The sequence below is a fragment of the Cygnus olor genome, chromosome 24 (assembly GCF_009769625.2).
Source record: "Cygnus olor isolate bCygOlo1 chromosome 24, bCygOlo1.pri.v2, whole genome shotgun sequence".
Lineage (NCBI taxonomy): Eukaryota > Metazoa > Chordata > Aves > Anseriformes > Anatidae > Cygnus > Cygnus olor.
Window position 1 is genome coordinate 3,781,517 of NC_049192.1, and position 139,442 is coordinate 3,920,958.

A 139,442-nucleotide genomic window follows, 5' to 3' on the forward strand; every position below is an offset into this window, starting at 1 on the left:
CACCCAGATGATGGGGCTCCAGGTTCCCGTGCTGCCCCTAGGCTGCATGAGCGGGATGCTCACCTCCAAACTCAAGCTCAGGCACACCTCCTTGCCCTTTCCCAGCCCCAGACACCCACCTGGACCCGCTGCTGCGGGCGAGAGGTGCTGGAGAGAAGCGGCGCTGCTCAGCCGGTTGCTGCCACCAGCTGCCACATCCCCGTCCAGGGCCAGCTCCCAGGCTCTGTGCACAACTGTCCTGTCCCGTCCCCACAGCCACCATGCCCAGGGGAGGACTGAAACCAAGGGCAAAAGGCTGATTGCCCTCCCAGCCTGGCGCTACATCCATCGATATCCACGCCGTGCCTTAGCCGATCTTGAGAGATAAGTGAATCCCCCGCGCCGTCTGACAGGCGGGTAGACATTAATAATTATGTACTATTTAAGGCTGATTGAAAATGAAGAGGTGGAGGTGTTGGGACAGATGTGGCAGTGCCAGATGGATTGTGATTAGATTAGCACCGTTCCATTTGACGGGATCTGAACCATGCTTTAATCATTTATTGTGAAAGCTCAGCTCTGCGCCGGCACACGGGTGCGCGTCGCCCTCCCTGTTGCTCCGCTCTTGCGACATTTGTTAGTTTGGTTCACCCTGCCACGAGTTGTCTTTGCTTGAAACGTGTTGTGTTTACAGCTGGTGTTTCAAGCCCCGATCCCTCCCCTCTGCCTCTCATCTCCTTGTTTGTACAAAGCCTCCTGCAATTGCCGAGCTGAGCCTGTTAGTCACTGCCGTCGTATAAACAACGCAGGCGAGCAGTCATCTCCTCTGCCATGAGACGAGTCACGTAAGTGAGGAGTGGGACCCTGACCAAAGAAGGGCCCAGCAGGCAAAACTCCAGGAGCAGCATCTTCTCCTTCACCGCTGCCTCCATTCCCGGACAGATCCAGAGCTCTCCTCGACGGTGCTCAGCCTTCGGTGCGGATCCTGCAGCTCCGTAACCGGCCTTTTTGCACCAACCACATCAAAAAGTGCTTCTCCAGACCATGCATCAGGGCTGGCAGCTGTGTTACAGAGCAACGCGGCAGTCCGGGAGGAAAAGGAAAAAATAAAATAAAATGCCAGTATCCACTTGAGATCCCTGGAGCAATAAAGGGAGGCAGAACAGGATTACCTGGGTAACTGGAAACTAGCTCAAGACCCTCACTGGCAGTGTCATGCAATTTTAATTATCATAAGTGGTCTGGATCTCAATGGATGAAAAAACTTATTATTGTTATTATTCCCTTCAAACGTGATAGGTTTTAGTTAAACAGATATCCATATCTATTAATCATGCAACATTTAAGATGGAGCCAAAGTAATTAGCCAAGATTCAGACTGCAGGGATCACCTTAAAATAAAACATAATGCAGTTGCCTCCCTGTAGTCCTTATTCAGCCATTCGATTTTTCTTTTCCCTGAATGTTAGGTTTGGGGCATGTGGGGAGACAGGAACCTTTTGGATCCCAAAGTCCAGTTTCCCGACATCACAATGAGCTTTCCTGGGAGGCTGGATGCTGCTGCCGTGCCGACCCAAAGCTACGGAGATGCAGCGAGGTGGTTGCATCTCAGTGGCAGTGAAAGAGGGTTTTGCATCGATGTGACGTTTGTGAAGCACGTCCAGATGAAAGGCAGACTAACTGTAAGCTATTATTATACTGTCTAATATAGTTTAATATGTGTGCACTACTTTCTATAGAGTGCAATACAATCAAAACCACATTACTTCTCCATGTGGGTAGTTTTCCTGCGTTGACTTGTTTCCAAAACAGATGTGAATTCTTAGCGAGGTCTCCCGCCCCTCTCCTTAAAGAGGATAAAATGTCATCTTTGCTTATGCGTGCAAAACCAAAAGGCCCATAGGAACACAAAACTGCCATTTCCAAGTAGGTCAGGGGGTTGCGTGGCCCAGCGACCCACCCTGAACCCCAGCTGTTCCCACATGTTTCCAAAATGGGTACAAAGAGGTCTCATAATGAGTGAGAATGGGATAATTCATCTAGCTGATCGCCCTAACCTCAGCCCATCCGTGCTGGTGCATGCCCCAAGGCATACTTAGAGCTGTTATTATCTCTAATGCAATTTTAGAAGTTTGTTTTTTTCTTTTTTGGTAAAGCTTTCCTTCGTTTTTTAGACCTTTTCCTAGCCCTGGCCTCGAAACCCTGTGGCAATGAGTGCCACAGGTGACATGCTGCACATGCATGCTGTCCTTAGCACAAAATCTGTGCAGCTCTAGAAGCTGCAATGAAATAACTGGGATCCCCCTCAGCTCTGTCCCTGATTCCGCAGTATTTGGGGACCACCGTTCCGCCAGCCTTGCCATGAAACATTCAGGTTAGCCTAAAGAGGCTTCCCCCAAGGGTTTAGGGCTGATGTCCCGGTTTGTGCCCATCTCTCCTTATTCTGTGGTTCTCGCAGTGGCCCCGGATACCTGCGAACCATTCACAAAGCAACCCAAAGCCCCCTGCCATCAGGGTCTGTGCCAGCCCCCAGGGGTCTCCCGCTGGGCTCCTGCGCCTCTTTTTGGCTGTGCAAAAAAAGCAGTGCTGGAGCTGGGCAGCTGGGGGGGGCCAGCATTGCCCTGCTGTGGCTGAGCAGTGCCCTGGGACTGTGTGCAGACGTGGGGGGCACCCACCGGGGCAGCCCTCCTCAGACACCCAGCTGAGGTTCAGTGCGCACCAGCTACAGACGCCTCTGCTTCCTCGCAGCCTGCAAGGGGGTTTCCATTAGGAAATGCCGAGTTCCCGTCTAACGGACACTCCCTTCTCCCGGCCTGGGTTGATATATGAGAGGTGAGGGTTGGGCAGATCCTTGCGTAAGATCAGAGCATCCCCAGACCCGGCGCTCGGCAGCTGCTGCGAGTGAGGAGTCAGCGGCAGGGCAGGAGCGAGAAGACCTCGCACAGGGAGGAGCTGGGACAGCAGGAGGGGAAGATGCAGGCTGTCCGGGGCTCAGAGGGGACAAGGAGGGAGCCCGGCCCCACATCCACGTCCCCCCAGCCCCGGCTGCACCTTGCGGGGCTGTGCCTGCTCCCCCTGCTCCGGCCGCCGGCCCCGGCGCGCTCCCCGCCACACGCTGGCCACCAGCCCGGCCTGGCGGCTGCAGGCAATGGGTCTTGCCGCTTTTACTCCTGTTTACAGAAACGGGAATTTGCATGATGAAAATAACCTGGGACGGATTTTGATTTTACTGCCCTTGGCAGCGGGCTTGGAAAAAAACGGTGCATAGTCAATTACTGGAATTTTTAAACACAAATAATATTTTATGTGATCAGCAGGCTGGCTCGGGGCCTGGGCACCGCGCTCCAACGGCACTTATGAAAGGAACAAGCCATCAATTGTGCTGCCGCGCACAGGAGCCTGTGGGCAGGTGCAGCCTGTGTTGACCTTAGCGCACACAGCCCTCTCGGCTCGCTTAACCCGTGAAGTATGGGGCCGGAGATTTGCGAGGCTCAGACTTGGCTCTGGCTGCCGAGCTCTGGCTGGAAATTTCTTCCCTCCCTCCCTCCTTCTTTTTTTTTTTTTTTTTTTTTTTTCCTGCCAGAAACCCAGGGAAGCATCATCCCTCGGCAGACACGGAGAAGGGGGGTGATGCATGAGGCTGGGACACTCACTTCCAGAGCTGGAGGTGCAGAGCGAGGCACCGTCCTTCGCGCCTCGCCACGGCCACCCCCAAGAGCCGTGTCCAACCTGTCGGTGGCAGGGAAGGGGTTAACCGAAGCAGGGGCCCCATCTATTTCCCCCAAATCCCCACCATCCTGGCAGGCGCCCCAAACCAACAGCCCTGGGACCTCATTCCCAGAAACGCTCGAGCCGGGAAGGCGGGTTCCGGGAAGGACCTGCACGAGCCAGCGAGGCTGTAACGCGGGGCAGGAACCTCCCTGGCAGCCACAGACCCTCCCGGGACGTGTTACTGGGACCAAGGGAATTAGGGGAATTACACTCCCCTCGCTGTTAGGCAGCTGGGGCGAGCACAGGCGGCGAGGCGCTATCGGCGAGGCCGGGCGGTGTGTTTACCCACCGAGGTTCTTACGCAGCTTCCATCCCCGGCGAGAGAGATGACTTAGGAAGGCAGGACAATATTAATTAATTAATTTATCACAAATACTTTTTTTTTTTTTTTTTTTTTTTAAGCGCCGGGCAGTGAAAAGGCTTTAAATTTCCAGGCCTGCTGCCAGTTTCCTCCTTCTCTGCCGTGCTCGCTTTAAAAACCTCGCCCCACGGGTCCCCTTGGCAAACCCCTGCCTGCACGGTGCATTCGGCAGGGCCGCCTTCTGCAGCTCGGTGCTGGAAGTGCCCCGAAGGACCAGAGCCTGGCAGAAACCAGGGCTGCACTCGTAAGAGCTGCTGGCAGAGGCTGGAAGGTGCCATCCCTTGGCAAAGCGACCACTCCTGCTTTCAAACAGCTTCAGATAACAACCGCGATGATAATTGGCTGCCTGCTTTCTTCAGAAATAGGCTTTAAAAAAAATAAAAATAAAAAAATCACCGCTATTGTTGTTGTTCCAGGGCCAAGGGGAAGAAAAATTCCTTCCCTGTTTAAGGATCTTTAACACCTGGGTAGAGTTTCACTTCTCTCAGCTGCCTGCTTCAAGGCTTGATAGCTACTTCCTAATAACTCCGGGCTGGATCCAAAGCTCACTAAGTCAGCCGGATTCTTTCCATTCACCCAGCGCCGATCGGACCTTTCTTGGCCGATTTGAAACCATTTGACACCCTGAGTGTGTGCACACATGTAAGAGCGAGAGGCTGTTTTTTCGAGTGGCTTCTGGAATGGCTTTTTCATGTGCGCTTAGCTGGGGCACAACCTGCCTGCGGGAAGGCTCCCGGGGAGTTTCTGCCTCTCGGTAGCATTGTGCTGGGGGCTTCGTGCTCACCTCTCCCAGCCCAAGACACACACGAGACCTTAGTGCCTGGCACCTCTCCTTGCCTGCTCGTGGCTCCTGCCCGCCGCTCGCCCTCGGGGAGCCCCTGCCATCATCTGGCTGCGGGCTGCAGCAGGAGGAGGCTCCCTGGCACGCGGGGCAGGCTGTGCGACGCGCTCGTGGCCTCCGTCCAGGAGATTTCAGCTGTTTGCTCTCGGCCGGGGCAGGTGAAAGCTGCTGGGGTTGAGCAAGCAGCTCTGCAGGAAGCTGGGTGACGGAGCTGGACGCTCTCCTCTGAGTCAGGGCGGCCCCGCTGCCCTCCAGCCGGGCCCCAGGGACCGGGCAAGCCCTGCGCTCGCCGCGGCTTTCTCCTCCCCGTCTGCGCTGACCCCGTCCAAGTATTGCTGCTTGGATGGGATCTCTTGGCTCCAGCTATTGCAGAAGCAAGGGAAGTGTTGCAGGAAGAGTCATGCAAACCTCCTGGCCCAGCTGAAACTGCCTTCCCCTCTATCCCCGGCCCGAGTTGTTGTGCTGGGTTGCTACGAGCTGCTAAACAGATGCTGCGGTGCCCCCAGCGAGGGCTGCATCTCATTAGGGGAAGAAATGAACCCTTTCAACAGTGGTCACAATCTGTAAAGGCTTTGGGATCCGTCCAGACCTTGGCGGTGGTCACCAAGGGCTGACTCTACACCCATAAAAGAGGCTTTGGGTCCCAAACAGCCAACACAAGGCAGCCTTTGAGGGAGTACGGCAACATCTGAGCTGGCTGGGGAAAACATCTGGGAAGGAAGAGGCCTGAACAACAGGCCACAGACATGCCTTGCCCACCCCGCCAAGGCTCTTGGCAAAAGTGTGACCCCTGGAGCGGGCTTCTTCACTTCGCAGTGTCCACGGTGCTTGGACATGCCCACAGCACAACAGAGAGACCTCAATCCATGCATCGCCTGCTCCGTGCTTGGATAAAAGCACGTGCAGCCAGCCTGTGATCATTTCCGTGCATGGTACACCTGACGGGTATGCAAGGATTCGGGTCCAGCAGCATGAAACACGCATGGAGATCTGTCTCCTGCACCGTGTGTGCTTGGCACGAGCAAATCTGTCTGTGGCATGCACGGCGGGTCTGTCACAGCACTGCCTATGCCTGGATGGAGCATGATGGATGCTCAAATGCTGGCTGGCACCGGTGCCCTGCTGCCACTGGAGCCCTGCCGTGAGCAGGGAGAGAGCTGTGTCCCCCGTGCACAAGCGCGTGTGTGCGCCCGAGGGCTGCTCGTGCCCGCGCGTGCGTGTGTGCAGAGCGTGTGAGCCCCCATGTATAAACACGGCAGCAGGGAGAGTGCTTGCAGCCCCCAAACTTGGCGTTCCCGGCGCAGCGCAGTTGCAAGGTTAAGTAAATATCTGACTGCGAGCTGAGGAAATGAGTCAAAAAACATTGAGAAAGAAGAAACGCAGATCTCCGGAGAGACAAACTCCATGCACAGCCTGTCCTTATTGTGACTGCGTGTTCCCGGCCTCCCTTCTCCCCACCGAGCCTCCTTGACCTGGTTCTTTTCAAGCTGCCACCAACTCCCCACGCCGAGGGGGCAAGCAGAAGAGAAAAGAAAGCCCCAGCAGCTCCCTGCCCACCTCTGCGGCCGTCCCACCCTGCCTGCATCTCGCATCCTTCTGCAGCATCCTCGTGCCCGGGCTGCGCCTCGTCCCTGAATCACGCGAGCATCTGGAACGTGTTAGGGCACGAGGAGTTCCCTGTTTTACCTGGGGAAATCCCAGAGCTGGGAGGACGTGCCCAGGTGATGACAACCCCCTCGCACTCCCTGACAAGCGAATGGGAAGCTGGTGAGCGCTGTTTGAATGGCATCCAGGAAAGAGATGCGGCGTCTCGGAGACATCTAAAAAAAAAAAAAAAAAAGCTGAGAATAAAACAAAAACAGCAATCACGCCTGATGGGAGAGGAACTGGATTCTGGCCTCCCCTCTGCTTCTCCCCTCCTCCCCCCAGCCTTCTGGAGGACCGAGCTGAATGCAGCTGGCTTAGTTTGGCTAATTGGCTCTGTCAATCAAGTGTCAATCAGGTCAGCTCTCGCAGCCGCTCCCGCCCGGGTGAGAGAAGTGTTAAATCCACGGGGCTGCCAGCTGGGAAAGCAAAGGTGACCGGCAGCGTCTGATGTGGTTTGGGGGATGTTAAACCTCGGAGCTGGCAGGGGAGGTGTGCTGGACCTGGTGCCTGGCACCGCTTTGCTGTGCGAGCCTCGACGAGCTGGTGCCTCAGTTTCCCCACTCCTAAAGGGGCTGAGGATGACCACGGAGAGCTGCTGGCTGCAAAACCAAACCCAATGGGGCTGAAAAGCCCCAGATTTGTTCCACGCACGGTCCTGGAGGCACTGCCCCCTCCTCCGGCAATGCGTACTTAGATATTCGGTGCCAGAAAAGAAGGAAATTCCCTCTTTATCCTCTGGGAGGGCGAGTGAGGGGTTAATCACAGGGGTGGCTGGGGAGGAGAAGGGGAAGGTTGGCAGCGATCCCCCCTCTGTGTCACAGCACGGCAGCGGTTAAGCCGGAGGTGCCACCTGGGAAGCAGAGACAGGTCTGAAGATGCTTTGCCAGTTACTTCACTGTATAAACAGCTTTTCCTTCCTGTCCCACAACACTATCTCTCCGTGATACACTAATTACCCAAAGCGCAAACCAGACAAAAAAGAAAAGGAGAAAAAAAAAGAAAGAAAGGAAGAAACAACAGATTCTGGTGCTGGCTTTCCCTGCACGCTGAGAGATCTGGCAGCAGTGGAGGGAGGGGACAGATGCTGCTGCTCTGTTTGCCCGAAAAAAAAGGAGGAGAAGATTACACTTGGCTTTTGAGTTTGCTTATGGCGAGATCAAACCCGCCGCAAGCTCGTCTGGCTTTCAAGTGGCAAAAGCCTCGGGTTATGGACTGGGGGGACGCAGCCTGGCCGGGAGCACGTGCCAGGCGGGGACCTGCCTGGGCAAAGGTGGCACCCAAGGACCGGTGACACCAGCTGGGCACTGCTTTCTGCAGCTCTCCTCCCTCTTACAGGAAGGGAAACTGAGGCACGGGGCGATTCGGCACGCACCCCCCCCCGGGATATAGGGATATAGGGGTGGGTACGGGGGGACAGCAGTGGGAGAAAGATGGCTGGGGATTGATGTCTTGATGCAGGGAGCTAAGGGACGGGCTGGCATCTCCGTGAAGGGCAGCACAGTGGAAATGCCAGGTTTGCCAGCACTAGCCCAAAGCCACCCCCAGCTGGTGCCGGTACCTGCTTGGCCCACACACCAAACCCTTTTCCCCAGCTGTCGTCATTTCCAGATCCCAGCAAAACTCCGCTGCTTCACCCACAAGCTCCAGCCAAGCACACTCGGTGGCGAAGGAGTTAAAAGCTCTGGGCCGAGCAGTTTTCTAGCCCGTGGCTTCTTTCCCCCTCTCCCTCCCCGGTTTCAAAAAAAAAAAAAAAAAAAAAAAAAAACCAAACCAAAAACCACCACATTATCAAAAACCTGCCTGGAATCCTCTCAGCCAGTGACACAGAAAATTCACATTGCGGAGGCTGCCAGGGCGACAACAAATAGCAACAGTAAATACAGCTGCCTGGAGCTCCCGGCTGGTGCCCTGCCCGCAGGCTGGGGCTCAGGAAGGGCGTCACGCTTCGGCGCGACACGCTCGGCCTCCACATTTCCAGAGGACGCTCGGCTTTCTTGGTGCCTCTCCTCCGGTCTCCTCCGCTCGGTTACCCGTGGCCCCTGGACGTGTCCTCCGGAGAAGTCACGGAGCCAACACGACCAGTTCCCACCGAAGCACATCTCCCTCCTTCCCTCTTTTGCTCCTTTGCTTTCCATCTCTCCAAGAGCCTGCACATCACGCACCCCGTGCACAGAGCTGGGTCTCCACGGACCCCCTCGGCCTTGGTGAGGCTCTGGGCAGGACCCCAGGGACCAGGGAGGGATGTTCCTGCAGGGAAATCCCTGCCCTCACCCCCAGGAGCAGCTCGGCTACCCCGTTGCTCACCAGCTCAATGCTGCATCTCTACCCGCTCCCCCTGCGCCTTATTCCCATCTCCCCCTTCCTCCTTTTTCGCACGTTCCCCTTCTCCTTCCCCTCCAGCCATCACTCACACTTCACACATCTGCCACACTCACTTTAGCACCAGGTAACGAGGCCGTGTCTGGCCTAAAACCGGTAATGCTAAAGGATATATTTTTTTTTTCCAGCATCACTTTTTTTTCTGAGTTGCGGCGGGCTCCCGGCCCCGCTCCACATATCTGATGTTTATTTTAAGTCAGTTGCCGGGTGGAAGCTGTATCCCTGCAGTTCCTGTTCTTAATCTCTGCTTTTTTTCCCTCTTTTCTTTTCTTTCCTGCTGCTCCCCACCTCCTTGGAACAGCACCTGCAGCCCCGGACAGGAATACTGGGGAGATGGAGGGGCCCTTCCCGGAGCTGTCTTTACATCTCAGGCCTCCTCCAGGGCATTGAGTCTGTCTCCACTTAAAATCAGCACCACAAACCCCGCCACTAAGGTCAAAGCAGCGAGCACAGAGGCAGAATTAAAAGCCAATGATATAAAAGATGGGAAAGCTTCCTCTAGGCTTCGTGGGAGGGCACAGAGCAAGCCTGGACACCCACGCGACAACCTGCCTCCGCTGGGGGACTTGCAGCAAAGGGGAATCCAGCAGGGAGCTCCCCAAGTTCAGACATCCTAAAGAGAGAGGCTGGATGCTAGGAATTAAAGGAAGATCCAGGACAGCCCCTCTTGGTCACACCATCCCCACTGGGAGACCCCACAGCAGGAGGCAGAGGCTTGGTGGCACTGCCCGATGTCACCAGGGTCACAGCAGGTGCCTGGCATGGCAGGGACACGAGGGCCAGGCTCCTGCCTCCCACGTCGGGCTCTTGCCTGCCTCCCAGTGCCTGGCAGGGGGGGAAAAGAGAGGAAGATGGAGAGGATGCAGACACGGGGCCGCCTGAGGGGTTTGGGAGGTGAGATTTACGAGGCTGTGTCTTGGAGAAGCTTTCAGGAAGGGGGGAAAAAAAAAGAAAAGCCCTCCTTCAGGTGGCTGCAGATCTGTCTTGCTGGTGATAGCAGAGATCTTACCCTGCCAGTCTGCACAGAGGAGGGTCTCACCTCTCAGGGACATTGCGGGGACTTTGGGAAGGTGCCTTGTGCTGCTGCAGGTGGCTTGGTGCCACGTCCTGGGCACAGGCAAGGGGACATCCCTTGCTCGTGGGGAGATGCTCTCACAGGCACTGCTTTCCTGCCTGGGACCCCGTGTGTCCTGTTCCAAGGGTTCACAGGGCAGCAAGTCATCCCAAAAGCTCCAGACCAGGAGTAGAGGGTGCCCGCTGAAGGATAACAGGGGGATGAGGACAGGGCTGGGTGTCCCGGCCCCCTGCTCACTCCTGGCTAGGCGAGGGCTGAGCGCGGTGGAAGGAAGAAAGAGCAAAGCCAGGAAAACTCCTTCCCCATCATATTTACTGAACTGCTCTGAGTTATGACTGGAGGCCAAGATCTGGCTTCAGGCGATTGCCTAAATCATTTAGGAGCTGACAAGGTAGGGAGGGGGGAAAATGTTCTTGTAATTCTTCAGTCTGAGGTACATTAAGGAGCCATAAGCCATGTCGAGAGCTTGAATTACATTAGAGAGATTATCCTGTTACAGTTCATAATCCTGGATAATATACCATCCTGCAGCACACCTGCCAATGATAAATCTCGCCCCGTAATGGGGCAGCCGTGACCCTGGCGGTCCCGTAGCCCTCTTGGCATGGAGCGGTAGCACCATGCAGACAGATGGAGTCAGGAGGGAGAGCACGGAGGAATAACAGCCTGGCAGCGGTGTCTGCACCGAGGGAAATTCATGGCCAGGTGGCTCCACAAGGATCTCAGTGTGCTGGGACTCCCTGGGCTGTGGCAGGTCCTCGTCCTGTGGGCAGCACGGGCCTGGGATCTATGGGGAACGGACAGTGGGGCCACCAGGCTCCATAGGGACCCCACACGGCCCTATAAGTGTAGGGCTGAGGATGTGGCCCTGGCCAAAGCCCACAGGACGAGGAGGGGAGCCTGGCAGCCAGGTGGGCAGTGGCACCCTCAGCCCGGGCAGGACATCTCCCCCTGAAAGTGGGGATTTCTGGCACCCAGCATCACGTCTCTCAGTGGGAAATGGGGAGGGATGGGGCTGATCCACAAAGGGATGAGGGAGAAGATCAGGTGGAGCAAAGAGCCTGTCTGTTTAGAGCAGGGCACCAGAAGGAACAGAGCTGCCTTAGCCCCTCAGGGACAGTCGATCAGCTGGGGAGGGGATCTGCAGCCCAGAGACCTTTCCTCTCTCTCCTTGGCATAATCCTGCCTGTAACGTCTCACAAGAGGCCAGCAAGCCCCAGGTCTCCTGCCTCCTTAGCCCACCCGCTCAGCTTTTTGGTCTCAGCCACCTCCCAGCCTTGCTATCCTGCTCTGCCAACAACAGCCCCCCGGGCTATCAAGCCATTTTTCCCGATCTCCAGTCCTCCTCCAGCCCAAGCTACTTCTCTGCCCTATAGCCATAAATCCTGCTGTCCTCCTGGATGCTGAGCTGACCACGCAAACACAACCAGGCAGCTCCTGCCTCTGCCAGGCAGCATCTCCCTCCTGCAGCCTGCACACAGAATCACAGAATCGTCTAGGTTGGAAGAGACCTCCAAGATCATCTAGTCCAACCTCTGTCCTAACACTAACAAGACCTCCACTAAACCGTATCACTAAGGACTACACACCCTGCACTGCGAACTGCAGCTGCCCCATTTCAATCTCCCAGGGGAAGAAGCTCTGTCCCCGAGGCCAGTCTGGCTCCTGATTTTGCAGAGGGCTGCTCCTGTAAACTGCATCAATCCACTGGCTGCAGAAGGATGACACTAATTTACACTAACTCCCCAAAGGGAGGGAACGGGACCGTGTCCACCCGCTCCTGGATGTCTCCTCGTCTCCTCTTCCCTCCTGCCCCTCTCTCCAGGCCTTCTCCCCGTGCCCTTGATCTTTTCTTTAATAACCGTTCGCTTCCAGGCTGCTCCGCTCTGAGGCTCAGCAGCTCCCAGGAATTACTGCCTCCGCTCTGGCTGCCGGCCTCCGGCCACGGTAAATCCCCCCCGCCTTCCCTTCCCCAGCGCCCATCACCTGCACGGCCCCAGCTCGGGGTCTGCACAGTGTTCAGACAGAGCCCCTCTGTCCTGCGGGGATTTGCAATTTCCCCGATGGCCCTGGCGGATACTTGACAAGAAAACCTCTTCTCTCAGGCTTGTGTGTTTTGTTTAAGTGCTTTGAGATAAAGCCCTTTTATCACGTTAAGAGCTTGGTTGCCCTGGTTTCTTCCTCTGGCCTGAAGGCCATTCTTTTCCTCCCTCTTGTTTTTGACCTCAGGTTCAAGAGTGCTAGACCTCCCTGGTTTAGAGGAGACCTTGGCAGCCAGCGTGACAGCCAGTGTGGGAAAAGCCAGGGCAAGAGCTGGAGAGGGCTGCTGAAGGCCCAGCTCACCCAGGGAACAGCTCCCAAACCACGCAGGAGAGCAGGAAGGAAAGAAGTGTAAGAGGAGAGCAGACATGCACTCCTCCAAGCCTCTGCTGCTCGCTCTTCCTTTTACCTTTCCTTTTCTCTCAGCCACCTCCTTTTATTTACTCTTCCACCCTTTCCCACTCCTCCTCCCTGCTCCTTTCTCTGGCTGCGCCTCTCTCCTCCTTTTTCTCACCCATGTTTTGCTTTCCTTCCCTCCTTCTTTCTCTCTCTCCCTTCCCCTGCGGCTTGCCAACTGCCAGCAGATGACATCTCCTTTCATGTTTGGGGCTGAGCGGAGGCTCTGAATGTTCGTTTGATTCCGTTAAGATAATAGCTGGTTCACTGTCAGATGCAGACTGATCAGTTAAAACCTTAATCACTGCCTGTCTACTCACATGGCACTTATTTTTTAAGAGATTAATCCCCTAAGCACTGCACCAGCATACATTCAGGCTCAAAGAAAAGGGTGGGTTTTTATTATTATTTGATGCGTTTACTGTTTCTTTTTTGCCTCCACCTCCTTTTTTTTTTTTTTTTTTTTTTTTTTTTTTTTTTAAATGCATCCCCCTGCTTCTTAATCTGATGCACAGAAGACATCTGACCCCCAGCACTGGTCCCTTCATGCCAGGCATGCTCAGAGGCCAGGGGAGATGGAGACACTGCTGCTCCTGTCCTGGGCTCTGGGAGAGGCAGGAGCCTTGCAGGACAGCATGCTGGGCTCAAGACAGAGCCCAGCTGGGGACTCAGGACAGCCAGGCTCTGTCCCTATTTCCCCCATCACACATTTTCCCCCTACACCACCACTATTTCCTTTCCCTTCCCTATTAACTGCAGGAAACGGCGCTGGTAAAACACCCAGGCAGCAGCAGCGAGAGGCCTCGGCGAGCACATCGCAGCCGGCTGGGGAAGCTCGGTGTCCACCTCTGACCAGGATTTAGGCAAAGCTCCTCTAAAGCGCCTGGGCTTAGCGCCTGCCTGCAGTGAAGCCGTGCCTCCTGTGTGGCCGCAGCCCCGCCATGCCCAGCCCGCTGCTGGCACCGCAGAGCTCAACCGTGAAATGTTCAGGTAGCAGCAAGCTCAACCCTCCTCCTGAGCTAGCATTTTAATTAACGGAGAACACCAGCTTCCCCCTGCTTAGACTTTGCAGTAGGTGCAGAGGAAGAAACCGGACCGTGATACAGAGCCCGTCTCACCATTTGCTCCAGGGCAGCAGCGAAAAACTGCTTTTATGTGGTAATTTGCATTCACCGAGCTTCAAGTGTTTCACATCTTCACCTCCATCCTTAAAGGGAAATGGGCACTGAGAGCTCATTTGCCTCAAAATCACCCTGCAGGTGAGGGCAGAGCTGCTGGACCAGGCTTCCCAAAGCAGCTGCCCAAAGGGATGCTGCTCCTCTCCCCGTGAGAGGCAGCCTTGGAGCTGAGCCGGGCTGAGGAAGAGGATGGTCCCACCAGGCAGGGTCCTCCTCACTCCTCCTGGAACACTGGAGAAACACGGCGATATTTTCTGAGTGCTAAAGGCTTACAAAAACCTTCTTTACATTTGACTTGTGATGAAAGACAGAAGAGAATAACAGCCTGAAGCCCATGGTTTGCTTTAGCACTTATAGAGAAAGTTCAGGAAAAGCAAATCTTTTACTAACACCCAGGTAACGTTTTTCAGACGCCCATTCCCCACGATGGCGGTGAGAAATGACTGAGTTCTGCATCCATCGTGCCGCAGCCACCACGCTCCGGAGTGCCCGGCGTTGTGACCTGCCTCTCGCTGGAGGTCACGACTTTATTTGCATGATGTGCAGCACGAGGGGACGCGGCCGCCCGGCACACGCGAGGGGTCCCGGAGGTCAGTCCTCAGCCGAGAGGGTGCTGGTGGTCCCCGTGCCCCCGCCAACATGGCAAGAGTGGTATAGGGAGCTTCCTACGGACGGGCTCCTCTCCCTGGCACCCCAGGAGGAACCTCCAGCAAGGTCTGCAAAAGCTCCTTGAGGGACAAAGCAGCTTCTTAGCAGCTCCCTGTGAAATACAGCCGGGGTTTTGCAGCCTTGCCTTGGGGTCTGGCAGGGCGCTTGGTCCCCAGGGCTTCGTTTCCACGTCCTGCTGCTAAAACCACACCTGCAGTGCCATCAAAGCAGCGACGGCGGTGTCGCCAGCTCCTGGATGAAAGAGGTGGAGCTGCTGGCAGCAAAGGAGTGCTCAGGATTTGGTAAAATAAAGTTGGAATTATATGAGAAGAGGTTTTTTTGTCAGCTGCCTTTGGCATTTCCTATTTAAAATGAAAATGTAGTGAGAGAACAGGCTCTGAGTGTATTTTGGCAATTTTCGGTGAAATAAAACAAAACTGTCAGAAGGATCTGTATTTACACATGAAGGGAGAATTCACCTCCAGACCTTATTCTGCCTATTCCCCAAAGCATTCCTGAGGCCAGAGTGCAGTAGGGTTATAAAAAACAAAGTGAAAAAAGAGACAGATATAAATAAATTATATCCAGAATCATAGTGATAAAGTTTAAGAAAGCTTATAGGTGGATAAAGCAATCTCTAACTAATGGAGATCAGGACAAAACTCTCCCAAAGGACTGGTTATCCCATAAATTAATAGAGTCAGTAGTGTCACAGACCCGAGTCCCGGGGTCCCAAAGCATTGTGTAAGTGCCACAAGCAGCACCTGGGGCTGGCCGTGCTGCGATCACTTCGCCGACAGACAGAGCCCAGGCTGGCAGTGGCCATTCACGTGTTTCACAGCAATGCAAAAAAAAAAAAAAAGAAAAAAAAAAAAAAGGCCATAGTAGTAAATGAGTAACAACACATGAATCTTTTCGGGAGGAAAGGGTGTGAGCTCTAACTGAAGCCTGCCTCGACTTTGATCTTGTATGAATAGGCTAGACCTGGCAAGAAATTTCCTAGGATGCACACGAGCCTTCAGACATGCTAGGAGCAATCCCTGGTATTCTTACAGGCCAGAAAGAGTTGCTGCCTTCCCTGCCTGCACAGACATTAGCTGGAGTTCACAGCACATTTAAGTTCACACAGTGGCTTAACTACTTTTTGGGAAAGTAACTGCTAAGCAGAAAGGCAGGCTAAGCCACAGGTCCGGACCTTCAGGTGGGCATTAGGTGCACATAGGATGCTCCAGTGCAAGAAACTTTCGGATTTCAGTCTCTGGCTTTAGCACGGGCAAGCCCATGCAGTTGCATTGGTTTCTTCCTGACTTACAGCCCAAGAAAAGGTGGCAGGGCTATTCAGAGCACTCAGTTCTTAATGACATTTTAGCACATTATTTTGTTAATGAAATCCAGGTAGTTGCTTTAGCATAACAGCTACACCTCTGCTCAGAGATCTCTGCACTGTTAGACTAACACTGTTGCATAGCTACAGTCTACAGGGGTTCTTAATCTACCCTGTAAAGCAGCTTAAACTTCTTCCTCTCTTATCAAACTGCACTAGGATCCCTCTCTGCCTGACCCTAAAATACAAGGGCTGCACGCCACGTTCAGGATAACCACCCTCATACACTCGGAAAGATCTGCTTGCTAATACAGAGCCCACCAGGACCCTGCAGAGAGACACCTCATTAATAACAAAGAAAAAAAAAATCATATCCATCCAAACAAGCTCATTTCTAAACTTACCCGAACAAGAGAACTAACTGCCCCTGCCAAAAAGCTCCAAAAGCCCCAGCCCCTCACAGCTGGCCATCAGCAGGGCAAAACTCCATGCTTAGGAGGAGAAATGAAAACCCACAGCATCACCTGTGGCTGCATTTTTTTTTCCATTTTCAATGATTTTTTTTTTTACCTCTCGCCCTTTGTGCAAGCAGTGCTTTCCCCTCCATGCTCTCCAACGTGAACATTTGAAAAAAAAAAATCTTGTTAAACCTTTAAGATACCAAGGAAACAATTATCCAATTACTTTGTCGGTTATTTATTATTGTTGCTCAGGCTGCGCTCGTTGCTTCACAGCTAGAGTTGAGCTTTGCACCTAAGGTTGATATTAATAAATAATAGCCATGAATTAACAATACGCCTCTTGCCACCTTAATTATATCTGTGATCTCAGTCCCAGGGCTTTTACATGCCTCTGTGCTCACACCAGTGCCGGCCAGGGTTACCGGCGGAGGGGAAATTGCTGCACATGGAGCTTGTGGCCAAGCTTCCCGGGGATATTTAAATGCTTAACTCCCACTGAAACTGCAAATCGCTCTGAGGCTCCCAGCCTCAGAGACTTGCCCGAGCCTGCGGTGGATCCAGGAGTAGCACAGCGCTTCCCCCGGGTTCACACCCTAACTGCGAGATCCTCCCGTCGATATCGCAGGATCTCAGGACCGTTTAACAGCACTGACAAATAAACTGATGCCGAGAAGGAGCCATCTCCTTTTCTCAAAGGGGCACGGATGCAAAGAGACAGATGAGGTAACTCGGGGAAGATCGCATTAAGGTTTGCTGGAAGCTCAGAAAATCAAGCAGCCACCTCCTTGCCCCCATCGCCCTGCCCTGACCTCCGGGACTGTCTCTGCTCTCAGCAGATGAAGACAGGCAGGGTGGAACAGATTGACCAGCCCAGCTTCCTGGAGGTATTTCCCACCGATTGTCGCCGGGACATACAATGAAAAGTGATAAATATCCCGGTGGAAAATATACGGCACCTCATCTCCCAGTTGTGTCGCCGCGAAGAGCCGGGGATAAATTTTAAAAAGGCCTTTTCCCTCTTAGGGGATAAATCCTTCAGGACAAATCCTCTGGTGGGAAGCAGAGAAGAGCCAGAAAACCCCGTGACCCTGCCTGCAATCGTGGAGCCAACAAGTGGTCAAGCTGAGGTCAAGGGGCCAAAGCGGGGCCAAAAGGGATGCTTTCTGCCAGGCCCATCTGCTGGCAAACAGACAGCAATCACCCCAAAGGTGCAGCACGGATCAAGCTCCAGGACTCAAATGTTTCTTCCCCCAGACAGTAGCAATTATCATAATCAAGCAGTTGACTCCAATTACGCCTTCCTCTCATTACAGCCGAGGGGATGGACACAGCCACGGCAGCAAAGGGAAAGTTCGCAGCCGTGTCGCCTTTGCATATCTTAATCTAAAATGACAGGGTGTGACACGGGGGGCCGGTGACCCTGCCAGCCTTCAGCTGTTCGTGTGGCAACAATTTCCAGCACCAAATTACTCCCAGGCAGAGCTTGATTGGAGGTTCAAGGCAGCAGGAGAGAGAAGCCATTTAGGGGACTGAAACATTCTTCACAGCCCTATTTAAATACAATTTACATTCCAGGCTCCGCTGTTTGTGCATTGTTAATTGCATCTTGTACCTTAGTTTATTTTATAGTTGAAAGGTTTTTTTCTTTGCTGTTGTTTTTCAAAGGCATTCTTTCCTTCCTTATTTATTTTTTTCCTAAGGGGCTGTTGTTCTCAGAATATAGTTATATTTCCTGGAAGGGAAAATAGATTAGTAGATTTAAAGGCCAGAAGAGACAAACAGATCATCTAGATGACCTCCTGGAGAAGACAGGCCAGGACATTTTACTCTGTAATTCCTGTGTCTCGGTTTGTCCAGACATAACCCAATGCCCTGTGCTGGGTAAAATGCCCTTTCCAGAAAGGCAGCCTCGGTCCCAAACCCCTGAGGTTTTGGGGCGCCTCGCTGGCTCCCAGGGTGGCTGGTTCCAGCACTGGGAGAAGTCACAGGTGGGGACCCAAATAAATACCTTCTGCCCTGTAGGATAGCAGGGATGCTTGGATCCAGCCCATTTTCATGGTGTCATCTCACGGCTACAGCTGAAACCTGGTAGCTGTTGTGCTTGGAGCTTGAGAGAGGAAAGTGCTAAACTCAGGAGAGGTCACCAGCAAAACCCAACATGGCAGGCATTGTTTAACAAAGACATTGCCCCCAAAAGATGAGCACTTGGCCTGTGCCCAGGTTAGAGGCTTTCAACTTCCATCATTTTCACCTGAGTTTGTATCAGACTTAAGGTGACTTGGTCGCTCTTGGTCTTTGTTTCCCATCTGTAAGGACGCTGGTGCCTCGCTTTGCTCCAGCCCTCTCAGAAATTTACTGCCCTTTGTGCGCTGGGTCAGGCTAGGGAGCCAGCGGAGGATGAGATGCATTGATTACAGCTTGATAACTGGATAATGCATGGACCATTTTCATCACCTTTCCTCTCCACTGACCAAAGAGTTGTTGGTAGGAGACTGAACGTGGGAACAGACAATGATTTAGTTGATTTAGAGGGGAAAAAAAATGCAGAAGACAGAGTGGCTCTGGTTCGAGCGCCTTTTTTTCATTCAATTGAAATGGGGCATACAAACCAAAATAAAAGCATCCACCCAGATTTTTGCATTACTAAAACATGGTGCAGACATCAGATTTTTCCTGTCGCCCTAAAGCCTGTGGACACTGGCGATGAACTCCTTCTGGCTGGTGCCAAACAGCAGGCCAAACCCAGACAACACAGCTGACTTTCCTACTTACAATTCCATATTCTCGTACTGATTTTGCATTATTGCATGTGACCACACATTGTGGAGGCTAAGAGAGAAGCCTTGTTTTCTAGCATTACTTTAACACACACTGTGCCAGTTGCCTTGCACAAGGTTAATTTAATGACAGCGTGGACAGAAAATCCTACGCAGCTGAATTATAGGGGTGCAGAAGTTTAACTCTTCTCAGATGGACTGTACGGGCTGCCCAAAGGCTGACTTCTGACCTGGTGCAAATCTGAAGTAAAAAGTTTTCACCAGTCCCTTCTCATTTGCTTTGCAGAAAGGGTGGCTGCAGGAGTGGAAAACGGGTTTTGAATTTCCAAACTTGGGTGGAATTTCAAATCCCAGCTCTGGCTGTAAAAACAAGCCAAACAAAACACCTGTTGGGGGAGCACAGGGTTAAAACTTTGCAGACTTTTTCACTCATTTTTCCAGCTTGTTCTGCTATTGGGTTTGAAAAGCCGATGTCTTTTGTGAGGGTACTGGATTATTTGTGACTTTGAGCTTTCCACCAGGTTAAAGGCCAATTTGGATGCCCAGTAGCTGGAGCCAGGACCCATTTCTGGGTCTCGGGACTGTTTTCTTCAGTGAAGCCCTAGGAGCTTCGACTGAGTTGCACAAGCCTGAAAGCTAAGATCTATCATCCAGGTGACAGCCAGGAGAAAAGCGAAACCACCCAGTGAAACGTCCTGCCCCGTGGGGAAGGCACGATTCTGCCCGGAGTGGCACCGAGCAGCACTGTCAGTTCATAGCTTTTTTGGCATTCTTTTCTTTGAGCCCCATCTGCTGGAGTCCCGTGATTTCATGAGACATTTTATCGTTCATTCGGTTGTTCGCATTAAAAAAGAACATTTTTAGCCCTTGTGGCCAAGGACAGAAGCCATAAGACCAAAAAATAAATAAAAAAATAAAAAAGACTGAAAGGAAAATGTTTAAATCTGAAGAATTTCGGAACAGTCCCATGATCTCACAATTTCTGAATGCTCGTGGCTGGGAATATCTGGTGCTGCCACTGGTAAAAACAACCTCCTGGGCCTGGTTCTTCTTTCCACCAAGGTCCCATCACACCAGTCCGGCAGCACTGGAAGCTGGTGTGATATATAAAGAGGTGTCGGTGTAAATGACAACTAAGCCCACTTGACCCCAGCGAGCCTACTCCTAATTTACTCCAGCTCTGGGGAGGTCTGAGGCAGACACCAGCTCAGGAAAACTTGACGGAGAGACAGACAAATGTACACCGCAACCTGCTGCTGCTCCAGAGGCCTCCGAGCCAATTATTTGGGTGATCTCACTCCTCCCTTCCTTCTCCTTTCTCTCCCCCCTTTTCCATCACGTGCTCGCTTCCAGCAAGCACACGACCTTCTGCAACAAAAAGCAGTGCCGCGGAGGAATGTGGAGGGTTTGAAAGCCCCCCGAGAGCAGGTAGATCCATCTGAGCGAGAGTGCCTGCCTCCTCCGAGTCAGGAGGGGAAGGCGGGAGGAGATCGGTTTACATAAGTACTTTGCCATATGAAGAAATAATTTAGTAGTATTAATAGAGGTTAAAGTTTCCCAGGAATCCAAAACAGGCCCCGCAGACACAGGTGGGTTCTTTCACTCGCAGGGATGGGGAACGTAACCTGATTCCCTCCGGCCGAGGGGAGACGAAGGAGGGTGATGGGGACTGTGGGTCCTGCTGGTGCTGGGCTGCGGGGCAGGGGCTCTGCTGCGGGCTGCAGTAACCACACGAGCCCCGCCGTGCCTGGACAGGGCAGGATTGGCACAGGCATGGGTGCTGGGTGGTTGGGAAGCCGGAGCTGAGCTCCGGATCAAGCTTATGATGAGGAACGGGTTCGTGGGGACGATGCTGGCAACATGCACGCATGCAAGCGTGGCCCCTGCACGCTCCCCACGTGGCGCTGCAGGCACGTGCAAACAGGCACACACTGCAGCATGCACAAAACATGCTCAGCAAGGTGCCTGGAGCATGATGTGCAGCGCTGGAAACATCCACACGTGCAGGGTTTGGGTAGCACAGACCAACCTGGGATCACCTCCTGCCTCTGCAGGACCCCCCGGCTGATGCCCAGCCATGATGCACCCCTGGTACCTCCTGGAGAGCAGGACTTGATTGCCACGAAATGGATAAAATGGGATGGGATAAACGGATAAAATGACATTAGGCTCTTAGACAATGTTGCAGATTACACATTGCATCAAACACGGAGCTTTTTACAGCCCATGGAGCTTTAGGCCACCCCCAAAATAATAATCTCTCAAAGCCCTAGTGACTGCGGTGTTCTCATCCTGTAAAACACACGGGACCGAGCTCCAGCCCACCCCACGTGGGGCTGTGCTGCCTTGCACCAACTTGGGATTTGGCCCACGGCCTCCCGATCACAGACCTCAGCACACGTGGCTGCTGTTCTGCTCCGGAAGGGACTAACAAAGAAACAAGAATATTTGTTAATATATCTTTTTTCCACTGAAAAGCACTTAAACCTCCTAAGACACTTTTTCCAGACATCTAAATCTTTTAAAAATATTCTCTAGACTCCATAAAACTTATATTTTCCCCGGGTTCTCCCGTGAGTTATTAAAAACCTGAAGTCTCTACCTTAAGAGCTTAGAGTTTGGTCATGATCAGAAAACCAACTATGCAGAATGGCACCTTCTTGTGCATGCAGAGGCACAACCCACTGCCTTGGTGGGGAATAGCCGAATGTACTGCAGAACCAGCACAGTCAAAGGAGAACAGCCCAGACTACAAAGAGATGAGCGATTTTTTTGGGTATCTGGGCGAAGACAGATCGAGGGACGTGTGTTTGAGATGACAGAGGCTCGGCGCTCTCTGAAAACACAGGGTGCTTTGATGGATCCCTTGGATTGGCACCACAGTGTTTGTAGCTGTTGGAAAACAGAATCACATTCTCACTGTTTACTCTTTTCTCAACCACCACCTGAAAAAGTCAGAATTTTTAACGGCAACATCGTTGCTTTCTTCCAAAGAGGCCCTTAAAAAATCAGGGTTTTTTCAAGGAGCTCCCGAAGCTGCATCCAGCCACCCTTTTATCCGTGCCAGCCCAGCACGGAGCGCTGCTGGTAGCGGTACACCCGAAAGGCACCCGGCACGGGGGGGCTTTGGGGAGTCAGAGCAGGGTGTTTCTTTCCATAGCTGCTTTCCTAGACCAGATCCGTGCTCCAACGCTGCTGGAATCAAAGGGATCGTAATACCCTCCCTGGTTCACTTAAACATCAGTTTGTCTGGGGCGTGAACTCTGCCAACAGCAGCTCCTGCAAAGTGCTTAGCTCTTTTTTTCTCCCCCTTTCTTTCCTTTTTAAAAAAGCTTTCTCTTCTCCTCCCTGCTCTTACCTTGCTCCCTGTCTGCCTCCCCGTAGCCTCCCAGAAGCACTGGCGTGTTTTTAACCCAGGCATGAAACAATCCCGCAGCCGCAGATTGTGATGTTTCAGATAACATACGGAGAATGTAAATCCTGTCAGCAAGTGCAACAGCCATAAAAGGCTAAAATGGATTCCTGCGGATTAGAAATAAAACACAGAAAGGGCCCTGTTCTCTCACTTTCCTCATCTCACAACCTCCTCCGCCTCCCCTCGCCCTCCCTCTCCTCACTCCCCTTAAAAAATCGCCTGGAAATGCAAGGGGCGTTTTTTTTTTTTTTTTTTTTCATCAACTTAAAAGAAAAATAAAATACATTCCAGGAAAAGGACTGCTGCTAAGAAAACTAAAACCAGAAAATGCTTAAAGATGTTTTAATGACTTAAACACAGGGCCGGGATTGTGTCTAAAAGTTTCCACATTTAAAAAAAAAAAAAAAAAAAAAGGCAAATTCAATATTAAATGTCCCCCCTCCTCACTACCACTGCTGCTGTATTTCTTTCTCGAACCATCTGATTTAAGCAGCGTGTTATTAACACGGCCAGCGCGAACAGACACCGGCCCACGTTTAAGCAAAGTTTATGCTCCTGTTCCGAACTAAAAAGGCCCAACTGAAAACGCTCCTAAAATAATGAGGGCCGCGTGAGCGGGGGTCCTGGAGGCTGTTAACAAGCAGCTGACAAGCCCCTGCTCTCGGAATCAGACCCTCGTTTAGAGGGAGATCAGCCGAAATCTTCCTTCTAATTACTGAACAGGTCCGGCCGCCTCTCCAGCCCGAATGTGCTGGAGGAAAGAGCCTCCTCCAGCGAGGGGAGCGGGGTCAGTCCTCAGCCCCCCCCTGAAGCCAGCCCATGTAATTTGTCACGACCGGTCGCTTGTGTTGCGGAGGGGCCTGGCTGCCGACGGGGCACGAAGGGCTGAATCGACCCCTTTCACGGAGCAGACAGCGTGCTTCTTCGAGGTCACGGCAGGGCAGGGTGCTACGGCTGCCCACGGAGTGTTTGGGCCTTTGGAGCTGTTCAAAGGGAGATGTGGGGAAAGGCCCTGCCAAACTGCTGGGCAGGAGCAGGAGAGACAAAAAAACCTCCTGGTAGAGGCGGCAGCCCAGAAGTTAACACACGGACGGCTGTCTGCAACGCACAGCACTGGGAACATTGTGTTTAAGTGAGCAAAATGTTCTGGGCTGGATGCAAAACCCCAAGTGAGAGCTGCTGCTTTGAGGCAATGTAAAGGGTAGGTAAATAAACGGGGGCAGGCTGAGCTTTGCCTGCTGAATGCCACCCATCCTATCAGCAGGTACACTGATGCTCACGCATACACAGATACCCCCAAAAACCAGTCCCTGTCAATGGTGGGGTAAGAAATATTTCAGTATTGCAAAGAAAAAATTATTGCCTGGGTGGGAATGCTAGAAGGGACCCATGTCCTGCTCCCACCACATCCCACCTCTGCCCTCTCCCAGCGTCACTTTATCACTATCAACCTCCACCTGCAGGTGAAGCCAGAGCTGCCCAGAAGTGGCAGAGCTGAGGACAAATCCTGGAGGAGGGCTGGGACACGACGACCGTGGCTGGAGAACCGTCCAAAGCTGTGTGTGTCCCCCGGGTGGAGGGGAAAGCGACGGGACCAAGGGCGTTTCTTGTTGATCCTCGCAGCTCTCCAACCATTCCCACAGGCTCTGACCCTCTGTTTCCTTCCAGCGTAACACCGTCTACCTAAATCTTTTGGTGATAAACCAACGGACTGAAATGAAAAACCTGCCTGCCTGCAAGCGGGTACTGGGGTAGTTTCTGAGCAAGTTCATCTGATGGTGCCATGGAGCCTTTGATGGGGCCACACCGAGCTGAAAACCTGCCCGTCCTTCCCATGTGCAGCCCGGCCACCAAACCCACTGCAAGAGGAGCTGTCATGGAAAGCAAACAAAAAGGCTTTAGTTTCCTTTTCCTGATGTCAGACCTGATGGACCAAGGCTCTTCTCACAACTTTGAGAGGTGGAAAATCCTCTCCTGTGGGGACCCGCTGGGAAAATAAGCCTGGGTGGGACCAGGGGATCCACCAAAGCTCAGCTGGAAGCGACCCTCACTCCTCTTCCTCCTCTCCCTCCTCAGGAAGGACCTGCTGAGCCCGAACCAGTTCCGCAGCAGCCACTCCAACAACCTCTCTCCACCTTTACCCAAAAGCTCATTCCTCTTTTCAATTCAGCATTTTTTTTCTTTTTCTTTTTTTTTTTTTTATTGAGAACGTGCAAGCGTGTTTGAAACCCAGATTTCCATCCAAAAGAGTAGGAGGCCGAAGTCAGACTTCCCAGACCACAAAGACGCACAGCTCAATCTCTTTCCAGCCAGAGTTTCCATTGTATTCCTCCCAGATGAACTTTAAAAATATATGTGTGTGAATGTGTGTGAGTGCGCGTGCAAATGCATGTATTTTTTCTTCCTTTTTTTTTTTTTTTTAATGAATAGAAAAAAGGCGAGCAAGCAAGCGAGGCTTTTAGGAGGTTAATAAACCGACCTGTTGCCAAGTTGGATATGTGCATGGAAGGGGGGAGTTGAGGGTTCTAATCCCAGCTTTTGATAAATAGAAGACATTCTAGTCATAATAAAACGTGTTTTACACTTGAGGGGGGGAACAAGGGGGAGAAAAAAGGAAAGTTTTGGCCAGGCACTGCAAGCTCCTGAGCCCAAACAATGAGGTTAAGAAACATAACTGTAACGCATTAGTAAATTGACAATGAAATTGCAGTTACTTCACTGGCTCTTTATTAAATAAACACAGCCTGAAATGGACCTGTCTGCCCCGGAGGTATTTGTATAGGGTTCGTATTACTAACTCAACACTGCTGCTAACGCACTCTCAGGCACTGCACACCCTGGAGTGCAAACACATTCCAGAGCAGACCCTGCAAGGTGGGGCCGACCTTGCTTTTCCCCTTGTCACTTTTTCCCTTTCGTTTAGACCCAGGGTTTTATAGCCACTGGCTGCTACCATGACATTTTATCCCCAGTCGCAGCCCCTTTCAGGACCAATTGAGAGAACCACGTGCGTGAATACACGTGCTAAGAGCACGCTCGTGGGCTGGGGCTCTCCCACACCCTGTGCCCCCCTTCCTGCCCCACTCTCACCCCTGGGATATGGTCCTGCACCCCCAGGGCTCCTTCACACCCTTCCCGCAGCTCACGGCCACTGCTTGTCCCCAGCTCCCTCAGTTCTCCTGCTCCTGATTCCCAATCGGCCCTTCCCACCTATCCACAACCCCAGCAAAAAAATCACACACCCTGTGACAGCGTGCAGAGCTCAAAGCAAGTCAGTTACCCTTTACCATTTACCCCCAACCAGCAGCATCACCATGGCCCACTCAGGGGCTGTTCTCCCTCTCCGTTGTGGCACCAACACAACGGGCTTTCAGCATTTCTCCATTCCTGTCCTCACGTGCATCCATCTCATCCACCGTCCTGATGCCTGCCCCATGGCCTTACCTGCAGCCATGCAACATTAGGGTGCAAGCAGCTGCTGTAACCTACAGGACACTATTGCATTTGGAGAAGCAGCTGCAGTTCACAGGCGAAGCGGAAAGCCCTTTTACAAAGCCTTCACCACTGACAGACACGAGCCCAGCCAAATCCCAATCCCCCTCGCACTGGCAAACTCAGGTAATCCATCCCCGTGCGCAAGCACACGTCGGAGACAACGGGAACTTCTGCATGTTCAGCACCTTGCAGGGCCTTGAACAGCTGCCAATGTCCTCTGGAGATGCGCCAAACCAGTTCATGAGATGTGAATGATAGAGATTCTCAGCAGCCCATGGGGTCTGTAGCAGGCTGTGCTACTGTTGGCTTGTGTGGACACGACACGCTTCTCCCTTGTTCTGAGACGCACCTCCTGTGGAGTCGGGTTTTCTCAGCGAGGATTTCTGTTCCTGTCTGCAACTAAAGCAAAAGCTCTCTGCTCTTCTTTCATATGTGACCAGAACAAAAAGAGGCCTTGGGTTAAGCGTTTTCTTGCTCCCACTATCATCAAAGGCCTTAAGGGAAAAGATTAGACTCTCACAGAGGTAAAAATAGAGAGATAGGGCCTAACGAAGGATGCAGAACAGAGACTTTACCTGTCACTAATTCCATCCAACCAGTCTTCACCTAGACTTGAAATTTCCCCAGCCACTCAAGGCTTGCATTTGCAAACCTTCATGCAGAAGCAAAGTCTGATGTGATGAGAAAGTGCATCGAAACTCAACTTTTCTGGACTAATTATAAACACCTTCTGCACAAATCTGAGCCGTGGAATAAGAACAAGGCCAAGCAGCACATGCTGAGCTGGCCTGGATGTTCCTGCAGTGAGTACTGTCAAACAGAGACAAAGCAGGAAGCAGAGATGCAGCCACTGATGGGAATTTTAGTAATATGGAGGAGATGGACATTTTGGGGATATGTCATACTGGCACAGAAGACAGCAGATGAAAAGGCCACCGTAAAAGCATGGTATAGTAACAGGTGAGGTGGCTTTCCTAAATCTAAGTGCTAAAGACAAGGTAAGGAGGTTTTGCACTTACAGATGGGCATTGGGAACATTCGATAGTGACGATTTAAGCTCCTCCTCTTCTTCCCTTCCCCTCATGTGCCAAACTGCATTAAAATCCATCAGGACCAAGCTCACACTGAGTATTTTCTTAGTCATCCTGTTTTTCCATATGAGTAAATGGCGTTGCTGGCACATCCAGCCCTTGGAAGAGCTTACCAGGGCGGGGAGAGGCAGCGAATTCCCCAGTTGTTTGTGATCCCTGCAGCACGACTGGATGCCTCTCCCGCAGAGACAACGTCCCAGCTCCACCGGGGACTGCTCAGAGTGCGCGGGAGCGGAGGTGGAAATCCCTGGCCAGCGGCGTGCAGGAGGTCAGCCCAGCGCTCCGAGGGATTCCGTCTGGCCCTACAGCTGAATGTGAAATCACGGAGACGTCTCCTGCTTTGCCAAAAGCAGTTTTAATCTTGCAAGGGAGTGAAAGGGAGAGCTTTCCACTGAGTTCTTTCATTCATATGGACTAGTGGGTTTTTAGCCTTTTTTTTTTTTTTCCAACCTGTAGAAGCCTCCAAGTTTCCCTCTGGAAATCCCATCCTGAGATGGTTTTCTCTTTGAGTTACCTTTTGCAGACTCCTCGGGTGAAGGCCTCCAGGGGCAGGTTTGAAAAGCTCTGCAAATTTAAGTGTGGATGCAAATAGGAAGATGATGCCTTGCTCAGACATTTGGGCTGCATTTGATAGGATTCTCCTGGACCTGAGTCAGCCTGGGCTGTTGTTGGAGGGGAGTCTCTCAGGGAAGATGGCTCTGCCCTATGGTGCTATTTGTTTCCAGAGATACTATTGAAATAAAAATTAAGATAAAGCAGTGTTGTATGTATATCCAAAGACCGTCTAAAGCACACAAAGGGTCCTGAAAGATGCAGCCTCCTACTCCTGTTACCATAGGAATTACCAGAGTCAGGGCGCTGGGGCCAACAATCCCAGTATTTCTCTCCGAAGGGAGGGCATTTGGAGCAACTCTAGCAAGTGGCAGTGGCACAGCAGCATCAGGCTCAGCCTTCTCGTTAGGTTACCTTAACTAAAGCAACATCTGTCACTCGTGAGCCTCCAGAAAGACAGCCTGGGCCAACATTTCATCTTCTACATGCAGCAGCATGGAGCACCAGGTTTATTGTTCATTGCGCAGCTCGCAATGCAGGCAACATGCAGAGCAGATCCACAGGACACGGGGGCTCAGGACCTTTTTAAACGGGTTCCAACCTCTTCCTAGCTGGGAAAAGTGAAGAGCTCAGCTGTAAGAAACTTGTATCCTTTGTGGACTTACTCTTTTGTGGGTAGGTTACAAGGCAGAGAAATTGTAAGGCACATTTTGCAGTGAGTAATACTAGCCACTGCTTGGAGTTTCCCTCTTTCCCCATCCATCCAGGTGGTTTTACACGTCCTGTATTCCTCTCTGTGGTTTCTCCCTGCTTTCAGAAAGGCCCCACCTTCCCCTTACCCATTTTCTAGGCATTCACTTGACATCTGGTAGAGAGGGATATAAGCCATTCTGCAATGAAATCTTACCCTGCCTCTTTTTCCAGCCTGCCTGACACAGAACAAGTCAGCTGTGGGCCTCACCAACAATTTTAAACAAAAACCCACAATCCAGCAGGTCAGGCCATTTTAGCATATGTACCTTTTATTTGTAGCAGACTGTTAATAATTAAGTGATGCCTTTCATACAGACATTTACAATAATTTAACCTTGCCCTTGCTGTGTAATTTATTCTTTGCAGAAGCCAATAAAAATAAAGGCCCCATATTTCGTCTCTCTCTCTCATTCTCCGTACATATATATAAATATATATATATACACATATATCCAGAATAGTGTAATAGGTTTCACATATTGTTCCATAGGTATCATTAAGGTAACAGAGCCAAGTGTCTCAGTTCATATGACTCTCTTTATAGGTGCCTTATAATCCACATAAAATTGAGTTTATGTTTCCTTTCCATCCACTGATTCTAAAACAAGATGAGGAAGGGTTGTCTCTCTCTAGTTTTTCCTCCATAAGTCCGGTCCTCACTGCACCAAATTCAAAATTTGCCATCTGTGGCAAACACCTGCCTTTAAAGGACCCAACCAAACTGTAGATCATCTACAACCCTTCTGTTGTAGTGTCTTACCTCTGACCGTGGCAAGTCCTAAAGCCTCCAGGAGAAAGGTTTGAGTAATGCCCACAGAAGACAAGCAGCAAATCGCCTGCCTGGAGAGGAAAATCCTTCCTGAGTTTGTGAGTGAGTCATTACTCCTGTTTCCAAAGCCACAGAAGAGAGGACCCAGCAGGTAAGTGGAATAGGAGCACGGGAAGGGACCAAAACCAGAGATTTATTTCCTCTCCAAAAAAAAAGCGAGAAAAAAAGTGGAGGACAGGGAAGAAAAGGAGCCAAAGCTAGTACTATTGGCTTCACTTCCCCAGAAAGTCCTAAAGAGGCTACGCAGAGAAACAAAAGAAAAATATTTTCCCCTGAAGAAACATTAGCAAAAACACATTTATTAGAGCACAAAAAATTCCATAACACTTAAGAGACCTGATGCTCTGGAAAGCGCAGGGCTGACCGCTGGGTGAGAGCCAGCGAGGCTGCGGGGCCGCGGCCAGCACAGCCCTGCTGCTCCAGCGGGGAAGGCTGCAGAGCCTGGGCTGCCCAGCTGCCCATTCCCCCTAAAGCAGGGCAAGAAGCCCAGCCTGGACGATTTGAGCACCGTGGAAAGGGGCCCAGACCTCAGCCAGACTGCTCCTGTGCTCCCAGATAAGGGTCAGCTTTGCTGTCCTTTTCCTGAGGTCTAAGCTGCTCTCAAAAAGCTGCATTAGGTAGTCCATCTTCCTAAATGCAACTGTGACACACTTAACGAAGACATTCAGGCCGCAAAGGAGGAGCTGAGACACATTACAAGCCCCGTGGATCTCCTGCTCCATGTGGTCTAGAACCTATAGGTCCTACAGGAGACGTGCTTCCCCCGTGCTGCATACCCAGGGCGATGCTGCAGGAAAGTTTCCATTCAATCACAACCACAGCTTTTTTTTTCCAGCGTCCTTTAGAGCAGCAGCTCCGCAGGGACACAAGAGCACGTTCATATTGTTATTGTTGTTATTATTCACCAGCGTGGCAGGGGGAGAAAGGGGCAGGGACGACGCGGCTACTGGTCCCTGGTGCATGTTCTCCTCGCGGCGCGCGGCTGTTTGGTCCATATGAGGTGATGGAAAACTTTTCCCCAGCATCAGGTGTTGCTGCTGAGTGTGAGCTGCTCCAGTTACACTCTCGGCAAGTGTTATAAACACACAGGCACAATCTAAATATTTATGGCACATGAAATCTCCCGTCTGCTGTTCCTCAGCAGAAAGAGAAGAGAGGCGGGAGGGTGGGAGGGTGAATTAAGAGGTGATTATTGTGCAGGGCCTGTAAAATCAAAATATGGAATCAAGATGTATTCGGTCCCCAGGAACGGTCACCACGGTGAGGAGCCAGGTGCCAGCTCCCTGATGTTGATGTGAGAGGTTTGCACAGACCGGGGTCAGGCAGCCCGGTCCGTGGCTGGGGGGAAGCACTCAGCCTACACCGGTTGTAACGCCGCTGTTTTACACCAGATGGAAATATGGCCCTGGTTTCGTGGTCTCCCTTTTCCTCTCAGGCACCTCCTGAGAGACGGATTGCTTTAGCTCGTAAAACCTTTCTGGGGCTGTGAAGGAGGAGTAGAGCAGGCTGGGAAATGATTTCTCTGCCTTCAACAAAAATTGTGATAGAACTTTTGTTTTCTTATTCTATGCTCAAATCTCCAGGGGGTTTGTTAAATGCTTAAAAATAATAATAAAAAATAATAAAAAGACCCCCAGACAGGGCATGTTCAATGTGTTTCCGGAACAAATAGCCATTGATACAACCTGTAACGCACTGAGTACCTGAGGGTGATAGGACCATCTTGCCAGAAAGGAGAAGAGGAGACGCTTTAGGAGAAATGCTCCACTTAACGAAGTCTGGGAAGTTACTATCAACAGAAATCCTGTCTGCAATTGCCTCTGGTGATAGCAAATGACATTTCAGAGCAGCAGATATCACCACCATGGCAAGAATAAAGGATAAGAATAAAGGAGCACACGTAAAATTGGTTATCTGGGCATCCCACCAAAAATCTCTTCCAGGTCATCACAGAGACCTGATGAAGAGAACACGTCACAAATACATTTTCGGGACCATAACAAACTACAGTTCCCAAGGACGTGTCTGCCCACAGGTGAAGGACCTGGAGGGCAAGAGCATCATCCTCTCTGATAATGTAAATTCACCCAGGTACACTCACCCATGACTGGCTTGTGCACACAGCACCCGAGCTCTCAAGGTGCTGCCTAGACTCCTCGTTCAGATTTTGCTCAATTACTAGAAGAAAAAGACAATGCAGAGGGCATCTCCCTCACTGAGGAGTGCTTTTTCTTTACACCGGTGTTAAGACATCAACAGTGTCAGATACAGCATGGGAGGCTCTGACTAAAGGCTTGGGGATGTCCAGCTGGAAATAAAGCAAGACATTCCTCCATGCGCTTGAGCTGCCACTTGCTGTGTTCCAATAGACCCACCAATTTCTACCAGGAAGGGTGACACCACAAAGAGTAATAGTTTTCTAGCTTCTGATGACTTGGGTTTCTGGCTGCCAGAAATCTAGAGAGAACCAGCACATGGGAATCTGCATACTGCTCTGTTTTCAAGGGAGCGCATTCAGTTATGGTGGGGCCCCCAAAGTTATTTTTAGATCAGCACAAATAACTGAGCAGAAGGCTTTGACGTTTTTCCTGAACGAGTCCCAGGACCAAATTAAAAAATCAAGGCGTTTTCAGCTCTGAGCAGGAATTTATACAACCTTTCACCTTGATCTGTGCTGGCACTGGTGAGTCCTGAGCACAGGCTGGAGACAGCTATGGGAGGATCAGCAGGAAGAAATGCACAGGCTGCAGCTGAGATGAGCTGTACCAACTGGGACCTCATTTTTCCGTCCAAAATATGGGCTCTGCAAAGTTGCTGAGCAGCAACTCTTCACTTCAAGGAAGTCCTTCAGTGCCTCCTCACAGGGCTGACAGCTCGCTCCTGCCAAATTTGAGTAAACAAGCCAATTTCCACGTCCCCCGGAACTGCGAGCACGTCAATAATCACTCAGGAGAAAGCTGAAGTGGAGCCGGGCGCTCGTAGTAACAAAGCCAGGGCACGTTCTAGTTGGCACACCCCGATGGATGTTTACGCTCACACCCACGGAGGCGCCAACCCCAATCTCCTTCCATTGCAATGACAGGCCTGGCTTTGCAGGGCTTCCAAAGGCAGAGCACCTCCTGCCCTGCAGAGGAATTTTACTCCCAGGAGGCTGAGAACGTTTTCCATAGGAATCTTCCTTTGAGAAAAGCACTATTTTTTCACATTTCAAAAAGGCAGAGTGAGACATCATCTACTGCTTACGTTTCCACATCTCTGCCAAAAACTGAAACAAAGGTACTGACTGCAGTGGGATTCTCATGGAGTCACCTTTATTGTCAGTAAGACAATGGGTAGGTTTTGAGCAGAATTCCTCATATTATACATTTCCAGGCTTTCCCATAAGAGTGTCTCCTGTGGCTCTCTAGAATCAACTGGGGGAAACAAAGTGCTTTCCTCTAGAGATGGCTCAGCTGACTGCACAGCCAAAGGTAAAGCTACTGTGGACATTAAGAAGCCTCCATGCTACCCAGTGACTGAGCTCAGATCTCAAAAAAGCCAAAAATCTCCGGCTCAAACTAATAGACATATCTGCCAACAACTTCTTTTAATTTTTTGGAACTACTCTATAGATCATTTCATTGCCAAGAAAAAGAAGAGATATTTACGATGGTGACTGAAAAGCCTTGAAATTCCAAGTCAGATCCTCAGTGGTGTAAACTGGAGCTGCTCCAGTGAGTCCAGGGGACACTGCCAATTTACACAGGTTGAACTGGCTCTCTAGTGATACCTGCCTGGCTCTCCAGCTACCATGGACAATTAGAGATAGCTCATTGAGGTATTACATCAATACCTGCCTCTCTTTCCTCTTGACTCATCCCAGTGGAAAAAAAAAAATACAAGGACACAAATGCAAAAGTAGAAATCAGACATTTGCTCCCACCTTGAATTTAGAGATAATGTAAAGATGGGAACGGAAAGCTGGATAGACAGATGATGCCTGCTGATACAGCCTGAGGTAGTTTTCTTGACAGCACTGGGTCTGTCCTGTAAACCAAGGAAAAAAAAACAAAAAACATCTTTCGTTTGTAATAGGGTTGCAAGAATTAAAAACATGTAGGAAAGGGAGGTGTTTCAATACCAAAGCAACAGGAGCATGGGGGAGTTCTAGAGATATAGAAAACATGTGCTTAACATTCAGCAGGTGCTTAGGTTTATATAAAGTGCAGCTCAATGAATTTCCTTATTTTCCTGTCCTGGGGTTCCTCATGAACAAAGTCTCCCCAGATGGGTCTTATTCAGAATCGGGGCCTTATTTAACATCAGGGAGGTTCTTTTGATCTGTCAGTCTCCTGGTTTTCATTATGACTGAGACATCTTTTCTGGAAGGTTGAGGAAATGTGTATTAAATAATGGTCTTTATTCTTAGTTAGTTTCTGGAATAGAAAAAAAAAATATATAGTCAACAGAAAATACAGATGAATTATGACAGCCTGCAACCGAGGACCTTCCTGAAGGTATGCACCCAACAAATACCAGACACTATTGGCAAACACACATATGAATAACTACTCCTGGCAATAATCTCCATTGTCTTCAACCAGTCCCACTGGCAAAGTGACTCCCACGACTGAGAGCACTGCAGGACTGGGCCCTGTGTACTCCACATTTAAAAAAAATTGGAAATTTTAAAAAATTTAAACGCATCTGAACCCTTAAAAATGTAAACCAGTTGTAATCTCCTGGCATCCTGCGAGTTTAAGAGGAGTTTTGTCCACACAAGGAACGATCCCTTTGTTAGATCAGAACATGCTGAATTTAATCTCAGAATGATTTTTTATGGCCAAGACATAACCCACCCTTGAAAAGAAAGAGAGTTTATAATGGAAAGGCTGACACAATCTGAATTATAGAGCTATAAATGACAGCACTCTAATCATTTGATTAAAGTGACCAGTCACTTCTAACAAAGGGGTGCTTGATCCGAAGCTGTTGTAGCAGGTGGAAGGATCCTCCATTGTCATCAAAGGTCTTTGGATCAGGCCCAGCTTGTTCATGTATTTCACTGATTTTACATTCATTTCAATCCCTATTCAGCTAGATATTTAAACACGTGCTAAATATTTATTGTTTGTGCAACCTGGAACTAATCTCAGATTTCAAATTAGGCCTGAGTGTAAGTAACTACTTTGCCAACTGGTACTCAGATGGGCTGGTTTAAAGAGGCTCTTTCTTGAATTTGATACCATATTTTAGTAACCTTTTTGGTGTTACCCTGATTGCTTTAATGCAGTTGTCATCTTTTGTTAAAGCACATCCTGACAATGCAGTGCAGCGATTTTAACTGTGTGGATTTAAAAAAAAAAAAAAAAAAGAGAGAACAAAAACTCTGCAGTTATTTGGGGTTTCGTTTTCATTTTTTTTTCATGTTTAGGGAAGAAGAAAAGACACAAAAAAATAGAGAGAAAATTGAAGGTTGAAAATTATTGGGTTTCAGGAAAAAATATTTTTGGCAATGAAATCAGCAAAAGAAGTAGGGGTTTTGAGTACTGAAGCTCACCAACTAAGCCAGGGAATAAAACTGAACTGAGCTCTGAAACTTTACCTTCCTTTAATTATAGAGGTGACATTTCAGACATTTAGTCTGATTTTTTTTGCATCTGCATATTGAAAACACCCTTTTAAAAATACTTAAAAAAAAAAAGCTGCTACAGAACATTTATTTAGTGAAAAGTAAATCTTATAAAAATTCAATTGCAAAGTAGTTAAGGTATTTGAATTTTTTTTAAAGAAAAGAATCCCAAGAAAGAAAGTATTTGATGGCTAATAATCTCATTTCAATATAATAGGACCTTTCTTTTGCAAAGAGCAAGACAGGTTAAAAGATATAATTATGACTTTGCAAACTCTCCCAAGTGCTACGAGATCATCTGACAGTTCTGATCCCGGGCTCAGCTCTCAAAGGGGAAAAGTCTTTGTCTAGTTAGAGAGTTAAAGAGACAGGATCCCTATTCCACCCTCTGCCTACATTGCAATTTAACTGTCAAAAAAATCCAAGCCGCAAAATTGTCTTATTCCAACACAGCACAAGAAAAGAGAGAGAGGTTTGAAACTGACCTGTCAAAAGCACCCTGTTTAAAAATGTATAATATATTTTAAATATTTTTTTTTTTTCCGGAGGTACTTAAAGGTTAAAGATGTGCCAAAGAAGTAGGATGGATTTTTTTCCCCCTTCACTAAAGCTTTTTAAAACAATTAAAAAAAAAATTGTTTCAAAATTAGGGATCATCAGCGTAAAAAATCCCCTGAAGATCAAAAGGAACACATTAGAATCACATTAATTCTGATTAAAAAAAGAAAAAAAAAAGAGAGAATAAATCCTCTTTTTCAATGGAAAGAGAAACTTTGAGGACATTTAAACAGTGTTTTCATTGTCAGCATTTACAAGAAGGTGGAGCAGAGTGTCTGGGAGAGATGAGGACCAAGGCAAGCACTGAGCTACTCGGAAAGACACGGGCTGCTGCTGACAGACTGTCCTCGATATCCCCGGGCTCTTTAAAGCTTCGCTTTTTTTAAGGTTTCAAAATAGTGAAAGGAGGAGGGGAAAATATTTTTTCCCCAAGTAACCAAACAAAAGAAGCCATTTCTTAAGGGCAGTTTCCAAGGAGCCACAAACAAACAATTCCCAATCGTTTTTTTTTTTTTTTTTTATCCGAATATAGATGGCAAACAGGCAGCTGGACGTGACCAAAGGCTCCTGCGCCGTGCCACCCGTTCGGTGTCTGGCGGTGCCATGAGCACGTGGTGCTGCGCCCAGCCGGGCCCTATCAGTCCCACTGCAGCATTAGGCCCCTTGCTCAGCGCCACCATGGCAGGGGTGTTAACCACCTCAGGGGGTGTTAGCGAAGGCAGGGGGAGCTTTGGGGCTGCAGAAATGCCGGCCTGGGTCTGTAGGCCATTACCTGGGTCTGTAGGTGTGTGCGTTACCTGTTTCTCTCAGAGCGGGCAACACATTCCGCTAATCAGGGGCCGAATTTCCCTGTTATTCCTCCCACTGCAAGTCAGGAGCAAGCCCTTCGTTAACAAAGAGACAATTTCTAGGAGACAACAGCCTTCCCACCTTACAGAGGTTCACCCACCTCCATCGAGGTCCAGCAAACACTGCAGCAAACAGGAGCAACTGCGAGGGCTCCACAGCCAGCAGCCCCTTCGTAGCCTTCATTTGCTGCAGGGCCTTAGGCCGGCCTCCAAGGAGTCAGTCGGGTTTTCCTCCCTCCTAATCAGCAAATTGTAACCTGCTCCTTCCCATATGCGGCTTGAGTAATGGTCCTGCCGTATGTCTGGCAGGGGCACAGGCCAAGCTTTCACATACGTGATTGCATGCACCCGGCGGGAACAGAGAGCTGAGGGAAAGGCAGAGCCAGGGAAGAGATTTGTAGCTTTTGGACAAAGGGGCTGCAAAATAACATCCCTCCCTGTCCCTCTTTGGCATTTTAGACGTTCCCCACAAACAGATCTCTTCAAAATTGTCCTCTCTAGGATGCTTGGGTCCCAAACCCAACAAGAAAAAAACGGAAATTTGCTTTGGGATCTGCACCTGGTCCTTCTAACCCCAGGCTGACACAGAGGGGTAGCGACCTGTCTCGTCCTCAAGGTCACGAGCTGAAATCTTTCTAGGACTGAGATCCAAAGGGCACACATACCACCTACCTCAAGTAGCTCCCAGAGACGAACCCGCAGAAAGAGATGAGAATAGTCCAAAGTGTCCTGTAGTCCAATAGTCCCTGTAGGACTGGGCAGGACACAGAGCCTGGCCTTCTTGGAGACGTCAGCCTCCTGGTCCTGGGCTTAATTCCTCTCTCTGGAGGGGTGCAGCCCCCACATGAGTTGAACTCCAGGCTGGGAGACCAAGACGTGGCCTCTTCGGTGCCCCTCTGGAACTGGGTGGGAATTTCCCTTAGGGAGCATCCGTTTTTACTGGCCTTGGAGAGCAGCACTGGGCACCCAGGCTCCATTTACTGGGGTTTGGAGTATGGAAGGTGGGGGAGCCATAGGGAGCTCAGAGCCTGAGCTGCAGGGCTGTAATCCCTCCCCAAATTCTCTCTGTTAATCATCTTTTGAGATGCTCTTTTCTGATGGAAAAAATCAAACCCAGTATTTTCCTTTCAATTTCTGTTTGTTTACTGATAATTTTGGCATTTTCTACTCCTACGGAAATTGCAGCTCTCCAAACTGCTTCTGCGGTTGGTTACTTCTCTGGTCTGGATGTCCTCACTGCACTGCATGTCTCACACATACAGACCAGAAAACAGCAGAAATGCTATGAAAAATGTAGGGGAAGGTGCTTTATCCAAAACTTTGTGGTAGTGGAAGCCTGGCAGCTGAGTGTTGTTGCAAAAGGAGTGACAAAAGTATATCCAAACCACAAAATTAAATATACCTTGGAATTGTCGTTATCCTTGTTTTACAGATGATGGAGGAAACTGGGAACAAGCAGGTAAGTGACTGACCTGAGATCACTCTGGCAGCCAGAAGCAGAGATCACCTAAATCACAATACAAAGCCTTCCCTGCCAAGAAGCAGTGCTCACAGACAGACCTGCATCGCCTGCATGAGGGCTGTGCAGCTGGGCTGATGCCATAGACCTTAAAGTGCTTTGAAACATATTTATTTAGATTTATGCAAACACCAGGGCCATAGACTCCAAGCATCCTTGGCATACCCAATAAATACACCCTAAATGGTATCAGTACAATCCAAGATAACATGGGACCAGCGAGACAAGTGGCATAAAAATATCAGCCTATCCTCACTGCTCCCCCTGTCAAATTTTCTCCCTTTCCAGCCCTCTTCAACCTGTCATTTCCAGGTGGCTGGTGAAATAGATGAGGTTAACAACATCACTGAATATCACCATCAGACACAGGGAACTTTGGAACAGGGTAATGCAGCAGTTGTGTATCGGTGCTTATCCTCAATATTTTAATATATATAAAACTCTGGAAAATCATGGTGTGACCATTATTAAAAAATAATTTTTAAAAAAATGGGGTGGGGAACCTTGCTAAAGCATCTTTGCAAATTGATTTTAAGATTTACATACATCCTGCTGCAGTAGCCTGCATTAGAAAAATGTGTCAACGCAGTCCATTGTTTCCATAGGACCTGCAGGGTGACCAGGCTTTAAGTATTACTCACTGAAAATTAAAGCCAAACTGGACTCCTGCCTTAGGAAACTCGCCAGATTTCTGCTCTTAAAGGAATGATAAGCCTTTGGGATGCTGCTCTTCTGACTGTGCAAAATCAGGGTCAAGTCTGGGATACGAGCGCCTCATTAAATAGCTCCAGTGCTACCTCCCTCAAATCTGAAGGGAAGTCTTCCTCTAAGAGCAGGACCAGGAACCACCAGCAAGATGAAGGTGTGCTCCTGGCAGCCCAAATGGATTATTTGAAGAGAAAATGCTTTTTAGAAGGTGTTCCTTCCATGCTTGTTGCTCCTAAGAAAGCAAGCCTTCCCAATTCTTTCCATTAAGCTCTCTGGTCCAAAATTCTCGGACAGTTTGCCTCAATCACTCAAAGGATGGGATGATAACGGGGTGTCCCACCCACAAGCAGGATCTGGGTCTCCTTGTAAGTGCTGTATGCTGAAGCTGGCTTCCTCATGCCATTGGAAAGCTGCCATGATTCTGTCCACACACAAACCAAAATTCATCTGCTTTGCACATTTCCCCATTAACCCAACCTGCTCTCCCACTCATCTTTTCTCGTTTGTGATCAGCTTGAAAGATTTTGTGCTTTTTTTTTTTTTTTGTCAGGGACAGTCTAGTTGCTTGCTTATGACAGCACCCAGAGTGCTGCAGGTGCCCAAAGGGAATTCCTGCAGTGAAAATCACGGATGTTTTGTGGAGACACAGACAGTGGGGAGTGAGACAGTGCGAGTGGCACCTGGTGAGAAAACAGCAGAGAGTGGCAAGGAGCCACGGCACACACTGATTCGACATATGTTAAGTGTGTAGCAGGAGCAGCAACGTATGCACAAAAGAAAGGAGGAAGCCGGCAGGCATAACCTGATGAAATTACATAGGACCTGTACTTGGGTTTGCCATTTTCTCCTCACTTTCCTCCTTTCCTATTGTTGCAGAGGCCATCCCTTCCTGACCACTCCATTTCCAAGTGGCACAGACCTTACTGGCCAGTTCAAACCAAAGGCCACGGTCAGTACTAACAGCTTGGCCAGAATTTTCCCTTACACGGGGGAAATTTGGCGCAAAGCTGGTGGTGCTGGCTTCACACGGCAGAGAGCAGCTCTGTAGAGCGCCTGTCCTCAGAGCAATGCCTCACCATCAAACGAGACAATTTCAGCTGAGCTGAGAGCTGAGCTGCCTTCAGGCTGGGACAGGCTCAGGCGACGTCCCCGCTCTGCAGTTGGTCCCCCCTCAGTGCACAGCACACGTTTCGGTTTGATTGATTTTGTAATTGCTCGTTTAATTGAACAGTTACAGCAACACTATCAGGAAAAGGTTTCAGGGCTGGGAAGGGGGGTGGGAGGGGATGGGGGTGGAAGGGGAATTGGAGCCGGGGAAAGAGCAAAATGGGTTTTTCCCTTTCTCTCAAGATGAAAACAGAAGAGGCAAGGAGCTGAGCTCCCTTTAGCAGGCACTGAGGAGGAGGAAAGCTGAAAACAATAAATTGTGAAAAGAGAAGGAGAAAAATTAGAAGTGGGTTGAAAAGTGTGGCAGGGCCAGAGGGTCCCAGGGACTGCTTAGCCTCTAACTGACATCCTCTTCCTGCTGGCTGTGAATGCTGGCATGAGGAAAATGGGCCACAGAGAAGGAAAGCCGGGAAGCTGTGTGGGCTGGAGGTGGGGGAGCAAGCAGCAGAAGATGCCTGTCTGCCTAAACAAGAAGCAAACGAGCAACATGGAGAGATGAGGAAAGACATACCTGTGTTGGAGAAGAGAATGTATGAAAGCAAAACACGTGTATAGGAAGGTTGGCAATTCAAAGGCGTGCAGGGTCAGAGGTGTACAAACCTACTGGCCAAGGAACAGAGGCATACGGAGAGATGTATGCAAGGGAGAAATGTGTGTGTGGCATAACCTCGTATGAGAGAAACCTCCAGGGAATGGGAGAATGGAGTCTACAGGAAGGTTGGGATGCATAGGAGTGAAAGGAGAGCACACAAACAGGAAAGCAAAGCAAGAAAAATAGGGAAAGAGAGGGACAGACATGTCCACAAAAGTAGATGGGTGTGAGAGAAATCAGGGCACGTGCTAGTCAGTTTTATCACTGTGTCTGCTGTTGGATACGCTCTGCTATCAGGTTATGATTTGAGGTTGCTGTTCCTTTGCACATCTGGAGCCGTGTCGTCTGGGGCTGCGTGGGCACTGCCTGCGTGTGTCTGTGCTCTTTTTAGAGTCTTTCTGCCTCAGATTTGCATACACTGCCTAGGCAGGTTTCCCAAGGAGGTGAACAGCCCCTAGTTGTTGGCACAGGGGCTATTTGCATCGCTCTTAATAGTGTTTGTGTACAACTGTGTGAAGGAGGACGTGTGTGTAAATCTACAACGTGCCCGTCTGTGCGGTGGGCACTGTGCACCGCCGCATCTCGTAGTCCAGATGTGGCGGTGTCACCGCGTGCCCCTGTGTTATGTGTGTCTGAGCGCCGAGCATGTGCTTGTTGGGTGTGTGTCAGGAAAAGGACAGGAGAATCCAGACAGGGTCAGGGGGGAAGGTGCACACAGAGGCCATGGTGCAGCTCCAAAGCAAAGGAGATCAGGTTTCAGGAGAGCCTGGAGCTGGGGCTGGAGGGGGACAGGAGGTGGGCTCTGCTGCCTGCATTCCCTGGCAGGCAGCACAAGGCAGGTTTAAAGAGTATCCTTCCATTTAGGAGTTTGTTTATTATTCTTAACTAAGCAGCTCAGACAGGCAAGCCGGCAGCACCGTATCCACATTGACTTCCCAGGAAGGCAGGGAAGGGAGGGACAGGAAGGCAGATTTCCAGGCTAAGGGACAAAGGGATTTATGTACTGCTGCGCTAGGGAAGGGGGCAAGGCTGCTTTGCCAACTATTTAGAAAGAGGGTGGAAGACAGTCAGCTTTGGGAGGTCGGAGTGGAAGCTGGGTGGGGTACAGCCGGGGTATGGCAAACTGGCTCGTAGCTGCCACGCTGTGCCAAAACCCAGCAGCACTTTTCAGTTCACTGTTACTTTTACACTCGGAAAGTTCAGGCAAACTTCCTGAGAACCAGGAGCAGAGACTCAGGTGCGTTTTCTAGGGAGAAGTGATCTCTTCTCTCTCCTGTTAAAATCTAGTCAGGAGTCACAGGGCACCAAGATACTTGTGGCAATAGAAATTCCCTCACTTTGCAAGCTTGTCCATACCAGGGAGTCAGTGCACATTTCTCAGCTCTGGGTTTTGGGTTGTCTGGCCCACCTAGCAATTTTTCAGCTACTGCAGCGATGACCAAGAACACAGAAACCCAGACAGAGAGACATTATCGGTGTGCATTTCGCACGGGGAGGCGCCATGTATCTGTGGGCTCCCTCGACACGTAGATGATGGAGGAGGGCAAAGTTCTGGATGTCTAAACAGTGCAAAATACACAGGAGTTGTTTTCCTGCATGCTGCTTTCGCATGCACACCAGCTCAGCTAAATGTTATCCATATGTGCAAAGAAACATAGACCAGCATTTTGCAGCCAGCACCTTCCACGTCTCTGGACTCCAGTGTGTAAGGCAGAGCTGCAGATTCAGGCAGTGGGGCAGCCACAAGCAGACACCAAAACCTACCCCACGTGCGAACGGGAGGGTTAGCGTCCTTTGCAGCTCGGAGGGCAGGACTGCAAGGGAGGGAGTATCGTTGCCATTCGCCGAGTGCTGCTGTGTGTGCTCACACTGTCATGAAAATGAGGTCAGGGAAGGTCATTCAGTTCAACAGTATAAATCAAGGAGGAAAGTAGAGTGGAAGCCTGTGAATTCTCGGGAGATCTCACCGGTGGGGGGTGGCCAGGGAGAGCGGAGGAGCAGCTAATGAGGCCGAGAATGCCACACACGGGCGAAGCAGAAAATAACGGAGAATGAAAGCAGCCAAACGGCAGCAGCCAAAACAGAAGGCAGGAAAGCCCAGCCTCGGGTCCTTTATCCTGCGCTATAACCAATGCTTCATGTTAACTCGCGGGATTATTCTGCCAGAGCAGGCAGAAAGGCTCCACACCCTACAGTCCCGACCCGCTGACAGGAAACCTTTCACTGGAAACTTGCTTGCGTTTGGTGCAAAATGTCTCACTTCTGTTAGCAATTTGTTCCCCATCACAGGCATTCCTGGGAGAAGTTTGGCGGGGGTAGAAAACGGGCCAGGAGGGCTGTGTGCGGGGCGCTTCCACCTGGTGACCTGGTTAATAACACAATGGAGCAGACAGCCGGCCTCTCACCACCTCTCGCTCTCCTCCGTGTCCCTCATTCCACCTTTCACCACCTCCCCCTTCATTTCTCCCCTTTCTCCTCCCTTTTGCCAGGCTCCTCTTCCCTCTCCGGTTCCTCTTTACCTCTCCTTTCATCCTTTTCTTTCTCTGCTGCCGTGTTCCCTCGGCGCATTCGGGCCTCGCTCTCCCCAGGCCTCCCAAACCCATCACCTGTGCCCCGCCGAACCCTGAGGTGTGCTGGGGCTCTGGGCTTCCTCCTTGGGCTGGGTCTGAGGCTCCAACGTGCTTTTTGTGACCGGTTCCCCCCCCAGCTCTCCCTGGACATAAGTCTCCCTCTTCCCTTCCCCCTCGCTTTCTCTCCCTCACATAATATTTTCCATATGAAGAAACCTTCCTGAAGCCGCGCGCTGCCCTCTCAGTGAGTCTTAGGCGGGTTAGAGGAGACCCTGGGAGCCTTTAATCCTCTCTCTCTCGCTTGCTTTCATCCTCAGCCACAGCTGGACGCCCCATTGATGTGGAACAGACCAAACACCAGGCCTCTCGCTAAGCTGCTGCTGTGGGGCCTCTTCTTTAGAGCCGCGCCGAGCCCATGGCCCACGTCCTGCGTGCAGAGTGCCGGTCCCGCGTGCCCTGCAGCCCCCGGCCCCACCACCTCCTCCCCAGGCTTCTCGCTACTGCTACCATTTCCCCCGGCCACCTCCCACCACCCTGATATAAGACAAGCCCCCGTCTCCTCCCTTATCCCGGCACTATCCTTTCAGCCAGGATTACTGAGCATCAATTTCCACTGCTTTGCACCCCCGTGGAGCACCGGGCCTGGATGAGGATGAGGCGTTCATTTGTGTTTCCCCGCTGAAGACGTATCTGTCGGTGGTGTCCCCTGGCAGGCTCCACTGTCTGGCAGAAAAGGCCCTAGGGCTGCAGCCTGTTTACAGTTTTGGGAAGAAGGGTCTTTGGCTGATCTCTTTGGGCACACTGCAGAGCAAGGCAACGATGTGCAGCTTCTCTTAAGGGATTCTGCAGCATGCACAAGGCGGCCTCGCGCAGACACCTGCAGCTTTAGGACCTGAGGGGATGGTGTCAAGCTGTGACAGGGGAGGTTCAGGCTGGATATCAGGAAGAGGTTCTTCACCGAGAGGGTTGTCGCACACTGGAGCAAGCTCCCCAGGGGCGTAGTCACTGCACCAAGCCTGTCAGAGTTTAAGAAGCGTTTGGACTGTGCTTTTAGTCATATGGTCTGAATTTTTGGGTAGACCTGTGTGATGCTTGTGGGTCCCTTCCAACTCGGGATATTCTATGATTCTATGATCTCAGGGGAAACAGAAATCATAGAATTAGACATAGTTTGTTGGCAGAGTGACAAACTGCCGCACCAGGCCACGTCCCACCGCCCAGGAGACCCCCACCAGCCCTGTGGGGCGAAGCACCCTCACACCACAACCCTGGCTGCTACCCCCTGGGCTGATCAGAGCATTGCTTTTTCACTCCCGTCACGGGGAAAGAACCAGCGAGGCCCCAAGAAGCCAGAGCTCCAGGCAGCTGGAGGCCCTCGGAGCCCCCCATTCGCGGTCCCCCTCTGCCCCCTAGCGGTCCTGCGGCGGGGAGCGGCCCCCTGGCGGCCGGGGACACCGGGCCGGTGGTCGCAGCCCCCAGGAGGCTGCTGCGGGGTTTTGTGGCCATGAGGAATGGCAGCGAGGAGGGAGAGTTTCTGTGGAAGGGGAGAGAAGGGCAAGGCTGCACCCCCGAGTGGATGCGCAAGCTCGGAAGAAAATTCAGGGGGCTTTGGGGATGCTGAGTAGGTCGGCAGAAAAGAGGCGGATTGATGATTTAGTTCGGAGAACTAAAAGGATTCAAGCTGTCAGAAACACGGCCTGGGAGGGGAAATTAAAAGCACCGGGGACGGCTAGTCTGGAGTGGAAAGGCTGTGTGGAGGCATGGCAGGAGCCTGCAAAGCAGGAGAAAGGGAAGCATCTGTTCTCCGTGTCCGTGGCAGACACAGAAAGGATAGAGGTGTTTAATAGCAGGGAGAGTCAGGTGTTAGGAAAAGCTTTCAAGTCAGGATGGTGCAGCACTGAATAGGTTACCAGGAGAATGGTGCAACCTGAACTGGTTAAACAGATCCTCAGAAACGACACAGGAGGAGGTGATCCTACTGTGTGTCACTGGGGTGGATTAAATGACCTCCTGAGATCCCACCCGTCTCATTTTCTGCGCTGCTGTAATTAAAATCCATATTGATCCTCTGTCAGAGACACAGCAAGAGGACCACCATCATTACTTCTTTGCTGCTCCCAACACGCCGGGTCCTGCACAGACATCTCACGACCTGTCCTGCCTCTGAGAGCTCCTCTGCTCCAAGGCAGGACCTCCAATAGGCATGGTAAATGTGGATGCAGTGCCTCAGCCTTTCTCACAGCACTGCGGCACAGTTCTTGGCTCAGTTTGCAGGCAGCCAGCTGCAGAAACTGAACTAATTGCAGGCTCTTGGGATTTGTTCATAAGAGAACCAGTGTATTCTTGCTTCTTGTTATTGAGCATCAAGTGCCTGATGAGGGAGGGATTTGGGGAAAAGACAATGTGGAGATATCTAGCACAAAATGATTAGCCAAAACTTATTGTTAATAAGCTGCTTATTCATATAATTGGAAATTATTTGCAGCCAGGGTGTGAGTACAGTCTCTCTGCACTGCTCTGATGGAGCAAGGCAGGTAGGTACTGGCCCAAGGGAGACCGCTGTGAGCATATATGATGGTGGTGGGAAGGCAGAGGAATTTACTGCCACTTTATTTTGTTGTTGTCACTGTCTTAAAGGGCAGAGAAAGGCACGGTGATTTCAAGGGGAGGGAATCTGCCAGGCCACACTGACTGGAGCAATGCTTCCCACTGTGGCAAGCACAAGATGTCTGGGGAGCAGCAGCAGGACTGTCCCTCTCCTGTGTCCCTGCAACAGCTAGAATGAGAGTAAGCGCAAGACAAGTAAACCCTGCCACTTCTTGTGCTTCCCAAGGCAGCCACCCGAGGCAGAGATGGCTGTGGAAGAGCTGAGTCCATCCCTGAGCTGTGACAGCCATGGCCAAAGAGACTTTGGCTGTGGCTACATGTACATTGTGGCTTGACAATTAAACTAGAGATTTCCACAGGTGGCTTTGCTCTTGATGAGAGCTGGCTGCATCCTGATTACCAGGAGAAAGGGTCCTAAGGGAGGCCAAGGGAAAGGAGAGGAAAAGCCACAGAAACCATTCCTCATTCCCTCCATTAGCTCTGCCCAGTGGCTGCACAAACACAGGCATGCGGCACTGCACCCCACCACATCTTCCTCCTTCCCATACCTCCACGGGGTTGAAGCCAAGCCTGCAAAGCACCAAGGCTCCTCTACAGGGAGAGGCTGAAGACACTTGGGTTGTCTGGTCTGGAGAAGAGAAGGCTCAAAGGCAACCTCATTGCTCTTTGCACCTTCCTGAGGAAGGAACACGGAGGTAATGGTCCCTTCTCCCCAGTAACTGATGACAGGACACATGGGAACAACACAAAGCTGTGCCAGAGGAGGTTCAGACCAGACAATAATAAAAATTTCTTTATTGTGAGGGTGGTCAGACACTGGAACAGGCTTCCTAGAGAGGTAGTGGCTGCCCCATGCCTGGCGGCATTCAAGTGGCATTTGGATAATGTCCTCAATAACATGCTTTAACTTTTGTCTAGCCCTGAAGTCCTCAAGCAGTTGGACTTGATGAGCTTCATAGGCTCCTTCCAACTGAACTACTCTATTATTCTGAGGCCAAGGGCTGGCTGACTTTAATGATGTTGCTAGTGCAAGTGTCAGCACTCTTTCTGAGGCTGTCCCAGGGGTCTCTCAAAGACAACAGCTTGTCCTTGAATTCTAACACCTCGATGTCCTTATCAGTAGGATTTAGCCAGTTCAGAAGACAATTAAATTACTCAAGTATGAATTTGGTTGTTAAACTGTAGCAAAAGATTTCTGTGCTAAGCCAAGTAGTAAGCCACAAAACTCAGTCATTTCCTCCAACAGTGCTAGTGTGGGATAGGAGGGTACAGAGAGAAGGTAACTGCTATTGCTCTGATCTGCCTTCAACACTGCCCTCTCTCTCGGCTCCAGCACAGGCACAGAGTTATGATCCCTCCTGCTTCTGCTCTTCTCTTTTCCAGGTAAGGAAGGGATGCAGCAGTACAAGAGGCAAAGGGATCCTGGGTACATTTTTTCTCCTGCATTTGTCTAAGATCCTGTACAATGCATAGTATTCCAGCATTAGAAGAAGAATTTCCTGAAAGTTCTACCATGAAACCAAGTTTCTCTTCAGATGGAGAAATTCCCTGCCCCACTGGGAAAGGAAGAGGGTCAACTCCAGTTCCTATTACCTGGAGATTCTGGGTTCTCCAGGCCCAGGAGCCAAGTCACACGGGGCGCAGTTTCCTCTTCAAGAACAGGCACATGCTCTTGATCAGAAAAATGGCCATAAGCTGACACTGGAACAACAACGTCCTCTCAGAGAACTCCTGACACTGCATGGGGCATGGATGGACCCGTACCACGAGAAACACTACAGGACTGACTTCTGCAAATACCCAGCCATCCGCTCGCTTATTTGTTTCCTTCCCCTTCCCCTGTTGTGTCTTGAGGCCAGTCCCTCTAGTTCTACCACTGGTTATCTGCAAGAAGAGGCTGACCCCCAGCTCCCCACACCTTCCTTTCAGGTAGTTGGAGAGAGCAATAACGTCTGCCCTGAGCCTCCTCTTCTCCAGACTAAACACCCCCAGTTCCCTCAGCCGCTCCTCACCGGTCTTGTGTTCCAGGCCCTTCACCAGCTTCGTAGCCCTTCTCTGGACACACTCCAGGGCCTCGATATCCTTCTAGGACTGAGGGGCCCAAAGCTGAACACAGCACTCGAGGTGTAGCCTCAAAGAAGTTGCTAAAGGAGAGAGAGAGAGAGAGCAGGCAGTGTGTGAGGTACACAGGATTGAGAGCACAGCTGAAATCAACCTCTGCTGGGACATGGCTGAAATCAGGGACATGATTTCACCTGTGAAGACTTTATCTCATAGTGGGCATGTAGTTTGTGGAAGATGTGTGTTGTCGTGTCTCTTAGCCAGGATTTATACTATGCTTCTTATGCTTTGCAATGGTCCAGTACCACCCTCTGTCATACGTCCCTGTAACGTCCAGAACTACAGCGATGTGAGGAGAGCCTGATGCAGAAGGAAAGACAGAGATGAACATGACAGAGATGAATATGACACCTTAGTCATCACTGATTACTGTCTATCAGCATATCTCAACAAGGTTTGTACAGAGAGAAGCATGGTACTTGATGACACCCAGAAGGGGATGATCACTGTCACAATGCAGAAGCTGCAAGTTCAGGACTCAGTAGCGTGCTGGTGTCCACACTATGCACATTCTCATTTTTTCTTGAATAACTGAGATTAAGCTGTCTGTTTCTAAGAGTGATTATTTCTTTCTGAGGAAAATGTGGGGTATTTTGTAGATTTCTACCTCAATTTTTTCTGCTTTTCAGTGGTTTGTAGTACCCTCACCCAGGTTACTAAGAATCACAATAGCCATAGTAGGTCAGATCAAAGGTCTCCAACAGTGGCTAAAGCAGATAATTAGTTAAGAAAGAGTATAAAAACAGAGAAGCACAAAGAAACAGTTGTCCAGAATACTCTCTTAGCCTGCAGCAATTCCCTGCAGAGGGCATTTTTATTATAAGAGCAATGACTAAATTCCTTTATCTCTTTAAGTCTTCCATTTGTTCTGCTAGCACATAAAAACTTTTGGTACGTGAACATCCTGTGGCAGTGAGCTCCACACTTTATGCATGCATGCATGCATGGAAAATTTCCTTTTCTCCTTGTATCCTAGCTAGTGACTTGCTTCTTGTAAGACAATGAATTATTGCTCCTGTGCTCTTTCCCTGCTATTCCCAATTTTATACACTCCTGCAACATCATCCCTGTTCTTTCCAAAAAGTTGTTTTAGTCATTTCTGTACAGAAGGTGACCCAGATCTTTCTCTGTCTTGGCTGTTTATCTCTGATCACTAACTTAGCTGACTAACTCAGAGTACAGACTCCACAGGTTTCTGTTGCAATATGCTTTGATTTATTTGGGGGCATAGTTTTATTATTCTAAACTTTTTTTCAAGAGAAAAAATATTTGGAATTTCTTTTACTTAGTATCCCAGGTCAATTCGACCCTCCCATAGTTAGCTAAAATGTCTGTAAACAGGATTATAATATTGTGCTTATTCTAATAGTGGGAATCTGATGCAATTGGACATTTTACCTGGACATTACTAACCGGTTTGACCTTATCCAGAAACCCAAGGATATGCAACCAGGGAGATGGAGACTGTCTCTGCTGAGTGCCCCTACAATGTGTCGTATTTTTACATGTGCAAAGATTACAAGGCTGTGCAGGAAGCTTAGTGCAGAAAGACACACAAGAAAGAGTGTGCTGTCCTGGTCAGTACAGAAAAGATGACCAGTGCCTCTGAGAATAACACTGAAAAAGGAAGATACACCATAAATGATAACATCCAGAAGGGAGTTCACAACATCACCATCAAAAAGTTCACAGTATCACAGTACAAGACACTGGAGAATACTAGTGATCATTTTCATTTGTGATCATTCTCAGCTCTCCTGAATATAGGAAATCAAGCTGGCTGTTTTCGTAGGTGAATGCATTTTATATATATATATTTTTTTAAATTGGAGAAACTCTTTTCTCCTCGTTTTCCTTGCAGAAGAACTCACTTCGTGCCCCACCTCCTCCACCCATTCTCTCCTCTCTATACTCCACAGTTCATCTTATCTATTCAGCTGCTCCTGAACCCCAGCTCCCTCACCATATCATCTCCAGTTCCTGAATCGTACTGGGAATCAAAAGGACATGCAGAGCCAGGAGGCCATGGTTAGCTGTCCATTTTCACAGCCGGCTGAGTGTCAGCCATGTCAGGAGCTGCTCTGAATGGCTTATTTCAATATTTCCACTGTTTCCCCTGTACTTAAAATCACCTCAGCCGTGCCTATAGAGACCTTGCTGTCAGTATGCCACCTCAGCAGCTGTACACTTGACCATCCACACAGTTTCACTTTGTTTCCTGTCACCAACAAAGGTCAGTCTTTCCTCTGAATGTATTTTACTTGGAGATGAAACAGCAAACATCTTCTGCTCCTTCTTCTCCAAAGACTCCTTTAAGTCCACTGAAACAGCCGTCAGTAATGAGGTACAAATAAAACAAAACAGGTGAGCTGTCCCTCACTGCCAGGTAAAAGGAGCAGCATGGGCCAGTCCGAGCACCAAAGGGTAAAAAAGGACAGGTTCTGTCAGGCAAAGTCCACTTTTGCCCTAAGTGACAAAAGAATCCCCTTTGTTTATCAGCAAAGCAAGTGAGTAAGAATGGAAGAAGATAACCTAGTTTATATCACAGTTGCAAAACTTGTTGAAAATGTTCTTCACATAAAAAAAAGAAAAAAAAAGAGAGAGAGAGAGACCAAGAAGCTGTAACATTATAGGAAAAGGAAAAAAATCTTAGACTAGAAAAGTGGCAAGGAGAAAAGAAAACGCAAGCTGCTATTTTACCACATGTGGGAAAAGAAACCCATGAGGCTGCCCACAGAGCCATGGCCTCTCTGCCACCATGCCTTGAGGGAACTTTGGGTAAGGGCCTGGGCAGGGGGCACCCGGGGAGCCCAGAGGGAAGGGCTGGGCTGCAGCAAAGGACCTGCTCCGGCTCCCAAGCCTCGGCACAGCCGAAGGAGCACCCCGTTGCCACTGGCGTGAGGGCAGAGCGTGACAAGGGCCAAGCGAGAGCAGCAAAGGGCCTCTGGCGTCAGGACGGGCCGCGCTCTGCTCCCGGCCACTTCCCCAAACGCACCCTGAGCTCATCTTGATATTCGGTGGCGTTGCAAAACATGGGGAAGGACTTCGTGGGAAGGCCAGACCTCAGGCACTTCCTCCAGCAGCGTCAGTGGGAGGCAGGAGGGCTCACCGGGCAGAAGCGTTGGAATGGGGTGCGTTGGGCAGCCCCCGGCAATGCCCCTGCCCTGCGCTTGAGGAGGCCATGGAGCTGCGAGTCGTCCTCCTGCTGCTGCTGCTCTGCTTCCCAGGTATGAGGAGGGCTGGGCATGGCTGGGGCTTCCCATGGGACACCCTTCCCCAGTCCTGCTGCCTGCAGGGCCCTACAGTGGTGGGGCCCCGATACCAGCAGTCCTGGGAGCTGGGGAAGGGAAGGGAAGGGAAGGGAAGGGAAGGGAAGGGAAGGGAAGGGAAGGGAAGGGAAGGGAAGGGAAGGGAAGGGAAGGGAAGGGAAGGGAAGGGAAGGGAAGGGAAGGGAAGGGAAGGGAAGGGAAGGGAAGGGAAGGGAAGGGAAGGGAAGGGAAGGGAAGGGAAGGGAAGGGAAGGGAAGGGAAGGGAAGGGAAGGGAAGGGAAGCCCCAGTTCAGACCACCCCACACCTGGCTCCTCCAGGCTCACAGCCCTGCACCAGCCCTGCACCAGCTCCCCTCTCCCTCACCACTTCTGGTATTCGCAGGTCTCCAAGCCCAAACACCTGGGGAGGTGAGCAAACGCGAAGGAAGCAACCTCTCTGTCCTGTGTCCTTACCTAGCAGAGGATGAGTACCGGGAATTGAAATCCTGGTGCCGCTGGACAGGTCAAGGATATCAGCGTCAAGTGGTATTAATGGGCACAATAACGTACCCGTACACAGACCGGGCCAGACGGGGGTATGTTACCATACAGGATGACCCCATACACAGGAATTTTTCTATCACCATGACTGACCTCCAGGTAGAGGATTCAGGCACATATTACTGTGCTTACAGTCACAGCAACATTCCACTGAAGAGGATCTCGCTGAATGTTTTCAAGGGTGAGTACCTTATCCCCACGCAAACTCCAGTCCTGTCAGGAGGCAACGTCACTGCTGCCCCGCTCCATCCTCCTCCTGCACACAGCGGGCGGCTTCCCCTGACCCCATCCATCAGCCCCCACCCTCACGCCCTCGCTCGCCGCCTTCCCTGCTCGCAGAGCACGGAGTGAAGGAGCCCCGCAGACCCCACGGGCCCCGAGGCGCACGGCTCCCTGCGGCCCTGCCCAAAGTGCCCTGCCCAGGCTGATGGCCACAGCCTGGCCCAGGTGCCCGGATTGTGCTGGGAGATGGATGCCCTCACGCCCCAGATCGTGGGTCAGACACCACATTTGTTGTTCTGCAGAGTTTCACAAGTGGGAGTTGGACAGTCTCTCTGTGCAGTGCCCGTACCCTGGCCAGGTTTACCTCTATGGAAGAAAAGCCTGGTGCCGATATGTTGATCAGACTGGCACGTGTGAACTCGTGGTGAGCACAGATACCACTTACACATGGAGTATCAACAAAGCCCAGAAAGACAGAGCCTCGATCCAGGATGACACCCAGAAAAGGACCGTCACCATCACCATGGAGAAGCTGCAGGCACAGGACTCCGGCGTGTACTGGTGTGCGCTCTACACGCCCTACACAGCCATTCATCTCACCCGGCTAATGGAGGTCCGGCTCTCTGTGGACAAGCGTGAGTACCTGCTGGCACATTTCGGCCTCGCCTCCCCTGCTTGCTCTCCCTCCTGACCTGTGCCCCACCACCGAGAACCCGACCCGCTCTCCAACTCTGTCTCTCTGCACAAACTTCTGTCTGCTTCTGCACAGGGTTGTTAAACACCTCCCTGCTACCTGCAGATCTCTGCCAGGGAGCTTTTCTGCCTGCACTTAACAGCACTTCTGCCACGTCCTGGGATGGGTTCATGGAGCAGGGCTCCTCGGGAGCTCCTTGCTTCTCCCTCCCACCTTTCCATCCTTCTGCTGCTTCGCCTGCTTCCAGTAGCTCCCGAAGACACAGGAGACATCGCCTGGGCGCCTCGTCTGTGTTGGCTGTCACAGCACGCCCGGAGTTACACCCATGGTAGCAATGGCAGGGAAGTTCAGATGGGGGATGCATAACAGCCCGGTAATTATTCTTCTCTTCTTGTTTGTGATTGCAGGACCAGCTGCAACAACGTTGTCGGTTACTACAGGCATGAGTCAAACTAACCCTCCTGGCAACAGCACACAACCACTGTAAGGCCAAAAGAAAGCCTCTGAGCTTGAATGCAGACAAGAGTTACTGATGTCCCGTCCACAATAGTCATATCTTCCTGGGGGAGGCAGTCTCTGGGCATTGCAAAGACTCCCGCTTACAGAGGAGCTGGATGGGACAGGCATTCTTATAATGGACGACCTCTCCTCTTCCAGTTCCTGCCCAGAGCATAATTACAAAGGGAGAAGCAGACTGATGAACTCAAGTCCTAGCTTCCTGGGAACTGACTTCTCTCCTCACTCACTGCCATGTGGCAATGAATCCACCTGGTCACTGTCATTTTCTGCACTCTTTCCCTGTCCTTGTTTCCCTGTTGTGTGAGGAAAGGATATTTTCAAGTTCGTTTCTTCTTCCATGGTTTTCCTATGGGGCAGGGAGACATCTCCTGCACAGCACTGTATAAACACTTCGCTTCCTGGGGAGGGCTCGAGCTCTCATACTGTGGAAGGGGACAAATTAGAATACAGCTTGGGAAGAGGAGGGCACTTTTGGAAGTGTATTTGAAACCCTGTTTCTACAGATATTCTCCCGCAGCATCATAGAATGACTCAGGCTGGAAAGGACCTTAAGGATCATCTCGTTCCAACCCCCCTGCCATGGGCAGGAACACCACCCACTAGATCAGGTTACTCAGTGCCTTGTCCAACCTGATGCTGAACACCTCCAGGGACTGGGCATCCAGAGCCTCTCTGGGCAACCTGTTCCAGTGCCTCACCACCCTCTGAGTGAAGAACTTCCTTCTAACCTCTAATCAAAATCTTCTGTCTTTTAGTTTAAAACTGTTCCCCCTTGTCCTGTCAGTATCTGATTGAGCAAAAGGTGCTCTCCATCCCTTTTATAAGCCCCCTCTAAGTAATGAAAATCACAATGAGGTCACCCTGGAGCCTTCTCTTCTGTGTGCTGAACCACCTGAGCTCTGTCTTTCTTCGTAGGACAGCTGCTCCAGCCCCTTGATCATCTTTGTGGCCCTCCTTGAGACCCATTCTAACCCCCACATCCTTCTTGTGCTGGGGGTCCCAGACTTGGACATAGTACTCCAAGTGGGGCCTCACAAGGGCAGAACAGAGGCGGACAATCCCCTCCCTCCTCTGCTCCTCTGGTGATGCAGCCCAGGATTGTGTTGGTCTTCCAGGCTGCAAGCTCACTGCTGGCTCATGTTGAGCTTTTCGCCCACCAGAACCCCCAAGTCCTTCTCCCCAGGGCTGTTCTCAGTGAGTTCTTCTCCCAGCCTGTCCTCATGTCTGGGATTGCTCCGGCCCAGGTGCAGCACCTCGCACCTGGACTTGTTGAACCTCATTAGGTTCACGTGGGACCACTTCTCCAGCCTGTCCAGGTCCCTTTGGATGGCATCCCTTCCTTCTGGTGTATGGACTGCACCACTCAGCTTGGTGTCATCTGCAAACTTGCTGAGGGTGTGCTCGATCCCACTGTCTGTGTCGCTGATAAAGATACTAAGAAGGAAGGATGAAGGACAGCATCTCGTTCTGGGCGAAGTCCTTTTCTCTTCCATGGCCCAATCTGCTCCCCTTTTCTTTGTGTTTCCTTGACAGCTTATGGAGCTTTACCCTTTGGACACTCCTAGGATTCTTCATCAATAAGGTGCTGGTAATGTTGCTCCTCGTTTTTCTTCTGAGAAGGGGAAGCTGCAGAAAAGAGGTAACCACACACCCGCAATGGCAAAAGCACACCTAGGCTCCAGAGAAGCCACAGGGTGGCATTTGCACGTGCTGTCTGTCCATGGCTTCCAAATGGGGAGCGAGAGGTGTGATACGGTCAGTTAACGCTCCGGAAAGGATGAGAAGCCCTCCTACATGTACGCTTCACTACGTGGGCCAATGTCACTGAAGACCCTGCCTCCTTCTTTCTTTCAGAAATGTAGGACAGCAGAAGGCAGCCCTGGACAGCTGTCTGAGGAGGAAAGGAGCTGACGCTACACGTGGGGCCAAAAGGATCTCTGTTTTTAAGCTTGGAGACATGTCCAGAGAGAAATCCCAAACTGCAAGCTGTTGCCCTTGAGCTTCAGAGAACCCAGGCTGGCCTCCCACAGTAACCGAGGCCCGCTTTCCTCACAGGCTCCCACCACGGCAACTCTTGGGGCTCATAAGGGCAGAAAGCAGCGCACACCTGGCAAACCCTGCCACGTGGCCCAGGCTGGGCTCTGCCACCAGCCCGCTGGCTCTGCCAGGGGCAGCACATCACCACTTCTTGCCTGAGAGCCGCCCCGCTGGTGCAGCTAACACGGCCTAACCCCAGAGCGCCCACACGTCCCTCACTTCCCTGCAAACCCTCGAGACTTCCCCATGGGCCCCCGCACCAGGGCCCTGTGCGGTTGTCCCACGTCAAATAAACTGTGCAAAAGCCCAGTGGCTCGGTTTGGTTTCTCCAGCTTGGCACACCGCGGGCAGGCAGCCCACGGGCTCGGTGCTGGGCACAGCATGGGCAACAAGGGGACTGGCTGTGGTGGAGGAGAGCCCCAGGAGGCATGGCATGCAGAGGAGGCTCCCTGCACACAGAGCCGCAGCCTCTCTGCCACCACGCCTTGAGGGGACTTTGGGTAAGGGCCTGCGCAGGGGGCACCCGGGGAGCCCAGAGGGAAGGGCTGGGCCGCAGCAAAGGACCTGACCCAGCTCCCAAGCCTCAGCACAGCCGAAGGAGCACCCCGTTGCCACTGGCGTGAGAGCAGAGCGTGACAAGGGCCAAGCGAGAGCAGCAAAGGGCCTCTGGCGTCAGGACGGGCCGCGCTCTGCTCCCGGCCACTTCCCCAAACGCACCCTGAGCTCATCTTGATATTCGGTGGCGTTGCAAAACATGGGGAAGGACTTCGTGGGAAGGCAAGACCTCAGGCACTTCCTCCAGCAGCGTCAGTGGGAGGCAGGAGGGCTCACCGGGCAGAAGCGTTGGAATGGGGTGCGTTGGGCAGCCCCCGGCAATGCCCCTGCCCTGCGCTTGAGGAGGCCATGGAGCTGCGAGTCGTCCTCCTGCTGCTGCTGCTCTGCTTCCCAGGTATGAGGAGGGCTGGGCATGGCTGGGGCTTCCCATGGGACACCCTTCCCCAGTCCTGCTGCCTGCAGGGCCCTACAGTGGTGGGGCCCCGATACCAGCAGTCCTGGGAGCTGGGGAAGGGAAGGGAAGGGAAGGGAAGGGAAGGGAAGGGAAGGGAAGGGAAGGGAAGGGAAGGGAAGGGAAGGGAAGGGAAGGGAAGGGAAGGGAAGGGAAGGGAAGGGAAGGGAAGGGAAGGGAAGGGAAGGGAAGGGAAGGGAAGGGAAGGGAAGGGAAGGGAAGGGAAGGGAAGGGAAGGGAAGGGAAGGGAAGGGAAGGGAAGCCCCAGTTCAGACCACCCCACACCTGGCTCCTCCAGGCTCACAGCCCTGCACCAGCCCTGCACCAGCTCCCCTCTCCCTCACCACTTCTGGTATTCGCAGGTCTCCAAGCCCAAACACCTGGGGAGGTGAGCAAACGCGAAGGAAGCAACCTCTCTGTCCTGTGTCCTTACCTAGCAGAGGATGAGTACCGGGAATTGAAATCCTGGTGCCGCTGGACAGGTCAAGGATATCAGCGTCAAGTGGTATTAATGGGCACAATAACGTACCCGTACACAGACCGGGCCAGACGGGGGTATGTTACCATACAGGATGACCCCATACACAGGAATTTTTCTATCACCATGACTGACCTCCAGGTAGAGGATTCAGGCACATATTACTGTGCTTACAGTCACAGCAACATTCCACTGAAGAGGATCTCGCTGAATGTTTTCAAGGGTGAGTACCTTATCCCCACGCAAACTCCAGTCCTGTCAGGAGGCAACGTCACTGCTGCCCCGCTCCATCCTCCTCCTGCACACAGCGGGCGGCTTCCCCTGACCCCATCCATCAGCCCCCACCCTCACGCCCTCGCTCGCCGCCTTCCCTGCTCGCAGAGCACGGAGTGAAGGAGCCCCGCAGACCCCACGGGCCCCGAGGCGCACGGCTCCCTGCGGCCCTGCCCAAAGTGCCCTGCCCAGGCTGATGGCCACAGCCTGGCCCAGGTGCCCGGATTGTGCTGGGAGATGGATGCCCTCACGCCCCAGATCGTGGGTCAGACACCACATTTGTTGTTCTGCAGAGTTTCACAAGTGGGAGTTGGACAGTCTCTCTGTGCAGTGCCCGTACCCTGGCCAGGTTTACCTCTATGGAAGAAAAGCCTGGTGCCGATATGTTGATCAGACTGGCACGTGTGAACTCGTGGTGAGCACAGATACCACTTACACATGGAGTATCAACAAAGCCCAGAAAGACAGAGCCTCGATCCAGGATGACACCCAGAAAAGGACCGTCACCATCACCATGGAGAAGCTGCAGGCACAGGACTCCGGCGTGTACTGGTGTGCGCTCTACACGCCCTACACAGCCATTCATCTCACCCGGCTAATGGAGGTCCGGCTCTCTGTGGACAAGCGTGAGTACCTGCTGGCACATTTCGGCCTCGCCTCCCCTGCTTGCTCTCCCTCCTGACCTGTGCCCCACCACCGAGAACCCGACCCGCTCTCCAACTCTGTCTCTCTGCACAAACTTCTGTCTGCTTCTGCACAGGGTTGTTAAACACCTCCCTGCTACCTGCAGATCTCTGCCAGGGAGCTTTTCTACCTGCACTTAACAGCACTTCTGCCACGTCCTGGGATGGGTTCATGGAGCAGGGCTCCTCGGGAGCTCCTTGCTTCTCCCTCCCACCTTTCCATCCTTCTGCTGCTTCGCCTGCTCCCAGTAGCTCCCGAAGACACAGGAGACATCGCCTGGGCGCCTCGTCTGTGTTGGCTGTCACAGCACGCCCGGAGTTACACCCATGGTAGCAATGGCAGGGAAGTTCAGATGGGAGATGCATAACAGCCCGGTAATTATTCTTCTCTTCTTGTTTGTGATTGCAGGACCAGCTGCAACAACGTTGTCGGTTACTACAGGCATGAGTCAAACTAACCCTCCTGGCAACAGCACACAACCACTGTAAGGCCAAAAGAAAGCCTCTGAGCTTGAATGCAGACAAGAGTTACTGATGTCCCGTCCACAATAGTCATATCTTCCTGGGGGAGGCAGTCTCTGGGCATTGCAAAGACTCCCGCTTACAGAGGAGCTGGATGGGACAGGCATTCTTATAATGGACGACCTCTCCTCTTCCAGTTCCTGCCCAGAGCATAATTACAAAGGGAGAAGTGGACATATGAAATCAAGTTGTAGCTTCCTGGAAATGTAGTTGCCTATGTAACTCTTTGGGCTGTTCTCTTTGTAGCAATAGAAACTCTCAGATTCTTTCCCAAAGCCTGTCTCGACTTTGTTTATTCCTGTCCATGAATAGTCAACAGTGAAGTAATCTTTGGCTACTATTTCATCCTTCATTTGCCAGGTTGTTAAATGTAAAGGATTTTCTTTCCCCATGAGGTATCTGTTGTCATGAATACTACATCAGCACCCAAGAGTACAATCATACATCATCTCCTAGTTTGCAAGGTGCAGGAAAACCTAGGAGGAAAAAAGCAGTACCTGCTTCAGAGAGCCTGGAATTGTGCTCTGAACTTTAAATAGTGGTTTGATTTAAAGGGACAAATAGTAGTTTAGCAAAAACTCAGAAGGTTCAGCCAGTTACAACAATCAAGACAGAATTCCTCCCAAAGAACCTGATCCCCTCCTTCCAAGTACATGAAAGCTATTCCTGCCCCTTTTTTGGTCACCGTTTGGTAATGGGCTATGCCAGCATCATACTGTGCTGTTATCTAACACTGGTAACTCCTTTGCTCTTCCTGCTTCAGCCCAGATGTAAACACCTACATCATAATCTCTGTGGTCCTGTACCTCCTACTCCTCCTGGTAGTTATCATCTTGATAACATCGTGCATCAGGCACCACAAAAAGCTGAAGAGAAGAGGTATGTGGAAACTGGTGATGCCTCATTTTCTATTCTAGCTTTCTCTGACCATCATTTTTCCACTCCAAGTGAGCTTATTCCCAACTCACTTTGCCCTGGAGAAGATAAGGCATGCACAGCCTGGGAAGCCTCAAGGCAGGCTCCTTGCTGTGATCTCCTCTCACAGTAAGTCAAAGCCATGTTCCTCCAGACATGCACAGAACGTGTCCTAACACTTCAGAGAAGTAAAGTGGGGGCAATGTGTTCACCAGATTCGGGGTAGATGGGTCCCATTGGCACACCCATCACTTCATTCAATGGGCAATCCCAAAGCCTTTTCCAAAACTCCTGTAGCACAGACAACATCCAGATAATTGTCATGGATTTCTGTACTTCTAAAACCTCTGGTTTTGGTTCTTTCCAAAGGTAACAGGCAAGCAGAGGACACCTGTGACAAACCAGAGGACACAACGCAGGTAAGGAAAGTGACTGATTTCCCACACAGCACCCGAATCCCTTCCCAATAGTCTGTGAGGAGCTGGCTGACCCATGGGATGAGGGTCTTGGTGCTCACTTTTGGTTGTGAGCATTAGGGGAAATGGCATTTAATGTCACCAGAGAAAGGAATGTTGCTAGGTGGAGAGAAAGAGGGCAATGGAAGGAAACTCCACTGGGGAAAACAAAACAAAACAAAACAAAAACAAACACGGTGGAGCAAATTATAGTAATTTCTGAGAAATTACTCAAAGACTAGACAGCAAGGCTAGAAGATGAGGTTGTAACAAATATCAAGGAGAGGAGATGAAGGAAAGAATTTTCTGTCCTTTCACCTCTGTCATGACCAAAGGTAACATTTTACATGACTTCTCCTTTCCCCCTAGGAAAATCTTGTTCCCTTGATAACAGCTGTGTCTTGGCACTGAATCATGCTGACAGTTGTTTACCCTTTCTTTTCATAGCTTGAGAGCACTGAAAGAATGGGAAGTCCCAAGGATGACAGCAAAGACCTAAAATATGTTACCCTGGACTTTAAATCCCAACGCAGCCCTGAGGAACCTCTCTACTGTAATGTTGAACCGGATCAGGCTCCCAAGAACCTCAAAGATGAAAATGTGGAATATGCTATCATTGCACGTGATTAACGACAAAAAACAAAGAATGAAGCACAGAACCCCACAACAATCCAGAAATGGGAGGAATGAACTGGAAAAAGAACTGGAATAGAAAGTGAGAATGGGGAATAGAAAATGTGTGCATGGACACTGGGGAAAGAGCTATGGTTTTGCTGTCATGTGTATGTTGCCTATGCATTTTAAGACCTCTCTCCTATTAGAGGCCAGTAGAGAATTTTGTCACAAGTATGCAAATTCTCTCAGGCCAGACAGAGGTGCTGGTTAATTCTCAGGATCCCTTGCACATTTGCTTTTTTTTTTTTTTTTTTTTGATTCTATTAAAATGCAGACTGTTATGGAGAGGCAGGTGTGGAGGAGTATCCTTTTGAAAAAGAGCAGTATTTGCCTGGCCATGGATGGGTTTGGTATTTCAACTATATTCACTGGTAGAAGCTCTATCCCACTCCTAAGGACTCAGTTATTATGGCCAGGCAAACTTATTCCAGTGTTCTAGGATTAAACTCTCACCTTGCTACCACTGGATTCATTTGCCATGTTATGTGTGGGGGATTTGAGCTCTGGAATATAGGAATAAGCAGAACCAACATCTGCCTGACAGCAAGTAGCTTGAGTACTTCAACAAGCTGAAACACTGCATTGCAAATTTTGCAAACTGAAGGTTCTGCTATATAAATATGAACACTAGAAGGTCTTCCAGCTAAAAAAATAGCGATGCATATGTGCAATACATGTACTTTTCGATACTTTATGCAAATCCCTGTATAGCCTAAACTTATCAGTCTGCTTAGGTAATAATTAAGATGGTAAGAGGCTTTCAAACTGAAGCCAAATATCCAGATATTGATCAAGAAGAGCACGCATGCTGGATTTGGGAGTGGGGGGAATGAGGGTGATATCACTACTGAGTGCAAGTACAAGCATCCCTTTATGGAGTGCAGAGGGTTCTGGGGTGGATTCAGCATGTGGATTACATTCATGAGAGCCTTCAACACTATATCCTCTAGACAACTCAGTTATTTCCCAGCTTGAGGGTTGAATTTGCTGTCATGGTCATCTGCAGCCACAGCACATTTATGGAGTCTCTGAGGCCTGTACACTTACAACAGAATGAAGGAACAGGTGAAATGTGAAGTTACAGTTACGGCTTTCCATGTGTAGCTTGTGCAGACTACCCCATCCTTCCACCATGTCCTAACAGGAGACTCTACTCTGTTTAAAAACTTTTGGCTGGTCTGCTGTCCTACAGCCTCTGTTCCTCTCCAGCTGGCTGCCTAAACCAAAGCAGTGTAGGATAAAGACAAGCGGGGAGAACACAGAATTATAGAATCATTGATGTTGAAAAAGACCTTCAAGATCATCTGGTCCAACCATCCCCGTACCACCGCTATCACCCACTAAACCATGTCCCTAGGCACCAGGCCCAACCTTTCCTTGAACACCCCCAGGGACGGTGACTCCACCACCTCCCTGGGCAACCCATCTCAATGCCTGACCACTCTTTCTGAGAAGAAATGTCTCCTCATTTCCCACCTGAACTTCCCCTGTTGCAACTTGAGGCAATTCCCTCTAGTCCTATCTCCGGTTATCTGCGAGAAGAGGCCGACCCCCAGCTCCCCACACCTTCCTTTCTGGTAGTTGCAGAGAGCAGTAAGGTCTCCCCTGAGCCTCCTCTTCCCCAGCCCAAACACCCCCAGTTCCCTCAGCTGCTCCTCACAGGACTTGTGTCCCAGGCCCTTCACCAGCTTCGGAGCCCTTCTCTGGACACGCTGCAGGGCTTCAATGTCCTTCTAGGACTGAGGGGCCCAAAGCTGAACACAGTACTCAAGGTGTGGCCTCACCAGAGCAGAGTACAGGGGGATGATCACCTCCCTGGTCCCACTGGCTGCACTATTCCTGATACAAGCCAGGATGCCATTGGCCTTCTTGGCCACCTGGGCACACTGCCGGCTCATGTTCAGGTGAGCATCAATCAGCACCCCCAGATCCTTTCCCTCTGCACAGCTTTCCAGCCACTCTCCCCCAAGCCTGAAGCCTTGCATGGGGTTGTTGTGGCCAAAGTGCAGGACCCTGCACTTAGCCATGTTGAACATCATCCCATTGGCCTCTGCCTATCGACCCAACCTGTCCAGGTCCCTCTGCAGGGCCACCCTACCCTCCAGCAGGTCAACACTTCCCCTCAACTTGGTGCCATCTGCAAACTTACCAAGAGCGCACTCAATTCCCTCATCCAAATCATCAATAACAATATTAAAGAGGATGGGCCCCAACACTGACCCCTGGGGAACACCACTTGTGACCGGTCACCACCTGGATTTCACTCCATTCACCACCACTCTCTGGACCTGGCCAGCCAGTCAGTTTTTAACCCAGCAGGGTGTGTACCTGTCCAAGCCATGGGCTGCCAGCTTCTCCACGAGAATACTGTGACAGACCATGTCAAAGGCCTTGCTGAAGGCTAGGTAGACTATGTCAACAGGCTTTCCCTCATCCACCAGGTGGGTCACCCGGTCATAGAAGGAGATGAGGTTGGTCAGGCAGGGCTTGCCTTTCATGAACCTATGCTGACTGGGCCTGATCCCCCGGGTGTCTCACCATATGCTGTGTGATTGCATTCAAGATGACTTGTTCCACATCACCTTTCCTGGCACTGAGGTCAGGGTGCCAGGAAATGAGTGCCAAAATGAGTGTTTCTGGAGAAAGGAAGGAAGGGAACAACATGTGGTACTGCATCAGAGGAATGGAGAGGGCACTGGGGTGTTTTTGAACAGAATTTGTCTTGCTCTGCCAGCTGCAAAGATGAGCCCTGACATAGATATGAGGAAGGTCTTGTACAGACAGTAGCACAGAGCAAGAAACTGGCAGGCTTAGCAAAGAAGTTGCAGGAAGTATGACAAAGAGAACAGAGGAAGAAGCAGAAGAGGGCTGTTCTCAACATCAGGTGATATAACAGAAGGGAAGTGACAGTACTTTAAGAGTGGATTATTTACAGATGTAAATGTCCAAGTGAGTCAAACATGTAATTTATTTATAGATCTCCAGTGTAGCTCTGATACAGGCTGGCAACTTCCAGGAGTTGCCAAAGGAACACCGGACTGGCAGGGACCTGATCAACCCCCCGTTATCCTGAATAACGTCGCCATAAATTATCAAACGTATTTCCAATGCACTTGGTCTCTACCCTTCACTGTTATGAGACATCTTTGCATCTCTGCAAGAATCCACGATCCAGCCAGACTCAGACGTAGCTTTGTGCTTCTGCAGCACTGTGCTGTACTTTAAATAGTTCTCCCCAGCTTATTCACCAGTGCTGCCAGAGAAAACCAGCATGCCTACTTCCAGCACTCTTTATTATTTTTTTTTAAAATTTTTGATACAGCATGGAAAGCAAGCTCCAGTGGCTTCTTCTAAAGTCACAGAGGACCAGAAATGCATGTGAGGTTTCATGGGAAAGCTCATCAGGGCCTTGGATACCATTACTTCCCTGTCTCTGCTGGGCATACCCTAAATTATGCATTTGCTGCCTTTATTTAGCAGTCATCTGGTGAGCAATGAGAAATGCTGGGTGTCAGCTCAATTCCTCTAAAAGACCAAAAGCCCTAGCACTTTTTCAACTGCACCAAGCTCTGCAGACAGGTGGCAGATTAAAGGGGCCTGAACCACTCGTTATTCACAGGCCAGTCACATCCAGCTTTCCAATAGGCTTCTTTTGCTATATCTGCAGCAGGGAAGCCGATTTGTTCTTTGAGAATGTCAGAGTTGCCATGTTTAACTCGAAACAAAAGGAAGAAAAAGAAAATGGTTCCAGAAATGGATCATCCAGCCCACGATTCCTCTAACTATTTGCTATTCTTGCAGTCAGTTACACTGGGTCAAACAGCGGAAGAGGTAGAAGACAATCAAGTGGAAGAAATACATTTTCAGGTTCACAGTTGCTTCTAATCAAAGAGAATCCAGACTTGTGCTTAGTGGAGCAAGAATGAACAAGAGCTGGAACGTGTAAGCCCCACTGAGAATTTTTAGGTGCTGTGAGGTACCATTTTCTTAAACACTAACTAGAGGAAAGAAAAAGAAAGCACATTTATTAATGGGTAGACCTGCATGTTTATCTGCCTGTTTCTGTAAGTTAGGAAGCAAGGCTTTACCAGCACTAGCATGGAAGATCTCCAAGTAAATAAATCAAAAAATAAAAAGGGCAGCCAATCGGTTTGCTAATGCTACTGGAGACCATCACATGATGTTCTCTTTCAGGCTGTCTAGACTAAACTCTGGCTGTGAGTGGGCAATGCTGATGCCTGAATTTTCAGCTTGTGAGAGAAATGCCCGTCCCTAATGAATTGCTCAATACACAGGCCGAAAAAGATGCCAAGTTCCTGTGCTCATTCCTTCCGGCAGAGCAGGGAGGGGGGAAAAGCAAGCTGCTCTTGGGCAACAATCCTTTTTGCTTTTGTCCAGACTCATCTCTTGACTGCTTCTCTGCTGGACAGACATGGAGAAGCTCACGCACCTCATCTTGTTGCTTTTGTCAGGTAAGAAAGCATGCATGGCCTTGGGTTTCAGTTAACGGGCAGGGTAAAGGACTGGTGTAAACTTACTCTCTATCTATGGCTCATATAAGATTATTGATAATACTACAGGAAAAGACTGCACAGGCCATGAGATACAGTAACTCTTTCTGGATGCAAAGGCATCTTCATGGTAGCATGCAGCTCTTCGGAAGACCAATAAAAACTATTATGGTTGAAGTTCACTCTTTTCTCTTAATTTAACAAAGGGCCAGCAATGATCCAAGCGCTCACCTTTTCTCACAGGGATCCTTTTGAGTCAGAACAGGAGTCTTATGTGCCTTCTCAGAGTGAAACTGCAAAATCCTATTTGTTTGCATTTGTAGGGGGTTGAATGTAAATTGCAGCAGCTGTGGTTCAAGAGGAGGAAAATAAAATTCATTGAAGCAGGGACCTCTCCTCTGAAATCTTAGGCATCACAATAAGACAAGAAGAACGTCTCTGTAGAGAGCAACACTCCCAGTCTCTATTTTCAGCTTGGAGAGCAATGTCTACCTGCAGTGAGAAACAAGGCACAGGATCTAGCTGGTATTCCCAGCTCAAAGCTTTCCCTCTCCAGCCAAATTTTGGAGAGACTAGATATATGAAAGAGTGCACAGAGAGGTAACAGATGCAGGCTTTGGGAGCACAGAAACCTATCTCAATTATGACAAAATCTGAATGAACTTGGAAAAAAGTCCACTATATTTTTTCCGGAAGCAAGCAACAAGGGAGAACAAACACAAACAGTAAAGGACCTGTCAGCAGAATTGGCTGAAAAGATAATGACACAGTTTTTCCACAGGGGCATGAGCAAATCTTCAAATGCCATGATTCTGATCGAGACATTTTTGCAGTGGTGTTTCTGGTCAATAAAAGAAGTACCTGGGGCTGCCGTGGAACTGAAGAAGCTAACTGAACTAGGGGCAAGGAAAGGTCCACAAGAGAAATAAGAGAGGGAGTTAAAATGTTTAGTTGGCTTGCACGGGACTGGACTGGACATGCAGGGAGGTAAGCCTTGACTGGAACTACCCAGTGGAGCAAAATATCAGGATAAAGTGTTGTAGGTGTTAGATAATTGGAGAGCATAGCTCCACTTTTATGCTTTCTTCTAGAAAAGCCTGAAACACCTTCAGTGTTTTTTTTTTTGTTTGTTTGGTTGTTTTTTTTAGTTTAAAATTCACTCAGAATTTTTTATGATTATTTTAAGACATGTTATTAAAAGGCTCTGCCAGCACAAAGTCCTCACAACGACCTATTTTTTAATTTACTTCTGTTTTAGCATTACTTATGGTTTCACAGAAGCCTCAAAATTTTTTCACTAGAAATACAAATACTTCCATAAATACCACGCTGCACTTCTCTCCAGAATTATTTATAGTTAAGACGGTCCCTTCTGCCTTTGCCCACCACAAAGAGGAATGGAAATTAGAAATAAGGAACTAAGGCAAAAAATAAAAATAAATATCTATATATATAAAAATGAAGCTAAAGACCAGTTATCAACAGGATTAAAATTAAAAGGGTATTAAAAGACAGGGTGAAAACATCTGATGACTCTGGAATCAGGAGTCGGATTAAGAGGTAACCTGCTAAACAGCTAGCTGGATACATATTGTAGGTATCACTTTCAGCATCCGCCAAGGCTCTTTTGCTTCCCTTTGGCTGTGTAAAGCCCTTAAAATTGGAATAATCTTCATGGGCATTTACTGCAAAGGACCTTTTCCACAGCAGAGTGCACACTGGAGCCAAATCTATACTTTTGGACCGATGGGGAATCTATACCTTTGAACCTTGCTGCAGCTGTATTCAAGTAGGCAGGTCAGATGCTGCAAAGTAGGGGTGTTACAGCAAGACAAATCTGAGAGTTACTCAGAAACAATTGGTCATTATTGTGTCAAGCTGTGTTTTGATGATTTGCCTTGTAAAAAGACCTTTTAAAAGCCAAGCCAGTTTGCCTGGCGCCCAGTCAATCTACTTGAATACCCAGCTTCATGCTCCTCAGAACGAGAGGAAAATGCAAGTTTATTTTTAATGCCGTAGTCATGCTGGCAAACTGCTTCCTCTTAATGGGCAGGAGCCCAACGACTACAGCAAGTGTGATGTGGTTGCGCTCCAGACTGCAATCCACAGCAGTCACCACAGGGCCAGAAGGGGAAGATGAAGACCAAAATTGGCTGAGCTTCAGAAAATCTGCAAATATTAATGGAACGGTTACCTCAGTCCCTACCCCAAGAGCTGCCTAGCACGAGCCAGATGACACACCAGTCAAAAGGATCACTACTGATGTATTTCAACAAAGTCTGAACCAAGACTGTCATGAGGGAAGCAGACAGGTGAGCCAGCCCTACAGCTGGCAGCAGTTATCATTAGAGTTGTAAAAGAGGAAAATGGCATTTGTTTAGCCTAAACACAGTGATAAGCAATAGACGTAGAAGAGATGTGGCTCACCACTTTCTCCTTCTAGCATCCTGCGCTGCAGACAACATCACCCTGGTGTACGGAGTGGAGGGGGGGACCATATCTATCAATTGTACCTATAACCCCTGGCAGCAGCGGTGGAGAGAAAAGAGCTGGTGCAAGCAGATCGATGAGACCAAGTGCCAACATGTGGTGAGCGCCCGCCGCTTCTGGCTGCCCTTCCTGAAGAACAGGAACGGCACCACTTCCATCAGTGACAATGTCCACGAAGGGGTCCTGACGGTGACCATGAAGCAACTCAAGAAGCAGGACGCTGGGCTGTACCAGTGCAGAACTGACTACCTGGGGGAAACAAACACCTTACAGAAGGTGCAAGTGAAAGTGCTGACAGGTAGGTCCTGGGGCTCTGTGTTTCATGAGTTCCTGAGTTTAACTTAAATTTCACGTGTCTGCAGATGTCAAGGCCTTACTTTGGTAAACATCTACTTTCCTAAGGAAGTACCATGCTTCATTGTCCCTTTGTAGTTCCTAATTTACAGCAACTACTACAGACATCTAACACACGTCATCTATAATTACCCAGATTAATCTCCTAGCATGCAGCTCATTGTTCAGTCTCATCTTGGTTACCTGTGCCTAACAGGGGCACTGGTTTTGTGAAACCAATGAGTATTACACAGAAACATTTGCAGACTAAACTGTTCTGTGTCTTCAGCTGTCCTGGAAACCCAAATGCCAGAGGAGCCTAGTGCTGTGCACAGCATCTCCAGGTAAGCCATAAAACTTTTTCACATGCTCTGAACTCTAACTTTCCTAGGACTAAACTAGATTAGCATCTGCAACTCCATTTGAAGCTGAGTACCACCACAGGCATATTCTCTGCCTATTCCTAATCCATGACAATTCTCGAAGCTGCTGTGCAGTTTCTAAATGGAATGCAGTGCTTCAGGGACAGGCAAAACAAATCCTGTAGATGATAATTTAATGGTGGACTCAGCAGTGCTAGGTTAAAGCTTGGACTAGATGATCTTGCAGGTCTTTTCCACCTAAAACAGATTCTATGATTCTATAATTTATTCATATGTGAGATCTTACAGTTAAAACCTGTAACAGTTGTTCTAACCTCTGAGGCTCTGCTATGCCCAGGCATGGAGCTTGTCACATAAGATGTTACCATCTTTGCACTTTATACTACCAAAATACGTGAGCTTTTTCAAAGGTTGAACCATCCCCTTCCTGGCTAAGCCTTTTTTTTGTTGTGCTTATGGCTCCTCATAGCATTCATCCTGAAGCTGACTTCACTGTCTTCTATGTCATTGGCGGACTCCTGGCTGTCAAGTTTGTGGTGGCCGTGCTGATCTTTTTATCATTAGCAAGAGTGGGAAAAACAGAGAGACAGAGCAGAACAACTCAAGCTTGAATGAACAGTGGGTCCTCCCTTTCCCCGGTGACCTCGTAAAGCATGCATGTGATGGAATCAGCTCCTCCTCGAGAGCGCTGCTTAGAGCTGAACCAAGAGAATCGACAGGGAAATGAACATCAATCATTTTCCGGCAAAGCTTTGCCACCTGCTGTAATAAAGAAAAGGATCACCCACGGGACATAGGTATTGACAGACCTATCGCCCTAAAGAGGGAATGTCACCATCTCACCTCTCATTGCCGCTGACCAACTTTTCCCAACGCAATTGAAATGAAATGATGCTGCCAGTAACACCTGAACCTGGTGGAAGGAGATGGAACTGGGGGTTGAGGGGAAGAAGGAACATGAAATATTTTTGTCAAGAGATCCAGCAAAGACTTATCTATGTGCAGAGACGCTTCCCCAGACACAGTAAAGGTGACAGAGCTCTGCTCCATTTTCCCCCAGCTCAGTGCCAGGCCAGACAATGCTTTACTGTAAATGAAAGTACAGATAGGCCAGTGAACGTAAACAGGAGTTCAGGTAATGCAGCTCAATCACCGTGTGTTCTTGTGGAACTCATGAATGCACACATAAACAATGTAAAAATTTTAAGACATTGCTCTGTCAAAATTCCCCAAGGAACTTTTGATTTATTGAAGCTAATAGCTTTTTTCAGCATGTCCTATACGTCTACAAAACTGCTGAACGCTTCTTCCAAAAGCATGAAATATAACCAGAAGTGTATGGTTTGTACTGAAAGCCAGTATTAGTGTCTAGAAATCAGTTTTGTAACTGAGATTCCACCCTCTAATGACTGACCTTTTTGCCATGTTTACGGCAATGCAGTGCTCTGCTGTCACCTCTAGTCACTGCTAGTAACTGCTCCATACCACCAGGCAGAAACTTATCTCCAGCATCATTCCACTGGGGTCTGGATTGAGACCCGTCAACGTGATATTATTTCACGGTACTGCCAGGTGACAGATTCTCTTTTCCCAAGGTGACTAGCTCCCACAGATTTCCTCTGGCAGAATGGATCCTTAGTGGACAGTCGGTGTGGAAAGAGACGCGAACTGTAGAATGTAACAGAAAGGGATGTGAAGGCTACGCACAACCCTGAGCCTGCTTCCTCATTTCTCAAGTGAAATGTTCAAAGCATGAACTCTTTGTACTTCTCCCTGCCTTTCATCTACTTTCTCAAGGGGATGTTACCAACACGATCATTGTTTATCACTCCCCCAAATGAAGCTGCATTTAGCTGCCCAAAGACCCCAAACCCAAGGCCACTCACACGTATTTCCGTGCATTGCCTACAAAGCTAAATAAAAAACTGATTATCTTACTTAATGTGGATTCATGATAAAGGGTGGAGTACCCCGACTCACAATACATCACCCAGACAAACGGTAACACTTAGAACATGCCGGCACGTTTATAGTGTACAGAAGTGCCCCAGGACACCTGGGCAGGTTGGCAGGTCAAGCCCGCTCCATTTAGCACCATTTAGATGAGCTCCATTTAGATTCCAAAACCAGACTAGGCTGTTCATGGTTGTGCTCTAAGTTAATTTCCTCTGCTTCCACAGGGTAAATTAGCCCACATACAGCCGCACAGCACTGCAGCTGTACTAACACAAATCTAGCTTTAATATTCCTGGGTGGCACTGTAGTACCCAGTGTGGAGATGAGCAGTAAAGCAAGGGAATCGCAGCTCTAGCCAGGAGGCTTAGGTCCTAATTCCAGCTCTAACCTGTTGAGAGACCTCATACAAGGCTGCCCACTGCTTCCGTGATGCTGGGGGAATGTAATGCGTGTTCTCTAGCACTGTACAAGCTCTTTGGGAACAAGGATACAAAACTTGCATCTGTGTGCAAAACAGCAGGAAGAATGAACACATCCTACTGAAAGCTGCTCTGTAGTACATCAAGGTGGCCCTAGAGACCAAAAATATCCGTTTCTTTCACAGCCACACAGCATGGTTGCTAAATATGGCTATCTAGAAAACAATATACTTAAAGCAAAAAAACAGCCAGTAAACATGGTGCAGCCTTCCCACATGGGAAGTAATATTAAGACTGTGGTTAAAAGATGTTCTCAGTGACTCCAAACTGGCATCACTAGGCAGCAGATGACTGTAAATGACAAAGCAAGTTAGCTTCCCCTACACCAGAGAATTCCTCAGTGATAAAGAAGATCTGGGATAATTTTTTTCTCCGTGCCCTAAACCACTTTGTACTTCAGAATGGGCGGTTTTCCAGCCCTGCTGCTCTTGCTGGCACTACCAGGTAAGGCTCAGAGACTTCTTATTTCTCCAGGGAACAGGGTACTTTCTGTGCTGTTGTGTGCACTGCACACTGTTATTTGCACTTTTTATTCAGGCCATCTATGGCCAGACACAGAATAAGACTGCCAGATGTCAATGAGGGACTACAAGGGGAGGACACATTCAGCCTGAAATGTGCTTATTTTAATTATACAAGCTTTTGGCTTCTCATTTTTCTTTACAGTAGTTTGTTAGTTTGTCCAGAAATTAATTTTATAAGGGATACTTGGCAATCTCTGACCTTCTTAGACCTTTCTCTCCCACCACTGAAGCATTCTTAGTCTGAAATCACCTAGCATATGGGGAGGGAAATCTGTGTTGCTTTCTCCAGATACGTGATGGATGAGGTATTGTGAGCAATGTCAGACAGGCTAGCTGCTGTTTGCTTTCTTACTGCCAATAAATACTGAGTCCACAGAGAGGAACAATCTGAATAACAATGGAAAAAGGGTAGTGGCTCCCTTTTTCTAGGCTAGGCATGGATGTTTATTTATGCAAACCTGCAGAGTTAAATAACTCTTCTCACAGTCCCAGCGGTATTAGTGGTATAACGTAAGAAAAAGTGGCACACTAAGCTGAGATTAGTTCTAGCATCAATTTTCTTTTTTTTTGAAAGGATCATGCATGCCAGGAGAGGACACACACGTGTTCCTGCAAGTAAAGGGAGACTCCTTCAGAGCTAACTGTTCATATGATGTGCACAAGCATTTACGTGAGAAGAAATTCTGGTGCAAGGAGCTATCAGAAAGATATTGTCCAGTCTTACCCTTGAGCTTCCCTTCAGAAGAAGGGATTAATCCTAACCATGCATGGCATCGTTCTGTTCAGCTGGAAGACTTTGGAGGCGGCCAGTTTTCTGTTAACATGGCAGCACTTCGAAGAGAGGATTCTGGCACATACCAGTGTGGAGTCTGGGTAGATCTGAAGCAAGTTTTGCTGCAAAGAATACAAATGGTGGTTTCACCTAAGGGTGAGCTATGAGGTCAACAGAGCACTGGGTGGGAGACAACCAAAATAAATCAAGAATGATGCGTCATTTCCAGTTTTTGTTCCATAGCAAAGTATGGTGTATCTAGTCACAGAGATTCCACTAGAGATTATCAAGGGCAATAAGAAACCACAATATGTATCTGCATGTATCTAGAGGCAGAAATGGCCAAGAAATTATTTTTTCCATATGAAATCAAAAAGCATCAAAGGGAAAGAAATCATTATTTAAAAAATTACCATCAAAAAAAAAAACAAAAAAAAAACCACCAAAAAACCACAATTTTGTGGGATTATACTCATCAGAAACAAATGGGTTTAGGTTTGGGACAGACAAGTTGATGAAAGCTAAAAAAATAATACTTTTTTTTTTTTTTGTACAAAATCTTCCATTTTGTTAAAAGCATTTCCCAGTCACAGAGACCTTTCACATAGAAAGGCTTTGATAACTCAAGTAGCTGACTTGAGAGATGGAGCAACACCCTCCTAAATTGAACACAGCGCAGAGGTAGCTCCATGTCACAGCAGCTGGGGAATTTGACAGCAATGACAGCCCTGGAACTTGACACCATGGCTTCCACGTCTTCTGCCAGTTCTCTTTGTGCTGGTGTTTGCTCTGCTCCTTTGGGTGAGATGTGTGCTGTTGTGGGGATTGCATTTTCCTGTCTTTTGCCCCTCTGACGAATCACCACTCTGTTGTCTTTAGAACCTGTAACAATATTTGCAAAAACAGGGAAATCCCTGTTCCTTCATTGCTCCTGTTCTGTGACACCCAACGTTGGGAAGCTTCAGCATTTTATGTGGTGCAAAATGGTGTCCCGAGCTAGATGTCAACCTATTATCAGAGCTAACGCTGATCAAAGTATCATTAAAGTAGGAAGGACTGAAATGATGAATGACTTCTCAAGGAAAATGATTAGAGTGTGGCTGAAAAATCTCCAACTTAATGACTCAGGCGAATACCATCTTGAGAGCCATTTCCAGGGGAGAAACAAACTACTGAAGAGGATCATGCTGAAAGTTTTGGGTGAGTTGATCAAAGAATTAATGATGATCTTCTAAAAGTCAGCGGTTTCATAGTACTTGACAAGAAAGACTCCAGGTCAACGTTAAAGAGCTCTCTTCTGAGCCTTGAAATTTCCTGAGACACAGATAATTCCTGAATTTCCTTTCTCACATAGATTTTTTGATACATACTAATGGTAGAAATTGCAGCCAATTCTTGGGAGGCAGGCAGTCTGGTTTGGCTTCATTGACTAATGAAATTTAACATTCACATCAGCAGATGAAACAGACTCCAAGAGATCTGAACATTTACCTGAATTTCTGAGTTCACCTCTTTATCACTGTTCATTAATAAACTTTTCTATTTGCTTTCAAACTTTACTTCTTCTGCTTTTAGCCGGTGCAGAAAGCAGCAAAACAGAAGATGCTTGGTGGAAGCTATTTGATTTTTCTGACAACTGAAAAATGTGGAGGGAAGGGGAAATCACAAGATTTCTTTTTTAAGAAAAAGATCACAAGATATTTTTTTTCTAAAATGTTTCCTTTCTAACAGCATTCAATTGCAACTCAATTTTTACATCAGTTTCTAAAATTGTATGAATTTTCATGGCTTACCTATCCCTTCTACAAAACTTAACCCCAACAGTAGCTGTCCTTTCCCTTTGATTTGTCACAGAACCCAAACTTATAAGGGAAGCAGAAACCACCAGCCTTTTGCCCCTCCGCACGTGATATAATCATCAAATAAGTAGGTTTTCCAAGGTATGATGAAATTCAGTAGGAAATATTTTGCAAGAATGAAAAAAAAAAACACAAACAAACAGAGGACTATAATCCAAAGGGAAGAAAACTGGACTCACAGGATGTCTGTTCCTGTCCAGCTAGCTACTAGCTGTCTGGCTGGGCCTACACCTGATGTTTTCATTTAGATTCATTGATAATAGGTACTATTGAACAACCTAAACAAAACTCCCAGATCCTTCTTGAGAAACTGGATGATCCCATTCCAGTGACTCTGCTGCATTAATAAACCTTCTTCTGCGGGTAAATAGCACAGGAGGAATATTCTTGTGCACAATGTCATGGGTAACAAACAAGCAATAACTCCAGAGCATCCTACCAACCTGCAAAGCAGGATTTTTAAGCATGAGAGAAAGTCACCAGGGATGGATCAATGTGGGAAAATCACCTCCTCTTGTGTTTTTTTTCCAAGGGGAAAACTGGAAACTGGATGCCAGCCCCACAGATGCCAGCAAAAAGGACCAGAGGTAAAAGCAAAGATTCCCAGACTCTAATCGTGGCATTCTGGATGCAGTGCAGGATTTGAGGGGTGCTGTCACAAACAGCTGAAACTTTCAGATGCACACATACACGTAGGCTTCCGTTTCTCTGCCATGGGGTTTGGACCAACCTCCCCAAGTCCCATAAAAAGCTGCAGAAGTCTCCTACTGGTTTCAGGAGCACCAGGAGAGGTCTCTTGAAGATGCCCAATTTAACTGCATCCTTCCTTTCTACATGGTTAAAAGGGACAACCGTATGGCCCGTGCAATGCTACAATGATTCTGCCTCTGGTACAAGCAGACCAGCCTAAGACCAACCCCAGCTAAACAACACGGCATGTTAGATGAGAGTTATTACCAGACCTGATCAAAAGAGACCCTCATAATGATCCTGATGAAAGACAGATCAGGAGAAGGGCAACTGCATCCTTATGAGGGATGCCTTTGAGCTCTAGTAGCACTGCAACTGATTGCAAGAAGAGATTTCAAGCTTCTGAATATGCCCCAGGCTTGCCAAGTGCCAAAGAAAATACAGCTGAGATGGATCCTTTGTGTCTGTAGACCAGTACTGACCACCCAGAACCAAACTTGTTTAGAGACAGCATGCTGAATTTTTATCCTGGAACCATACTCCATTTTCCAACACACAAAATCCCCTTCCAAATTAGCCTAATCACCTCTCATGCTGTAAATAGTAATGGAGATACCATGCTTTTCCTTGCAGGACTCTTTATACTGTCATGGTGCTGAGTTCCTTCCTGGCTACAACTGCCCTTATTGCTACTGTTACACTCCTTGTCACCAGCTACATCAGAAGGAAAAGGGCAGGTAAAGCTCTCTAATCCTCTTCTCTATTTTTCCCTGCCCCTAGGACCTGGTTTCACATCACCCTGAATGCCAGTAAGGTTTATTTGTAGTATCATTGCAAAGGGAGGAAACAAGACCAAGCTGAGAGAAATGCAACATGTGAGCTAAATGTCAGAGACAGAAGAGTGGGGGCAATTATTTTTAAGATGAAAAGGTAAAGGTGTGGTTCTGCACTCAAAGGAGATTCTGTTATTTGCGGCAGGAAAAGGGATGGACTTTAGCAGACATCCTGATTTCAGAAAAGGAGTGCTGCAGGTAAGAGAGCATCAGAAATACCTCATTCCTGGTGCTTTGTTTGATCTCTGTCATGCAGAGATGCTGGCTCTGTGCTTACCACTCAAGGCGATTACAAAGCACACGATACCACACATCCTACAGCGAACACGTAGCATCCGCTCAAGCTAGCAGACTGCAGCTAGCAGTCTGTGTTTGTGATTGCCCACCTGTGGCTGCAGAGCAGACACAACCTGACTCGGTTATTTGGCTAAGACATAACCCCTCTGCATGTTTTTGTTTACAACACTCAGAAAAAAAATGCAATATATAATTTTGAAAGTTCGCTGGCCTTGAACCTTTAGTAAGATCAACAAAGTTTCTCATCAAAGGAAAAATCTGCTAGTTGCAACCCCCCTAAATATTCTGTGTGTTAACTGTTGCTGCGCCTTTCTACCCAGTCCCTTAAGACTTAGGAAGCAGAGTTTGGTGTAAAAGAAGTTTCCCAAACTTCTCTGAGCACGCTTTCTTTTTTCTCCAGCATCCTCTCCCCTCTTCCCCAGCTTCATGATACGAGGCGAAAATATCTGTAATTTTAAGTGAGCTGAGACTAATATTCATAACCAAAAAATGGTGAATTTCTTTTTAACTTCTCACTCTTCACGTCTTTTCAGAAGGATGGAAGAAAAAAAGCAAGTAGAACTTCAGATGGGGATAAGAATGACTGCACAACATATGCTGTCTTAAGGCACCAACCTCAACCAAAGCCTGAAGATGTTACATATGTCAACGTACAGCCTTCACCAAAAGTTCTCTTCCACCTTGAAGAACCACCAGGGAACTCAGTTTTCTCAGGGCCTGTAGAATATGCTACTGTTTTCTTCAGAGCCACAGCTCCACGTTCTGGAATTGAAAAAGAGAAAAACAGGTCCACCTAAACAAAGCAGCACAAAGCCTTGGGTTTATTCATAGAATTTTGCTGAACTGGGCTTAGAAACAATCCATTTGTAACCAGTTGCTGAAGCTGGGTACACACGGGATTGCCCAGATGAAAGCTGCTGAAAGGATGAGACACATGGATGCACAAACCTTCCCTGAAAAAATAACCACACTTTTCCAATAGTGCAGCATCACAATTCAGCTATTAGTAAGTAAACGTAGTGGAAGGCTGTAGTATATTTGCTTTCTCTAAATTACTCTATTTTTAAACAATGAACGACTCTAAACCCAAATACAGGAAACAGATTCTCTCTCATGGCAACAGATCCAGTGCCACAGCCAGCAATGGGCTTTGAGATACGGGAGCATGACACTTCCTTCTAGAGTTTTAACTTCAACAACACACATAAATAGTTGCATATAAAATGTTAATAATTGCCCATGCTTATTAGGTCCAAATCAGCAAAGTGGTAAAGCATCTGCTGAACTTTAGCAGGTAAAATTGTTTCATGTATTTCAGAGAGTCAAGGAAACATGTTTAGTTTTGTTGAAAAATTTTTCTACGTTATATGTCTTCAGTTTGAACATACAAGTGCAGATTTTAGACTGTATGTATAACTTTGGATTTCCTTCCCTTCCATGCTTGTTTATTAATGCTACACTCATGCTACAGTATAAATCTGTCTTGACTGTACTACAAATTACACACATTTTGATCAAATTACTGAATCCTGCTATCATAGTGATACGTACAAACATCCACTAAGGATTATGGATAAATCCCAAAATTCAGCTAAAATTCTCATCTTAATCCTGTGAGTTGGGCCCAAGGCTGCTGAATAAGACACAAAAATGGCTTTAATTTGTTGATATTAAGATTGGAAGAAGCACCAGCTTAGGTACTGCGTGGCATGGAAAAAAAGGAATGTGGAAAGGCAGAGATGTCCATGAATCATATCATGTAAATGTAAACTTCATCTTGCCTGTGGGTTCTTGTCCAGTTCTGAGGACAGAGAGATGGGGCGAGGAGAGGGGAGAGAAGAAGGAACTTCTGTTGCCTGGTCTGATGTGGCTACAGGACATCAGGCACTTTACAACTGTATCTGAGATTATTTTGTCTCTCTATTGCAAATTATCTAAAAAATAAAACTAAACATAAAATAATAGCTAACAAAATCATTTTTTCCCTTCCTAAACAGGCTTACATGATTGCATTCTTCACTTCCTATACTGACTTCCTGTTTTCTCTTGCTTACGGTTATTTCTTCTTTTTTTTTCTTTCTTTCTCACAACTGCCTTCACTAACTGCCTAAAGACTTACTGACTGACACCCTTATGTTTTGGGGCATTTCTGAGACAGCAAAAGCATTTGTGTGGGGACCATACCATTAAGGTCTGAATTACACACACCAGGAAATAAAAATAATTAATATAATAAGCTTCAATATACAAATTCTATTCCTTATTTAACCTCTTTGATTCTTTGAATGCAATTAAACTTTTTATGCATAAATTCTTCACCTAGGCAATGACACACACAATAAAGGCCCTGAAGGCCTCAGATCTTAAAAAAATAGAAGTTAAATAACTAAGTCATGATAGCAAGGCTTATTGATACACACTTCTGGTCTACAAAGCTGTAGATAACCTTATATCATATGGTGAAATTGAGGGTGTTTCTAGGTATAGTTTATCTCTACAGATTGCACCAGTCCTCTGTCACAAAACACAAATACGTAACTGGCTGTTTTAAAACAAAGACACAAGAAATATTCTCAAATCTTTCCAAATTTGTAACATCTTACAGGTATTTTCCCTCTGTGTAAATGAAGCAGACTTGCTAGTAATTTGACCTGCCTACAACAAAGGCAGCATTGTTGGAACAACTAATTTGCGTTGGCACATTTGGTAGTTATGTTAGTTAGCATCAGCAGCACACTTATCCACTTCTGCTATAGTCAGCTGTTGAATTCAGGAGCACTCTAAGTTGTGTACAAGCAGCCTCTGGACATCTGGGACATTACAAACCTGAACGTGTCTTCAAATAAGCCTGACAGAAACATCTACTCAGTGACCCTGCTCTGTATTAGCTGCTGAATAGTGATGTAAAGTTGCACATGGCTAATGTCTCACATATCCTCCCAGCTTATCTTTAATTTGACAGTAGCAGGAAATAAATTTGCAACATTCTAGGAACTGGGCATATGAGATAGGGCACAGTGGACAGGATGGAAGAGGACAGGAGTTTTTTTTCTAAGACTGAGGCTATCTGTCAATACTTTCCACTCCAGTGCCTCCAGACATCTCCTCTGTCCTTTTCCAGGAAGTCTAGTTAAAACTCATCCCAAATCTAAACATTCTCTGCAGCCTATCCTGAAATATTTGTTTCTTCTTTGTCCACTTTGTCCACTAAGAGGACTGTTTTCATCTCGAATAGGTAGTAAAAGTATATCCGTATGACTAATGGCTAGGCAGCTTCATCTGCTCACTACAAAGGGCTCTTGCCCTAAGTGAACTATAAGAACAGAGCAATCATATAATCAATTATACTCTAGAGATTCTGCTACAGTCATCATAGTACGATGCCATCTAAGTGCCTTCCAGCAACAGTTTTGCAAATTGGGTAAAATTTGCCATATGCATGAGAAACCACAGAGATTTGAGCAAAAGACATGAAAAGCATAATGTTTTATTAGCTACTACATAAACCATCCAGTTCTGCTCCATGTCCTGAAAGACCCACGAAAACAAACAAAAAAAAAAAAAAGAAGAAAAAAAAAACAAACAAGGAAAGCAAACTGAATTTTGGATTATATTGCTTGGGAGCAAAACTATAGAGATCAAGGAGTCTCCTGCTAGACAAAATTAAGTTGGCTCCTTCATAGCTTTCCTTTTCCTCTGGAAATCACAGAAACACGAGAACACTTTTGGAACATGTTTGTCTCTACCTCCTCAAAATACAAAGAATCAGCAATGTGTTCTTGCATGAGAAACCTAAAGAACAGAGAAAATCCAACACTTATCAACCATATCCACTTCACGTTCGTCATACAAAGTTTTATTTATTCTATTCACTCTAGAATACCTGTTAGATTGTTCTCTACTTCATGCCTTACTTCTCTCCCATCCCCAGCAACTGCAAAATATAGAATACCAGAAAGGAAAGATAAGCAACAAAAACCAGGATCCTGGCAACCGTGATTAGCCCAAGATTAGCAGATATAGGAACTTCTCTCCAAAGCAAGAGACTGCTTTAAATTAGTCTGCTCCTGTTCTTGTTAGGGAACTGAAAAGAATTTCAAATTAAGAATAAAGCAAAAAGCTGTAAAAATCAATATCTGAGTGGCTTTATAATCAGATAACCTATTACGTGCTATGGGCATTCCCTCCAGGCCTATGGTGTCTGCTTATTCCCTTGGGCCACTGCCCTTCGTGCTCTTCTGCATTCATGAATCTTCAGCTGTGATGTCCTTGAGGATTTATTCTGCTCTATTTACCAACAATCACACTTCTAGCATTTCTGCATTTCATCGTGATTGCAGAGCTGCCAGCAACGCAGTGTCAGAAAGCAGGCCAGCTTTCTTCAGGACCCACACTGAGTGCCAGCCCGTGGGGTCTTTACAGCACCTAACAGTGACCAAGCTAAGAGGTCAGATCCTGTTTATTTAGCAGAGGGGAAAAAAAAGGATTTTTCAGAAGAAAACTCCAAAACAGGAGGACTGCTGTTCAGGGTGCTCTGAACTGCCTGTTGGAGGCAATTCTCCCCTACCTCACCTATGTGGACACCACCCGCCCCAGTTTATACAATTAACACAGGCAGTATGGCTACACCCCATTATAACCAGCATTTGAAGTACACCAATTTTCAGCTGGAGCTCTGGGACCACTTCAGCATACCTAAATACAAACTCATTCAGCATCCCCACGCTGTTTCACAGCATAAAAACTTCACCCACAGTTGGTTCACGTGGAAATCACTGTTAAGGCACCCAGCACAGGAGAAAGAAACAACAGTGCCTGGGGCAAAACTTGCCCTTTTTGTTCTGCTCGTTGCCAGCTGGTGATGCTCACATGTGCTCTCAACCTCTGCTAGCAGAGAGATGCTTCTGCACCAGCGAGGGTAGAACCAGGCTCCAGGAACCACAGGAGTGCTCACAGTTCTTTCAAGCATATCTATGAATACCTATCTATCATATCTACCATATCTGTCTATGAATACCTGTGAAGATTGGTGTATCTCTTCTAAAACAGAGTACATCCCCAAAACACAGGAAATGGAATAGGCTGAACACATTTATTTATTTATTTATTTATATGGCTGTTATCCCAAAGAGCTTTGCAAACTCTAAACACGCACAAGAACTGTTTCAACAATACTATGATAACATACAACTACTTGATGATACCACACAGAAAGACTGCCTGACAGTGCAGGACCTCAGGCTTGATAAAAGTATTTACGTTATCACTGTTAACATTGAAGTTCCAATACCGTTGAGAGAGCCTGAGCACACGTGGAAGGAAAAGCAGGTATGTCTGAGAGGTATTAGTAGGCAGACATGGAAGCTGAGTATTAAACCTTTGAAAGCCTGCTCAAACCTCTTATGAGGAAAACTTCCTTTTGCACCAAAACAAAAAAGCTCTTTTTAATGGTCTCCATTTAATCATATTTGGCAAAAAAAAAAAAAGATAATGGCATGATACTAGAGAGTTTGGGAACAAGAATAAACCACCTTTCTGGACGATAACCAGGAATATAAAGGAATGAATGTCTGGGAAAGAACAGCATTTGGGTAACATGAAGTTAGACGGTCATCTCTTACACTTAGGGAACCCTGAACAAATTCCATCACTGCACCTGCACGACACTCCCTTCTGCATTAACACTAGATTCTTCTACACAACCTTTCAGGGATAATTATTCAAGGTGTACAATGACTCCTGCGACAAGCATGAAAGAGACTGAAATGTCACCCTGAGCATTATGACAATGGACACCCAGGAACTGGCTAGCTAAGGAAGCAGGATAGTGTGACTTCAGGGTATATTTCCCTTTATTTTGTTTGCATCAAAAATTACCGTTCTAATTAGCGTGCACCTTCTTTGCTCACAACCCAGAGATTCACCTAACACTCGAAGCACACACAAAAGGCACGCTGGCCAGGGCAAGGCAGCCTTCCTTCCCTTCTCCAGACCAGCGAGGCCACTCCAGGAGGGTCTCAGCACCTTCCCCAGCCCCAGAGCTGAGGGCTAAGCCTGCCCTCCATGCTGCCTGCAGCCCTCCCTCACACAACCCCGTGCCTGCACGCAGGCCATCCCACAGTCGCCATCTTGAGGCTGCCTCAGCCCGTGAGGGAAAGGCGGGACAAGATGGTGAAGTGCGGGAAACAGACTCCCCAACCTGTAAACAGCCTCCACAACCTGTAATCAGACTCCACAACCTGCAAAGTTGTAAAGTAGGTGTGTTTATTCAGCGCTGGGCAGCACGGAGGGTCGCACCACCACAATCGTGCGCACCCGCCACAGTAGTTCATCCTGTATTTATACAGCAGGAGTTACACCGGTAAGGGAACGCCTATACATATTCATAACCTCTCCCCGAAAGGGCGGTTTTATTACAATGAGTTCCGAGAAATCATTTCCATTGTCTCCGCCTTTAAATCCTCCCAATTGCGCACACTCAGTGCCACCTTGTGGTCGTGGGCCGGGGTGTTCGGGATGAAGGCTGTATGTCTTCCTCACCATGGACTTTTCACTTCAGTCGTAAAAGTCGTCTGAACCCGTTCTTGCTTAACAGGGAATGTGCTATCTTCCCGTTTTATCGCTTTTCTTTTCTTGATAACTAGTGTTCACAATGGCCTGGGCTATAGAAATCCCTTATCTTCCAGAGCTATCCTGTCTCAGTCCTGCCCTTGTGATTAGTTTACAATATACATCTGTGTTAGCTAAAACTTGCAAAATCAGCATGGGGTGGCCTCTCCAGACCTGCTAGAGTTCTACGGTTAACCCTTTAGCATCTATTCCTTACTTCAATCCCCCATTTTCTAAACCGTTAGTAAATTCTTTTACTTGTTTCTACAAAATACTTTCTTTTTCTAAGGACTTTCTAAAGTATTTTCCTGATTCTATCTTCTGACGAAGTTGATGCTTTTTCCGGGATTCATAGTCGGTTAGGACATTCTTACTACAAAATATAAAACACTTTAGCAACAGAATAATACAAATAATTGTTTTAGCCAGGTGACATTGGGCAACCATGAGGTTAATTTATGCCACGACTATTGGAGTCCCTAAGTAGCTCCATCCTGAGATACTTGATGGAGAACTTTGGTATGTTCCCAAATTTTCTGAATGTTGGTCTCTATTTCCCTAGATACAACGTTCTTCACAAGTGAGACAAGTATGTTAGCATCAAAAGTTGCATCAGACATGGTAATTAAAGCTGTAATTACAAAGCAACAAAGTGATGAAACGATCTGATAAAATTACCACAGGAACCCAAATCTCGGTATTATTTCTTATAACAATGCCTTGGTTACCTCCTTAGCCTTGTTGATTTGGCAAGGGAATGCTTCTGGCCATCCAGAAAAATGGAGGCTTTCTCCACCACCCAAGCAGAGGTGTCACAGAGCAGCACCCACCCAAGGAGAACCCATGGTGGGAGGCCCAGTTCCCTCAATCAGTCAGGGGGGATGGGACTAGGTGATCTTTCAAGGTCCCTTCCAATCCCTAACATTCTGTGATTCTGTGATTCTGTCTCTAGCAGCAAATGCTGTGCCTCCACCTACAAGCAGCTGGTTTGAGAGGCAGACTGAGTTCAAAGAAATAAATAGGGTATTTTCTTCAGTACCTGCCCTGGTTTTCAGCATGGTGTCTTTTTTCTTCACTGATCTTGATTCACCCTAGGGACGTGCATGCTTCTTGCATTATGCAGTCTGTCCACCCTTCTGGCATTAAATGGAAGGGTGTTAGAGATCTTGCCACATTGTGCTGGCCAGGTGAATAAGCAAACTTGGTATTATCAAGCTGCTTTTCAATGTTGGGCCAACACAAAACGAGCAGCCCTTAAAAGTTGCTGATCAGGAACATCATCAGTCATGAAGGCATAGGGAATGAGGGCAGAGCTGTCAGGAAGACTTACAGCATAATGGAAGGGAGGAGATACCGGAAGAATGGAGGGTAACAGTGGGAGGATTTGGAGGTCTGGGCGAAGACTGTGGCCCTGGGCCATTTTCTTCCTCTTTCATAGAAACACTGAATCATTAAGGTTGGAAAAGTCCTCCAAGATCACTTGGTCCAACTGTCCCCCTACCACCACTATCACCCACTAAACTATGTCCCTAAGTGCCAGGCCCAACCTTTCCTTGAACACCCCCAGGGACGGTGACTCCACCACCTCCCTGGGCAACCCGTACCAATGCCTGACCACTCTTTCTGAGAAGAAATGTCTCCTCATTTCCAACCTGAACTTCCCCTGTTGCAACTTGATGCCATTTCCTCTAGTCCTATCTCCGGTTATCTGTGAGAAGAGGCCGACCCCCAGCTCCCCACACCTTCCTTTCTGGTAGTTGCAGAGAGCAGTAAGGTCTCCCCTGGGCCTCCTCTTCTCCAGACTAAACAACCCCAGCTCCCTCAGCCGTCAGTTTTTAACCCAGCAAACAGTGTACCTGTCCAAGCCATGGGCCGCCAGCTTCTCCAGGAGAATACCGTGGGAGACCGTGTCAAAGGCCTTGCTGAAGGCTAGGTAGACAATGTCAACAGCCTTTCCTTCATCCACCAAGCAGGCCACCCAGTCACAGAAAGAGATGAGGTTGGTCAGGCAGGACTTGCCTTTCATGAACCCATGCTGACTGGGCCTGACCCCCCGGTTGTCCTGCAGATGCTGTATGGTTGCATTTAAGATGACCTGTTCCATCACCTTTCCTGGCGCCGAGGTCAGGCTGACCTGACAGGCCTGTAGTTACCCAGATCCTCCTTGTGACTCTTCTTACAGATGGGTGCCACATTAGCAAGTCTCCAGTCATCTGGGACCTCTCCAGATGACTATGACCGCTGATAGATGATGGAAAGGTGCCCAGCAATCACATCCGCCAGCTCCCTCAGCACCCTCGGGTGGATTCCCTCTGGCCCCATAGACTTGTGACAGTCCAGGTGGAGCAGCAGGTCTCTAACTGCTTCCACCTCAACTGTGGGGGGCTTCTTCTGCTCCCCATCCCAGACTTCCAGGTTGGGAGGCTGAGTACCCCAAGGATAACTGGTCTGACTATCAAAGACAGATATAAAGAAGGCATTAAGAGCCTCAGCCTTTTCCCTATCCTCAGTAGTCATGTTCACCACCACATCCAGTAAAGGATGGAGATTCTCCTTGCCCCTCCTCTTACTGTTAATAGATTTGTAAAAACATTTTTTTTTTGTTTTCTTTTACCGTAGTGGCCAGGTTGAGCTCATGCTGGGCTTTAGCTTTCCTGTTTTTTTCTCTGCATATGCTGGCAACTTCCTTGTTCTCTCCTGAACTTGCCTGTCCCTTCTACCACTGGACATAAACTCTCTTTTTTTTCTCCTGGAGACTCAGCAAAAGTTCCCTGTTCGGCCACACCAGTCTTCTTCCCCGACAGCTCATCTTACAGCACGTGGGGACTGCCTCTTCAGCAGGCTGGAGCCTGCTCCAGCATCCTCAGCTGCCTGTAGCTCTGGAGCTGCTGCTGGATGGTGGGCAGAGAAGTTAGTGCCAGAAAGCTGCCTGGTTGCTCTGTACCCATCCCTGCTCTCCCCTTTTGGCTTCTCTGTAGCCAAGTGAGAGGCTGAACTAAGGACTTGGATGCTTCCCAAACAATGCTTTTCTGAGCTGGTCACTGGAAATGGATCTAAGTCCCTTTCTCCATAACAAAATCGAAAGGAAAAGTCCCTTAAGTAGCTTAAGACTGCATTTCATATTGTTCTCTGGCAAGCACACAAGAGAGCACAAACCCTTCTAACCTGCTGTAGTTAACCCATGCTGATGTCTGCAGCATTGGCTACATTTGAATGACATCTTTTTTAATTTAGGGATCAGTTTCTGCATATCTCCATTTTCTTTTCAGCACCTAAGGAAGCACTTTCTATTACATTTTTCTTAGGCAGAAGCAAGTCTTCGAGTCTCTTACGTGACTTCTAACTCTTTCGAAGACCCATTGCCAAAGCAAGGACCGCTTCCCATTTTTCTCAGTGAGATGTTGTGTTACACTTCGCAACCAAAAGAGGTCAGCATCTTCTCAAAGTAGTAGTGAGCAAGAAGGAAAAGAGGGAGGCAAGTGGTCTTTACCAAAGGGACAATTCTTGATTAGTGCCCTTGATTTCCCCACCCCTCCGTTTCCCTTTTCTGCTGGCAGACTCAATTGAAAAAAAGCACAGAAGAAGATCGCTAACCTTTAACTTCCTGTTGACTGCTTGTAACTTTCTCTCTACCCATGAGAGTGAACTTGTGGAGTCAAAGAAGATACTTACAGTGCCAAACCCACTTTTTTTTTTTTTTTTTTTTTTTTTCTGACAAATTGTTGTTGGTTCTCTCCCTCAAACACACATGGGAGTTGATCAAAACATCACTGAATTTCTTTCAGCGTGGATGGAGTGTTTTGTTGCTGTTCAGTTTTTATCCTCTGTCCAAGTGTTTTTCTGTTGCTTATATTTGTGCATGACTACACAAATAGTTCTAAAATAATTGCCCTTTGCGTCTCTTGTTTTTGTTAGTCAGGCGTTCAACGGCTCTGAAAGTGAAAGCTGTCTGGCAGACAGCCTGCTTATTTTTTCGTGTTCATATAAAATCTCTCGCTGTGGCATTCGGTGGCAACTCAATGCCACTACAAAAGCTGTATTAAACGATAGTTTTGATAACCATCTATGTGTGGTACATATGACCGGCAGCTGCTGAGCGATACGGCAGCTTGGCTCTACAGTCCCACAGAGGAGGATGAAGCTCTGCTTTTTACCACAGCTCTTGCTGGGGAGAAGCAAGTTTCCTTCCCTGTTCATCCACTTCTCCTCCAAGGGAAGGTTCCTTCCATGTCCGGGAAGGAACCAGGTGCATCTGCAGCCAGCCCCTGCTTTCTGTGCTGCAGTGCTTGTTCCCTGGGTGAATGTGTTAGAAAAGGAGGGAGGGAGAACTGCAATTTAGCTTTATCTGCTACAGGCATCACATTTCAGAAACAGCACTGAAAAAAAAACAGTGAGGTTTTAAAAGAAGTTGGCATCAAAACCAGGAACAAGTAGAATGTTGATGTTTTACTACTTGATTTAACTATTACTTCCTCCCTGCCCGAAGCTGTTGATCTGCTGTTTCCCTCCACGACGACAAAACATAGCCCGGTGGCCTTCGCAGTTTGCTTACAGTGCGAATAAATAACCTGTTGGGAAAGAGTATTTTCGTTTCTTCAAAGAGCTAAACTGGGATTGTTTCTCCAAGTAGTACCAACAAAGAAGAGAGCTACTACAGAGGAAACTGCTAAAACCCACCGAGACTGCTCCTGCTGGTGTTGGACAATGAGCGTATCTCGACAGAAAACAAAGTGAAACAACTGCTAATACTAGAATCCTCGGAAACATATTTCATAGGATGTTGCTTATTTGCAAAACCTAGGTTTGTTTTAATTAGAAATAACAGCATTTCCTACTCATCCTTTTTTCTTTTTTCTTTAACAATTACTCTACAGCCCTTGTTGTCCTGCAGCCAGCAGGCACCTGCTCCCTGACTTCCCTCCATCTCCACGTGAAGTCCTGATGTGGCCAAAGGCTCGGTGCAGAGCTGGGCACTGAGGTGTGGTTTGTCCCTGTCGCTAGCAAGGCTGGAAAAGAAACCACGGCCTGCGTGCTAGCTCTGTGCAAAAGTTTTCCAGTGCAATGGTGCCCTGAGGGAGAAAGGAAAGGGTTGAAACTGGTGTTTGGTGCTTCTCGTGAGTCACAGGCAGGAACGGGCGGGCAGATCCAGCAGAGTCCAGCGTGCTCTGCCCTTGGACGGGGCACAGCTCAAGCCGGCGCAGCGCAGCGCTGCTGGCAGAGACCTGCTCAGTTCCAGCTCCGGTGCTCCCGGCTGTACTTCAGGAGTCCCTCCGGTGCTTCTTCTGTTCATGGTATTCTGTTATCTTCTGCTGGAAATACACTGTGGACAAGAAAAGGTCGTTTGCCGTCACCAAACACCGCAAGTGCCAGAGCTGTCACATCCATGCTCCGTTGCTTGTGCACGGAGCTGAGCGGCAGGATGCAGGGAGGGCCCGGCTGCGTGGCTGTCACCCAGGTGAGGGTGGCATCGAGGTTGTGGCAGTTCCACCCAGGGCTCTCCACCCACCCCAAACGAGCTTTATCAAGCTTGGGTTAGCGTAAGGCTTTAACCCACGCCATCACTCCTATTCAGTTTCAGTGTTTCCTATCCAACCAGCGAGGAGGAAAGAAAGTGGGAGGCCCCGAGATTGTGAACAGCCAGAACGGTGACGTAGGCTGGGAATATGACAGGAAAGCTGGGATTGTGCCATGCCTCTCTCCCAGGTCCGTGCCCCGCTGGGCAGGTTGCAGGCGGGCTGTAAGGGACCCACCACAGGCTCCATGTGCCGCCCGCCGCCCGCAGCGCTGCCCCACGCGCCCTCTGCTGTGCTGCACCCCAGGCCACGACGTCTCTGGCCACCGACAGATGTTTTTGGTGACGTCCTCAACCTCTCTCGCCTCTATTTGCTCTCATCATGAGCTGGGAGGAGGCTCGGCTCGGGCTGGTGCCCTCCTGGGCAAGAGGAAGCACCAACCCAGCCACCACGGATCCGCGCTGGAGCCGGCAGCAGAGATGAGTCAGGACCTGCTGGCAGCACAGCTAGGAGCCAGCTCCCAGCTGCTGCCTGAGTCCAAGCCAAATATTTGCGCTGCTACTGGCATGTTTGCCTGAACATTGAGCCCTTGGTAAGCCTGCCTCAGCCCCAGACAAGATCTAAAATGAGCCCGGGGACGGCTTTTTGATTGCTTGACAGGGGCGGAGAAATGCAAGTATTGAAGGCAAATGGGTGCTCAGGTGCCTCCTGCTGCCCTGAGCGTCCCCAGCCCGGCGCTGCAGCCTGCCCTGGGCACGGGGCATCTTTTTACCTTAACCAAATGCCCCAGGACTTTGCAGAGCTCACCCGACCAGTGAAGAAAGGAGAGATGAGGCCGTTTACCTTCCTGCGGGATCCTGTTCTTCTCTGCATCCTCAATAAATAGGGAGAACATGTTCGTCTTCACAAACTTCTTCACAAACTTGCGGTTGGTCTTGGAGGCGATGGCTTTGCAGAAGGCTCGCTCCTGGAAGGTGCCTGGGCCGTTTTTACTCCACTTGATGTGCGAGGCGTAGTGTCCAACTATTCGGACGAAGAACTGCACAAAGGCCTCGGAGACGAGCGTGTTCAGCTGCTCGGGTGCTGGAAGAGGACACGGAGCACGAGAGGTGGGCATGGCACTTCTGGACATACGGAAGATGGTCCTATTTTAACCTGGCCAGTTCACAGGCTGTGCTTCCACCCCAAGAAACTGTTATTTGCTTAAAACCTCCCTCTGCCTGTAAGCTAATTTTGCTAAAGGAGCACCGGCTGCATTTACTTTCCAGGGCAGCAGCATCTTTGCAGGCCAAATACTGACAAAACCCGATTTTTGAAGCAGAATCACTTGTTCCTGTTCTCACGTTTTGCAGGGCAGGAGAAGGGCCAAGGCATTTCTCTCCTGTGGCTGCATTTTGCCTCAGTTTGGGGCGGGAACACCTCAGGCCAGGTTCCATTAGAAAAGCCATTTTGCTGGGGACTGTGGCCACCCGCAGAGGGCAGCTGCATGTATTTTACCACCTGTAAAGAGACGCCCTTACTGTGCACGTTGTTGTTGTTGTTGTGCCTGTTCAGAGACGTCAGCATCTCGTTCTGCAGCTTGATGGGCAAGATCTCCTCCTCATCCCCGACCTGGAAGGCAACGGGGCTGTGAAGCACCTGGCACTGGTGGGAACGTGGCTCGGGTTCAGGCAGCCCATCAGCACGGCTTTCTGTAGGGCTCATTCATTATCGCGCGCGGTGATGCTGGGCGTGGGATGCCCACAGACCCAGGTGCTCTGGCTCATGGGACAGATGCAGCGGGTGGAGAAACCCATTTGTGGGTGTCCTGGTTTCGGCTAGGATAGAGTTAATTTTCCTCCTAGTAGCTGGTAGGGTGCTGTGTTTGGGATTTAGGATGAGAAGAATGTTGATAACACGCTGATGTTTTCGTTGTTGCAGAGCAGTGCTTACACTAAGCCAAGGACTTCTCAGCTTCTCGCTCTGTCCTGCCAGCGGGCAGGCTGGGGGTACAGACCCAAGACAGCTGACCCAAACTGCCCAAAGGGGTATTCCGTACCTTATGGGGTCATGCTAAACAATATATAGGGGTGGCTAGCCGGGGTGGGGGGGCCGGCTGCTCGGGGATAGGCTGGGCATCGGTCAGCGGGTGGTGAGCAATTGCATTCTGCATCACTTGTTTCGTACACATTATTAGTAGTAGAACTATTATCATTACTATTCTTTTCTTTTCTTTTCTTTTCTTTTCTTTTCTTTTCTTTTCTTTTCTTTTCTTTTCTTTTCTTTTCTTTTCTTTTCTTTTCTTTTCTTTTCTTTTCTTTTCTTTTCTTTTCTGTCCTAATAAACTGTCCCTATCTCAAGCCACAGGCTTCATTTTCCTGTTTCTCTTCCCCATCCCAGAGAGGGAGGGGGGAGGGTGAGCAAACGGCTGTGTGGCGCTGAGCTGCCAGCTGGGTTAAACCACAGCAGAGGGACACCCTGACATTCTGACACCCAAACGGGAGAGCTGCCAGGCAGCTGGGACCGAGGAGGGACAGGGGGCCCAGCCCAGCCCCAGGCCCTGTGCAGGGGCACCTACCGCCCGGATGATCTTCCCTTCGCACAGGTCAACTATCAGAGCCTGAAAGAGAGCAGAGAGAGCAACCAGGTTGAGCAACCAGGCTCACCAAGACATCCCTGGCACCGTGGCCTCCTCCCACCCATTTTGGGATCAGACCACTGTGTCTGCAGCCCACGAGGGTGGCAGGAGAGGGCTCGGTCCCTCTGTGCTGCAGGCATCTCCCCAGGGGCCGTGTTTGCCCCAGGCTTGGTGGCTGTCCCCAGCCTCTCTCTGCTTCTGCAGGGCTGGGACGATGCCAGCAGCCAGCAGCCGATGTCGGCTCCCTGAGCCCCCAGGGTCAGGGCTGTGGGTCCTGGGGCAGCACCCAGGGATGTGGAGGTGTTGCCCCAGGTGCCAGAAGGAGGAGGGACACAAAAACCCAATCTGGAGATTATCTTTCCAGATGGGAAAAGGGCACAACCTGAGCCTTCAGCCCCGGAGCCAGCACAATTGCAGGGTGATGGAGAAATTCACATCTCCATCCAGACACCTTCACCCTCCCTGGCTGAAATACCTCCTCCATGGGCTGATCCAGGACCCGCTCCAGGTGCCGCATCTGGATGCCGACCATGAAGGGCGTGGGGCAGCAGACGGTGTCGAGCAGGCACTCGGGGACCACGGGGATGTAGGTGTGAGCCCACGTGAAGGGGTAGAGGAGAGCAGCCACTGCGTGGATGCACTGCGAGAGGACGCTACGAGAGGACAAGGGGCGCCCTGAGCTTAGCTGCATCCTGCAAGGTTTTGGTGGTGTTTTTTTTTTTTTTTTTGAAAATAAAGAGCTCAGGACTCACCTCAGCTCCTCGGCCAGGAAGATGAGCCGCCGCTCCAACACGGCGGAGGCGAAGATGTGCAGGATGAGGTTGGGGCTGAGCCGCTGGAGCAGCGCCTGGAACTCCACGTGCTCCAGGTGGGCGTCCACGGGCCGCGTGAGCTCGATGAGCTGCGGAGGGAGAGCCACCAAACCCCCTTAGGAGGTGAAATGTCCCCCCAACACCGACCTGGCCCCCCAAGAAGGCAGTTTGGGAGCAGTTAATGACCATGGCGCTGCCCAAACACCCTTCCTGGAGTTTGCAGCACCTCCATCAAGATCCTCTGCAAAGCACAAACTTCTTGTCCTGCGTGGCGATTTGGGACACGCAGCAACAAAGGTGCAGTGATGATGCGTACTGTGGCATTTGTTAATTAGGATAATGGAATTTTAACCAAAATGCGTCTTTTCTCCAGTGCTCATGAGTCTCTGGTGGGAGCCCAGCAGGGAAGTGCCCCGATCTCAGCAGCTGACAGCTCGCCTGTGAGCAACAGCGGAGAAAGTTGCCCGGGAAAAGGAGGAAGGATTAGGACATGACTTTTTTGCTATAAAAACCACATAAGCTTCCTCAAAAGACTCCCTCAGAGGGCCAGCTCGCCTCGTGACAGCTAGGATGGCCCAAAGGTGAAACACGGAGCAGATATTTGCGGGTGGTCTGTCCGTTTTGCTGGCTCTGCCCTGGAGAGGAGCCTCCTAAACCTGGCCGGTGCATGTTCCCCGCTGTGGGCAGCCCCAGACAGCGACCAGCGAGGGGCTGGCAGGACTGTGTTGCCCATCACAGCCCTGGCCCCAGCTTTGTCTGGGTTCGGGGATTACCCTCTCCTCCCCGGGCTGTGACACACTTCCAGCTGTGTTCCCAGCCAGCAGCTCAGGGCTTGGCCGGGCTCCGCAGCCCCTTTCCAGTACAAATCCTGCGTGGTCCTCAGCTCCCGGCCCATGCAGCACCCAGAATTTATTTTCACCCCCTTCCCGTTTTCTCATGGATCTCCCCGACTTGCTCCAGCCCCTGCCTGGAGCCCAAAGCCCATCTCTTTCGAAGAACCGTCCCCATGTGTCCTCCCTCTCCGTCACCCCCAGCCACGCTCCCTGCAGCCTGGCCCTCAGCCAGAGCATTGAGCAATGTGCAAAGCCCTTGCGCAAGCTTTCCTGGATGAAGAAATCTCTTGCAATTTGATAGCCAGCTGCCAAATTGCACTAGAGAGAAGGGATCCTGCTTCCCAGACCCACCCTGGCAGGACACATCCCCGGCGATGCTCAGCACTGACGTTATCCTGCGAGGTGCCGGGGCAGATCCAACCACTTTTTCACTGAAGCTTCACCGGAGGAGAAAGGAAAAGCAAAAGAAAAGGCTCTGCCTGTGCTAGCCTGGCCCCGTGCGGTGCGTGGGCGAGACGAGCCCCGTGGGCAACCGTGCCCTGCTCAGATCTTTCTGAGCAGCACCGCAGGTAAAGAGCCGGGCTTGCCGCACGCCGGCGGCACACCCTCGGGTGCGGAGGGCGAGCTGCGCAGCCTGCGACAGTGCCCAGCCCTGGCCCCACCGCGAGCCCCAGCCCAGAGGTGTGACCTGCGGCTCGTGGGCAGGGTGCTGCAGGCAGGGTGCTGCAGGTGCCCCGGCACGGCGCGGTGCCAGAACGCACGGGCCCTGCTCGTGCAAGCGGCAGCGAGCTAAGGACGGTGGCCGGGTGAGGTTTGCATTGGTTGCTCCAGCTCCGGGCTGATGGAGCTGCAAGGTGGCATCACTGTGGATGGGATCCAGCCTCATCCTCATCTCATCCTCATCCTCATCCTCATCCTCATCCATCCTCAGCCTCATCCCATCCATGTTTCTCCTCCCCTCCTCCTCCTCCTCCTCCTCCCTCCTCTCCCTCCTCCTCCTCCTCCCCTCCTCCTCCTCCTTCTCCTCACCCTTCTCCTCACCCTCCTCCTCCTCCTCCTCCTCCTCATCCTCCTCCTCCTCCTCCTCATCCTCACCACTGGCTGCTCTCCTCCTCGGCAAGGAGGGAGGGGGCACCCACATCTCCCAGGGCATGAAGCCCCCCCAGCCTGACCCACTGCTCCAGGGAGCACCCATGGGTGCTGCAGATATGGAGGATGCTCCAGCGGGCAGCCCGGGCTCCCCATGTTGGAGCAGACCAGAAGGTGCTGAGCCCCCAGAACCCCACCAACCTCTGTGCCCGACTCGGGGATGAAGCTTTTGATGGTGACCGTCTTCCCTGGAGCCGGGAAGGGCGATTCCCGGAGGCCCTGCATGAAGGGGTAAATCACCGCCATGGAGATCTGGCGCCTCTTCTCCACCTCGTCCAGGATCTGGGGGAGGCAGAAAGGAGCCGTCAAACCCCGGTGGGTGGCCTGACAGCTGCCAGGGCCACCACTGTGCTGGATGGAGCCACCGCGTCCCTACCTTGGAGAAGAGCCCAAAGCAGCCCAGGCAGCTGATGATGCAGAAGACCTCAGGGAGGCGGACGCCACGGCCGGAGGGCTGGAAGAGGATGGAAAAGGGTTTGAGCATCTCCCAGCCCCACGACACCATCTCCCTGCTCTCCCCAGTGAACTCCAGCCCCATTCGCCACGCGAGATGTGCTGGGAACCCAAGGAGATGCCCTTCGAGGGGCATGGATGGCTCTGGCATTTCAACGGAAAAAGAAAACAACTGCCCGCTGGAGGATTTTCGAAGCCGGTGCTCTGGCCAAGGACGCAGTCCATGCTGTATAAGCAGATGGTGCTGGGGCCTGGAGAAGGCAGTTTGGATGCCGGAGTCGTTAATAGTTTTGGTGCAAAGCCCTTTGGCGTATTCCCAAAGTTTCCTCCCCATCCTCCGAGACCTCCTGCCACACTCTCCACCCTTCCCAGAGCTAATGGGGGATGCTCACCAGCAGCCGCCTGCAGTAGCCGATCTTCCTGCTGCCGTCCACGTTCGTCAGGACAAAGGAAAAGGTTTCACTGCAAGGAGGGACAAGGCATGGGAATGGGACGGCTCTCCCAGCCCGCAGCCCCCGCGTACGGCGGCACCGGGTGGGAAGTGGCGGCCGGGGCCCCGCAGCGGGGCAGGTACCTGGTGAAGTCGGTGACAGGCGCCCAGTTGTTGCCATCGGGGAAGCAGAAGAGGGGAATGGCTTGCAGGAGGCGCTCCTCCTCCTCCTTCTGGCCCCTCAGGAGGTTCTCGCGCTGGAACGAAGTGATGCCGCGAGTCAGGGCGACGCATGGTGCCCACAGCCCCGGGGTTCTGCTGGGGGCAGGGGGGGACCTTTTGGCCCCAGCGTCCCTGGGTCAGACCGAAGCAGAAGGTGCCTGCACATCCCTGGGCATGCATCTCCCCAGAGTCCCAATTTCAGCCTGTTTTACCCCGTGGATATTGGGGTGCAGTGCAGGCACCCAGGGTGCAGGCACCTGTTTGCACTCTGCAAACGGGGTGTGGGGGGGTCTCCATGTGCCACCTCCCCAAGAGGTGATTTTGTTGCTGGAGCTCCCAGGGAGCTCCGAGGAGCAGGACTGGGCTCTGCCTGCTGGGGAGAGGTGAGCAGGGAGCACCGATGGGCTGCTTCGCCTGGGCACTGTGCCCCCCAGCTGGGACCACGGGGAGGGAGGGAGGGGGGGTCACAGCAGTCCCAGAGCCCCACATTGGGGTCTGCACCTCCAGGGCACGGGGTGCTTTCCTGTTCTGCACTGGCTCTAGCGGTGGGGGAAGGAGCAACGTCCCCTTTTCCTCTTAACCTCAGAAAACTCATATTTTTCCCCAAAAGTGGGACTTTAGTCCTTACCTTTGGGAACTGGTATGCTATCTTGGGTTCATAACGTCCATCTGAAGTCTTCTTCAGCGACACCACCACCAGGTACTCAAAGAAAAACTGTCCGGCAGAGTAGAGGACAGAGCTCCGGTCTCCTGCCTTCCCTTGCAGCGCTCGCGAGGAGTTGCTTTCTGCAGCAGAAGCCTCCTGTTTTCCTTCTGTAGCCAAAAAAAAAAAGCAAAAAACAAACCAAACAAAAATAAAAAAAAAGAGAGCACAGTGAAACAAAAGGCCAGGAGGTGTCCTGGTGGCAGGACGGGAGACGCAGAGCTACCCAAGAACCGACCAGAGGGGAGCGGGACCCAATGCCCATGCACCCTGCAAGGGTGGTGGTGAACAGCCAGGGGCCCATCAGCGCAGGACACGGAAAGGAAAGAAAGAATTAGCTTTTAGGAGTCTTTTGGAGAAAATCTAAGCACTGTCAGAGCCCCCCAGAACTCCTTCACCCTGTGTCAGTGAGGGCAGAGGGATACCCAGAGCAAAGCCAGCATGTGGGGTGGTGGAGAGCAGACGGTCTCTTCAGAAATGTGTGGGAATGTTTTTGGAGTACTTAAATTTATTTTCTTAGGGGGAAAAAAACAGCAAACAGCCAGCACAGATGTTGCTTGAGCACCTCCAAAAGCTCCAGTGAGATGAATCCCAAAGTCTCCCTGCCAGATGCCCTCAGTCCTGGGAATTGCTGATTGCAAATGAGATACTCGAGGGTTTTCCCTAAGCCGCAGCTCCCAGAGCGAAGCAGCTCCCTGCGACTGCATCCTCATTCTTCTTGGGCTGGCTGGGGAGAACAGCTGGGGAGCGTCAGCTGTCACAACCCCAAACTGAGAAACGAGAAGGAGAAGAGCCCGAGCTGACATCTCCAAGGGCCCTGGGATGGGCGCCACGGGGCAGCGCGATCGAGGGCTGGCAGTGGAGGAGCTCGGGGCTGGCAGGGGGCTGAGGCCATGCCACAGCTCTGCCCTCTCCCAGCAGCCGCCTGTGACTTTGTAAATGCCCAATTCCCAGCACTGAAGCTGTCCTGGACTTGGTCTTGCCTCTGACTATGGCACGGCATTACAGCAACGCTTGAGCTGCTTCTAGGTGTAACAGGCAGGAAAACAAACGCATGGATGAAACAACTCCTGCAGTTTGTCCCCGTATCCCAGAGTATCCTGTGGGCTTTCTGCAGCTCAGCAGCTCAATATCCAGCTGTGGTTGGCTGCTCCCATGTCCTTCTCTGATGGCAGTTCTGGGGTCAGGCCCACCCTGCGTGTCCCCCACAGCTCCGTAGCCATCTCCTTTAGTCCTGAAACAGGGCTCCAGCCTTCGCTCCTGGTCACTGGCAGCCGACGGGAGCAGAAAGCTCGGCCGAGGAGGTGACACTGGCTGTCCCATCACGGGTGGTCCCTGCCCAGGGACCAGAATCACCTGTCCCTGGGCATCTCTCATTTCTCCATCATCTTGTCTAGGCTGTACCGTGGGGAGGGCTGCTGGCGGCTCCCGTCCTTGCTGGATGCCAGCATTGGTTTGCTTTCCCCTTGCACGTTGTAAGGTGAAAGCACGGTTAAATCCTGCCTGTCCTGTCCTGTCCTGTCCCGTCCTGTATTTCAGGGAATGCAAGACGTGCTCTCCAACAGGATCTGCATTTGCATTTTCTCCATTGGATTTTCAAACACTTAAGAGAAAACCTTCCATGGCGGGGCAGCTGCTGACACCGAGCTGTGGGTCTGCCTCTCGCAGATAGACCCACGATCCTGCCTGGCCCAGCGAGCACTGCTGAGGGCATGGTGCCACTCACCTGGCTGGGCTCTCCTGCACCACGTTGGGTCACAAAGTGTCCAAGCCTAAATCCCTCCAAGACCACAGCACCTCATCCCTGAGCTGGAAGATGAGCTCCGGGGATGTATGGGGCCATGCACCACTGTGCAGCACGGGACTGGTGTAATGTGGCATCCCAGCACTCCCCCAAACCACCAGGATTAGCAGCTCTCCGCGCATCCCGGGGATGCAGGCTGCTGTCACGGGATGGGATTTGCTGCTCTGCTGTCTCAGCCAACAACTCTGGCGTAGCCTGAGCTGGAAGGGACTGGGAACAGCCCAGAGCCCCCCACTGCAAGCAGGGAATGTCCCTGGTTGAGCGAGGCCGTGGTGGGGACGCAGCTCCAAAGGGAAGCAGCTGCTGGTGCTGTGCATTCCCACCCCTCCCTCCCACAAGCACGGAGAGGGCAAAGGCTGGTGCACTGCAACCTGGCCCGCGATGAAAAGGCACCGGCATTAAAAGGAGGAGTTTTTTCTGCATGAACAGCTTTCCACGCTGTTGGGGGAGTTTCTTATCAGCCGAGGGCAGCGCTCGGGGCTGCTTCGTGATGCGGCACGACCTGTTTTGTTCTGCCCAAACAGCTCCTGGGCTGCGGCGGGGGGAAATCTCCCAGCCCCACGCGTGTATTTGCATGGCAGTGAGCCGCTCGCACCACGCAGCCACCCACCTGCCCCAGCGGGGAGGAAATGGCTTTTGCCTCAGTGAGACATTTCTGCTGAGCTTGGAAAAACAATCGAGATATCACAGCGAGAGCGAGAACCAGCCTGCACACAACAGCGCCCACGGGGGGGGGTCACACCGAGCCCCAGAATCCCCAGCCTGGCTCCGTCTTGAGGTGGGGGCAGGCAGGAGCCCCCCATTCCCTATCTCGGCAGTGCTGGCAGATCCCAAAGGACCAAGCTCTGTGCCACCCTCCCGGCGGCCCTGCGGTGCTGCCTGCCTCGGTGGCACCGCACCCTGCGGATGCCGGGGCTGGTGGAGCTGATCCGGGCCAGTTCGACGGCTGTTGTGGCCACCATGCCCGATGCCAGCTCAGCGGGCAAAGGGCTGGCAAAGCCTTTGGGGACGTGGCTGGGGGGAAGCCGGGGGCTCCCTCTGGTGTGGGTGCCAACCTCCAGGGCTGGGTGCCAGTGCCCGGGGGTGGGCGAATCCCCGGGGGATGGAGCAGGCTCGTTCGGGACGGGGCTGGCTCCGCGGGGACGGGGCGCAGCACAAGGGCTGAGCCCCCCAGAGGATGCGGCGAGCCCCGGGGATTTGGGGCGGGCACCGGGCATGGCTGGGGGGGCCCGACCGGGGCCGCTCCCGGTGAGGCTGAGCTGCGTTGCCCGGGCAAGTCCCCGCTCCGCCGGCACCGGCACCGGCACCGGCACCGGTACCGGCACCGTCCCGTCCCGACGGCCCCTCCCTGCCCTCACCTCTGCGGCCCGATCGCCGCAGGCTCCGTCGGAAGAAGTTGCCGATGGATGATGCCATGGTGGCCCCGGTGCGCCCCCGGTGCGCCCCCGGTGCGGCGCGGCACGGCTCGGCTCGGCACGGTTCGGCTTCCGCCCGCCGTTGCGCTTTCGCTTTCCCGGGGGAGGAGGGACGGGACGGGACGGGGCGGAGAGGAGAGGAGGAGCGGGGGGGGGGCCGGGCAGCACCTGGCACCGGCTGGGGCACGGGGGCGGCGGCACCGGGAACGGGGAGCGACAGGGCACGGGAACCGGGAGCGGCTGCTGGAGGAAGAGCCGGGCACCGGGAGCACCGGGCATGGGGGTCCTGGGAGGACCTGGGTGTGGGGGAGCCGGGAGCATCCCTGGGTACGAGGGTCCAGGGAGCACGGGGCACAGGGAAACGGCGAGCACCGGGCACCGGGAGCACCGGGCACCGGGGACCCAAGGGGACCTGGGCATGGGGGAGCCGGGCACTGGGGAAGTGCCCCGTGGGCATCAGGGTGGGGAGCCGGCCCCAGCCCGGGTAGGGGGGAGCTGCCCAGGGGCCGGGAGGGGCGCACCCCGAAGCCGGGGATGATGCTGGACCGTCCCCTCTAGGGGCCAGAGGTTTTGGGGTCCCCTCTGCGGCGTGCTGGGGAACCAGCCGAGCCGCCCTGCCGCTGCCGCCACACTTTCATCCCCATGGCTGTGAGCTTGTCTGGACTTGGGAACGCCGGCCGGGTTGTGCAGTCACCTGTGCTGGCGTTTGTCCATCGGGCAGAGCGTTGCTTCCCTCTCCGGGTGACTCAGAGGTAGCTGGGCCAGCTCCAGGGCTGCAGAGGCCAGTTGCCAGCTCCCTGTGCTAGTGGGGGGAGCAGGGTTCATTAGCACTGCTACGCGGTGGCCGCCCCGTCCCCGCCAGGCAGCCTGCGGGGTCGCTCTGCTTCACTGGGCTTTGCTCATGGTTTCACCGCTCCAGACCCATCAGTGGGAAACGACTCTCTAAAACCAGTGATATCTTTAAAAAAAAAATCCCCTTTCCCCATCATTCACCTGCCCAGACCCTCAATGTTTCTTCTGCCACTTTTAGGCAGTGCTTACACAGCAAATAAAGCGCCCAGAGGGGGCTTTGGGCACAGCTATGAGGATTTTAGGTGTGATGAGCTATGCACAGACCTTAGCCTTAGTGCCGGAGCATGGCTTTTTTCAGACATAGCCCAGTTTTCCTACACCAAATCCCCTCCCTTCGTGTGCTGTGATACCTCCCGTCCCCTTTCCTTCCCTGTCGCTGCTGCCTCGCTGCAGTCCTCAGGGATTTGCTGGTCTGGGGACGGTTTCTGGCTGATCTCGAGGGGTTGGAAGAGCACTTGGGCATCTTGGAGGAGATTGCAGCTGGAGTGTTTGTTGCTCCTAGGAGAAATTTCCTGTTGGCACAACAGGAGAATAAAAATTTAGGGGTTTTCCCTTTCGATTTTAGAGGAAAATCCCTCCTTTCCTGGAAACCGGAGCGACTCTGGAAGAATGGCTGCTGCCTTCAGCCAGAAGAAATCCCCGAATTCTTTTTTTTTTTTTTTTTCCATATGCACAAATATTTTCTGCTTGCTTCCTTTAAGCCAAGCTTCTGACTACGATCCTGTGCTTCGATAACGCCTTGACTCTGCTCAGATGCCTTCTGTGCGCAGAAGAAAAGAGCCGTGTTCCCAGCCACAAACCTCCCCGCTCCCGAGGAAACACTGTCCCTTTGTGCCCCTGGCACAATCCAGCAAACCTTGCGCTGCTGAAAGAGGTTGAACTTTGAATATTCCCACTGAAAGCTCTTTTCTGCAGGAACCCAGCCACCCACCGTGACAACAAACGGGCACATTGTGGGATCTGGGGGGCTTCTGGCCACTGCGGATGCAAAGCTCGCCATTGCACTGCTCCATTGCCGCTGCCAAAATCATTTTGCTTCACCAAACTGAGCCCGGGGAGCTTTGTGTTTTGTTTTGTTTTTCCCTTGCAGCCCCAGTGCTGATGAATACACGCTGGTATTTGGTTTTCTGCTAGCGTGGTGTATTCAGGATGCAAACATCCCGCTGCAAACCCTCTCCCTGCGGAGCCCTGGGCATTGTGCTGTGACCCCGCTAGCACTGCAACCCCTCCTCCTCCTCCTCCTCTTCCTCCTCCTCCTCCTCCTCCTCCTCCTCCTCCTCTCTCTTCCCTCACCTTGTTGCCCCTTGACTCACCCCAGTGCATCCTCACCCTTTCCCCATCCCCTCACCAGGTGCCACATTTCGGGAGGACATTAGGAGCTGGAGCTTCTTGGCTCAGCATCCCTTCAGCACGGGAGCGCTGTTGACTTTACCCCATAACAAAACTAGGGCTGGGGCACGGAGCCGGGGGCTCAGGTTCCTGGCAGGACCCCCCTGGGCAGCCTGGGGCTGGTGACCCACCTTGGGGCTGGGACTCCCATGGCCACGTTTCCAGCTTTTTCCCACTCCAGGGCGTTTGTCCCACTGGATGGCAGCATTCGAGCAAAGAAACTTCTCTGGAGAGCTGGCGGGAGAGGGCAGCTTCCTCCGGAGACTTTTCTCCCTGCTTGTCCGGCTCTCGGGAGGTTTGCTGAGGGCAGGTGGGCTCAGCTCACTTGTGTTTGCACCGTTTCTGCCCTGTTTGGAGCTGGCTGATCCCCAAATCGGGGTGCCATGTAACATCCTCCACCTGCCCCTCTCCCTTTATGCTCAGGGGTGCAGGGGGCCCTGCCTGGACACAGGGGCTGAGCGCCAGCTGGGATGCTCCGTCCCACAACCAGGAGTGAAGCAGCCCCAGACTGGGTGAGGAAGAGAAATGCCAACCCCCACGGGACACTGAAAATGGGGCTTCTTAGCAAGATGCATCCCCTATGGCCCTACACCCCCCTGCGCCCATACCCAGGGTGCGGAGAGCCCTGTTTCAAAATCACCGCTGACCCATGCCACGCATTGCTGTATGAAAAAAAGCCTCATCTTTTAGATTTAGGGACTACTTCCTGCACGGTGGTCGTAGAGGGGGGTGCAAAGCTCCCAGTGATTAAAAAGCAAAGCAAATCCATCTGCTTTTCCTTGCACCAAGCTGGTTTTAATCCCAAGTATTTTAATCTGCCCTTGGGATTCCTTGGATGTGGTGTTTGGCAGAGGGGCTCGGGCAGCACTGGGTGGGAGGGCAGGATTGGTGCTGGGCTGCAGCCCCCCCCACCCTGCAAATATAGTGCAGGGAAACCGTTCCTTTCTGGGGCTGTTTGATGGTCAGGAGGAGCAAAGACGTCTCAGCTTACAGGCTCACGGCTGGGCTGGCATCGCTGGTTTGCAAGCGGGCATCCATAGATGGAAAGGGTCGCGCTGCGCAGCCTTGCCTCAGGTGTAGCACGAGACCTTCCTCAGCCTCCGCGTACCAAGCCAGGAACTTGTCCCGGGTAAAAATGCCAGCTCCGGGCTGCTTTGGCCTTGGCAGTGTGTTTCAGGTGTTAATCAGCTGCAGCGTGCAAAGCCTGTGTCCGTCTGGGTGCACGCGGTGCTGGCTCCCAGGTGCTTGCTGCCCCTATTCTGCGTTTCTCCCTCCTCTTTGCCCCCCAAGCGGGGCTCTGGCGCACAATTAGTGCCCAGCTGAGCTCGAGAAACTTGCAGCATATGTGGAAGCAGGTGGTGGCAGCAGGGTCCAGCCTCCTGGTGGCTTTTGCAGAGCTCTGGACATTGCTGCTCTGAAGCATCGTGGCTCAGGGACCTGCCAGGGTGCTGGGGACACCAGGGGCACCAGGGCACTGGGGATGGTGGTGGCTCATCCCCTGGGGAGCGTGGGATGATGCTGGGCTGGGGCAGCCAGTGGGGAGCTTGTTTTGCTTCTTGTCAAAGAAAAGAAGGAGAATGGGGATTTTCAGGGTTTTCGCAGTTGGGCTGAGCAGGCTGGGACGGGGAGGGCAGAAGCTGGGGGTCAGTCCTGCCTCTGATGGCCTGGGGGGCCACCCCCATGACACTGCTGCCCTGCACATGGTGCTGGCCCCAGACTTTGCCCCACTCTCTCCAAAGAACAACAAGCATTTGCACCTCAGCACAGCCCCGGGGGGCCAGGGTGCACTGGCACAGCAAGAGCCCCCCATTTACGCTGGCAGGGCTGCAAACCTTGACCCTGAACCAAGCTTTTACTCAAGGAGCTCTGTAAGATTTGCTAATCTCGAAATATTGTTGGCATCCAGGGCAGTGATTTACTGCGTGTTTTGCCACAGCAAGAACTTTCCGAAAGGCCATGCTAAGTTTACACCGGAGCGGCCGGGATCAGATAACCGGCTGCTGGCTGCTCCCTCCGTTCCCCCCAGTCCCCACTGGCTGCTGTGCTGGGTGCAAAGGACATCAGCTTCCCCGCGCCCTGCGAGGAGGAGGTGACCCCAGTCACAAGCAGCAGCAGAAAGGGGACACCGAGGGTGTTTTTGCCCATCCAGGTGGCAGGGTGGGATGTGAGGAAGATGCGGATTTGTGCACGGCTGTGGCACTTCAGGTTTGAAGTCAGACTGCCAGGGATAGGAAAGAGCCAGCCCCGCCGTCCTGGCCACGTTTCCTCCCCAAGGGCTTTGCAGGTTGTGAAATTAAATCAGCTTCTCAACATCACCGGCACTTGGGGCTGGATGTTCCCGAGCGTTCCTGCAGTATTTTGCCACCTGTGGGATCGCAAGGGCTTTGGGGGAGCTGGGGAGGAATGTCATGGGATCCTGGGGTGTTCCCCACACCGTCCGACCACTGTTTTTGGGGAGGTCCTCCTCCTTCCTAAGGACCACAGCCCCCCTCCACTGTCACCAGATCCCCTGGGATCTGTGCCACCTCCTAACCCCCAGGAGATGGGAACCAGCTCCCTGCATGTGTTCGTGGCAAAAGCCGTCAGCAGGCTCAGCCCTCGCTTGGTCACAATGGGCTGGACGCGGTGGCCTTCCCCTGCAAAAACACATGAGCAGCCCTGCTGTGTTGGTGCGCGCATGGGCGAGGAGGAGGAGGATGAAGTATCTCTACCATGGCGGTCTCCTCGCAGGTTGTCGGGTCAAGAGATAAAATCCTGTTCACTCTCAGAACCCCAAGTCCTGGCCTAGCTGCTCGGAGGTGCTTTGGGGTGATGCTTCCTCCAGGGGAGGCACGGGGCTGTCATGGGGGGCTGTGCCACCGTGGATGGGGACAGCAGAGATGGGTCAGGACAGGGAGGGGGTGCCGAGGTGCCCCATCCATAGCACCCCACCCTGTGGCAGCTGGAGCCCATGCATTTGCCTGTGGGGACATCAGAGACACTGAGAACCATGCAAAAAGGGCGTCTTCCCAAAGCCTGGCTCTGTATCTGGAGGGTTTGGGATGGTTCTGAGGTAAGGACTGCTCGATTAAATGTCCCCATGATGCTCTCTGGTGGCAGCAGGGAAGGGTGCAGCTGAACCACTGTTGGACAACCCTAAACCGGTTTGTTTCTCCAGTTACTGGGGCCTGGCATGAGTCACTGGGATCTGCGGATGCTCTGACCCCTGGTAGTCCCTCTGATCCAGCAAACTCTGCAGGGAGGGGGGCACAGCAGGGAGGGTCCCGCATGAAGATGCCTGGGAAGAGGGGGTCTTGGGGGGGGGGGAGTCCAGAACCTGCTGCCCTTTGTCCAGGATTTGCTCCCCTTGGCTTCCGAGTGTCCTGGGGAGGGACAGCCCTCAGGGTGCCTGCCACCCCCACAGTGGCCTTGGGGACCTCTGCAGGCTACCAGCTGCCCCATCCGAACCATGGCTGGTCCTGCTGCCACCAGGGCTGGGATGGGTGCAGGACATCATGCTGGTCTCCATCAGCTTTGATGCTTTCAGCCAAAAGGACCATTCCCTGCTCCACCACAGCGGGGTGGAGCACGACAGGGACTCTGCATGGGGCAAGAGGAGGAGGGTGAAGAAAGGAGGATGGGATGGAGGCAGGTGAGGGTGCAGGTGGAAACATTTAGGGCAAAGAAATGAGGGGTGTGGATGTGAAAATTCAAGAGAGGAGGTGGGAAGGGGAAGCAGAGATAGTGATCCTGATCCTGCAGAAGGAGTCTTGAGGACACCAGAGGGGACCTTAGTCCTTGGTGGAGGTAAGGGGATGCTGAAGGTCTGGTGAGACCAGGAGCACATGCCCAGGCTGTAATGGGCCAGTGGTGTGTTTTTTTTTACATCAGGGCTGGGCACTAGCTGGGCTAACTGGGACGCACTGGGTGCTGCCTAGGACTGCAGGGGCAGGGGTCAGCAAAGCAGTGCTCTGGGCTGAGGTGTTCGCCCCTGCGTAAGGTGAGCAAGCACCCGAGCAAGCGGCTGGCATGGTGAAGAAATCAGTCCTTGGTGCTGGTGGAGCCCGGGGCTGGGCTGGTTCCTTCTCTTGCAGAGCATCCCAACTCCCTGCCTGCTGGCAGAGGGGTCACCCAGCAGCGCTGGGCACAGCTCGGGGAGTGAAACATGCAGCTGTGTGGCTGCATCTCCCCCCGGGGGAAAACCTGAAATAAAATAGCAGGGGTTGCTTGGATCATTTTGGGACTTGCTGAACGCTTGACTTTTGATGGATGGGAGAACACAAGGTGCTGTTTGCAGCTTTTCCCTGTCCCAAAGTGGGACCAGGCAGGGCAGGTGGTGACAGAGTCTTATCGGTGTCCCCAGCTGCTGTCCCCTGCCCTCGGTGGAGGTGACCCCCAGGCAGGCTGTGGGCAGCAGGGCTGGCGTGGGCTCAGCCTGCCCTAGGTAAGCTCCTGCTGGCAGCCCTGGAGGTGCGGCAGGACTGGAAAAAGAACCACCAAAGGCAGAGCGATGCCCCGGGTTTGTCATTGCTTCTGGGTGCCAGAGGCACGGCAGGCAACTGATGTGGTGCCAAGGTCCGTGAGTGCTTCTGCCAGCCCGTCACGTCCTGTCCCAGGAGGTCACCGCTCCTGCCCTGTGCCGACCTCGCGCCGTGATGTGCCACGGGACCGCTCTGGTGGGGGCAGCAGCGATGCTGCTCCACCGTGGTGCCATCCCCGGGGAAACTGAGCTGGGCTCGGTTCCCAGTGAGGCACTGGGCAAAGTCCGGGCATCCCCGCGTGGGTTTCTCTGTTTCTCTCTCCCTGCCAGCTCGGAGGAGAGTTATCCCAGCGCTGCCCAAAAATAGCACCCTGAAGATGTCAGTGGGGCTGGGTGTTTGCATCCGTGAGCCCTGCCCACATCTGGCAGCTCTCAATTCCAGCGGGAAGGCTTCAGCGCCGGGTACCCAACTGTGCTGCATCACGGGCTGATGCTGATGGTGGGAGAGCCCCAAGTGCTGAATGGAGCCATGGTGATGCTGGGCGCTGGTGCTGGGAGCTGATGCGTGACAACGCAGTGGGGACATCCCCAAGTGTGCACCAGGTGCGGCTGCACAAGCCGTATTTCTGTGCCTGGCGGAGATCCCAGTGGGAGCTCAGAGACACCCTGAATCAAGCTGGCCGCATCTCTGGTGCCTGGCTGTGTTTTCTACACCTGACAGGGATGTTTTAAAGCTTTGCTAGCTTCAATCTCCTGCCTGGGGGACTTTAGGAGAGGGGTCAAGCCCATGTCCCCGCTTGGCCCCGGAGCCCCTGCCTGCACTCATTGCTGTGGGGTGAAGTAAGCCTCTGCTTGCGTGTGGTGCACAAGTCGGAAAGCTTGTCTACGTCCCAGCCCACCTGCTGCCTGCCCCGGCCGCTTGACTCAGTGCGCTGTGAATATCACGGTGACGGGGAGCCTGGAAATGCTGCTGGGAGCCGGGCAGGCGTGACGTGGCCTGCAGGGCGCTGAGAAACCCTGAGCTGGCAGCCGTGGTCAGCGGCTGAGTGGTCTCTGTGTGAGCGCCCTGGTTTTTGGAGCTCTGGCTTAACCCCCCAGGGAGGGGATGGACGAGGAGGTCCCCATGCTGCATAGGAGGGGACAGCCCCGCATGGGAACCATCTCCAGCCACATCCGTGGCTGGCAGCAAGATCTGCCCCAGAGGGGTTTGAGAACCTCCTTTCTGCTGGAATCTGGGGTTTGGGGCATTTCTCCAGGCTGTTTGTGGAGTCTTCCATGGACTCCCAGGCCACACAGTATATGCAGGGCTGGATATGGCCATTTGGAGATGGGGAAGGTTCCTGGTCTCTCCTGCTGGCTGGCTTTGGCTATATCCCGCTGTGGGGTGTCAATGGGAATGCCGTCAGCCCTGGGTGTCCCCTTCCCCACCGTGATACAGGCAGTGGGTGGCTGCTCCTTGTTGACTCCTATGATATATAAAGGGCACTTATAACAATAATGGAGAAAGACCTCCTTATCAGGGCCCATAGTGGCAGAACAAGGGTCAGCAGTTCTAAACTGAAAGAGGGTAGGTTTAGGTTGAAGGAAGAGATTTTTTGACATGAATGTGCTGAGACACAGGAACAGGTTGCCAGAGAAGTTGTGGTTATCCCCATCATTGGAAATCAGGTTGGACAGGGCTTTGAGCAACCTGGTCTGGTGTCAGGTGTGCCTGCCTACAGCAGGGGAGTTGGGCTGGGTGGTCTTTAAGGGTCCCTTCCAACCCAACCCAAACTTTGAGGAACTGTAACCACCCATACAACACAGATCCTTCATTTATTCTGGGCCTTTGGTGTCTCTGCTTGGCTTTAGACATGCAAGTGGAAAAACCTTGCCACCTCTTGCTGAATACTGGAGACCTGCTTAGGGACTGAAATCTCTAAAATCCTCCAGGATTTGGTCCAGCTGTCGGAGGCATCTTCTGTCTTCCCACACAGACACATCAGCTGTCACCGTCGGGAATGCCTGGGCTTTCCCCAACTCCACCCAGCATGTCCTTGATGCTATGATTTCCTAACCTGGCTCTTTAGGGGTGAAGCCAGATTTATCTCTCTGCACTGGGGTCCTGTCAATAAGCCCAGCAAGAAAAATGGCCATGCTGCTTCTTTGTGGGGGGCTTGAATTACAGCGGCATGAGGAGGATCTGATTCTGTAAGTAAGAAATGAAGATCTCATCATTTAGACCTATATTTTACCTGGAAGATAAGTAAGGCAGTGTACCCATAAATGTGGGCTGGAAATGTTGGCCAAAACCAATTTATAAATAGTACCTACTTCCCGTACAGAAAAGATCATTTCTCACTGGAAATTGTGAATACCCTGCATTTCAGCTAAATCCCAAAATACTTAGTTTCAGGCAAAATGCATTGCTATTTAAATTATTACTAGAATTCTAATGTCCAACCCCCATCTGCCTGCAGTAACAGCCAGCACAGCCCACTCAGTGTGCTCAGTTTTTATGCCGAGGTGCAGCACTCACCCAGGGGGCATCTGTAGTGGGTTTACATGGCAAGGTTTGGGTAGCAGGGGGCCACAGGGGTGGCTTCTGCAAGAAGAATCCAGAAGCTGCCCCATGTTAGATAAGGGCCCTGCCGCTGACCAGGGCCGGGCCAATAAGCGATGTTGTTTGTGCCTCTGTGAGAGTGTATTTAAGAAAGGGGGAAAAAAACTGCTGTGGAACAGCATCTGGGAGAGCAAGGAGTGAGACCCAGCACTGCAGCACCCCATGTCGGTGCAGGAGGTGCTCCAGGCGCGCAGCAGAAGTCTCCTGTGGCCTGTGGAGAGGCCCCTGGTGGAGCAGGCTGTCCCCCTGCACCCATGGGTCCCACATGGAGCAGATCTCCACACTGCAGCCCGTGGAGGAGCCCCTGGTGGAGCAGGTGGATGTGGCCTGGAGGAGGCTGCGGCCCATGGAGAGCCCCCCCAAGAGCAGGCCCCGGGCCAGAGCTGCAGCCTGTGGAGAGGAGCCCATGCAGGAGCAAGGGGTCTGGGGGGAGCTGCTGCCCATGGGGGACCCGTGCTGGAGCAGTTTGCTCCTGGGGGATGGACCCCATGGTATGGAGCCATGTGGGAGCAGTTCTTGAAGAGCTGCGGCCTGTGGGCAGCCCCTGCAGGCACAGTTTGGGAAGGATGGCATCCCGAAGGAGTGGCAGAGACCAAGCGCCATAGACTGACCACAGCCCCCATTCCCCCTTCCCCTGTGCTGCTTGGGGGGAGGAGGTGGAAGAGGGCAGGTGAGGGGAAGGCGTTTTTGGTTTCTTTCCTTTGTTTCTCACTTCTCTAGCTTGTTAGTAATAGGCAATGAATCTTACTGTCTCCCTACTCCGAGTCTGTTTTGTCCGTCATGATAATTGTTGAGCGATCTGATCTCCCTGTCCTTATCTCAACCCTTGAGCCCTTTGCATTGTATTTTCTTTCCCTTTGAGGAGGGGAAGTGAGAGAGTGGCTGTGGTGGAGCTTGCCTGCCCACCTGAGTAAAACCATCACAGCATCTCCTTTCGTCTCCGTCCTCAGATTAACTTTTGTGACCCCAAAGTGGGGGGCCTCTTGCTGGGACACCCCGTTCCACCCTGGCTGGTGGAGTGGCTCCATGGGAGCAGCTTCTCCCTCTCCGTTTTGTACCCGCAAGCGAAGCTGTCGTGGTGGGTAACCAAACACCTTCATCTCCTGCGGCTGGTCCCTGTCGGAACCCTTTGACTTTGGATTTGGGCAACCTGCCACGACGCCTTTGTGATCTATGGCAGGGAGCACAGTGCTTCTGTGCTTGGTGTATTCGACATCCGGCAGTCTTGTTGCGATGTGAGAATAAACAAGATGCCAATATACTACAGTAACGTGGCCCAGATAAGTCTGGATGATAAACCATGTTGATTCACTTGCTCTTAACCTATGAGTCATCCCGTGAGTCAACAGAGAAAACAGCATCTAAACGTCACCGAGCAGGTCTTAAAACCTCAGATTTCATTCATATCAAGAACTGCAAGTGAAATAATTGCACTGATGTTCTTTTTCCAGAAGAAAGTGCTTGATTTTCAGCTGCACTCACCCAAATTGAAATAGAAGAGAAATCTGAGTGCTCATTTCCTTATGAACTATAGTTTTGGTATTGATTTTTTTTTCCCTTTTTGAGTTCTTTAAATTGCTTTTCTTAACACATAATCAAAAGAAACTTGCTTTTCGCAAAGTGTTCTGGTTTAGATTAGACACCACAACCACCTTTGGGGGGGGGGGGGGGGGGGGGTGGGCGGGGCGGGGAAAGAAAAAAACAAAGATTTCCAAGCAGAGGTGATGCTGTTTGTGGGAGCCTGGAGATGGTGGAACACCTTTGAGCTAATGGAGCCACCAAGGCGTGGGCCAGGTGAATGTGTCCCACAGACAGAGCTGAGTGTTTGTCTACTTAAAGTCCCCATGGAGATGCCACTCTGATAATCGCAGAGGTAGGACTACAGACAACGCCAGTTCTAGACAGAGGCTTTTGGAGGTTTGATCCCACCTCCCTCTAGGTTGAGAAGATGCTGAGATCATCCAGAACAGGATGACATCCCTGTGGGTCATGGCATAGAGGAAATGGAGTTTCTCCAGTCCCACCCTCTGGGTCCTAGCCCCTCTGGGGGCAGCTGGAGAAGGACGGATGGATGGTCTCCTCTAGCCCTACATTGCTGTGCTGGGGGGCAGGACTACCTTCTTTTTAGCCAGAGCAGCTGTAGAAAATTTTCTGGATTGTGACCCACTTGGCTCCAACATGCTCCAGGGAGCAGGGGAACTGCCAGCACCCATCCATGGGGTGCAGTAAAATCGCTGGGAACCCTGTGTCACCCTCCCCTGCCTCAGGGAGCTCAGCCCTCTGGCATCCAAAGGCCTTTTAGGAGAAGGAGGATCCATTATTAGTGACATTCCTTCTCACTGGTGAAAGTATATGAGGAACGCTGGGGTTATCACGTAGTTTTGGAGGAAATATACCCTCCCTGAGATACTGATACCATCTCTTGGTGTCCTGGCTCTGTCCTGCTGCCAAATGCAGTCGCTGAAATAACTGAGGGGGAAAAATCTCCTCCCTGGAGCAGGAGGGTTGTGCTGCCAGGCTCAGCCTCCAGGGCCCACAGGGAGATCGGGGCAGCAGGAGGGTTTGTGCTCTTGTTACCTGATCCCCCTGTGACTCGTGAGGCTGGGGGCTATGATGGGTTTTCTACTCGGATTACTTGCAGGGCTAGCAGAAAGTGCAGGAGCTCCTTCGTGCTCTTTCTGGGGATCATCGATCACCCCTCCACGTCCCCTCATGTCTATCTGTGTAGGGCAGAGGGTTTCAGGGCCCTCTGATGCCCACTGGGCCAAACAGCAGCAGTGCTGCCCTGGCCAACTCTTCTTCCTCCCACCAGCTCCATTCCCCGTGCAGGGCTCCTGTTCCACAAGGGACACATCCTTCAGAGCCCTCTGGCTGTTTTTTGAGATGTCACCATCCTGTTAAACACCAGCCTGGCTAAAGGGGTTTTGCTCTTGTTCAGCAGTGGCCTCTTGACCCTGATATTCATGTTTGGAGGTGTTTCCTGGGGACCATGAAAGCCTTTGGAGCAGTGCCCAGGAGAACCGGGCCTGCTTGGTTCCTCCACAGCAGCATCTCTGGAGGCAGGCAAGCAGCTGGGAACAGGAGAAAACACTGTTGACCAAATTTGAGGAAGGCAAAAGAATTAAACTACAGGTTACAGAGACATTTTTAGTAGTGTCTCACACGACAAGCAAGGGAAATGAGGATAGGCAAGGGGTGAGCAGGTTTCTATCCTACAGCCTAACAGGGCTTTCCTGGGCCAGCATGGGGCTTTGGGGTGAATCACTTTGGGGCTGGCAGAAGGGTGGCTGGACATGAGTCCTGGAGTGACCAGACCCCATGGACGAGGGGGGGTATGTGCAGGGCAGAGGCTGGAGAACAGAGTGTGGGGCTGGCCTGAGATCTACCTTCTTCAGGGCGGTGGGTCTGCAGGGCTGGGAGATGGGCTTGTGTTGAGGGCTGGAAGGGACCATGGTGGAGAAACCATGGCGTCAAGCCAAGGGGCTATGGGGAAGACATGGAGGGAGAGGGTCTAGGGCTGAGAAGGGGACCAGAGGAGGGTCTGGGCTGCAAAGGTTCAGGTAGGAGCTAGGAGAAGGCCTGGGCACAGGGGACTGGAGGAGGTCACGAGCATCCTGTGCTTGGTGCCCCTGCTTTGGTGAAGGGTTGGTCTGGATGATCACACGAGGTGCTTTCCATCCTCAACTCTTCTGGGGCTGAGGGGGAAGCTGGGAATGGAGCGAGTTGGGGTTGTGGTAGGGACTGTGGACATGGGACATGGGGGGCAGGTGGGCTGGGGGAGCAGTGCAGGATTTACCAGGAGGCTCAGAGGTGGGGATGCCTTGTGTCAATGCAAGGGCTGGGACGAGGTTTGGGGGGCTTGGAGAGGCTGGGGGCAGTGTGGGAGGGTGCGCAGCTCGTAGGGGCTTTGGTGCTGGGTACAGGAGCTGTGTCCCCAAAGAAAGGTGACCTGGCTCTGGCCTGCCTGGTCCCGTGTGGGCCTGGGAGGTGGCGGGGGGGCAGGACCATGTGTTGCAGTTCCATAGGAGGGGGTAGGGGCATGCTGCTGAATGTGCAGGTCCCGGGTGGCTATTTCTGGCGGCCCCCGCCTGCGCAGGCAGATTGGTTTGCAGGGAGGTGACAAGTGCCAGCCCAAGCCTATAAAAATCTCCCAGCCCCTGTCCCGGCTCAGTGACCTGGTTCCCCCCTCCCAGCACAGCCGTCCTGCAGCGGAGACTGTCCGTCCAGAGTGGAGACACCGAATCCAGAGTGGAGACGCCTGGTCTGCGCCAGGGACCCCATCTTCAGCGTCAAGATCCCAGGTCTGGAGGAGAGACTTTAGGTCTGGAGCTGGAACCCCAATCCAGAGCAGAAATCCCAGAGCAGAGACCCCAAAACACCCCCTAGGCTTTGCAGCAATGACTGGCAAAACCGCACCTCCAGCTGCAGACCTGGCTCCCGCAGCCCCAAAGGAAGAACCAGCACCAGCCCCAAAGGAAGAGCCAGCACCAACCCCAAAAGAAGAACCAGCACCAGCTGCTGAAGAGGCCCCGGCCCCCGAGCATCCCCCTGCTGCGGAGCAGCCCCCGGCCCCCACAGATGAGCCGGCTCCCGTCCCCACGGCAGAAGCGACTCCAGCCCCCAAAGAAGGTTCCCCAGCCCCCCCAGCTGAGCACCCTGCCCCTGAGCCTGAGAAACCCAAAGCAGGTGAGGAGGGGACTGGACACTGAAGTGGGGAGGGGGATGCATGAAGATGGGCTGGGGGGTTAGGAGGTGGGTGGGCTGAGGCCCCGCTGCCCGGGATCCTGCTCTCACCACTGCGGGTTTGTTACAGAGCCGCCCAGCTCCCCCTTGTCCCTGACTGTGGAAGAAGTCAGCGAAAACTCGGTTACGCTGACCTGGAAAGCCCCTGAGAAGACAGGTCGGTCAGGCCTGGATGGATACCTGGTGGAGATCTGCAAAGATGGAAGTAGGCTTGGGCTTTCCTGCCTCGTAAGCATGGAGCGCTGGTGTGGGATGGAGCTGGGCAGAACCTGGCAGTGTGTTTCCCTGTATCCTGTTCCCCTCTCTTTGCCCATTTATTTTTTATTATTTTTTTTTTCTGTGGAGGAGAGGGGCTTCCTGTTTTCTTCAGATAGCAGTGATTTCTTTATCAGGGGGCTGGACCACAGCATCTAACATCACTGCTGCATCCACCTAGAGGGTGGAGGAGAGGTCAGCATGCCCACTGGGGATGGTCCCTGATGGCCACCAGCTCTGCATGGACTTGGGGTGGGATAGGATTATGAGACCTGAGAGGATAGAAGACACATTTCTCCCATGCTCAAAAGGATGCACAGACGGTGGGAGGATGAGGAAGGAAAGGGCTGGGCAGTGCGAGAGAGGCTGATACAAGGCAGCAGGCAAGCCCAGCCCAGAGGGAGATGGGGCTCGAGGAGCCTGGAGGGACGATGGCTGTGGTGGGTTGAGATGGGCTGGTGGCTGGCAGCAATTACCTGTGGCTCTCTGGTTGCATTGCCAGTTGGTGGGATGAGGTAGGCATTGAGAAATGTTTTGGGCACTCTCATGAAGCCCTGCTGGGTCTTGGGGTGAGAGTGAATGAGCTGCGAGACTGGGGGGGTCAGCGAGGGGCAGCTGGGGTTGGTGGGCTGGGTGCTGCATGAGGCTGGGGTGCTTTGGGAGACCTGGGTGGTCCACAGGCCTCGGGGAACTTGAGCTGTGACCCTTGGCTGTTTAGTTTGTGGCAGGCACGACCGACACAAGCTGAGCCACGAGCGTGGCCACGGGAGGCTTTCACCCTTGGGCTGGGGACCGGGAGGTGACCACGGCGGGACTGGGTGTGTGAGGAGGCCCTTGCTGGGAGAAGCCATTCCTGGAGGGAGCTGTCTAACAGCCTCCCAAAGAGCACGGTTTTGGATGCTTTCCTAGCTTGCTTTGGGCTTGGCTGGGTGACAGAAGAGCTGTAGTCATTCAGTGGTCGCCACATGGACTCAAATTGCTGTATCTGAGCTCGTACAAGACCATGGTTGGTGGTGTTGGGGGGGGGGGGGGGGGGGGGGGTCAAGTTTGAGTGAGGGCTGGTCTGATTAATGCCATTTGCAGGCGATGGGCAGACCTTGCTTGAGGATGAGGACAGTCTGGGGACCGTGGTGAGCCCCAGCAAGGTATCCTGGAGCAGCTGGCGGAGAGGATAGGCTGGCAGGGTGGTCAGAGGATCTTAACTACTTCCAGAAATGCACCTGGAAAGTCAGCAGAGACCACGTTTGTTGGCCTAACGCCTTGCAAGCAGCCTCCTGCTCAGCAGTTGAGCATCTGCCAGCATTCGGTAACCCACACCCCTTGCGGAGGGGAGGCCAGCCCCCTCCCTCAGATGGCTTTTTCTCTCACTGCCCCAAATCCAACAGGATGACTCTTTCTGCTTGTGCCTGTGCAAGGAAGCGGTTTTCTGCCTCTGGGTTTCACCCCTTGGGGCTTGATCCTGCTGTTTGGGGGATGTGCATCCATCCGCCTGTCCATGTCACGGCTGAAGTGCTCCGCTGGGTTTGTTCTAGGCACAGACTGGGCAGCGGTGAACAAGGAGCCCTTTCTTTCCACCCGGTACACGATCCAGGACCTCAGCTCCGGTGACAAGCTCCACGTGCGGGTGAAGGCTGTCAGCGCCAGCGGCACCAGTGTCCCGGCTACCTTGGAGCAGCCGGTGCTCGTCAGAGAGATCACCCGTGAGTACTGGGGACATGCACTGTCCCCGTGTGCCCTATCAGCAGGCAAAGGAGTCGCAGCCCATCCCTACAGCCCCAACAGCCTCTGCCCTCTCATGTGTCGCAATCCAGCCTTTCACCGAGATGTTGTCCTCCAGAACTGGGCCCAGTTCCCTTGGGGTGGGATGGGGATGACGCTTCCTGACCGCAAGGCACCGGTCCTGTAGATGGTGAGGCTTTGGGGGAAAAGCGCTCCACCCAAATTGCAGGGCCATGTAGAACATTGCAATGGCTGGGAAATGGTCTCGCGTCTCCTCTCCTTGGGCACGCTCACATCCCTAGTATGCCAGCACACGCGTGTCGGGCAGCGGCAGCTTTGTTTGTTTAGCTCAGGAAAGTCGAGAGCGGGTCGTCGGGAGCACGGGAACTTTAATCATGCTGAACACGCTAATGAATGACTTGCTCCCATGCTTAGGAAGACTCACATTCCTGCTGGGGTGCTGTGAGAGTGCTGAGGCTGATGTAGGATTGCAAAGTTGGTTTTCACTTATCCAACAGCAAATAGAGCCTTATTTGTCCTTTACAAGGAATTCTTAATGTGCAAATTTTCCTATTATTCAAAGAACAGATTTTTCCTTCTGCTTAAAAATAGTAATAATGATAACAGAAGTTATTCCAGAAACTGTCAGCTTTTTTTCTTTTTTTTGTCAGAAAGGGTTTGGAGAGGACTGTCAGTGTCTGGAACGGGTGCTGCAGGGGCTGTGGGCATGGCTCAGCGGGTGCTGTGTCTGCTGCCTTGTCCAGACCCTGGCTCTGTCTGGCAGTGCCGGATCCTTCGGTGGCTGAAGCAGAAATATCAGGGGTGTCTGGCAGGTGGCACCTCTCTCCTTGCCGCGTTCACCTCCAGATCCCAAAGGCATTGCTATTTTCCTTGCGGGACTGGGGAAACCAAGCTGTGGGGGACTGGGAGGAGATGCCAAATGCGTGGCTCAGGTTTCCCACTTCTAGTCCCGTGCTGCGCCCCCCAGGCCAAGCTGCCTGTCCTTGCTGCAGACTTTTTCCCAACCACGTGCACCAGCTGAGAGGTGTAAAACTCCAAGAGTTGAAAGACCCACGTGCAGCTTGCTCTTCCTCTAAGATTTCTATTTTTATTTTTTTTCTGCTGACTGAAACTCTTTATCAGCAAATGGCACTTGCCAACTTTTGTGTTTTATCTGAAATAGAGCCCTGCATGTCCTTCCTGGCTTTGCTGAGTAACAAATGACCCCTCCAGGCTGCTGCCGCCCCGTGTCTGCCCCAGCGGTGCTGGTGCATGCTGGGTGCATGAGCCTGCTCCTCCCCGCCCTGCCCTTTACATGCTGGTCTTTACATTTTATTCAGGACTGCATTTTGTACCTCTCCCTGGTTCATTTATAGCGTCACAAGGGATTTTAAATAGCAGCAGTATGGGTGGCAGGGAGCTTGAGAACAGGTGGGTCGAGGGAAGGCGAGTGGGTTTGGGAGGCGGAGAGAGAGACGGGGAGAAACCAGCCAAGGATTCGGTGCAGGAGTTGTGTTGTGCAGGGAACAAGGGCAAGAAAAACACTTTCTCAGCCACGGCCATGCTTCACCTGGGCCACCAACCCCGACCAGCCCTCTCCAGCTGAGCTGGGGAAAACACCCATGAATTCATGCCCCTCCATGGAGGTTGGGTTTCTCTGCCCCGCTGGGACGGATGAGCCCAAGTGGCAGCACCGAGGCATGGATTCCTGCAGCGAACGGCCGCGTGTACAGAGCAGAGCCCACCCCAGCTGTCAGCGGGGCCATCTGGGACTGCCGGGCATCTCCTGGCCCTCCCCAGCCCTCTCACGCTCACAGCTGTTCAGGCATCACTCGCTCATGGTTTAATTCTGGCCTCCCCAAGCCCCCTCCCAAGAGCTGAGCTCCGGCACGTTTAATCCAGGCAGAGACACACGGCTCTTTTATGAGGGGCTCACGTAAACCCGATGCCTCCCCAGCAGGACTGTTGGCACCACGCCGGTTGGGTTACGCGGCTGCTATTTTCACCCTGGGAAGGAGATGCGCGCTCCATCGGCATTCTCTGGTCTTTTTTTTTTTTTTTTTTTTTTTGGCTTATCTTTGTTATGCTCCCTTGGGGACGTTAGCCTTCCTTTTCCAGCCTGGGGCTTTTCCGACTCTGCTGTGTGGACCTGTGAGCCACCTTGGTCTCTGGGCAGCCCTGAGCCCACAGCGATGGAGCTCACCAACCCTCGTCCTGGCTGGAAGCTGGGTTGTGAGTCTCTAGAAAGTCTGCTTTCTTAGCTGGGGGAGAAGTATTTCCTGACCAGGAGATGCTGTCCACTGCTTTGCTGCCATGCGGGTTGTGCTGGTAAAGCCCATGTTGGTCACCACGGGCTCAAGGATGGACAAGGAAGTAATTCTGGGGGTGCTGGCAAAGGGGTTGGCTGGTGTGGCCCTGCAAAGAGAAGCACGGTTCTGGAGATGAGAAGGAAGAGGTGGCCATGGTTCAGGACAGGACATCCTGATGGCCAAGTGGGGGATGTATGGGATGGGCTGGCTCATGCAGGAGTGTGGGACATCTTGGGCTGTGAGCTGGGGTCTCTGATTTCCTGGCCCCACAACTTCACTTTCTGGTCCCCAGAGCTCCCGAGGATCCGCATGCCTCGTCACCTGCGGCAGACTTACGTCAGGCATGTTGGGGATGCCGTGAACCTGATGATCCCTTTCCAGGTAGGCGAGCAATTTGGGATTTAAGCTCTTGGGTTTTCTCACTGCAGGTTGCTTTCCGGAGTGACTTTTTTTGCCAGCATGATATGCCTGGGGCCAGCTGAGGGCTGGCTTGTCCTGGCCCCCATGTCTCATCGGGTCCCATTCCTGCTCAGATCCCATTTTGTCCTGCAGCATCTTTATTGATGGTGATCCCAAACAGACTAGGGCATGAACTGGATATTGCTGCTGTCTTGGCCCATGAGCCCTGTTTAGATCATACCCAGCTCAGCAGGGCAGGGGCCCAGCCACATGCTGCAGGACCCAGAAGCACAATTTCGGGGCTCCTCCCAGGGAGGGCAGCTGCATTTGGAGCAGGGTAGCCCCAAGGCTCTGTGATGGAGGGACCGAAGCTGATGCTGGTGGACCAAGCTGGAGTTTATCTCCTGAGCTGATTTATTACATGCTGCCTGTGGCATCCCAAAAGCACCTCCACCAGGGCATCTATAAAGTGAAAAAGCCATCCATGAAACACCCCAGCCAAGCAGGGAGAAGCAAGAGGCAGAAAGGTCCCCCTGCAATGTGGGATGTGTCTATCCCATGTCTTGTAGGCAGCTGGGAGCCTGTGCTGGCCATGTTCCAGGCATGAATCAGCCCTGGATGCCAAACTCAAGCCCCTGCCACTGAGTGCCTGGGCGACATGAGCACAGCTCTGTCTGCAAAGCCCTGGGCGGGCAAATGGACTTGCTCCACAGGGACTTTGAGGACCAGCATGTGTCAGCATCATCCCTGGAGCCTGACAGATTCCTGGCAGCGGGGCTGGCGGGGGTTGGACATAGTTTTTTTCCCTGGCCCTTGCTGGATAGGAGAGGCCATATCCAGGCCATGGCTACCTGGACATAGCGGGGTGGCTCTGCCCACCCCACCAGGACCATGCCCTTGAGTGGTTCCCAACCTGCCTGCATGGATTGCTCCAGGGAAAGCCACAGCCCCAGGTGGTCTGGACCAAGAACGAGCAGCCCCTGGACACCAGCCGTGTCAACATCCGCAACACAGAAAAGGACACAATCTTCTTCATCCGCGAGGCGCAGCGCAGCGACTCGGGCAAGTACCAGCTGGCTGTGAAGATAAACGGAGCAGAGGACAAGGCCACCCTGGACATCCGAGTGATTGGTATGGCCCTGGATGGGGTCCTGTGGGGTTGTGCCGTGGCTCTGGGGCTCATTTCTGCCCTTTGGTCAGGAGTGGCACCTGGTCTGGTGGGATGGGACAGGCCCAGCAGCAAGGCAAGGGGCTTTTGGGTCCTTCTAACATGTGAAGGAATTGCTCTGGTGAAGGCTGCAGGGTTTCTACCGGCCCCTGCCCATTGCAGCTTCTCATCCCTCATGTGCTGCAACAGGGTGAGAAGGCATTAAAAGCGAAGCAAAAGGGATGGTTGGGGTGCAGAATTCGAGGGGAGCAAATAAGGATGCAGCCTTATGTGTGTTTGTAATTGCAGAGCCGCCAGGTCCCCCCCAGAACATGAAGCTGGTAGATATTTGGGGCTTTAACGTGGCCCTGGAGTGGTCCCCCCCAGCGGACAATGGGAACTCCGAGATCAAGGGCTACACCGTGCAGAAGTCAGACAAGAAAAGCGGGGTGAGCACAGCCACTCCTGGACCCCTGCTTTCTGGGCTGCCCCATGGGTTCCCTTCCTTTGGACAACCTGTCACTGCTCTTTTTTCCCCCTCAGAAATGGTTCACAGCACTGGAGCGCTGCACCCGCACCAGCTGCACCATATCCGACCTCATCATGGGCAACACCTACTCCTTCCGCGTGTTCGCGGAGAATGCCTGCGGGCTGAGCGAGAAAGCAGCCGTCGCCTCCGGGGTGGCCCACATCAAGAAGACAAGTGGGGACAGAGACACGGCTTGGGGGCGGTGGGGTGGGCAAGAGGGCTCCTGTCCCCACTGGGGTTTCCTCAGCATTGGGTTGGTGGTGATGCTGCCTGGGATGAGCCCTGTTGGGTGAAGGCTGTGCATCCTCAGGACAGATGGATAGATGTCCCCTGTCCTCCTTCTCCACCTCCTTTCTCCTTCGGGGAAGGCTTGTGCCATGGGCAGACCCCTGGGAGGGATCAAGGAGTGAACATCCCTGGGGTGAGATCAAAGCAGGTCTCTGCCACCTCCAGAGCCTACTTCCAGCTCCTGTTTCTGTGCACTTAGTTTTGGGGATGGAGCAGAAGGTCCAGCGAGGTGCGTGGCCTGGATACAACCTTCTGCACAGAGCAAGCATCATGGTGCTGGTTTGCAGACGGGTATCTCCCCTGTCACCCCTGGGACTTGGCACAAATGTGGTGTGGTTGGATGAGAAGGGGTCTGTAGACAGGGCTGGTGTGAAGCCAGGTCCTCAAGGCCACTCCAGATGCTGTCTAGCTTATGTGAGGGAGAAGGATTTTGGGGTACCTTGGGCTGAGTTCTTGTGACCATGTGGTGGTCAACCCAGGATCCCAAGCTCTGCCTCAACCTACACTTAATTAATTTCCTAGAAACTGTTTACCAGCCAGAGAAGATCCCCGAACGGGACATGATGGAGCCTCCAAAGTTCACCCAGCCCCTGACAGACCGAGCCACCACCCGGGGCTACAACACGCACCTCTTCTGCTCTGTCCGGGGCTTCCCCCAGGTCAGTGGCTCCTCCATTGGCAGCATCACCCCTGCGTGCAGGCAGCCACCAGCTGGGCTCTTGCAAGGTGGCTGGAAGTGTTGGGAGATGGCTGGTCATGTTGGGTTGGGGTTGAATAGGGTTGGGGGGCAGCAGCTGTCCTCCAGGTCAAACTAGGGCAAGCCTGGGGTGTTTCTGCATGTAGAGCGGAGGCTGGTTGCAATTCAAGCTGTGTCCTGTCTCCTTCTACACTAGGAGAGCAGCTGTGGGTGGTGGCTGGGGCTTCAGAGTAGGAGTTCTTGCTCTTCAAATGGCTTCTGACTGTGGATCCCACCATGGCCACCAGCTTCAGATGGAGCAGAGGGAGGTGGCTGCATTTTGGGGACAGTCAGATTTCTCGTTTCTCTCCCTGCTTAAAAAAAAACATCTTGCTGCCTACCAGCCCAAAATCATCTGGATGAAAAATCAGATGGAGATACGGGAAGACCCAAAATACATAGCGTTGATTGATCAGGGTGTCTGCTCCCTGGAAATCCGCAAGCCCGGCCCTTTTGATGGGGGCATCTACACCTGCAAAGCTGTGAACCCCTTGGGAGAAGCTTCGGTAGACTGCAAACTTGACGTGAAAAGTAAGATTGGCTGAGGCGAGAGAGGAGCAGGTCTCCCTGCCTGTCTTTCCCTGTCCTTGCTTTCACAGTGGTTCAGTTTGTCCCTGTTTTCGGTTGAGTCCTGGTGGTGGGGGAGCCTTAGGGCACTGGGCAACCCTGTGGGGCTGGAGCTTTGGGCTTCTTGGGTTGACAGTCTTGCATCGTTCCTTGTTCCTGAAATCACCTTCCCACATTCATGGCCAAAGGGTGGGGAGGAAACCAGAGACTGCAGAGGCAAAGGACCAGAGGTGCTGGTGGGGGCTGGGACAGTCGCTTGCTCCTCACTGCATCCACCAGCACTTGTGTCCCAAGTCATCTGCAAGCCACACGTGCCAAAACCACTTCACTTGCACCTGGGGTGCCTTGATTTATGTCTCAGGGTCCTGCCCAGGCTTCCCAGCTCCCATTTCCCTGCCTCAGCAGAGCACCCAGCCCTTGATGACAAGCTTGTCCTTGTGCTGGGGACACAGAGCACCTGGCCATCGCCTAGGTTGGGACCTGGGGTCCTGGGGACAAACTGTCCGGGAGAAGGCAGTGCATGCACGTAATCTCTTGGAGCATGTATGCACAGGGATGGTGCACATAGGTGTACGTTGGTGTGTGCACACGGGTGGATTTGTTGTGCCCTGGCTCACTTTTAGATGTCAGAGGGGAGTGAGGTGAGGGGAGTTCACGGGTTTTACATCTCCCATTCTCTCCTGCAGTACCCAAGTGAGGACAGGTTGGAGGGTGAGACGAAGAATGAGGTAGGTCTGGGCTGGGGCTGTGGGTGGGAGGGAAGGAGGATGGATCACTCCATCAGGGCTGGGGCAGGCTGGGGTCCTGGATCAGCCCTTGTCAGCTGCTGATGGAGCCCCTGCTCAGGGCTGCCTCCTCCCATGGCTGGAGGTGCGCTGGTGGGGTGGGATAGTAGAAACCTGCCCCTTGTACGGGTGGAGGGGGGCTGTAACTGGGGCCGGGAGGAAGGAGGACGTGCATGGGGAGACACGTGAGAGGCCAGTGGGCAGAGCCCCTGGTTTGCAGGCAGAGCTTGGAGATGTGGGGCTGTTTGCACATGGGGGGCAATACTGGGGCTGGGGGCAGGTCTAAAGGGGTGTGAGACAGAGAAGCAGAGCTAAAGGGTTATAGCTGATTTTTAGGGGGCAGGAATGAGTGGAAGAGCTGGGCTGAGCTTGTCTTGCACTGGAGCCACAGCTGGGCCATGGTTTCCCATCTCACCCTTGACCAGCGGTCTCAAGGCAGCTTGCAGGGCTCAGGGCTTGTTCCTTTCCCCAGGCGGATGCTGCAGCAGCACAGCACACAGCGATGCTCCCGGCCACAGCCCCCCTGCCTGCGGGCCTGCCCCCTCCCCGGCGGTGTTCCCGGGGTCCCGCCCGTTGGCCTGGCCATGGCATGGCCCTCCCTGGATGTGTTCTTACCTGTGACAATAAAACAAGCCTGTCTGAGCTTTGGTCCTCAGCAAACACCGTGTCCTGCTTGTTGTGGGGTTGGCAATGGGGGTGGGGTAGGGGGTGGGTATTGGGGTAGAGGGGAAAGAGCTGCCGAGGACGCTATGGGGTCTCATAGCATCCCACCCAACCATGGGTGGAGGAGGTGGGTTTTGAGCCCGTAAGGAAAGGACCAGATTTATAAAACACATGAAGATGGATAAACCAGAAGCAAAACAAAAAGGGGGAGGAAGGGGAAAAGTTTCCTGCTGCCACTGGAGAGTGATCATGGCTGGGGAAAAAAAGAAGAAATAGCAAGATCAAAACACAGTCATGTTGATGTGTCTTCATCCAAGAGCGATTTCTTTATCCTCACCAGGGACGCAACGAGCCAGCCACGCGCCGTCACCCTGCCAGCAGCATCTCCTCCCCAGGGCACGAGGCCGCGGGGTCCGGATGCGCCCATGCATTATCTGGAGGAGGAATCGGCCCCGTTAGCTACCAATAGCTCATGCGCAAGAAGGCGGCCTCATTACTTACAGCTCTGAGACGGCTCAGGTCAGATGCTGTTTAATAACAGAGAGCCCAGACAGATCCATCAGGGTGAGTGAATGCACTGCTAACCGGGGGTCAGCAGCGCGGGGCAGCTCCTCCATCAGCACAGCCCTCTCGGGCTGATGGAGCCAGCACTGGGGCAAGGAAGGAGCATTCCCAGCTCGGCTGTGGGGCCAGACCCACAGCCTGCCCTCGTGTAGACATCCTGGCTATCCTGGTGGGCCCTGGCACTGCAAACCTATGGCTAAAATGCCCGGTTCCTCTGCAGCACCCCTCCATCAGCCCTGTGGTGGGAACCCTCTGCCCCAGGTCACCCCGTGCCCTGAAGCCCAGGGGCTCAGCACCGGCACGGCACTGCCCACACCAGACATCGCCTCCACCATCAGAGGGCATTGTCGGATTATTTTTTATCCCAGCTGATGGTCAGGCTGGTTTATCGAGGCGGCTGGGTTAGTGATGCCACCGGGGTGGAGGCTGAGGTCCGGCTGTCCGGGCGGTGGGCACTGACAGGGATGTTCTGCACCCGCCGCAGTGCTCCCATCATCTCAGTGTGTGGCTTTGGCTGGGGAAGGACGGGGCTGGGAGCGGGCTGCACGAGCAGGGGGTTTGCAGCCCTGCTGAACAGAATCAGCATAGCCAAGCCTAGGCAGTGCTGCACCCTGTGCCCTTTTCTGGCTGTTAATACAGTCCTGCAGGGCAAGGAGTGCTTGCAAGCCCCCAGGGGACCGGGGAGGGCAACAGCATCCACTTTTAGTGAGCTCTCCCGGGAAAGGTCCGGAGGGCACGAAGCGGAAAAATCTGCTAGATTTTTTTTTTTTTTTTTTTTCTGAAAGCAATCATCCAAATGCCTTTTAATTTATGAGCATCCCAGTTGTTAGGTTTCTGGGCACCTTAGCAAGGATCAGGCACAGGCATCATTTGCAGGAAAGCAACCTCTTGCAGAAATAAGCCGCAAGTGGAAAGCTGCCCTGTGCGCGGCAAAGAGCAGCCCCAACCTGCGGCCAAGTTCCTGCTGGGCAGGGAGCAGCGGCGTCTGCTCGGTGCAACCGAGTGATAAGGGATTTTGGGGTTCTGCATCTGGAGGGGGCTCGGGGGTGGTTGGGTCACCTTTGCTGAGCTGAGACACAAAGGAAGGATTCACCCCACTCCTTGCCATTGCTTTTCCGCTCTGCTCCCATTTTGGCCAGCGTGGTCTGAGCCTGGAGGGATTGCAGCTGGCCTGAATGTGTTGAGGCCCCTCGTCTCCTCATCCTTCCTCCCACCCTCCCTTGCTGACTCCTCTTCCTCTCAGCTCACTGTATGTTATTGGAGCTCCCTCCAGGCTACATGGGGCTGGCTGCAGGGGTTGTGTGAAGCCAGCTAAACAGCCACCCATAGATCCGACCCGTAAATCCCACCCATATATCCCACCCACCTGAGGTCCTTTTCCTCCCTGCAGCCCTCCAGCCCCTGCAGGAACTTGCTGCGGTCACTTCGCCATTCCTGACATCCGAGGGGCACGACCCTCCTGGGGCAGGAAAAGGGCCATAGGAAGTGTGCTTCCAATGGGAAATAGGCAAACAAGGGATGCTGATAAGAAAGGAATCCCCATTAACTCAAATTCACTCTTCCCACCACCACTTCAGCCCTGGAAGAAGAGGGCCATCCCCCCTCTTCACCATGGGTGCGAGCTCCTCTGCTCCCCTGGGTCATGGAGGTGGCTGCATTCACCCCAAAACCACAGGCCAAAAGGGTCTGGTGCAGGTGGAGGGGGTAGGGAGCAAGGTGGGAGAGGGATGATGCCAGTGGGGGCTGGGGGAGACTTGCTTCTGCCTTGCACAGAAGACACGGGAGAGAAGAAAGAGCCAAAGCCATCAAAGCAGGAGGAGAGAGAAATCACGTGGAGGGGACGCAACGCCCTGGGTGCAGCTCGCAGGGGTCTGTGGGGAGACATACTGGGGCAGCAAAGGGTGCTCCTTGCTGAGTGTGCTCTGGGGCCACGCTAAAGGTTTCTTCTCCCCTATGCGGCAGCCTTGGAGTTGGAGGCTGACCCTTTGCTCCGTGGGGATGGTGCGGTCATCGCCCTGTGGGTGCTGGCATTGCAACGGGAGACGTCTTCTCCTACCCCCCTGGCTATAGAGGGGAAGGGCTGGGCATGGAAGCTCTCAGCACAGCTCTGGAAATCACACTGCCCTGAGCTCCCCCAGCTCTCAGCAGCTTCACTCCCACCAGGGCATCCCCCTGCCACAGTGCTCAGGCAGCCCACGGGCACACGGATATGGTGACCACCAGCTGCTCCAAGGAGCCAGAGGTTCCCATCGATGTCAGAGGACCCCCTGGGTGATTTTTATAATTTTACTTTATTTGCGTTAAGATAAACCGCGCCTTTGTCTGTACAATTTCTCCTTAAATACTTGGCAACCCTTAAAAATAAAAATCAAACCAAAAAAAAAAAAACAAAAACAAATAAAAAGGGAGGAACAGTGCAGGCTACAATATCAAAACAGTACAATGCTTGTGAATAAATAACCCCTGGGCAGCTCGGGGACTCGGCTGTTCAGATTGCACGGGGCTGGCAACCGCAGCCCTGCTGGGTCCTCATCATCCCTTCCCCCGATGGCAGGACCAGCAGCTCCCCCCAGCTCCTAGTTGACTGTCTCAGCTATGGTGTTGCTGTCATTTTTGGTGGTTTTGCAGCAGAAGTACTGGTTCCAGATCTGCAGGAAGGCTGTCCGGAACTTCTTGATCCTGAAAGCGTAAACGATGGGGTTCATGGCCGAGTTGCCGTGGGTGAGGAAGATGGCGATGTAGGTGAGGATGTGCGGCGTCTCGCAGGATGGGCAGAACAAGGTGATGCAGTTGAGGACGTGCAGAGGGAGCCAGCTGAGAGCAAAGAGGAAGAGGACCAGTGCTAAGGACTTGGCGATCTTCAGCTCCTTCCCGTAATACTTCTGGGGGTCGTTGGAGCTGGAGGAGACCTTCTTGTTGAGCTGCTTGCGGATGAGGTTGAAGACTTCCAGGTAGATGAGCAGCATCAGCAGCAGGGGAGGCAGGACCCAGACAAAGAAGTTGAAGTACACCATGTACTCCATGCTGATGACCGTCTCGAACTGGCACTTGATGACAAACTCCGAGTGGCTGGCGTTCAGCTCGTGAGTCCTCCTCATCTTGTTCAGGTTGTTCCAGCCAAACATTGGGGTGAGTCCCACCAGGAAGGAGACTATCCAACAGCAAGCAATGGCCACTGCTGCCCTCCGGGGTGTCACCACGCTCTTGTACCTGTGGAGGAGACAACAACCACAGGGAAGAATTAAACACAAGCGGGAGGTTTGGTCTGGGGGTTAACACTCTCCATGGAGCCCCGCACTGCCTCCCAACACCTTCCCCAGCCTCAGGGATGGGCAGAAACCTCCGGGGTGGTGCTGGAGCTCCTGGCATTGCTGAGAAGCCAGGAAGTGCATTAACAACCTGGCATATGCCCGAGCATTCACTCGATAGGAAGCCACCCCCCCATATCTAAGGGGGGGGGGAGTCCCCTCACTCTGGCAGCCCACCTCACACCCGAGCATCCACACCCACAGCAGCGGGTGGCCTTTCCCTCCTGTTGTATGCTTTCTCCCCGCCAGGCCGATTCCCTCTGTGCCAGGGGAGGAAATCGCCAGCAAAAGCTCCCCAGAGACCCGCTGGGTGGAGGAAGCATCCAGCGGTGCTAATGGTCCACTGGGGATGCTCCTGGGCACAGCCTGTTTCATTTCCTAATGTGTTGGCCCCATCGACAAACCCCTCTTTCCTAATGGGCTGGTGCCAAGGGGTGGAGGCAGGAGGCGAGCAGAGCCCCGGCTGGGCTCTGTGCCCTCCCCACTGCTGTGGGCATCACACTGGGGCTGGTCCCAGCTCTCCAGAGCTTTCCAAGCGGGAAGCGGAGCCTGCTAGATTGATTTCCCCCCTGGCCCTCAGATGAAAGCTTCTCATCAGAGGCCAGGTGGATTCGCAGCCCAAGTGTTATTACTTTCCACCGGAGGGGATTGAACCAGGAATGGTTTTTTTTCTGGCTGTTTGTTGGGTTTTGCAGTGATGCTGGTGTTAACCTGGCCATGGGGATTGCTTGGAGGTGGCTGGGGAACCTGGAGCCCTGTCCTGGTGCTCAGAGCTCCCTGCTGCTTGTCTTTAACCTTTAGCTGAGGTGGAAAAAATAGAGCATTTGGGAGCTTTTTAATAAATCTACCAAGGACCCAAACCCACTCATTCTGCCTCAAAGGTCTCTTCTCAAGACCCATCTCATGGGCAGGGTGTCAGGGTGGGAGCAGGATGGAGAGGGGACATCAGTCCCCAGGAGCATGGAGGGTCCGGAGCCGCCTGCCCCCAGCGGTTTTCCCAAATGACCCCTCTGGTCTGCGAAACAATTCCCAGCATCTCAGAGGCAGGCAGGTCCCATGGGAAGGAGGTGGCAAGGCAGGCTGCTGTTTCCTCTGAGAGCTGGAGGGTGATTTATTCCTTGTGGGGAGGAGAGAGGGCAGGAGACCCTGAGAAAGCCAACGGGGCAGGGAGAGCTGGGGCACCGGGGGCCCAAGGGGTGGTGGGAGAATGCCAGCACTGTGGGATGAGAGAGGGGAAAGAGGGGACCCATGGGAGCAGCGGGTGGCAGGAAGATGGGGAGGTCCCCATAGGAAGGTGTGCTGGTCTCACATCACCCACATTTGGGGGTTTCGAGAGGCTTCCACTAATTTTGCTGAGGTCCTGGGTGCTCCCCCGGAGCTGGGTGAAGACAAGGCTGCAGGGTGGCAGTGATGCCCCTGTTGTCCCCAGGCACCCTCCTGGAGCTTGGAGACAGTACCCAGGCATGGAGCTGCTCCTGGAACACCGACCCCCATCTTCCCGTGCCCACACATTTGGGCCTGGGGGGCAGAGGGAACAGAGTGAGCACTGAGACCCCAGTTTTAGCCATGAGCTGGATCAGGGGATGCAGGATTCGTGCTTGCAGCTGGAGCAGAGGGGATGGGGAATGGCTGCAGGGGGCCAGCACGGACGGTCCCGGCCCCCCACAGCTCCAGCACGTGGTGTGCTGTTGCAGATGGCTATCAGGACAGCTGCAGAGGTCGCGCAGACCTCAGGTCCCAGGGTGCATGCAAGCTCACGTAGTGCAGAGGGTGTAGCACACGCTCAGCAGAGCAGCTGCCCCACAAGCTGCCGGTTGCTTGTCCACCTCCCCATGTCAGTGCACGTCCCTCCGTCCTCCCTGCACCTCCATCTATCCTCCCTGCACCTCCATCCGTCCTCGCTGCACCTCCATCCGTCTTCACTGCGCATCCATCCCTCCTTAACGCACATCCATTCGTCCTCAAGGCACCTCCACCCGTCCTTCTTGCTGCACCTCCATCCGTCCTCGCTGTGCCTGCAGTCCTCCTCAGCGCACACCCATCCTGCTCCCTGCTGCATACCCAGCTCTGTGCCGTGCTGCACACCCAGCCCTCCTCGCTGCACTTCCCTGGCCCCACACACATGATGGTCCAAATGTCTGGGCCTCGCCTGCCTACTCCTCGCCCTGCTTACGCGTGGCACTGCAGAAGCAGCCACCGAGAGCAAAACCCCTCTGGTGCATCTCCCTGCACATGTGCCAATGTCATCACTGTCACTGGGGCTGAACCCCAAATCAGCAAACCCATAGAAATCAGCAACATTTGGAGCTGGGGCTTTTGTTGCCTTCGCTCCTTCAAGCAACAAGCCGAGGGCAGTGATGTCCACCAAGCAGAGCACCCTGCAGAGAAATGAGCTGGGGGCTCAGGGTGCCCATGCCGCCCGTCAGCCTGCACAGGAATGATAAAATCTATAAAATGACTCCAAGTTCCTCCTCCATATACCCCATAGGGTCTGGCCATGGGGATCCCATGGGGCTCAGCCACTCTGAAGGCTGCAAACCCTACTGAAAAGAAGGGAAATGCAAGATCCTGCCCATTGCTTGACCCTGCTGCACAGAGTGATTTGTGGGGGCACAAATAGCAGAGGGGCCACGAGCAAGCTCTGCTGCTCCCATCTTTCTGCCTTGATCATGCCATCAAGAAAATGCCTTTCTCATTTACCTCATTTTGTATTAATGTGATAGAGACGGAATTCGGGATGGGTCTGGGAGGCAGAAGTACTAGTAAATGCTGATAATGGCTTACAATTAATAAATTATTATCATTGTCATTGGAACAGTTGCTACCATCATTATAATTTTATTGCTACTATTACTTTTATTAACAGCTGTGCCTAAAACATCCAAGATAATGGTCACTACCATCATCATACAATTTTGGTTTATTTCCTTCATCTGTGGGGTTTTGAGCCTGGCCATAATTGCCAGTTTTCCGCCTGCCCTCCCTCACTGGCGGCCTCTGTGCCATCCCTTCCCCACGGTGATGGGCATCACCCCAAGCACTCCTGGACACACTGCCAAGGCCAGGAGAAAGGAATGTGGAGAGACCACAGTGGTTGTCTGTCCTTACTGATATCCCAGTGAACTGATCCCAGTTCAGGAGCTTTGGTTTGGTCCAGAACAAGGATGCCTGTGAGGGTCTGGAAAATAATACAAAGAGCCAAAATATCAATTATTGATAAGGTGGTGTCTGCATCCCCAGAGGAAGCACAGCAAGTGACAGGTTGAGGCAGAAAAATTAGTCTGACTGGTCTGAAAATTGGTCTGATTGAGCTGGAGCAGACTCCCCCGGGAAGAGCCACTGCCCCGTGCTGGGGTGCTGCAGGAGGTGCTGCAGGCAAGCTCTCGAGCTGTCTGGCAGTGGGTGGCCCCATGGCCCTCTAACAGCTTTCAGGACACATCCAAAAAATGCATGAGGAGTGGTGAATTTGTTGCTCTCCTATCAATTTGACTTCCGTCCTGGGGACTGTCCCTCAGGATAGAGAGGAGGGCCTGTTTCCCAGACCTCTAACACACAGGTCAATCCAAATCTAGCACTGAGGAAACATCTCCTCTTGGCTTGATTGAAAAAGCTTCAAAGATTCCAGGTCTGGTTTGAATAATCTATTTTCTTAGTATTTCTCTGAATACCTTTTACACCAGAAAATACTTGCAGTTGCCCAGCCAGCCCTGAGATGCATCTTTGCTGGTCGTTGCTCTGCTAGGGTTTATTGCAGTGCAGTTCCTGAGGAATTAATTCACTAATGAAGGCAGGTCATTGCTAACGAAATGAAGCTGGAGCCAAAGTAGTAGGAGGAATGGAGACCAAGCTGACATGAAGATCATCTGTATTATGATTGCAGCACAGAAAAGCAGCCAGAGCATGTCCTGATCTAATTGAAAATCTCTAGATAAAACCTCCTCGTATCTTTGCTTCAGATCTCTCAGTGTCCTGGAGGCTGCTGGATGGGAAGACATTGGGTGTTCGAAGTGGCTCAGAAATGTGATGCTCAGAAATACAAGCTGAGAAATGCAAAGCAGTGTACAGCAAGGGGCAATCTCAGCTCAGGGCTGGATACGGAGGTGCAAGGTGGGAAGTGTTGCTGAAGGGACATTGTGTGCCAGAGGGACCATGGTGACAGCTCCTTTGTCAATTATAAACCTGGACATGAGAAGTCATTCCTTCTTTTGCCTCTTTTCTTGACTATTTTCCTTCTTCTCTTTAGGGAAGCCCTCTTTTGGGCTTCATTTACATTAAAAACCTTAAATTCAAGATCTTGAAGCTTATCAAGTATTTGAAAGTATACCAAAATGTCTAAAAAAAGTCAGCTGGCATTGGCAAAAACATCTCTTAGCACCCCTTGCATCGCTTGAGTGCATCTCCCATCTGTTCACATCCACCTTTGTGTGATGGCTGGGAGCTTTGTGGCTCTTCAGGATCAGCACCAGCTGCTCAGTTCTTCCTGCTCCCAACAGCAGCTATCCAATGACCACAGCAAGCCAACTCGAGAGCCCATGTTGTTTGCAAACATGGCTGGAGCTGCTGGATGAGGTGTAACAGGCTCTCCCTCCCACCACAAATGTATTTCACACCCTCCTGCGTCATCCCTGCAGTGCTGGGGATGGAGGTGACAGGTGGCACTGACACAACCGGAGAGGTAAAGTGAGAAAACATCTCGCAGGCAGAGGGGTACCAACACCATTTCAGCCCATTGCTCTCGTGGTCTGTCACTTCTAGTTCTCCACCTTGGAAGAAACAGGGGTTTGTGACGTCTGGTGGCTGTGTGGATGGTGGCCTTGGGAGGGATGGATGTCAGCCAACATCAGCCGAAGCTGGTAGCTAGATGGAGCTCTCCATGACAGTCTGTTCCTACAAGCACTCCAAAAGGGGGAGACTGGGCCTATCACCATTTCCTTGGAGTTACTTGGGAGATTGTCCCGATCCCAAACTCCCAGACCCGTTGCTTGTTTGATGCTACCTGGCATCTAAAGATCTACAACCTCCAAAGCCCATGGAGAGTCTCTCAGGGGAGCCCAAAGAGTGTGTCCTGCAGACAGGACATTGGTGCTAGGCGGTGATGGAGCCCCTGTCCTGCACCAAAATGGCCCAGCAGCCCCCATAAGCTTGGGATTTACGATGTCCTACCACAGAGCTGCTTTGTAGTGCTCCTAAGGGACCAGGAGGACCCAAGGCGCCCTGTGCACCGTCCCCCCCCAGCATGACTGGTTGGCTGCTCCATCAGAAATTCAATCTGGGGGAGAAACCTGAGAAGTGCCAGCAAGCCCCTGGGACAAGAGGGAACAGCAGGACATGGTGGGAGAGGACAGGCCAGGTGGCTGCGGCAAGGCAGCTTCCAGCGAGCTGGCCTCAGGCTCCTTGTGTGACCCTGGAGAAGTGATTGAAAGGAGCCGAGGAGGAAAATCCCAGCCTGGCACCGAGCCCGCGTTTGTTTGCTGAGGGTGAGTGTGAGTGCAGCTGGAGGGGGCGGCTGGGCAAGCACCAGGCCGCGCTCGCTGCCGGTGGCGTTTTGCTGGGGCTGCGGCTAGGTCCCATGCAGACGGGGCTACATCCCCAAAATCTCTACCTGGAACCCCTCTGGCACCCCTCAAGAAGCCACAGCCCAGGCCAGGGCTGCCCAGCTCCCACCACCGCCAGCTGCCCCAGTCTGCAGCACGCACTGGGACAGCCCAGTGGGAGAAGGGGCAGCAAAGGCCTGGAGCTCGGCGCTGCCGTGTGCTGAAGGAAGAGGCACAAAGCAGGGGCCTGTGAGGTGCTGGGTCCCTCCCCACTGCTGCAGGACCCCTTGTGGGGTCACCATGGCCACTGTGGCTGAAGCATGGCCTGGGACCAAGCCTTGAGACCCCGAAGGACTTTGTCTCCATGCAGTGTCCTTCCCATCTGTCACCAGCTCCACAAGCAGCTGGCACCTTTCTAGCCCTACAGCTCAGCCCACACACGGAGTTACAGCAGCTCAGCACCCCGGGCTCAGCACCACCAACCTTCTTGTTTGAGGACCTCTGCTCCCAAAATGCTTTGGTTTCCTCTGCTGCAGCAGGAGGAGATGGCTCCACACCGCAAGGCTTCTTAATGCAAACCTGGCCCAAAGCCACCATAAGCGAGGCAGAAAGCATGTGCACGGAGATTTATAAAGCTGTAAGTGAGATGTGTGCCTCTCAGTGAGGTTCCTCCTGGACCAGTCCATGCCTGGGGCTTGGTTTTGCCATGATAAAATGGCAGCTCTCACTGTAGGAATTACTCTGCAGTGAGTGTCTGCAAAGTGCAGGCCGCTACGACCAGGCAAAGCAGCTAGTAAGCCCGCCAAATGTTTCTAACCACTTTTAATAGCCAGTAATTATTTAATGGATAAAGGCGAGGGTGATTATGAGGTTTATGAGAACAAATCCATCCTGCCAAAATTGACTGGTCCCTGCACACCCAGACGTGATATCCCCAGGGCTTTGGTGAGTGCTTCACTCGGTGGTGGGCGAAGCTGGAGCTGGCCACAGCTCCGGCAAGTGAAGAGGAGGTGACAGAAGAAGGAGGTTTTGTGTTCTGAGCTTTGTACGAGCAGGTTGTGTGTGGGAAGCTGGACCTTGCAGCCCTCCTGGACCCAGACAAGGCCTGGGGAGATGCCTCTGCCTTGGTCTGGGTTCAGCCAGCCCCAACACCTCTCCTGGGCCCTTGGAGGCAGACCTGGGATGCCTGAGGGCTGCAGGGGAATGCGGGCACATCCAAAAGCAGCCTTAGGTGCAGAAAAAAACCCACAAGAAGCAGATGAAATAAGGTGGAAAATGGCTTTTATGGGCTACAATGCCTGGAAATGGGAAATGATGTTTCTACAAGGCATCCAGGATGTGCCAGGGGTTTGTCACCTTGGTTTTGTGGTGCAGAACCTGAGGGTACACCAGGGATTTCCATCCAGCTGATGGCTCCAAGTGAGGAAAGAGGTGTCCCCCCAGCTCCAGCAGTCCAAGTCCTGGACCCAGAGGCTGGACACAGCCCACCGCCTCTACCGCTCTCCTGAAGCCATCAGCCCTGGTGTAGCCAAGCCCCTGAGCACATATCCCAGCTTGAGCTTGGCACCTCCAGTGGGAATGCATCACCCCCAGCCTCCTGAGGCTGATAAGGGCTCACGTTCTGGTACCCATATCCATGCTCCACAGCAGCCACCAGGTTTCTGAGGCTAAACCTACCACTTTTCAGGTTCCACCTCAAGAAATGAGTTCAGCCGTCACCTGCCAAGCCAAAAGGCCTTGTATGATCATATCTCCAGTCCCTGGCATGTTAGGAGCAGCCACATCATCACACTGCCCCGGATGAGTTCACTGCCAAGCAATCACAGACCCCTGCCACCAGTCCCGGCGGAGAAGGAGCTGGCTGGCTTTCCTCAGCCTGCTTTGCTTGGGATGTCTGCGCCAGCGAACTCCCTGGTCTCTGGCAATGAATCACAGCCTGTTCTGGGGAACAAACCACAGGCTTCCAGTAACTGCAGAGGTTCTTGCAGATCCCTTGCCAGTTGTGCTCAGCTCAGAGAAAGGATGCGAGCAACCTCTATGGTGGCTCCACCATGGACAGATGGTTCCTGCTGGGACCAGGAGCTGCAGGGGGAAGTGGGACCCTGGGAGGGCTGGAGGTCACAGGGGAGGAGGATGGAAAGCGTGGTGACCTTGCACACATCATTCTCCTCCAGGCTCTGCCTCGGGCATGAGAGATGTTGCAGTTATCCAAAGAAGGCAAAGGAGTGTGTTGTCCACTGCCACGCAGCGAGAAAGGCAATTTTTCTCAGATCCTTCAACAGCATCTTTCACCCAAGCAGCAAATATAAATCCTTCCTGCACATAAAGTTAATTTTGCTTTCAAACTGGGCTTGGTTTATAGCCTGTGGTTGGATCTTGATAAATTCAAGTACTCTCTCACTGCATAAGCAACAATTCTTGGTAAGGAGAGCTCAGCTGCTGCTCAGCCCCCTCATCCTAAATATGTGCAGGCTGGGGCCAAGCAAGGAGCTGGGGATGCCCAGGGCGTACAATGCCTCACGGAAATGGTGGCTTAAACTGTGCCCCAGAGGGCGACCGTGACACCACCCAGTGCCCCCAAGGGTGCTGAGTGCCCATGCTTTGGTGGCCATGCTCTGGAAGTGTCACCTCACTGCTTTGTGACCATCCTGGGGGTGCACATGCTGTTGCCGGTGATGGGGTACAAGGAGCACTGAGCCACAGATTTGCTGCCTGCTTCCTTCTGGGGAAAAAGGCAGGATTTGGCCTCCTGCAGCCAAGCCCTGGGACTCCCTCCCAGCTCCGCCATGTGTGGTCACAGCCCTCAGGGGTGTTCCTGGATCGCCGGCTTCTCCCTCCAGGACCTGGAGGTAGTTAGGAGGGAAATGATTTAACGCCACTGGCAACAGCTTCAAAATCATGAAACGAGCTGCAGGATCTCAGAACTGGGGGAAAAAAATGTAATGTTCCTGGCTTTTGGCTCCTGGTTTCAGGCAGCAGCATTTTTTGATCATTTCTCTGCAATGCAAAGCATGAGAAGCACTACTTTAAAAAAAAAAAAAAAAAAAAAAGGAAAGAAGCAGAAGTTGAGAATCTTCTATTATATCAAGACTCTGGGAATTAGGGCACAGAGGAACAGCCCAGTCCCTGAGAGATAGGGGTGAACTTACGAGGGATGATTACATCAGCTGATGGACAGTGTGATGAGCACGATGGACTGGCTTTCAACATGTCCTACATGCAGCAAAGTCACCAGATGTTTTTAGTGTCTGAAGAGGTTTGCCATCAAAAAGTGAAATTTGATGTGCAAATGTCTCCTTGGAAGGGGGAACGGGTCTGGCTCTGAGATACATCATGCATGCGGAACGGCCCACCTCCAGCAGAAGACAATTTCTGCAGAGCAAGAAGGTCTTGGGACAAGTCACCCAAAGCCCATGTGCACCCCTCTCCGGGTGCTGCTGTCTCTCACCCGAGGATGAGAGCCTCAGGTCCTCCGTCCTCACCACTCTGGGCCATCACGAATGGACCCAGCCACTACAAGGACTTCTATGCATCAGCCCTGCCCCTGCTGCAGCAATTAGCTGGGCACTCATTACCCAGCCTGGGCTAGGAGCTGTGTGGTTGGAGAAGTCAGAGCATCCTTGTAACACAAGGAAAAGGGGATAAAAGGCAGCTCTGGCTCTTTTCAGTGTAAATCCAGGATAAAGGCAGTGTTTTTTCAATTGAATTTTTGTATTGCACTTGAATTTTTCTATGCATTACATATATTTCTTCTTTATCCAAAAGAGCCCCTTTGAAATGAGGACTCTGAAAGTCAGCCCCCAAAAACGAAGAAGGGAGGGGAAAGAGGGAAGGGAGAAGAAAGAAGGCAGCTCCAAAACATGCTCAAAATGCCAAATCTGTCAAATGTGGGCTCCATGAGAAGCTGAAACAAGATGGCAAATATAAAATGCCTGGTGTGATCAGGCTCCGAGAGCCTCTGTGGCTCTTACCCCAGCCCACAAAGTACTATGGCTTGCTAGGAGGAAGGCACCAGCTGAGGAAGAGCTTGGTACCACCTGCATGGCACCAGGGCAGGTGCCACCGTCCTTCCCTGCATGTCACCATCACCCTCTGTGAATGCTCCAAGTCAAAGGACAAGTTGGTATCCAACTGGGTGAGTCTGGAAAGAACCAAGAGCTGTTAAAAGGAAGGAGCGGGACAGAGATCCCAATTGGGGAGGAGATAAGAGGGGTCTTGAGACCTGCTGTTGGGCAGGATTTTGCGCTCTTCTCCCTGGGTGGAGGGGAGGCAGGAAACCTGCGATAGCACCTCCCATGGAGAGGCATTCACCCAGCCACGAGGCACAGCTGAGGTGGGTCTTTATCTCTCAGCTGCAGAAGGACACTTCAGAAAAGGAGATATCCTAAATTACAGCTGGAACAAGAGATTAGTATCGGCTGTCTTTTAATTTCTTGTTTTCGCACTTCTGCTTGCTGACCCAACTCCTGATTTTTGCAGTCAACAACCAAACTCTTTGGTTTCTTAGGCTACAACTTGTTATTGCTGTCCGGGATCCTTACAGCACAATTTGTCGCTGCAAAGGGAACATTTCCCTTCGTGCACTTCGCCTAGTTCAAAGATTAATACAACCAAGGCTGAAAAATTGGCTGGAAGTTTGCAAAGCAGGGGAGGTTGTTTTCTCCACCCAATGTCTAAATGAGAATTAGGATAGCCGACGAGATCTACTGCTTCTAAGCCTCAGAGGACACAGTAACCCCAAACAACCAGTTCAGCGTCTTCTGTACAGTGCAGATTTCCCCTGCTTAAAAGCTCCATTTCAAATACCAAAAGCAGTCAGATTAATTAATCCTTTTTTTTTTTTCTTGCTGATGAGTTGGCTATATGTGCTTTCAATTAATGAAAACTGTCTCCAAGATGCCATTTTGCGCTATAGCTAACTTCTAACTTCAGTCCAAATGCAACTTGCCACAAATCATGGGTATAACCTGTGTATTTCACCCCTCTGCAACATCAGAGAAACAGGAGAAGGAAGGAAAGGACTACATATGTGCTAAGCCATAAGGTTATTTACGTAGAGATGAGTCTGTCCCATGCAGATCTATATATCTTGACCAGCCAAATGAAATACCAAATTGAAAGTGAAGGCTCCAGTTAACACCACAATCAAATGTTCCCTCACCGCAGAGAATTGATTTTTCACCAAGAAAACAAACAAAAAGTTCAAGTGCAAAGCAAATCTGAACTCTATTATTTAAATCCTGTTTCCTTCAGATTTAAACAATGATTTATTCCCTTGGAAGAAAACCGATTGACCTTGCTGCCTGGAAGGAAACAGCTCGGTATTTCCATCAGAAGGGCAGAGAGAAGGAACTGAGACCCGAGACCAGGAACTGCAGCAAAATGCATCAGCTGGACATAAATTACACTCTGTGCATCTTCCTAATTACCCTGGCAATTAAATCCAGGCAAGGAGCAGTGGGCAGATGCAGCCTAGGTCTGCCCAGGCAGCCTGGCTGGTGCAGGGCATGGACTTAAAGAACTCATGGGCCAGGCAGCATCCAGCTCTCCCCGTGCACAAGGACCGCCGTGAAGCCTGCGAGGGACCCAGCGTCCCCTCTTCTTGGTGCTCAAGGATCAGTGCACCGTCTGTGCAAGAGGCTTCCCAGGCTGCTGGCGACAGAGATGCTTTGCTGGGGCTGGACCAGCAGCGATTAGGGCAGGGGATGGCCCTACGAGGATGGAGCATCCACACTGCCGAGGCTGCGAGCATCGTGGGAACAGGTGCTGGTCACCGTTAAAGTAAACCCACGCGGGTGTCCGCCTGGCTCTGCACAGCCTTTGGCTCGTCCATCTGGACACAGGCTGTGCCATCAGCTCTCTCACAGTCCTGACCGCTCGGTGTCACAGGCACACAGAGCCACTTGCACTGAAATAAACCTGTCATTTCTGCATGCTACAGGGTTTAAGTCACCGAGTGTTGTTACCAATGCAGAAAAGAAAGAGAAATAATTCAGTCTGTAAGCCTGTGCTAATTATGGCTGTGTCTGAGGCAGCATTCCTCAGCATCAGCCTCTCGGTGCTTTCGGAGAGTCTGTAGCATCACTCCCTCTGCGAACAGATGGGGAAACTGAGTCGTAGAGGGGGGCTCTGACAAGCCAAGTGAAGCAAGATGAACCAAGCTGAATGAGAAAGCATCCCTGGTGTCAGGAGCTGGCACTTCCCTCATTCAAAGGAGGCCAAGAGAAATCATCCTGGTCTCTGGATGCAGGATGGGGAATGGCCCAGGGAAGGTGAGTAGGCAGCCCTGCCCCAGTGTCCTCAGCCTTCTGTGGCCTGGCCCTCCTTCGATGGAAAGGTCTTATTGTCACCGGGGTTGCGGACCAGGGGACGTCACCTCCCTGCCCCTGTGTCCCCGCATTCCTGTTCAGGCATCACTGGTACCCAGGGCTCTGCACACACGGGCACTGCGGTCGGTCTCAGGGATAGCACAGCCGGAGGCTGGAGAGGAAGACAAGGGAACAGTGCTTGGGGCCTAACCCCCTTCCTTTTTGTGAACAGGTTCTCATTAGAACAAAAACCCAACCAGACCAACCAGCACTGCTCCAGGCTCAGTGCCGGGGTCAGAGCCCATGCAGGAACCAGGCAGGGACGGGATGGGGGAGGATGGAAAATGCAGCGAGAGACGGGACAAGGACACAAGCAGGAACTGCTGGATCCTACCAGGCTCTGTGCAGTGAAAGGAAACCCAGACACCACAAAACTTCCCGGCATCTGATCTTGCTCTGCCCTGCCCGGTGTCCCCAAATCCAGTCCTTCCTCCACAGTTTGTCCCCCATCACCAATATGGCCCTGCTTGTTTTTTGGAAGGAGGAGCCCACCGCTGTCGGGTTGTTTTACGCTCCTGCTGATGGTGACACTCTCTTGGTGACTGTCATCACCAATGACATCTCCTCAGCCCCAGACCTTTCCGTTTGGCTGCCCCCAGGTTGGGAAGTGCTTGGGCAGGCTGCAGCAGGGCTGGGCACTGGTGCAGCAGGAGATGCTCAGCTCATTGCTATTCTGCAGGGCTCCCTGCTGGCTCTGGGGCTTTTTTGTGCCCATCTTACAGAGCATCAATTGCTCTTTCTTCCGTCTGGGCGTCCTGTGCGAGAGCCACACGCCTGCCCCGGCAGCTGGGTGTCTGTGCTGCCAACAGAGCCACGCTGGCTCTTTTGACAGGGTTAAGCTCATCCTAACACCACGAAGGGCAAGGGAAGCAATGCTCTGGTGCACCCTGGGGTGTAAGAGGAGCTGAGGGTGGCCCAGCTGATGGTGACCCCACAGCACACGGCCGATCGGAGCACGGCAGATACCACACACAGGTGCCAGGGGCTGGGCGATGACCCAGACCAGCCTGTGGCTCTGGGGCCAGTGGCTGGGGAGCAGGCTGGTGCCAGCCTGGTGGCAGAGCGGTGCCCGAGCCCACCTGCACGCCTGGCGCCCACCCCGTGAGTCACGGGGCTCTGCTCTACGCCCTGCATGGAGCCAAGGTGGGACTATTTCTATAAAACCAGGTGACGATTGCATCTCCCACCACTGCAGTCGAATTCTTCCCTCTCAGAGGTGGGAGAAGACCCAGGACCCCATCAGAAGACTCCGGCATGTCTGGAGCTGGCTCCAGCGCCAGCTGGCCGCACTGACGGTGCACACCAGGGTGAGCTGGTCCCTGACTCACTCCTGACACACTGCCTGCAGGGCAGGGCTGGGCTGGCGGGCACCCGGCCGGCTGAATCAGCAGCTTGGGCTTTGGCAGAGTCTCCTTCTGTAGAGTTTCACTTGTCTTATTTGCCCCAGCTCTGTGGGGTCCTTGGAAAGCACTGGACACCAAGCCCCAGTGTGCGTCATCATCGCCTCCACCAACCCAGCACTCTTGGAAACATCCAAGTCGCTCCAGGAAAGGGAAAGCCATCTCCAAAGCGTGTGGTGGGGCTGTTGGAAGTGTGACAGAGACCATCTGGACGTTCCCAGTGTTTTTGGGGCTCTGCTGCTCTACCACAGGTCTGACGGACCCATCATACTACAGACCTCTCTCACCTCCAGGGTTGGACCTCCCCGTACTCACAGCAGACATCTCTGCCCACCCCACCGAGCCCACGTGCTCCACACCTTTGGCTCAGTGGGCAGTCTGTATAGCCATGGGATGAAGAAACTCAAGCGTACTGAGTCCCTGCTGGCTAGCATCCCGACCCGCCCGCTTCACAGAGCAGCTCCTCTGGGGTTGTTGGTACCCAACGTGCCGAATCAGTGCTGTGGTGACGGCAGAGCCGTGCTGGATCTCCACATCTCCACCTGGTCTGGTGGCTGTGCTCCCTGCAGGATAAACTCATGAGTGGGAGCCACCTTGCTGAGGACATTGTCCCCATGGATATGTCTCAGCCCCTTTTGACTCTCTCGGCGTGGAGATGCTCCTACATTTAGGAATGAACCGTGGCTTTTGGCACTCAGCTCCAGGCTTTTCAGACCAGAGACCTGCAGCCCAAAGGACTGTGGATAACCCTTGTTTCACCGTGTTACCCCAGCACTGATCACCATGGCATGGGCTGGGGCCATGGAGGAACCTGGTTGCTGGGTGCCCTGGGGACAGCTGAGACACGAGACCAGCTGGTGCAGGGCACGAGCAGAAAGGCCAGGTCACCCTGACATATCTCAGCTTCCACATCCATCCAACCCTGCTGTGCCCTGGCCTCTGTCCCTGCCTGCTGGGGTCACCCTGAGCAAGCCATGGCACTGCTCCGTGCCTCAGTTTCCCTACCTGTAAGTGTACTGTTGCCCTTGCTGGGAACATGTCTTCAAATTTACTGGTGATGCATTGTCAAGGGTCTATGTTCTAACCTCAGAATTACTGGAAATCAGAAAGAAAATAGTGAAAATCTTCCCAGAGTGTGATTTTGGTGTGTAGGTGGTGAACACCAGCAGGGAGCTGCTTGTTGTTCATCTCCCTGCAGAACGATGCTGCAGAGGGAAGCTCTGCCCAGGAGACAGATGTCGGCTCCAGCTATCGGGGTCAGGGCGAAACAATCCCCTGGGCAGCTTACCCAGCACGGGGCCTGCACCTGGCCCTGTTCAGAGGCTGGGATGAGATGGGGTGCTGCTGTCCTGTGTGCCCATCCAGGGTCTCCAACAGCCACACACTTCCCCTTGCCCTTTGAGTCCAAAAAGTTTGGGAATAACCCCTAATATCAGCAAACCCAGAGCATCCCTGTTCTTCCCCCCTCCCCTCTGCACTGCTGAGTATGGAGCATCCCATGGTTGGACCCTTGCCATGTTCCGATGAGGGGACATCCA

General features: G+C 51.7%; 6 protein-coding genes and 1 long non-coding RNA gene across 9 annotated transcripts in view; 4 read left to right on the top strand and 3 right to left on the bottom strand.

The window, feature by feature from the left end:
- Positions 1 to 24,802: 24,802 nt before the first annotated feature.
- On the bottom strand, positions 24,803 to 33,147 carry LOC121059144. The gene is made up of 3 exons (XR_005814444.1): positions 32,935 to 33,147; positions 28,944 to 29,023; positions 24,803 to 28,041 (listed from the first exon to the last, which is right to left on the bottom strand). It is a non-coding gene; the product is annotated as an uncharacterized LOC121059144 (long non-coding RNA).
- Positions 33,148 to 50,387: 17,240 nt separating this feature from the next.
- LOC121059143 (polymeric immunoglobulin receptor-like) lies at positions 50,388 to 60,078 on the top strand. Its single transcript, XM_040535572.1, has 9 exons — positions 50,388 to 50,540; positions 50,965 to 51,303; positions 51,647 to 51,979; positions 55,963 to 56,301; positions 56,645 to 56,977; positions 57,444 to 57,519; positions 58,320 to 58,435; positions 58,841 to 58,890; positions 59,374 to 60,078. The coding sequence occupies exons 1-9, from the start codon at positions 50,495 to 50,497 to the stop codon at positions 59,554 to 59,556; spliced, it is 1,815 nt and encodes a 604-aa protein (XP_040391506.1). The 5' UTR covers positions 50,388 to 50,494; the 3' UTR covers positions 59,557 to 60,078.
- A 3,587-nt stretch (positions 60,079 to 63,665) lies between these two features.
- On the top strand, positions 63,666 to 69,252 carry LOC121059142 (triggering receptor expressed on myeloid cells 2-like). The gene is given in 5 exon segments (XM_040535571.1): positions 63,666 to 64,073; positions 66,556 to 66,900; positions 67,225 to 67,279; positions 67,788 to 67,869; positions 67,872 to 69,252. Coding segments are annotated over 5 exon segments (696 nt in total). The 5' UTR covers positions 63,666 to 64,033; the 3' UTR covers positions 68,046 to 69,252.
- Positions 69,253 to 69,333: 81 nt separating this feature from the next.
- Positions 69,334 to 78,269, top strand: LOC121059141. Of its 2 annotated transcripts, XM_040535569.1 has the most exons (7): positions 69,334 to 70,197; positions 70,852 to 70,947; positions 71,929 to 72,249; positions 73,441 to 73,495; positions 74,232 to 74,335; positions 74,577 to 74,629; positions 75,262 to 78,269. In XM_040535569.1, exons 1-7 carry the CDS (start codon positions 70,155 to 70,157, stop codon positions 75,523 to 75,525), a joined length of 936 nt encoding a protein of 311 aa, XP_040391503.1. In that variant the 5' UTR covers positions 69,334 to 70,154; the 3' UTR covers positions 75,526 to 78,269. The 2 variants fall into 2 exon arrangements, with proteins under 2 accessions (XP_040391503.1, XP_040391504.1); XM_040535570.1 differs by lacking the exon at positions 74,577 to 74,629.
- A 2,702-nt stretch (positions 78,270 to 80,971) lies between these two features.
- On the bottom strand, positions 80,972 to 97,397 carry DENND2D (DENN domain containing 2D). Its single transcript, XM_040535573.1, has 12 exons — positions 97,232 to 97,397; positions 93,995 to 94,179; positions 93,289 to 93,401; positions 93,107 to 93,176; positions 92,638 to 92,715; positions 92,403 to 92,543; positions 90,220 to 90,368; positions 89,943 to 90,120; positions 89,408 to 89,449; positions 88,371 to 88,461; positions 87,694 to 87,933; positions 80,972 to 86,657 (listed from the first exon to the last, which is right to left on the bottom strand). The coding sequence occupies exons 1-12, from the start codon at positions 97,287 to 97,289 to the stop codon at positions 86,596 to 86,598; spliced, it is 1,407 nt and encodes a 468-aa protein (XP_040391507.1). The 5' UTR covers positions 97,290 to 97,397; the 3' UTR covers positions 80,972 to 86,595.
- A 5,816-nt stretch (positions 97,398 to 103,213) lies between these two features.
- Positions 103,214 to 120,719, top strand: MYBPH (myosin binding protein H). Its single transcript, XM_040536124.1, has 12 exons — positions 103,214 to 103,315; positions 110,784 to 111,276; positions 111,404 to 111,538; positions 113,121 to 113,288; positions 115,909 to 115,997; positions 116,951 to 117,146; positions 117,472 to 117,611; positions 117,706 to 117,865; positions 118,502 to 118,638; positions 119,060 to 119,246; positions 119,969 to 120,010; positions 120,540 to 120,719. Exons 2-11 carry the CDS (start codon positions 110,988 to 110,990, stop codon positions 119,977 to 119,979), a joined length of 1,512 nt encoding a protein of 503 aa, XP_040392058.1. The 5' UTR covers positions 103,214 to 103,315; positions 110,784 to 110,987; the 3' UTR covers positions 119,980 to 120,010; positions 120,540 to 120,719.
- Positions 120,720 to 123,566: 2,847 nt separating this feature from the next.
- ADORA1 (adenosine A1 receptor) overlaps positions 123,567 to 139,442 on the bottom strand; it is a 22,651-nt gene continuing 6,775 nt past the window's right edge. For both annotated transcript variants that reach the window (XM_040536132.1, XM_040536131.1), the window contains one exon: positions 123,567 to 124,504. In XM_040536132.1, the coding sequence (XP_040392066.1) occupies positions 123,871 to 124,504 (634 nt within the window). In that variant the 3' untranslated portion in view covers positions 123,567 to 123,870. The remainder of the gene's footprint in view (positions 124,505 to 139,442) is intronic.

Bases quoted from the DNA above. Each gene is read 5' to 3' on its own strand.
- MYBPH (XM_040536124.1), top strand. From the start codon at position 110,988: ATGACTGGCAAAACCGCACCTCCAGCTGCAGACCTGGCTCCCGCAGCC. The intron at 117,612-117,705 runs GTGAGCACAGCC...TTTCCCCCTCAG, and splicing joins AGTCAGACAAGAAAAGCGGG to AAATGGTTCACAGCACTGGA. The intron at 117,866-118,501 runs GTGGGGACAGAG...TTAATTTCCTAG, and splicing joins GGCCCACATCAAGAAGACAA to AAACTGTTTACCAGCCAGAG.
- LOC121059143 (XM_040535572.1), top strand. From the start codon at position 50,495: ATGGAGCTGCGAGTCGTCCTCCTGCTGCTGCTGCTCTGCTTCCCAG. The intron at 50,541-50,964 runs GTATGAGGAGGG...TGGTATTCGCAG, and splicing joins GCTGCTGCTCTGCTTCCCAG to GTCTCCAAGCCCAAACACCT. The intron at 51,304-51,646 runs GTGAGTACCTTA...GTTGTTCTGCAG, and splicing joins CTCGCTGAATGTTTTCAAGG to AGTTTCACAAGTGGGAGTTG.
- LOC121059141 (XM_040535569.1), top strand. From the start codon at position 70,155: ATGGGCGGTTTTCCAGCCCTGCTGCTCTTGCTGGCACTACCAG. The intron at 70,198-70,851 runs GTAAGGCTCAGA...TTTTTTTGAAAG, and splicing joins GCTCTTGCTGGCACTACCAG to GATCATGCATGCCAGGAGAG. The intron at 73,496-74,231 runs GTAAAAGCAAAG...TTTTCCTTGCAG, and splicing joins GCCAGCAAAAAGGACCAGAG to GACTCTTTATACTGTCATGG.
- DENND2D (XM_040535573.1), bottom strand. From the start codon at position 97,289: ATGGCATCATCCATCGGCAACTTCTTCCGACGGAGCCTGCGGCGATCG. The intron at 89,450-89,942 runs GTATTTCAGCCA...GCTCTCTTTCAG, and splicing joins TGGATCAGCCCATGGAGGAG to GCTCTGATAGTTGACCTGTG. The intron at 88,462-89,407 runs GTAGGTGCCCCT...GTTGCCTTCCAG, and splicing joins AAGGGAAGATCATCCGGGCG to GTCGGGGATGAGGAGGAGAT.